At 46.6% G+C, this 120076-nt stretch overlaps 1 protein-coding gene across 1 annotated transcript; it reads left to right on the forward strand.

Moving 5' to 3' along the window:
• Positions 1 to 10361: 10361 nt before the first annotated feature.
• On the forward strand, positions 10362 to 90252 carry LANCL3 (LanC like family member 3). The gene is made up of 5 exons (XM_075334257.1): positions 10362 to 10970; positions 54387 to 54510; positions 56914 to 57111; positions 86863 to 87070; positions 87756 to 90252. The coding sequence occupies exons 1-5, from the start codon at positions 10440 to 10442 to the stop codon at positions 87913 to 87915; spliced, it is 1221 nt and encodes a 406-aa protein (XP_075190372.1). The 5' UTR covers positions 10362 to 10439; the 3' UTR covers positions 87916 to 90252.
• The last annotated feature ends 29824 nt before the right edge of the window (positions 90253 to 120076 follow it).

Consider the following 120076-nt stretch of genomic DNA (forward strand, 5'->3'; position numbering starts at 1 on the left):
TATCAGTTTCAGATGCGCACTGCGCATGCACAGTGCGCGTCTGAAGACGGCGCGTGGACGCCCGGAAATGAAGCCTGCCACAATGCACCCAGGATAGAATGAGCGACGGTGACGTTGCTCATGTGACTCTATGGTATCACGCCCACAGGGGCGTGGTACCACGGAAAGTATGCAGGGCAAGGCGCCACCCCTGTGACCATATTCCTTGCTATAAACATAGGAAATATGAAGGTAATAAAACGTTATTACTTTCATATTATACAATTTTATGACACAGGGATGGGTAGGGAGGTGTAATTAGGGCACACATGCGTCTGCTGATAGCTCAGAATGCATATTTTAGGTGACAGGTTCCCTTTAAAGAGTTCTCCAAGTTACAATTGGAGTTTGGGTTTTTGAATGGCGAATTCTATAAATACCTTCAATCAAGACATGCATACCGTGCTGAAGTCAGTATAGCCGGCCATGCGATCCAAAGCAATAGAATAATTCAGAGAATAGCTTTCTCAAGTGGTTCATCTGGTTTGATATCTGTATTGTATGGTGAAGTACTGGACAGGCTATTAATGCTTCATTCACCGAACTCTAAAGGGAGATGGGAACAAGAGTTGGGTCCTATTGAGGACAATCAGTGGGCGGAAATATTGGAAAGAATATTTAGAATTATTGATCTGTCTCTGGGGGAAGCCCACAGATTGTCTCAGCTGTATGTGATTCATCGAGTCTATCGTACCCCAAACTTTTTGTTTGACATAGGTGCCAGACCGGACTCCACTTGTCCGCGATGTGGGGCGGACTCAGCGTCCATGCTCCACATGTTCTGGTCTTGCCCTAGTTTGGAGGTGTTTTGGAGAGGCGTGACTTCAACCATTAATAGAGTGTATACCATAGATCTGAGCCTCACCCCCTTTGTATGTATTCTGGGTTATATCGAAGACCTGAAGATGGAGGAGGAGGGTAAAGTGGCGGTTGCCCGTATGTTATATATGGCAAGGAAATCAATAGCACAATATTGGATTTCAGATCAAGTTCCAACCACATCAGAGTTTGTTAACAAGATCAATTGGATGGTAAACTTGGAGAAGGGACTATATTTAAAACAGAATTGTATGGCCAAATTTGAAAAGATCTGGGCCCCGTGGATAGACGACTCCGGTCTGGCATCTAGGGATTTATTTAGGTTCCGATTGGGCTTGTTTTAAATAACTGAAATGTATAGATGCGGGAACTATAACTTCCTTCTATGGACTCATTGCTTGCTTTTATCCAATGCGGGCGTCACACGGTACGATCTATCGTGCGATCGCACGAGTGATCGTACCCGCCCCCGTCGTTTGTGCGTCACGGGCAAATCGCTGCCCGTGTCGCACAAAGTCATTAAACCGCCGTCACACGTACTTACCTGCTTAGCGACCTCGCTGTGGGCGGCGAACATCCTCTTCCTGAAGGGGGAGGGATGTTTGGCGTCACAGCGACATCACACAGCCGCCGGCCAATAGAAGCGGAGGGGCGGAGATGAGCGGGACGTAAACATCCCGACCACCTCCTTCCTTCCGCATAGCTGGCGAGTGCTGCGGGATGCAGGTAAGCTGTGTTCATCGTTCCCGGGGTGTCACACGGAGCGATGTGTGCTGCCCTGGGTACGATTAACAATCGGCGCCATGAAAAAAAAAACGATTTTTTAAAAATAAGCGACGTGTACACGACTCACGATTTGTGACCGATTCAGCGTCGCTTGGAGTTGTCACACGAAACAACGTCGCAAACGATGCCGGATGTGCGTCACGAAAACCGTGACCCCCGACGATGCATCGCACGATAGCTTGTCTCGTGTGACACCCGCATAACTTTTGGCATACATGATATTAACTGGGATGAGAATATTGATGATTCTGGTCCTCTCATATACCCTTGGACATTGTATTTTCTAAAGAGAACTACGACATCTATTCATCACATGTGGGAACAGTCAAATACGTGATTTTTTTTATTTTATTTCCACTTGGGGGGAGGGAGGGATGAGGACTTTGGGGTTATGTTGACCCTGATTTTGGCTGATTTATGTATTGTATGAAATCTTTAATAATAACATTTTGGTTTAAAAAAAAAGGTTACTTGAGGGTTCACCATATCTATAAGAAACTATTTTAGTTCAAGCAATCACTCAGTCATTAAATAAGTGCTGCCCCACCGAGTGGCTTGATCGACAATTGCTCTTTTCCCAGCACGTCTCTTCAAGATGGAATCAATTTTAGAGGTTCTGGCGGTGTGACGCCCTGGGCAAGCCAGGGGTCACAGGTCCTTACACCACCACACCCTACACCACAGTTAGGCACATCAAAGCTAACCAGAAATCCTTGTTGCCTTCCTCCAGGGGCTGATGTTCACACCAGGGGGTGGGCCAGGCGGTTGGCTCCGCCCACCGAGGAGGACACAGCTCTGGAGGCGGGAGAAACCAGGCAGATAGAGTTCGGAGGAGGAGGTGGAAGGAGAGAGAGTTGAGCCCAGGCAGGGCTTGTGTGAGGAGCCCAGCTAGGGACAGAGAGGAGTAAACAGCTAAGTGAAAGTGAAGTGGTAAAGAAGGAGTGAAGGAAGGTGAAAAGTGACAGAAAAGAAAGCCTGAAGTAGTCAAGCTGTGTGCAGGACAGGGTCAGCAAGGTCAGCAACGGCGGTGACTGTCTGGAGGGGGACCGTTTGGAAGTTCCTGGAAGGACCGCGGACGGGTAGTGGCCCGGCGGTCTGGAGCAGTGGACCAAAGGACAGTCAGCACCAGGGCAGGGGCCTCTCGGACCCCGGCAAGGCTAGGAGTCGCCATAATTTGCCAAATCTGTCAGTGAAGGGGACATAGATCCCCCAACAACCAAGTCCCGATAGAAGGCAACAGTCCAACCATTTTAGGAGAAGCACCGCCACCGCCAGGGCACCAGTTTCTCAGGGCCAGCGCCTGCGGGCAAAGAGTAGAGCTCCTCCGGTCCAGCTTGAAGCCGGGGAGCGGGTTACCGGTGGGGACCCATCGCGACCAACATAGAAACAAAGGTGCAAGGAAAAGGGACATCACCGTCACCGACTGGGAGAGCAAGTGCAGCCGTCCGTGGGAACCGTCTTTCCAGCCGTGTGGTTTACCGTAAAACTGTGTCAACGTCTCAGGCTGAGTGAGTACCACAGTGCCGCAAGGCACAGCGCTGCCCCCGCGTCCCTGCGCCCACCAGGCCCTGCATCTCCCATCTCATCACCGGGCCCCGGGATCACCAACCCCTACCCATGGAGGGGCAACACAACACCTGGCTGCTCCGCATCACCATCCCCGGGATCCCCATATTGAGCAGCGGTGGTGAAATCACCACAACCGTGGGTGGCGTCACGGACAATAAACTATCCCCACACCCAACAACCCCCTTTCACTCACGGGCGAGGAGTGCTGCTCGAGAAACCCCCGGGATCCGGCCCACAGCTCGAGCCACCACTGAGCAGCAACCGCCGGACCCGAGCAGAAGGGGTGAGCGTAGTGTGCTGACACCCTCCTCCCCGCCCGCGACAACTTGGCGTCACGAACAGGATCTTACCGCTCTGCCGTTTGGTAGAGGTGCGCCTTGTTACCGCCGTAGATATCCGGCAGGAAAATTTCAGAAGCCGCCATCTTTGGCGCGAAAAGTTCCCGCTCGAGCGTCTTCTCGAGTAGCAGAGGCGCGAAGGCCAAAACCCCGCCCCGAGAGAGGAGTGGCCGGAAAGAGCTAAGGGGGACGGAAGCAAGATGTCTGCGCCCGACGGAGCCGCTGGAGGAGCGGTGGTCGCAGCCGCAGTGGCACCCGCGGATGGGAATGGGCCTGCCCAGGCCCCGGCCGTACTGGCGGGAGGCGCCGCGGCCCCCGCGCTCGCTCAGGTCATGCCGTTCTCCCTGCCCTATGCGCCCGGAGCTGCCTGGCTACCGCAGTATGACGGGAAACCGGATGCCTTACAGGCCTTCCGGAAAAAGCTCAACCCGTTGCTAGAGCTGTACCCCCTGACTGATAAGCAACGTGCAGCGATAGTGCTAGGCCAGTTAACCAGTGCGGCTGAGCAGGAAGCGGAGACCTGGGCCGAGGGGGACCGGCTCTCTGTAGCCACCATCTTTGAGAAGCTACAGACTGCCTTTGAGACCCGGACTGAGGCTGAGTTGAGGATGCAGTTTTACCAGTGCCGGCAACGGGCTGGGGATAGCATTCGGGACTATGCTTTACGTCTGCAAACCGCCCTCCGCACGCTGAAGCTGGTGAATCCTATTAATGAGGCGGATAGCAACAAGATGTTAGTAGAGCAATTTGCGCAGGGAATGAGGTCCCCTAAGGATCGTAAACAACTCCGGCTGTGGGCCCTGGAACACCCTGATGTGGACTTTGCTGTGTTAAAGGAACGGGCCATTAAAGAACTACAGCCCCCAGCTGCAGAAGTTCTGGAACCCGCCCCGTGGCCCGTCGAGACGGCCCCCGTTGTGGCGACCTCTGCCATACCAACCTCTCCAACACCTACAGGTCCAAGCAGCACAGTGGAAGAACTGGCAGCCCAGGTCCATCGCATGGACGGAGACCTCGCCAAGATCCTTGCTGCCTTACAACCTCTGACCAGATCTCAGCCTCCAGCACAGATACAGCTTGCTGACAGCCCTGAGGATGTTCCTTGGATGCAGCGGAGAAGAATCTAAGTCGAAGTCGAGAACAGCAGGAGCAGCGATTCAACCAGAAAGCGTCTGCGAGTCCTTTCCAGCCAGGAGATGTGGTGTTAAAACGGAAGAGGAAGACCCACAAGCTGGATGATCAATGGGAACCGATCCCATACATCATACAACCCACAGGGTGGGAAGATGGGAAGGCCTACCAGATCAGTCGTGACCAAGGGGGCACTTTGGCCACCGTCTCCCGGGACCATCTGAAAAGGTGCCCACCAGCATTGAGGGCAACGGCGAACGTACCAGTTCCTCCACCAGCGGAGAAGGCAAAAGAGGTGATCCACACTGTGATGGGTGACTTCCCAGCAGACTGGCCTACACAGAACGGCGCGGTGATTCTTCCAGTGATACTGTTCCCATAACCCGTGGATGAAGAAGTGGTGGAAGAGGTCGACCGTGAGCCAGAACCATTGCCAGTGCCCAGGGATGAACCTGTACCCAGCTCCCCTATGCCTCCGCCTGCCCCACACGATAGAAGGGAGGAGGAACCGGTTGTTCCCTCTGCCCCACTGCCTAGCCCCACTGACACCGGGCCCCGAAGGTCCACCCGTCCCAACCTAGGTAGACCCCCACTTAGGTACAGGGAGACTGTCCTTTAAAGAGGGGGGGGGTCAGAAAGTTGTGTGAATTCTTGTTTAAAAGTTTCAAAAGTTGCAGAGAATGATGAAAAATGATGATACCGAGTACACTTTACCTGATTGTCTGTTTGATTTGCAACCGGCCGGAGCCGGCACCGTTGTCCCTGTGGGGACCGTTTAAAAAGTTTAGCATGGGAACTATCCATGGACAAGCCCGTGAACTTGCAGGGCACCCACAAACGTTAAGTGGCTTGTAAATATGTTGTTTGCCGTTACCGTTTCCGCAATGCCGCCTCCGGAGAGGCAGGTTGGAGGGAGGGCCCTCAGCGGAGCAGGCTGGGGCCCAGCCACCAAAGGAACCGGTGGCTACCCTCTGGAGGGGAAGGACAGATCCCGCTCGGGTACCGTGTGCTGGACTGTGGGTCAAGGGGTGCTGCCTGGGCTTTAGGGGCAGCATCAGGGCCAGGTTGCTTGGGTGGGAGAGAGCGGAAACCGTAACCGTAAACCGTTATGCAACGTTTAAGAAATGTGCCTCCCGTTGTGGGAAGAATTATTAAAAATGTATATATGTTACCGTTTACCATGTTATATTTTACAGAAAAATAAAACCGGTGTTGGACGGGCAGCCCGCGGACGGTCTGCATTTTGCTAAGGGGGAATCTGACGCCCTGGGCAAGCCAGGGGTCACAGGTCATTACACCACCACACCCTACACCCCAGTTAGGCACATCAAAGCTAACCAGAAATCCTTGTTGCCTTCCTCCAGGGGCTGATGTTCACACCAGGGGGTGGGCCAGGCGGTTGGCTCCACCCACCGAGGACACAGCTCTGGAGGCGGGAGAAACCAGGCAGATAGAGTTCGGAGGAGGAGGTGGAAGGAGAGAGAGTTGAGCCCAGGCAGGGCTTGTGTGAGGAGCCCAGCTAGGGACAGAGAGGAGTAAACAGCTAAGTGAAAGTGAAGTGGTAAAGGAGGAGTGAAGGAAGGTGAAAAGTGACAGAAAAGAAAGCCTGAAGTAGTCCAGCTGTGTGCAGGACAGGGTCAGCAAGGTCAGCAACGGCGGTGACTGTCTGGAGGGGGACCGTTTGGAAGTTCCTGGAAGGACCGCGGACGGGTAGTGGCCCGGCGGTCTGGAGCAGTGGACCAAAGGACAGTCAGCACCAGGGCAGGGGCCTCTCGGACCCCGGCAAGGCTAGGAGTCGCCATAATTTGCCAAATCCGTCAGTGAAGGGGACGTAGATCCCCCAACAACCAAGTCCCGATAGAAGGCAACAGTCCAACCATTTTAGGAGAAGCACCGCCACGGCACCAGTTTTTCAGGGCCAGTGCCTGCGGGCAAAGAGTAGAGCTCCTCCGGTCCAGCTTGAAGCCGGGGAGCGGGTTACCGGTGGGGACCCATTGCGACCAACATAGAAACAAAGGTGCAAGGAAAAGGGACATCACCGTCACCGACTGGGAGAGCAAGCGCAGCCGTCCGTGGGAACCGTCTTTCCAGCCGTGTGGTTTACCGTAAAACTGTGTCAACGTCTCAGGCTGAGTGAGTACCACAGTGCCGCAAGGCACAGCGCTGCCCCCGCGTCCCTGCGCCCACCAGGCCCTGCATCTCCCATCTCATCACCGGGCCCCGGGATCACCAACCCCTACCCACGGAGGGGCAACACAACACCTGGCTGCTCCGCATCACCATCCCCGGGATCCCCATATTGAGCAGCGGTGGTGAAATCACCACAACCGTGGGTGGCGTCACGGACAATAAACTATCCCCACACCCAACAACCCCCTTTCACTCACGGGCGAGGAGTACCGCTCGAGAAACCCCCGGGATCCGGCCCACAGCTCGAGCCACCACTGAGCAGCAACCGCCGGACCCGAGCAGAAGGGGTGAGCGTAGTGTGCTGACACCCTCCTCCCCGCCCGCGACAGCGGCAATAACCAACTTCTTCACTTTTCTAATCAGATTTCCAGCATGTCCGCCCAGTTTCACACATCCAGCTTTTCGCCAGTTTGGCGAATGAGGCGCATGCCAGTACAGTACGATACAGTACAGTGGCAGCGCCACAACTTCCGGGTCACATGCTCCGGTCACATGAAAGCATGTGACCTTCGTTTGTCGCGCTGCCACTGTACTGTATACACTGTACTGGAGTGCGCCCCATCCCCCAAACCGCCGAAAAGACGGATGTGTGAAACCAGGGTCCCTCTTGCAGACTATCTCTTCTTGCCAGCTGCAACGTGTGCACAACACAGCGCATGTGATGAATATGGAAGTGTTTTGAAGCAGCTTCAACAAGATCATCTAATCCTAAAGTATCATTTTGCTGTTCTTCTGTTGTAATATCTGTTAGTTCCTCAGTTACATGAGCAGCACTGTGGCTCCATCTCACACATACTAAATCCTAAATTTTCTTCTAGATGTTGTTCATTACTCTCATTCATCAGTTTAATTGTACCTTATGTTTGAAGCATTGTTCGTTACAATGGCAAGAATCTGTTCTTTTTTGCGTTCCTAACCTTGCAGAACGTTTTCCACTAAGGCCTGGAGAAACTGGCCGCTGTGATGAGCTTTACTATCTTTTACTGCCAGTGTCTTGCTAACAATTTCTTTCTTGTCACAAACATATCAAACATTGATGGCAAAATAATTCAGTGAAATGCAGTGACTCTGGCATCCAGCAAAGGCAATGGGTGAAAAGATAGGATATTCAGACTCATCGTTTTGTGAGGATCCTCACAAAGATGGAGCATGTAAGTTTGTGGTGTTTTTCTAATCTGCTTTTGCTATTGAAAGCATTATCTATGAGCTCAAAAACCTTTCAGGTGATGCGGTTTTTTAAAAAGCCGATCTGCTTGCAGCTGACAAACGTATCCTCAAAAAACGCAGCAAAAACGCTGTGTATGAATGTAGCCTTAGATCAGGAATAGAACAGCCATTTATAGGACATTTCATAACTTTCCCAAATTCCTATGAAACAATATTCAGCACATTCTGCATTGCACTACTGTCCCCAATTTATTATATATTTTAGGAGTCGGAGTCTGTGCATTTTATACCGACTCCACCAAAATGAGCTCAGACTCCACAGCCCGGGTACGTAGGACAGCATGAATGCCAAATACGGCCCTAATCACATGGACGTACTAACATGTTAATGGGGGCAACTGGCCGGGGAACTAACGCCCAGAGGACTAGTCCCCTCGCTCATTAGCACATGGTATAAGATCTTTAGAAATACTTTTTCTAAAGATCTCTATCTATGCTAGTGTATACAGGGACGGTTAGGCAGGGATTAGCAGTATACACACAGAACTGCTCGTGGTTCTGGGAGCATATTGGACCTGACAGGTTCCCTTTAAAGCTCAGACGCAGCAGTAGAATGATAGAGCAGTCCTCTTACATCACTGCTTTTACAGCATGCAGGATTTTGATACAGTTGAACGTGTAATAATGTGCCCACCCACCACCACTCACTGGTCCCATTGTGGCCGCTTGGTCTGCTAATGTGCCCCCTCCACCCACGGGCCCCATAGCGGCCGCTTGGTCTGCTAATGTGCCCCCTCCACTCACGGGCCCCATAGTGGCCGCTTGGTCTGCTAATGTGCCCCCTCCACTCACGGGCCCCATAGCGGCCGCTTGGTTTGCTAATGTGCCCCCTCCACTCACGGGCCCCATAGCGGCCGCTTGGTCTGCTAATGTGCCCCCTCCACTCACAGGTCCCATAGTGGCCACTTGGTCTGCTAATGTGCCCCCTCCACTCACGGGCCCCATAGCGGCCGCTTGGTCTGCTAATGTGCCCCCTCCACTCACGGGCCCCATAGTGGTCGCTTGGTCTGCTAATGTGCCCCCTCCACTCACGGGCCCCATAGCGGCCGTTTGGTCTGCTAATGTGCCCCCTCCACTCACAGGTCCCATAGCGGCCGCTTGGTCTGCTAATGTGCCCACTCCACTCACGGGCCTCATAGTGGCCGCTTGGTCTGCTAATGTGCCCCCTCCACTCACGGGCCCCATAGTGGCCGCTTGGTCTGCTAATGTGCCCCCTGCACTCACGGGCCCCATAGTGGCTGCTTGGTCTGCTAAGTGCCCCCCTCCACTCACGGGCCCCATAGCGGCCGCTTGGTCTGGTAATGTGCCCCCTCCACTCACGAGCCCCATAGCGGCCGCTTGGTCTGGTAATGTGCCCCCTCCACTCACGGGCCCCATAGCGGCCGCTTGGTCTGCTAATGTGCCCCCTCCACTCACGGGCCCCATAGAGGCCGCTTGGTCTGCTAAGTGCCCCCCTCCACTCACGGGCCCCATAGTGGCCGCTTGGTCTGCTAAGTGCCCCCTCCACTCACGGGCCCCATAGTGGCCGCTTGGTCTGCTAATGTGCCCCCTCCACTCACGGGCCCCATAGCGGCCGCTTGGTCTGCTAATGTGCCCCCTCCACTCACGGGCCCCATAGTGGCCGCTTGGTCTGCTAAGTGCCCCCCTCCACACACGGGCCCCATAGTGGCCGCTTGGTCTGCTAAGTGCCCCCTCCACTCACGGGCCCCATAGCGGCCGCTTGGTCTGCTAATGTGCCCCTCCACTCACGGGCCCCATAGTGGCCGCTTGGTCTGCTAAGTGCCCCCCTACACACACGGGCCCCATAGTGGCCGCTTGGTCTGCTAAGTGCCCCCCTCCACACACGGGCCCCATAGCGGCCGCTTGGTCTGCTAATGTGCCCCCTCCACTCACGGTCCCATAGCGGCCGCTTGGTCTGCTGACATTCGCAGGATGCCATTGCAAACAGAACAAAAAAAATGTCCTGTTTTATGGACTGTCCTGGAATTTCTGGTCGGTCGGCAACCCAGGTGATGGCTGTAGGAGCACTGCTGACATCAGAAGTTGTTTTCTGTTCCATAGCTGCTGCTGCTGCTGACGTCACATTCCTGCTTGGGAGGAAATCTCAGGGTGGGCATCTTCTTGCCTTGCTCAGAGACCCCCTGTACCTGTGCAGGTTCCCGTTACACGCCGGCTCCTATGTTGTGCTGTGAGGGTGATAGCTGGCTGTGCGCACGATCTCCCTCCGCCTCCTGTGTGATGAGCGCCGCCCAGCTCCAGCATGTACGGTGTCCTCATACACTGACAGCTCTGCCACCAGCCTGAGTGGGCACATCTGCCACCACGATACCCAGGAGCAGGATGGACAGCAAGCGCTGCTTCACTAATCGCTTCTCTGACTACAAGGGCAGCCTGGTGCCAGGGCAGAACAGTGAGCTGGGGGCAGCGCTCGTCCTCAGGACAGTGGAGCGCATCCTGGGGAAGCTGCCGGCACAAGGAGGACAGGAGGGCGGGCTGTACGGAGGGCTGGCCGGAGTGGCATACATGCTGTACCACGTCTCCCAGAGCCCACTGTTCAGTGACCACCGGGACAGCTACCTGCGCCGGGCGGGCTCCATCATCGAGGCTTGTGTGCTGCACTATGACCGGGAGCAGGACCGGGAGACCCGCGCGTCCTTCCTGCTGGGGGGCGCCGGGGTCTACGCTGTGGCCGCTATGATCTACAAGGCGCAGGGACGAGCGGACTTCACGCAGATGTTGGACAAGTTCCGGGCGCTGGGCGACATTTGTGTCCCGCTCGGCTTTCTGGAGTGCGGCTCGGACGAGCTGTTCGTGGGCAGGAGCGGGTACCTGTGCGCTGCCCTGGTGATGAGGCAGAAGCTGGGCATAGAGGTGAGAGGATGCTGCCAGCCTGTGGGTACCCCACTACTGCCCTGTATATGGTGCCAGAGGATGCTTCCAGCCTGTGGGTACCCCACTACTGCCCTGTATATGGTGCCAGAGGATGCTTCCAGCCTGTGGGTACCCCACTACTGCCCTGTATATAGTGCCAGAGGATGCTTCCAGCCTGTGGGTACCCCACTACTGCCCTGTATATAGTGCCAGAGGATGCTTCCAGCCTGTGGGTACCCCACTACTGCCCTGTATATAGTGCCAGAGGATGCTTCCAGCCTGTGGGTACCCCACTACTGCCCTGTATATAGTGCCAGAGGATGCTTCCAGCCTGTGGGTACCCCACTACTGCCCTGTATATAGTGCCAGAGGATGCTTCCAGCCTGTGGGTACCCCACTACTGCCCTGTATATAGTGCCATAGGATGCTGCCAGCCTGTGGGTACCCCACTACTGCCCTGTATATAGTGCCATAGGATGCTTCCAGCCTGTGGGTACCCCACTACTGCCCTGTATATAGTGCCAGAGGATGCTGCCAGCCTGTGGGTACCGCACTACTGCCCTGTATATAGTGCCAGAGGATGCTTCCAGCCTGTGGGTACGCCACTGCTGCCCTGTATATAGTGCCAGAGGATGCTGCCAGCCTGTGGGTACCGCACTACTGCCCTGTATATAGTGCCAGAGGATGCTTCCAGCCTGTGGGTACCCCACTACTGCCCTGTATATAGTGCCAGAGGATGCTCCCAGCCTATGGGTACCCCACTACTGCCCTGTATATAGTGCCAGAGGATGCTTCCAGCCTATGGGTACCCCACTACTGCCCTGTATATAGTGCCAGAGGATGCTGCCAGCCTGTGGGTACCGCACTACTGCCCTGTATATAGTGCCATAGGATGCTTCCAGCCTGTGGGTACGCCACTGCTGCCCTGTATATGGTGCTGGAGGATGCTCCCTGCCTGTAGGTACCCCACTACTGCCCTGTATATAGTGCCAGAGGATGCTTCCAGCCTGTGGATACCCCACTACTGCCCTGTATATAGTGCCAGAGGATGCTTCCAGCCTGTGGATACCCCACTACTGCCCTGTATATAGTGCCAGAGGATGCTCCCAGCCTGTGGGTACCCCACTACTGCCCTGTATATAGTGCCATAGGATGCTTCCAGCCTGTGGGTACCCCACTGCTGCCCTGTATATAGTGCCAGAGGATGCTGCCAGCCTGTGGGTACCGCACTACTGCCCTGTATATAGTGCCAGAGGATGCTTCCAGCCTGTGGATACCCCCACTACTGCCCTGTATATAGTGCCAGAGGATGCTCCCAGCCTGTGGGTACCCCACTACTGCCCTGTATATAGTGCCATAGGATGCTTCCAGCCTGTGGGTACGCCACTGCTGCCCTGTATATGGTGCTGGAGGATGCTCCCTGCCTGTGGGTACCGCACTACTGCCCTGTATATAGTGCCAGAGGATGCTGCCAGCCTGTGGGTACCCCACTACTGCCCTGTATATAGTGCCAGAGGATGCTTCCAGCCTGTGGGTACCCCACTACTGCCCTGTATATAGTGCCAGAGGATGCTTCCAGCCTGTGGGTACCCCACTACTGCCCTGTATATAGTGCCAGAGGATGCTTCCAGCCTGTGGGTACCCCACTACTGCCCTGTATATAGTGCCAGAGGATGCTTCCAGCCTGTGGGTACCCCACTACTGCCCTGTATATAGTGCCATAGGATGCTGCCAGCCTGTGGGTACCCCACTACTGCCCTGTATATAGTGCCATAGGATGCTTCCAGCCTGTGGGTACCCCACTACTGCCCTGTATATAGTGCCAGAGGATGCTTCCAGCCTGTGGGTACGCCACTGCTGCCCTGTATATAGTGCCAGAGGATGCTGCCAGCCTGTGGGTACCGCACTACTGCCCTGTATATAGTGCCAGAGGATGCTTCCAGCCTGTGGGTACCCCACTACTGCCCTGTATATAGTGCCAGAGGATGCTTCCAGCCTATGGGTACCCCACTACTGCCCTGTATATAGTGCCAGAGGATGCTGCCAGCCTGTGGGTACCGCACTACTGCCCTGTATATAGTGCCAGAGGATGCTTCCAGCCTGTGGATACCCCACTACTGCCCTGTATATAGTGCCAGAGGATGCTTTCAGCCTGTGGATACCACACTACTGCCCTGTATATAGTGCCATAGGATGCTTCCAGCCTGTGGGTACGCCACTGCTGCCCTGTATATGGTGCTGGAGGATGCTCCCTGCCTGTAGGTACCCCACTACTGCCCTGTATATAGTGCCAGAGGATGCTTCCAGCCTGTGGATACCCCACTACTGCCCTGTATATAGTGCCAGAGGATGCTTCCAGCCTGTGGATACCCCACTACTGCCCTGTATATAGTGCCAGAGGATGCTCCCAGCCTGTGGGTACCCCACTACTGCCCTGTATATAGTGCCATAGGATGCTTCCAGCCTGTGGGTACGCCACTGCTGCCCTGTATATAGTGCCAGAGGATGCTGCCAGCCTGTGGGTACCGCACTACTGCCCTGTATATAGTGCCAGAAGATGCTTCCAGCCTGTGGATACCCCCACTACTGCCCTGTATATAGTGCCAGAGGATGCTTCCAGCCTGTGGGTACCCCACTACTGCCCTGTATATAGTGCCATAGGATGCTCCCAGCCTGTGGGTACCCCACTACTGCCCTGTATATAGTGCCATAGGATGCTTCCAGCCCTTGGGTACGCCACTGCTGCCCTGTATATGGTGCTGGAGGATGCTCCCTGCCTGTAGGTACCCCACTACTGCCCTGTATATAGTGCCAGAGGATGCTTCCAGCCTGTGGATACCCCACTACTGCCCTGTATATAGTGCCAGAGGATGCTTCCAGCCTGTGGATACCCCACTACTGCCCTGTATATAGTGCCAGAGGATGCTCCCAGCCTGTGGGTACCCCAATACTGCCCTGTATATAGTGCCATAGGATGCTCCCAGCCTGTGGGTACCCCACTACTGCCCTGTATATAGTGCCAGAGGATGCTTCCAGCCTGTGGGTACGCCACTGCTGCCCTGTATATGGTGCTGGAGGATGCTCCCTGCCTGTAGGTACCCCACTACTGCCCTGTATATAGTGCCAGAGGATGCTTCCAGCCTGTGGATACCCCACTACTGCCCTGTATATAGTGCCAGAGGATGCTTCCAGCCTGTGGGTACCCCACTACTGCCCTGTATATAGTGCCATAGGATGCTCCCAGCCTGTGGGTACCCCACTACTGCCCTGTATATAGTGCCATAGGATGCTTCCAGCCCTTGGGTACGCCACTGCTGCCCTGTATATGGTGCTGGAGGATGCTCCCTGCCTGTAGGTACCCCACTACTGCCCTGTATATAGTGCCAGAGGATGCTTCCAGCCTGTGGATACCCCACTACTGCCCTGTATATAGTGCCAGAGGATGCTTCCAGCCTGTGGATACCCCACTACTGCCCTGTATATAGTGCCAGAGGATGCTCCCAGCCTGTGGGTACCCCACTACTGCCCTGTATATAGTGCCATAGGATGCTTCCAGCCTGTGGGTACGCCACTGCTGCCCTGTATATAGTGCCAGAGGATGCTGCCAGCCTGTGGGTACCGCACTACTGCCCTGTATATAGTGCCAGAAGATGCTTCCAGCCTGTGGATACCCCCACTACTGCCCTGTATATAGTGCCAGAGGATGCTTCCAGCCTGTGGGTACCCCACTACTGCCCTGTATATAGTGCCATAGGATGCTCCCAGCCTGTGGGTACCCCACTACTGCCCTGTATATAGTGCCATAGGATGCTTCCAGCCCTTGGGTACGCCACTGCTGCCCTGTATATGGTGCTGGAGGATGCTCCCTGCCTGTAGGTACCCCACTACTGCCCTGTATATAGTGCCAGAGGATGCTTCCAGCCTGTGGATACCCCACTACTGCCCTGTATATAGTGCCAGAGGATGCTTCCAGCCTGTGGATACCCCACTACTGCCCTGTATATAGTGCCAGAGGATGCTCCCAGCCTGTGGGTACCCCACTACTGCCCTGTATATAGTGCCATAGGATGCTCCCAGCCTGTGGGTACCCCACTACTGCCCTGTATATAGTGCCAGAGGATGCTTCCAGCCTGTGGGTACGCCACTGCTGCCCTGTATATGGTGCTGGAGGATGCTCCCTGCCTGTAGGTACCCCACTACTGCCCTGTATATAGTGCCAGAGGATGCTTCCAGCCTGTGGATACCCCACTACTGCCCTGTATATAGTGCCAGAGGATGCTTCCAGCCTGTGGATACCCCACTACTGCCCTGTATATAGTGCCAGAGGATGCTCCCAGCCTGTGGGTACCCCACTACTGCCCTCTATATAGTGCCATAGGATGCTTCCAGCCTGTGGGTACGCCACTGCTGCCCTGTATATAGTGCCAGAGGATGCTGCCAGCCTGTGGGTACCGCACTACTGCCCTGTATATAGTGCCAGAGGATGCTCCCAGCCTGTGGGTACCCCACTACTGCCCTGTATATAGTGCTGTAGGATGCTTCCAGCCTGTGGGTACGCCACTGCTGCCCTGTATATGGTGCTGGAGGATGCTCCCTGCCTGTAGGTACCCCACTACTGCCCTGTATATAGTGCCAGAGGATGCTTCCAGCCTGTGGATACCCCACTACTGCCCTGTATATAGTGCCAGAGGATGCTTCCAGCCTGTGGATACCCCACTACTGCCCTGTATATAGTGCCAGAGGATGCTCCCAGCCTGTGGGTACCCCACTACTGCCCTGTATATAGTGCCATAGGATGCTTCCAGCCTGTGGGTACGCCACTGCTGCCCTGTGTATAGTGCCAGAGGATGCTGCCAGCCTGTGGGTACCGCACTACTGCCCTGTATATAGTGCCAGAGGATGCTTCCAGCCTGTGGATACCCCACTACTGCCCTGTATATAGTGCCAGAGGATGCTCCCAGCCTGTGGGTACGCCACTGCTGCCCTGTATATAGTGCCAGAGGATGCTGCCAGCCTGTGGGTACCGCACTACTGCCCTGTATATAGTGCCAGAAGATGCTTCCAGCCTGTGGATACCCCCACTACTGCCCTGTATATAGTGCCAGAGGATGCTTCCAGCCTGTGGGTACCCCACTACTGCCCTGTATATAGTGCTAGAGGATTCTCCCAGCTTGTGGGTACCCCACTACTGCCCTGTATATTTTGCCAGAGGATGCTCCCAGCCTGTGGGTACCCCACTACTGCCCTGTATATAGTGCCAGAGGATGCTCCCAGCCTGTGGGTACCCCACTACTGCCCTGTATATAATGCCATAGGATGCTTCCAGCCTGTGGGTATCCCACTACTGCCCAGTATATGGTGCCAGAGGTTGCTCCCAGCCTGTGGGTACCCCACTACTGCCCTGTATATGGTGCTGGAGGATGCTTCCAGCCTGTGGGTACCCCACTGCTGCCCTGTATATAGTGCCAGAGGATGCTTCCAGCCTGTGGGTACCCCACTACTGCCCTGTATATGGTGCCAGAGGATGCTTCCAGCCTGTCGGTACCCCACTACTGCCCTGTATATGGTGCTGGAGGATGCTTCCAGCCTGTGGGTACCCCACTACTGCCCTGTATATAGTGCCAGAGGATGCTTCCAGCCTGTGGGTACCCCACTGCTGCCCTGTATATAGTGCCAGAGGATGCTTCCAGCCTGTGGGTACCCCACTACTGCCCTGTATATGGTGCTGGAGGATGCTTCCAGCCTGTGGGTACCCCACTACTGCCCTGTATATAGTGCCAGAGGATGCTTCCAGCCTGTGGGTACCCCACTGCTGCCCTGTATATAGGCCAGAGGATGCTTTCAGCCTGTGGGTACCCCACTACTGCCCTGTATATAGTGCCAGAGGATCCTTCCAGCCTGTGGGTACCCCACTACTGCCCTGTATATGGTGCCAGAGGATGCTTCCAGCCTGTGGGTACCCCACTACTGCCCTGTATATAGTGCCAGAGGATGCTGCCAGCCTGTGGGTACCCCACTACTGCTCTGTTATGGTGCCAGAAGATGCTCCCTGCCTGTGGGTACCCCACTGCTGCCCTGTATATAGGCCAGAGGATGCTTTCAGCCTGTGGGTACCCCACTACTGCCCTGTATATAGTGCCAGAGGATCCTTCCAGCCTGTGGGTACCCCACTACTGCCCTGTATATGGTGCCAGAGGATGCTTCCAGCCTGTGGGTACCCCACTACTGCCCTGTATATAGTGCCATAGGATGCTTCCAGCCTGTGGGTACCCCACTACTGCCCTGTATATAGTGCCAGAGGATGCTTCCAGTCTGTAGGTACCCCACTACTGCCCTGTATATGGTGCTGGAGGATGCTTCCAGCCTGTGGGTACCCCACTACTGCCCTGTATATAGTGCCAGAGGATGCTTCCAGCCTGTGGGTACCCCACTGCTGCCCTGTATATAGTGCCAGAGGATGCTTTCAGCCTGTGGGTACCCCACTACTGCCCTGTATATAGTGCCAGAGGATCCTTCCAGCCTGTGGGTACCCCACTACTGCCCTGTATATGGTACCAGAGGATGCTCCCAGCCTGTGGGTACCCCACTACTGCCCTGTATATAGTGCCATAGGATGCTTCCAGCCTGTGGGTACCCCACTACTGCCCTGTATATAGTGCCAGAGGATTCTCCCAGCTTGTGGGTACCCCACTACTGCCCTGTATATTTTGCCAGAGGATGCTCCCAGCCTGTGGGTACCCACTACTGCCCTGTATATAGTGCCAGAGGATGCTCCCAGCCTGTGGGTACCCCACTACTGCCCTGTATATAATGCCATAGGATGCTTCCAGCCTGTGGGTACCCCACTACTGCCCTGTATATAGTGCCATAGGATGCTTCTAGCCTGTGGGTATACCACTACTGCCCAGTATATGGTGCCAGAGGTTGCTCCCAGCCTGTGGGTACCCCACTACTGCCCTGTATATGGTGCCGGAGGATGATTCCAGCCTGTGGGTACCCCACTACTGCCCTGTATATAGTGCCATAGGATGCTTCCAGCCTGTGGGTATCCCACTGCTGCCCAGTATATGGTGCCAGAGGTTGCTCCCAGCCTGTGGGTACCCCACTACTGCCCTGTATATAGTGCCAGAGTAGACTCCCTGCCTGTGGGTACCCCACTACTGCCCTGTATATGGCGCCAGAGGTTGCTCCCAGCCTGTGGGTACCCCACTACTGCCCCGTATATAGTGCCAGAGAATGCTCCCAGCCTGTGGGTACCCCCTGCTGCCGCGTATATGGTGCCAGAAGATGTCTGTGAAGGTCAGACAATATGTCATTAGACAAGTAAAGATGGTCATGTCCTAGAGCCAGGCTGGTGTGCCCACAGAGGATGAATGCTTGAACGGCTGGTGATTGTCGGTGTGAGTGGTGCTGAAATGAATTATGCCACACCATTGATAGGTGCCATCTGAAGGCTCACCCATCCTACCTCTAATACACTGACCTTCCCAGAACCGTACCGCCTGGCGGAGCGTGCATGTTACAGTGGTAAGAGTGGCAGCTGCAGAACAAGGTATTGGATATGTTGCCGGGATTGTGAGGTTTCTCCTCTTACATTGATCAGCCAACTTTGTGGGTAGCCACGTTCAGGCAATAGCTCAACAGAGCTCCAGGGTTTCCCAGACACTATTTACAGGGTAGAGTGGGATATCCTGGAACACGGTGCACCCCTGTGAGGTGTATGGTGTGAGAAAAGCAGCCACAAACTCAGCATTGTGGTCCGATCTCAGATCGATTTATAAGGTCATCTGAATGCTCCCTTAGTGTTGGGAGTTTGGGGCGGCTTATGGACACTAAACACCATTATTTTTAACTTCATCAGATATCTGGAATTTCTAAAGTGGACAATAGTAAGGCTTAATGTCCAGTCACAATTGTGTAAGATTTTTGGAGCCTATCACTGTGTAAATATATTATATTTTATATTTTTCACTTTACATAGTATCATCCTCTTGTGCAGAGATCGTCATCACACACATCAGTCCGTCTTGTGTGGCGTATTACTGTGTTCATAACATTGCATTGTTGGAGGGGTTATCCCCCCCATAGGTCATCAACATAAAGGCCACATCTCACTAAAGGCCCAGTCACACTAAACAACTTACCAGCGATCACAACAACGATACAACCTGATAGGGATCACTGGTAAGTTGCTAGGCGGTCGCTGGTGAGATGTCACACTAAGCGACGCTCCAGCGATCCCACCAGCAACCTGACCTGGCAGGGATCGCTGGAGCGTCGCTACACGTGGAAGCATGCTGCGCTTGGTAACTAAGGTAAATATCGGGTAACCAACCCGATATTTACCTTCGTTACCAGCGCACACCGCTTAGCGCTGGCTCCCTGCACACCTAGCCACAGTACACATCGGGTTAATTACCCGATGTGTACTCTGCTACGTGTGCAGGCAGCAGGGAGCCGGCTTGTGCGGACGCTGGTAACCACGGTAAACATTGGGTAACCAAGAAGCCCTTCCCTTGGTTACCCGATATTTACCTTTGTTACCAGCGTCCGCCGCTCTCACACTGCCAGTGCCGGCTCCCTGTTCCCTGCACACATAGCCACAGTACACATCGGGTTAATTACTCCGGCTACATGTGCAGGGAGCAGGGAGCCGGCACTGACAGCTGAGAGCGGCGGACGCTGGTAACGAAGGTAAATATCGGGTAACCAAGGTAAGGGCTTCTTGGTTACCCGCTGTTTACCGTGTTTACCAGCGTCCGCAGAAGCCGGCTCCTGCTCACTGCACATTCAGTTGTTGCTCTGTCGCTGTCACACACAGCGATGTGTGCTTCACAGCGGGAGAGCAACAACTAAAAAATGGTCCAGGACATTCAGCAACAACCAGCGACCTCACAGCAGGGGCCAGGTTGTTGCTGGATGTCACACTAAGCAACATCGCTAGCAAGTTGTGCCTCAGCAGCGATGTTGCTTAGTGTGACGGTACCGTAAGCAACAACTGAATGTGCAGTGAGCAGGGAGCCGGCTTCTGCGGACGCTGGTAATAAAGGTAAATATCGGGTAACCAAGAAGCCCTTTCCTTGGTTACCCGATATTTAGCTTCGTCCGCTGCTCTCACGCTGTCAGTGCCGGCTCCTGCTCTCTGCACATGTAGCTGCAGTGCACATCGGGTAATTAACCCGATGTGTACTCTGGCTAGGAGTGCAGGGAGCCAGCGCTAAGCGGTGTGCGCTGGTAACCAAGGTAAATATCGGGTTGGTTAGCCGATATTTACCTTAGTTACCAAGCGCAGCATCGCTTCCACGCGCCGCTGGGGGCTGGTCACTGGTTGCTGTTGAGATCTGCCTGTGTGACAGCTCACCAGCAACCCGTGCAGCGACGCTCCAGCGATCCCTGCCAGGTCAGGTTGCTGGTGGGATCGCTGGAGCGTCGCTTAGTGTGACGGTACCTTAAGATTGGAGATCTGATACCTGGCTTTCTCAGTAGTGAAGAGCAAGCACTTCCATGCTCCGGTGCTCAGTATTCATAACAACTAGTGATGAGTGAGCACTGCCATGTTCGGGTGCTCAGTACTCGAAACGACTAGTGAAGAGTGAGCACTACCCTGCTCAGGTGCCCTGTACTCGTAATGAGCTGTTAAAGTGAATCTGTCAAGTGCAATATGCACCCAGAGCCATGAGCAGTTCTGGGTGCATATGCCGCCCCTGCAGCAGTCGAACTGCTTGGATCCGGGGTTGCTGTGGCTCGATGGTCTCCGGACCCGGGGGGCTTGCAGCCACTTCAAATGTAAGGGAATATTTACAGGGGATGAATGTTCATGACGCCACCTGCGGGTTGCGGTAAAGGGGAGTACCGCCGCTGCCGAAGGGAGTACTGGGGCAGATGGTGTGGGGCAGCCAGGTGTCAGTCCCTCCGCAAGTAGGGAAGGCTCCGGATAGTGGGGATTTGATGAACGGGTGGCTTGGCCTTGGGAAGCAGGGTGCAGGGGTCAGATTACTCACTGCAGTAGTCGTGGTTCAGGTGGAATAAGAAGACATTCACACAGATGGTAAACCAAAGTCTCTAGGCACCGCAGTCTCTACGGAGGGGAGCCCGTCCAGGTCTCGGTCCCACCATTGTCACTTGGTAAGTCCGAAGCCCTGTCTCCGTGCACAAATTGATTGACCATTGTGGCCCCTTGGTTTGAACCTTTCGGGGCCCCGCTACCCGTGTGTATGGCAGCTGTGCTCTTGGTGGCTGGCACTTGGAATTTTAATGGGTTGTGTATTTTGGAGAACCCTATCCCCCGCGTTATGCTGGTGCCTCCACCTTCTGAGCTCTTGGGGAAAGTTCATAAAGAGACTATCCTCTACAGGTTAATTACCAAGGCGCTTGAAGCTCTTCCCTGATCTAGGGTCCTGTACCCCGCCGTGCTCGGTACCGGTAAGGTGGCTGGGCTTTCTGGTGCCAACAGTCCTCCTAGACTGCGTCTGCTACACTCCTGTCCAGTGTTCCTGATACCGGTCCCCGACTCCTGTGGTCCCGGACCACCGTCTGCGACCCAACCTGTCGCCTCCCTGGGAGCTCCAACTCCCCTGCTCCTCACTCTCTGAGGGATACCACTCAACTCTCTCTCACTTTGAGACCTGACTCCAAAACTCACTTCCTCTCTCACACCAGTCTGCCTGACCCATAGGGGGGCGGCCATGCTCCAACTTGACCAACCCACTGGTGTGTCTGTCCAGCCCTGGTGTGAGGTGTGGTTGGGATTTGTAGTGCGGATGTCAGTGACACTGTTGATGGGAACCTGGAACCATGGGGGGTAGGCCCTGCACCCTGGGGTACAGGATGCAGTTCCCTGTAACACCCTGATGTAGTCAGGGGCACTGCATGCATATTGCTAATCCCTGCCTAACCGTCCCTGTGTATCTAGTAGCATAGATAAAGAGATTTTTAGAAAAAGTGTTTCTAAAGATCTTTTATTGTATGCTAATGAGCGAGGGCACTAGTCCCCTGGGCGTTAGTTCCCCTGGCTCAGTTAGCATGTTAGTATGCCCCTGTGGGGGTGCTAACATGCTAATGAATGTGCAGCGTCAGAGGATGATCTCACTTACCTCTCCGGCTGACATAGCCGCCTGACACTGGATTTCGGCTCAGTGCGCATGACCCCAGAGTTTCGGTCATGCGCACTATGAAGCCGGGTGTACGCATCCTGTCTTCAAACTGAAGCAGTGCGCATGACACAACCTCCAGGGTCATGCCCACTGAGCCGAATTCCAGTGTCGGACGCGATAGTGGCGGAGAGATGAGTGAGATCATCCTCTGACACTGCACAGTCATTAGCATGATAGCACACCCACAGGGGCGTACTAACATGCTAATTGAGCTGACTGGCAAGGGAACTAATGCCCTTTGGACTTGTCCCCTTGCTTATTAGCATACGGTAAAAGATCTTTAGAAATACCATACCTCCCAACATTTGAAGAAAGGAAAGAGGGACAAAGTTTGCGGCGCGCGCAGCGCACCGTGGCAATTTTTGACCACGCCCCTGGCCACACCCCTAGCCACACCCATTTGGCAGTAAGGGCATTCAGCAGATGCCCCGGACTGTTCATTCATAGTCATAGCAGCCAGAATTTCTTATATTTATACCGTATGTGTTATATTCACATCTGCCCCAAAAATGTATCAAATAAGGGGACAATGCATAAAAAATACCGCAGACACGCAATAATCAGAGAAGAATGTTATCACGCTCGTGGTGCGGACAGCGGCAGAAAAAACACAGCATTTATGCTACGTATGAACACGGCCTCAACAATACATTTTTATTACATTTTTTATGGGTTTTAATAAAGAAAAATAATAAATTGCGCCTTTTTTACGCCATTTACCGATCCCCATCAATAATCTGATCGCTGTGTTGTTCGGGTCGTTACGATTACAGGGACAATAAATATGTCCATGTTATTTGCTGATTTGTGATGTTTATTATTTTATTAAAAAAAGTAATACAATTACATTATTCTATTTTTTTTTATTATTTTTACTAATTTTATTACAAGAAAAGAAATCTTCACGCTTCACTAGTTCGAGTCCCGGCCGCCCTGATAATCCAGAGCCGATGAGAATTTAATTTAATTTATTCACTCCACTGGGGGGAGGAGCCGGGACATCAGCTGTGAGCCGCGGGAGTGCGGGACAAACCTGAAAAATCGGGGCAGTCCCGCAGAAACCAGGATGGTTGGGAGGTATGAAATACTTTTTGTAAAGATCTCTTTATCTATACTAGTGTATACAGGGACGGTTAGGTAGTGATTAGCAATATACACCCAGAACTGCTCGTGGTCCTGGGTGCATACTGCAGCTGACCGGTTCTCTTTAATACTTGGATGTGTGTGACTCGAGTACCGAGTATAATGGAAGTCACTGGGGAACTTGAGCATTTTTCTGGGAAATCTTATTCACCATTTCTTCTACCTACAAGTACATCATTAGTAATTCTTGCTGCAGTGAAATCTCCACTATGACATTTAGGCTTTCGGAGCGCAGCTATTTTTATGAACAGAGTATTTTTGTGGCGAGTGCATTAGAATTTCATTACCACTATCCACATTTGCGCTTCAGTTTTTGGACATGTGGTTACGTATATCTGTTGCAAATGAAATGACTACTTGCAGCAGAGAGCATGCTCTTCAGTCATAAAAACATGGGCTGTATAATACTATGAAGCCAGTGTCAGGGCAGATGAAAACGTTACACACATTAACTGCTTGCAGACCGCCTATAGACTATAAACGTCCAGGTGGTCCCGCTCCTACTCTGCAGTGGAGTTGTAAAACATCACCGCATAGAGCGAAGCTGCACACAATTATGTAGCTGCAGAAACGGTGATCCAGCCGGAGACCCCATAGAGAATGCACAGACGGACGGTTTGTTACCATCTGTGCTTTCTATATCCCTGTGTACACAGTAAAATAAAGCGCTGATGGCACTTTGTCCTCCTTACACAGCAGTCATGTGATCCATGAGTATAGAGAGGGAACAGGAACTGCTGGCTTCTAGGACACCCAGACAGCTTTACTATGCACTACGAAAAAGACTGATTACATTTCCTAACATTCTAATCTAAATAGGTGCATACTGAGCATGAAACATAGTTACAAAAAGAGACAGTTGCACTGTGTAGTGCTAAGATATGTGTAACAATGAATATAGGAACACAGACATGCAATACTGCTCAGAAAAACATATCAAAATTGAGATACTTAACACACAAAAATGGCCAGTTTTATGTGAGCCCAACAGCCAGTATGCACCTGTTCACATTAGAAATTTAGGAAGTGCTATCAGTCTTTATCTTAAAATACAGGGTAATGCCTTCTGATTGAGCACTCCTGCTCTTCAGCCTTAGGCAATTGTAATTCTTTATTTGCAGGTTCCTCTCTGCCCATAAATTGGAGTTGTTTTTTTTTAACCCAAAGAGAGGCATTAGCTTGATAAGGACCCAACAATAAGAGATCGCCTTGGTGTTGGCTGTTGGGCTCATATAAACCTGGACATTTTTGTGTGCTAAGTATCTCAATTTTTACATGTTTTCTATAGCATTATTGCATGTCTGTATTCACATAGTCATTGCTACACATATCCTAGCACTACAGAGTGCAACTGTCTCATTTTTGCAGCTTTGCTATGGACTCAGGAGGCTGAATTTCCCTTGTAACTGGGGCTAAAATACCACTCCAGGTTACAAGGGAAATAAGATGAAAATTAAAAGATTTAAATGCCTCCCATAGGTCTTTTATGACCTTATGGGTGGCACAATGAAATGCAATTAAAAAATAAAGAAATATATAAAGGTATTAAAAATGAAAACGAGACGATGACAGGGATATAAAAATGAAGGCCCATGTATCATGAAAAAGATGCAAAAACTACTTGAGAATCCGACCGAGAAAAAAAAATATGCAGTTCTTAAACTGCAAGTACGAAAAAACCCGAAAATGTTACTGGTCAGGAACATGGCCCATTGTTCAACTGGTAACAGTAGTACACATGAGAAAAAAAAATCACAAAAAAATAAAATATTGTAGTATTAGTTTAATAGGGAAATGTGCAATATGTTTAGTAGCAAAACCAGTAATCCCCCAACAGAAATCCTTGTAATCAGAGTTCATATGTAAATCAATAGCTTGTGATGTTTTCTAGACATTAGATTGCTATTTAATCCCAAAGATTGCTTGAGAGCACTTAGATAGTTTGGTATTACTTAAAAAGCTTTTAAGTAATTACCTTTGGCCATGATAACATAGGAAGATATTTCGAGGAGGAAAAGTATTTATATAATGGCTGACTTTATTCCTGTGTTATATCCACCCTCTTGCTCTTATTGCTTCTTCACGTAGATCCATACATTTTGGACTCTAGCCAGACAGCCACTATTCTTCCAATATAATATGTATAAATTATTTGATTAGTATGTGTCCTGCTCCCAATGCTTATGAAGACAAAGTACATATGGTTTTGGCTGTACCCCATTAATCTGAGTAGACCAGAATGGGGTAAGCTGAAGTACCAAGAACTGTGTACACCTCAAAGGGGGCACAGTTCTCACAATAGAGTTCCGCTCCTTCATTTTGCTGATCGGCAGAGATCTCAAAGGTTGGAGCTCCACGGAACAAACATTGATGACGTACCTTATTTAGGAGCCATTAAATGAGTTTGAAGAGATATACTCACCTGATATAGTATCTGTATATATCTATAATGGGTGAGCCGATTCTGGGACCCCTGTTTCCCCTTTCGAAAATGGCCACACAGCAGTGCTACCGGCCGCTAAAATGTGTAGGAAGAATATGGAAGGTGGCTCCATAGGGATGCTCTTGACGTGCATTTTAGGCCCATTTATTTGAGTGAATCTTTGCGATACTTCTCTGTTTCTCTTATAGCCAGGGCACTGATTAGTGTGGAAAACAGTGGCAGCGTGTCTTAGGATCGGCAGTATTCCCACACATAACCCCCGGGTAAACACACTAATCATAATGTGAAGGCATTTCCAAGAAGCATGCTACAAGTACCATGATGGGCATTCCCGTTCCACAATTATCCAAACATTTTCATTACAGAAAATTCTTGTCAAAGTATTTTAAGATGTTTTATATGTATATTCGTTTTTACATTTTCTTTTGAAATTAATATTTGCGGAACTTCCTAATGGATGCCAAGCTTTAAAAAAGCAATGGGAAAACATAAACCTTAAAGTGAATACCGCCGCCAGAAGAAATTACATGAGGTTTCATTGTTGTTGAAGATTTAGGCCAGGAAATGAATTCTAAATTATGTATAATCTTTCCATTTATATAATCATAGAAATGTCAATACTGTTACAATGATAAAGTAAGAGCATTTCTCCTCATGAACAGTTTTAGTTAAAGATACTTTTATAACAGTGAGATTTATTAAGAGGTAGAGATGGCGAAGAAAGGAGGGACACCTAGCCTGCAACATTGATGAGCCAGTCTGAGGAGGTAGACCTGTAGGGAGGGACACAGCCTGAATCAATGGTGAGATAGGTGTGTTATACATAGTAGCCAATCTGAGGAGGCAGACCTGCAGGGGAGGGACATAGCCACATTCTGACCCAATGATAAGAAAAGGATGTTATACACAGTAGCCAATCTGAGGAGGCAGACCTGTAGGGAGGGACATAGCCACAGCCTGAATCAATGATGAGATAGGGGTATTATACACAGTAGCCAATCTGAGGAGGCAGACCTATAGGGAGGGACATAGCCACAGCCTGAATCAATGATGAGATAGGGGTGTTATATACAGTAGCCAATCCGAGGAGGCAGACCTGCAGGCGAGGGACATAGCCACAGCCTGAATCAATGATGTGACAGCGGTGTTATACACAGTAGCCAATTCGAGGAGGCAGACCTAAAGTTGAGGGACATAACCACAGCCTGAATCAATGATGGGATAGGGGTGTTATACACAGTAGCCAATCCGAGGAGGCAGACCTGCAGGGGAGGGACATAGCCACATTCTGACCCAATGTAAGAAAAGGATGTTATACACAGTAGACAATCTGAGGAAGCAGGCCTGTAGGTGCTGGACGTAGCCACAGTCTGAACCAATGAAGAGACATGGGTGTTATACACAGCAGCCAATCTGCGGAGCTAGACCTGCAGGGGAAGGACAACCACAGCCTTAACCAATGATGAAACAGGGGTGTTATACACAGCAGATAATCTGGAGATACAGACCTGCAGGGTAAGGGATATAGTCGCAGCCTAAACCAATGTTTAGATAAAGGGCATTATCCAACTGAAAAAGAACCCTGGGAAATAACAATGCTATGAAGGGAGGATTTTTCCTGCAGGTTTGTTTAGGTAGCTCATACAGGAGATGTGCACTTTAAGGCCGCTTTACACGCTACAATATATCTTACGATGTGTCGGCGGGGTCACGTCGTAAGTGACGGACATCCGGCATCATAAGGTACATTGTAGCGTTAAAACGTTCATCGCACGCACGTCGTTCATTCCTCAAAAATGAACGACGGGTTGTTCATCGTACCCGGGGTAGCACACATTGCTGTGTGTGACACCCCAGGAATGATGAACAGATCTTACCTGCGTCCTGCGGCTCCCGGCCGGCTATGCGGAAGGAAGAAGGTGGGCGGGATGTTTACGTCCCGCTCATCTCCACCCCTCCGCTTGTATTGGCCGGCTGCCGCGTGACGTCGAAGTGACGCCGAACGTCCCTCCCACTCCAGGAAGTGGACGTTCGCCGCCCACATCGAAGTTGTATGGATGGGTAAGTACGTGTGACGGGGGTTAATCGTTTGTGCGGCACGTTCAACAAATTGAACGTGTCACACATACGATGGGGGCGGTTACGATCGCATACGATATCGTATGCGAAATAGTAACATGTAAAGCAGCCTTTAGAGTAGTGTATTGACCAATCAGTGGAGGTCTTAGGACCTGGAACCCCACCAATTTGCAGAACTTTACAGCTCCAATGTTATATACATTTTTTTTGGAAATAATAGGCACATTTTAGGCTTCCAGACATATTTTTGTATGACCTTGTTTATTTTCTTTTAACCCAAATTAACCAAGCAAGTCAATTTCCACCCTTTCTGTGGACATAGCCATATGAGGGCTTGTTTATTGTAGGACAAGTTGTACTTTTGAATTCCATCTTTAATTTTATCACGTGATGTACTTTTTTATTTATTTATAGCATTCATTTTACAATAATGAATTTGCTTGTGTCACCATTTTCCATGGACCGTAAGGCTATGTGCGCATGTTGAGTATTTGGTTGCAGAAATTGTTGCACCATTTCTACATTTACTGGCAGGAAAAACGCTGAGTTTTTGCCTTGAATTTTTGCACGTTTTCCATGCATTCTGGGGTGGAAAACCGCTGAAAGAATTGACATCCTTTAGATTTATTACTGCACCAAGGAGTCTGCAGGGGCAAAAAAAGCAACAAAACTTCAGGATTTTTATTAACTTTGCTGGCATATGGATTTGAATGCAGTATTTTCCCAACTGATGGTTTTATTGATATCACATTGGGGTAGATACAATGTTTTGATCACCTATTATTACTTTTTTCTGTGTATTCTTGCAGCAGCCAAAAAACCCGCAATTTTGTCGTTTTGATTTTTCTCTTTACATCAGTTTACAGATCGGTTTAATTTTTTTTCAATATTTTGATAGATAGGGCTTTTACACACTCAGCGATGCCAAATATGTGTATTAAATACAGTGCCTACAAGTAGTATTCAACCCCCTGCAGATTTAGCAGGTTTGATAAGATGTAAATAAGTTAGAGCCTGCAAACTTCAAACAAGAGCAGGATTTATTAACAGATGCATAAATCTTACAAACCAACAAGTTATGTTGCTCAGTTAAATTTTAATAAATTTTCAACATAAAAGTGTGGGTCAATTATTATTCAACCCCTAGGTTTAATATTTTGTGGAATAACCCTTGTTTGCAATTACAGCTAATAATCGTCTTTTATAAGACCTGATCAGGCCGGCACAGGTCTCTGGAGTTATCTTGGCCCACTTCTCCATGCAGATCTTCTCCAAGTTATCTAGGTTCTTTGGATGTCTCATGTGAACTTTAATCTTGAGCTCCTTCCACAAGTTTTCAATTGGGTTAAGGTCAAGAGACTGACTAGGCCACTGCAACACCTTGATTTTTTCCCTCTTGAACCAGGCCTTGGTTTTCTTGGCTGTGTGCTTTGTGTCGTTGTCTTGTTGGAAGATGAAATGACGACCCATCTTAAGATCCTTGATGGAAGAGCGGAGGTTCTTGGCCAAAATCTCCAGGTAGGCCGTGCTATCCATCTTCCCATGGATGCGGACCAGATGGCCAGGCCCCTTGGCTGAGAAACAGCACCAAAGCATGATGCTGCCACCACCATGCTTGACTGTAGGGATGGTATTCTTGGGGTCGTATGCAGTGCCATCCAGTCTCCAAACGTCACGTGTGTGGTTGGCACCAAAGATCTCGATCTTGGTCTCATCAGACCAGAGAACCTTGAACCAGTCTGTCTCAGAGTCCTCCAAGTGATCATGAGCAAACTGTAGACGAGCCTTGACATGACGCTTTGAAAGTAAAGGTACCTTACGGGCTCGTCTGGAACGGAGACCATTGCGGTGGAGTACGTTACTTATGGTATTGACTGAAACCAATGTCCCCACTGCCATGAGATCTTCCCGGAGCTCCTTCCTTGTTGTCCTTGGGTTAGCCTTGACTCTTCGGACAAGCCTGGCCTCGGCACGGGAGGAAACTTTCAAAGGCTGTCCAGGCCGTGGAAGGCTAACAGTAGTTCCATAAGCCTTTCACTTCCGGATGATGCTCCCAACAGTGGAGACAGGTAGGCCCAACTCCTTGGAAAGGGTTTTGTACCCCTTGCCAGCCTTGTGACCCTCCACGATCTTGTCTCTGATGGCCTTGGAATGCTCCTTTGTCTTTCCCATGTTGACCAAGTATGAGTGCTGTTGACAAGTTTGGGGAGGGTCTTAATTAGTCAGAAAAGGCTGGAAAAAGAGATAATTAATCCAAACATGTGAAGCTCATTGTTCTTTGTGCCTGAAATACTTCTTAATACTTTAGGGGAACCAAACAGAATTCTGGTGGTTTGAGGGGTTGAATAATAAATGACCCTCTGAATAAACTTTTCACAATTTAAAAAAAAAAAAAAAAAAAGAAATAACATTCTTTTTTGCTGCAGTGCATTTCACACTTCCAGGCTGATCTACAGTCCAAATGTCACAATGCCAAGTTAATTCCGAATGTGTAAACCGTTGAATACTACTTGTAGGCACTGTATGTGTATTTTAATTTTTTTTTTTTTTAAAATGGGAGTGATTTGAACTTTTATTTTTTTAAACATTTTTGTTACTTATCACCATATTTATTAGTCCCCTTAGGGCACTTGAACCGGTCATCATCTGTTTTACCTGCAGGTGTTAGAGGCAGATGATGGCTGATTATCACAGCCATCATCTACATTGTATGATGGTCCCCACAGTAGTCCCTACACTGTATTATAGCCTCCATACATTCCTACAAGTACTAACTATTAAAATAAAAATATATTCATATACTCACCTAACCCCGGATCCTGGTGAGTCCACTAGCAGAGAGCCACGGGGACGGACCAATGAGGCAATGTCAGCACGCAGGTGCACGCACAGGATGACTAAGCCCCAGCGAATTGCCACTCCGCCCTTATTTGTGTCACCCTGCCTTTCTGTTGGTTGCAGGCCTAATTCGTTCTGCAGCCTAAAAAATGGAGAGTGGTAGTGCATGGTGACCAAGTCTTCCAGCTCCAACGCAGAATCTAACTGTATTGATGCTGCGCGCACCGATACCGATAAGAGTGGCAGTCGCTTCTGATGAGCCCCTCTGATTGGGGTCCGGATCGACTGCCCCCTTTAGCTATGCTACTGTGGAGAATCATGTCGGCTTATTTTAACTATGCAATGAACGCCATAAAAACAAAACCCCAAAAACAATTCTAGAATTTTTTTTACACATTTTCCCGTACATTGTATCGTAAAATGAATGGTGTCATCCGAAACTGCTACTCAACTTACAATATACAAACCTTCTTATGGCTTATGTGGAGGTAAACATAAAAAAGTTATGGCTTTTGTAGAAGGGGAGGAAAAACAAAAATGGTGGAAGGAGTTAAAGGGGTTATCCCACGAGCTAAGTGCATTTTTAATATTTAATAATTTTCAATACATCTTGAAATAAAAATAAGTTTCACAATTAGATATCTAAAAAAAATCCTGTGCTGAGATAATCTTATAAATGTGCCCCTGCTATGTATTGTGTAATGGCCTTGCCTGTCCGTACAGGGACGTGGTCTGAATATACCTCAGTACCTGACTAGGGGAGGAAACAAAAGAGAGTATGCAGACAGAATCATTGGAGATTCGATCTCAGATGTTCCTTTCTGTGAGGTAAAACATTTCACTGCCTGTTTTATCACACGTGAACATTTTTCTCCCATGTCTCCAGTCAACAAAGCTTATCATAAATCAAGTCAATTACATATGAGCTCATAGGCAGCTACAGCTCCTACTGTAGCTCAGTGACTTGATTTATGATGTGCTCAGGGGACTGGAGACGCGGCTGAAATACTCGCACACGTAATAAAACAGGCAGAAAAATGCTTTACTTCACAGAAAGTAGTGACTGCTATGTCTTTTGTATAATAAGAACCAGGAGAAACGTCGATTAAAAACTGAGCTGCTGTAGACGAGTAGAAGATCCAAAATCTCTGTTTAGTAGATGAAGGAGCTTTATTTCAATGTGTTTCGAAGTGAAAGCCCACTTCTTCATCAGGAAATACACCGAAGTTGTGGAACTTATTTTTATTCCAAGATCTATTGATTAAAATATAGTTTGTTCATACTAAAACCTTTTATCAACAGTGACGTAACTTGAAGCTTGTGGGCCCCAATGCAAATTGTTCAATAGGACCCCAAACTATCCATGGAATAGGTGATAACGTATTGATCAGCAGAGGTATGACTGCTGTGACCTGCATAGATCAGCAGTGCACATGCCCAACTTCCGATCCATTCATTTCCCACGTGGCTGCTGGCAGCCCCAGCACTATAGCAAATGAATAGGGCAGCAGTCGAACATGCACAGTGCTGCTGTATTCTAACGGGGATAGAAGTGCTATGTTCTGCTGATAGGCGTGGGTCCCAGTGTTCAGCCCCCACTGATCAATAAGTTATTATCACCGATCCTGTGGATAGGTGATCACTTGCTTTCACTGGAGAACTTCTTTATTCTAACATTCGTTCAGTTGTAATTCATTTATGCTGTGATATAAATACAGTATGTTTGATGGGGGGCTTGGCCTGGCTATGGAGGAGTAGAGATGCACATCTACTAAGCTGCCAGCCCGGGCCGACAGAAACACAGATAATCAGAGCACCGCAGCACCCAGACCAACACCCATGGGCGCAAATAGAAAGAAGGGAGCACCTACCAGCATGGCAAGAGCAGCGGAGCCCCTATCACAGGACATCTCCCGCTTCATGTCAGGAGCGAGCACTGCAGATCAGCATGGATCCGGACCCGTGATGGCGACGCAGGCAGGCAGCGGGACAGAGGAAAAGCAACTGCCGACAGCTACACCCGGACCAGCAAGCGACAGCGGAGGAGCGGCGGAATTGGGAGGAGACGGACGGGCAGAAATCCGGGCACAGGCCTCACAGCACGGGCAGAGGTGGAGGGAGGATCCCCGATATGGAATGGTGAAACAGGCGGCGTTCAGGATTTGCCACAGCCAGGGTCTCCAGAGCAGGGGTCACAACATGAAGCCAACGTGGCACAAAGGGCTGGCAGACCTGGTCAGGAATCACAGGAATGGGGAGGCACAGAAAGGCAGGAACAGACGCCATCCCCCACTACAGACCAGATGAGAGACCCCCAGACCACCGGCGCAAAGTACATAGGGGCAACCCCAGCCTCAGAAGCTATACAAATATCCTGGAATCAGGGGAAGGGACCCCATGAACAGGGAGATGAAATCCATCATCACCAAATGGGCCCCCCCAGAGAGATGCTCACTCCCCACAGGGAATCCAAGACCAGATGATGCAGCTGGGGAACGAAGGTTCCAGGGCTGTGAGAATGGCAGCTCTGACAGATCTCCGGGAATTAAGTAATAGAATTAAAAATATGCCATCAAGGGAGGAAATGGAGCACTATGTTGCCCGATTAGAAAATGCATATAAAGCTGAACTGGTGGCCCTGAAAGATGATATACAGCATGTGAGGGAGAGAGTGACCACCGTGGAGGCAACTACAACATCTATGTCACAGAAACTGAACACCCACTCCTCTGACCTGTCAATCCATTCTTACCAACTGCATTACCTGGCGGATCAAATGGACGACGCAGAAAATAGAGGGCGGCAAAATAACATACGAATACGGGGCCTCCCAGAGTCTATTGAGCCGGGTGAGCTGGACAAAACAACACGTCATATACTTAACTCACTCCTGCAGGTCCCCCTGGATACCAACCTCGAGCTAGATAGAGTTCACAGGGCCTTAGGACCCAAATCAATGTACCCAGAGTACCCCAGAGATGTGATCTGTAGAGTTCATCTATACCAGCTAAAAGACGCCATCATGGCGCGGGCCCGTGTATCCGGAACCAACCGTCACCAAGATAAGCAACTTCAGATCCTCCCAGACCTCTCAATATGGACTTTGCAAAAAAGGAAGGCACTGAGACCCCTATTGGACACTCTCCGGCGACAAAATATGCCATACACATGGGGGTTCCCATTCCGTCTAAGGGTCCGCCATAAAGGGAGAGTTCACACCCTCAGCCACCCCAGAGGAATCTATATGGAGATAAGGTATGCACACCAGTGACTATGCAAGGGGAATACATGTAATAGCAGAAACTGCTGTGTGAATACTGACATGAAAAATCCAATAGCTATATGTAAGAATGAAATGTGAAAAATGGAACCTGCATTACTGCCATGAATATATGAATAAAGAGAAATTTAGCTACTGAATTGATCAATGCAATAGAGCCCCAACACTACGCCAAAGTATTTCTCTACGTTGGGGTCCCTAGCTTGTGTGTGTCCTCTCATGCAGTTAAAAAACTTACCGTGTATGGGAAGCTGAGACCCAGGCTATTTATGCGTATGATATGGATTGGCAATAGGTGTGGTTGGGGAGGGTTCACAAACGAAAAAATACTAACAAATAGGAATAATGTTTGGAACACCATTCTAAGTCCGAACTGGGTGCAAAAACCTAAAGAAACATCACTATGGGGAGATAAGGTATGCACACCAGTGACTATGTAAGGGGAATACATGAAATAGCAGAAACTGCTGTGTGAATACTGACTTGAAAAATCCAATAGCTATATGCAAGAGTGAAAATGTGAAAAATGGAATCTGCATTACTGCCATGAACATATGAATCAAGAGAAATTTAGCTACTGCAGAAGGAGCCGGCTTCTGCAGAGGCTGGTAACCACAGTAAACATCGGGTAACCAAGAAGCCCTGTCCTTGGTTACCCGATATTTACCTTTGTTACCAGCCTCCGCCGCTCTCACTGTCAGTGCCGACTCCTGCTCTGTGCACATGTAGCTGCAGGACACATCGGGTTAATTAACCCGATGTGTGCTGTAGCTAGGAGAGCAGGGAGCCAGCGCTAAGCATCGTGCGCTGCTCCCTGCTTTGTGCACATTTAGCTGCAGCACACATCGGGTAATTAACCCGATGTGTGATGTAACTAGGAGAGCAAGGAGCCAGCGCTCAGTGTGCGCTGCTCCCTGCTCTCTGCACGTGTAGCTGCGTGCGCTGGTAACCAAGGTAAATATCGGGTTGGTTACCCGATATTTACCTTAGTTACCAAGCGCAGCATCTTCCACGTGGCGCTGGGGGCTGGTCACTGGTTGCTGGTGAGCTCACCAGCAACTCATGTAGTGACGCTCCAGCGATCCCTGCCAGGTCAGGTTGCTGGTGGGATCGCTGGAGCGTCGCAGTGTGACATCTCACCAGCAACCTCCTAGCAACTTACCAGCGATCCCTATCTTTGTTGGGATCGCTGGTAAGTTGTTTAGTGTGACTGGACCTTTAGAGTTGGAGACTTAATGACACCTTGCTCCGGGACCCTATGTGCGTGCCGGATATTGGGGACTCAATTGACTCATTCCTCTCAGTACACACTTCGGACGCTACACCGTATCCCATTAAGTGGGAGGCCCTGAAGTGTATCCTGAGAGGTACTTTTATAAAACAGGGAGCACGCATCAAAAAGGCAAAATAGGCTAGGGTGACAGAACTCCTGGTCCAAATTCAAGTACTAGAAACTAAACACAAGAGCATACCATCCTCAGAAACATTGATAGAACTCACTAAATGTAGAAATGACCTGAAAGCCATCTTAAACTTAGGTTACCTTAGATTCAAAAATCAATTAAAAAAGACCCTATATAACTACTCGGACAAATGCAGCCGCCCGATGTCACGTCTCCTTCATCCCCGTACACAGACTCAATATATCCCCCGATTAAAGCACCCAAATGGGACAAAGGAACACAACCCGGTAGAAATCCTAGACATTATGAAAACATTTTACTCCAACTTATACAATATCAAAGGAAAATCCTCGGACATGGATCCCCAGGAATTTCAGAGGCGGGTAGACGAATACATGACAGACACAGCCCTCCCGGTAATAGGGGACGACGCGTCAGCTCAGCTTGAGGAACAATTCACGGAGGCGGAGGTAGAGGAAGCCATCAAAAATACTCCCAGTGGAAAGAGCCCTGGACCGGACGGGTTCTCCCCACTATTCTTTAAGACCTTCAGAGACAGGCTCACACCCTTCATGACAAAGGTGTTTAACTCAGTCACATATACCAATGGGTTCGCTCCTCAATCATTAGAGGCCCATGTAGTTGTAATACCCAAACCAGAGAAAGACCCCACAATGGTATCAAATTGTCGCCCAATCTCGTTGATTATTGTAGACATGAAAATCTTTGCAAAATTATTAGCCAATAGACTGACACCGTTACTCCCAGACATAATACACTCGGACCAGGTGGGATTCGTGCAGGGACTCGAGGCAAGGGGCAACGTATGCAAGACCATATCGCTAATTGCCAGGGCAGGGGTGTGGGCCTGTTGTCAATCGATGCCGAAAAGGCTTTTTACCGTATACACTGGGGTTTTATGGAGGCGGCCATTAAACAGATTGGACTGAGGGGAGGTTTTCTAGCTAAAATAATGGCCCTTTATACCGGCCCTACAGCACGGATTAAAGCAAACTGCTCCCTCTCAACCCCTTATCGGATCCACAATGGTACTAGACAGGGATGCCCGTTATCCCCATTAATCTATGCCATTGTTATGGAGCATCTGGCAGTTGCTATCAGGAAGAACCCCAGTGTGCGAGGTCTGAGCTTGGATGGGAGACAATAAAAAACGGCCCTCTATGCAGATGACTTATTGCTGTATATTTCAGAACCCCATATCTCCTTCCCCTCTCTCCTGAAGGAATTTGAACGTTATGGGAATCTTAGCAACTTCAAAGTCAACTACAAAAAAACGTAAGCCCTAAACATCTCATTGCCGGCATCAGAAGTCCAGAGATCCCAAAGCAATTTTCCATTCAGGTGGCAGACACTCAATAAAGTATCTGGGAATTCAGATACCTACCGATCTATATAAACTATACACATTAAACTATCAAACTCTACTAGATAAGACCATTAGGGACTTCAAAACATACAATAAAAAACCTCTAACTTGGTTCTGAAGGATTAACACCTTTAAAATGGACATTCTCCCAAGATTCTTATATGTATTCCAGGCTGTCCCCATAAACCCTCCAACAAGCTTCTTAAAGTCCATGAAAACCGCCCTTATAAAATTCATATGGAAACAAGCAAAACCCAGAATAAAGTTCTTAACCCTCACCAGACACAAGCAAGAGGGAGGGGCGGGATTACCAAATCTACAACTATATCACCAAGCATCGGTATTGGTCAGATTATTTGATTGGCACTTCCAAGCAAACGCAAAACAGTGGGTAGAGCTGGAGCAAGGTTGCACCCCGATACTTCTGAAGAATCTTCCATGGGTGGGACAGAGAGACAAGATATACATTGAACCGAGGGGGTATTGGTGAAGGCAACGCTGACGTTATGGGATAGGCTGAGAGAAAACAGCGGACTGACTAAGGCGGGCTTTGCACGTTGCGACATCACAAGCCGATGCTGCGATGTCGCACGCAATAGTCCCCGCCCCCATCGCAGGTACGATATCTTGTGATAGCTGGCTTGGCGAAAATTATCGCTACGCCAGCTTCACATGCACATACCTGCCCTGCGACCGTCGCTCTGGCCGGCGACTCGCCTCCTTCCTAAGGGGGAGGGTCGTGCGGTGTCATAGCGACGTCACACGGCAGGCGGCCAATAGCGGCGGAGGGGCGGAGATGAGCAGGATGTAATCATCCCGCCCACCTCTTTCCTTCCATATAGCCGCCGGCGGCAGGTAAGGAGATGTTCCTCGCTCCTGCGACTTCACACACAGCGATGTGTGCTGCCGCAGGAACGAGGAACAACATTGTACCTGTCGCGGCACCGGCATTATGGAAATGTCGGTGAATGCAACGATGATACGATAACGACGTTTTTGCGCTCGTTCATCGTATCATCTAGCATTTACACAGTACGATGTCGAAAGTGACGCCGGATGTGCGTCACTTTCGATTTGACCCCACCGACATCGCATGTGCGATGTCGCAACGTGCAAAGCCGCCCTAAGACTCCTAGCTCATTAACTCCCATATTCAACAACCCGGAGTTCCCTCCAGCGATGGGGGGGGGAGAGGTTTCTACGCTGGCATCACAATTCGGACCTTCGTGTGGTTCACTTATTACGGGACACACATATCCCCACACGGGAACAGTTGGAGGAAAAAGACCCTCCCATGAAACTCTCTTGGTTGCAGTATGGTCAGTTACGGTCCTTTTTGGGGAGATGGGGTGTGGAGGGACATTGCCCTCTCCCGGTGTCACCCACACCGTTTGAGGGCTTGTTCCTAGGGAATTCACCCCCCCCACTTGATCTCAGTGATATATAAACACCTTAACGGACGGCCTAATCACCCGGGCCCGGACTATGTCCGGGCATGGGAAAAGAAACTGGGTACCATGTTCTCGAAGGAGGATAAGCAAAAAGCTTTTCTCTTTACACAGAAAATGTCGGTGGCAGGGTTCACTGAGGAAAAGAATTACAAGATTCTGGCTCGGTGGTACCTATGCCCAACCAAAATTCATAAACCTTTGCCTTCGGCCCCAGATGGGTGCTGGCGCTATGGCACTGAAAAGGGGACAATGTCCCACATATGGTGGGAATGTGAATAAATCAAACCCTTCTGGGACGCGGTACTCGGGGCTTACACAAGGATCACAGGAATCAAGGTCAGTCCTACCCCTCAGGTGGCGATCCTCTCTATGTTGCCAGGCCCCATTGGGGCACAAAAAAAGAGATCTCCTCAGGTTTTGCCTGATTGCAGCTAGATCAGTAATCCCCAGATACTGGCGGAGGACGGAGATGCTACCTCTTGGGGAGTGGTTTAAGGAGTTCTCACACATAGCCCTGATGGAAGAATTATCTGCAATAGCAAATGACACTACTGATACCCACACCCGGACTTGGCAGCCCTGGATTATGTTTAGGGAAACTCAGGACTTCTCGAGGTTACTGGCTCAGTAAAAGGGTGGTCCAGGGGGCCGGTGTGTCATAACTACCCCTAACCCCATTACCTCCTCCCTCCACTCCCAATCCCTTCCCTCCCCTTAATCCTCCCCTCATCTTACAATCCCCCACCAAATTACACATCCCATCTCTCCCTCCCATTTTTTTTTCTCTTCTCTTTCTTCTCGTTCCCCAGTATATTCCTCTCCTCTCTCGCTCTTTCTCCTAAGCTTTCATCTCTGATATCTTTCTCCCCTACCTTTTCTCTTCTTGCGCTCTCTCCAAGTACACTAAAAAATCTTCCTTCTTCATTGCGAACTTGATACACTTCCTATGCAAAACATATCCATTTGGAACTTCAGTAAGCTGTACCGGGGGTGCAAAGCTTACTCCCAACTCAGACACATAACGCTGGTAGGGGCCCACCCTGGCCCAGGCCGGAAGTAAGACATTCTGTCACTTAGGGGGCTACGCTCAGGATCCCCCTCAGACCGAAAAATAGGAAAATAGCATAGTTATGGTTGTTTGTTAGACAGAAAATGGAGATAATTTGAAGCAAGACATAGTATTTGAAGTACATCCGAAAGTGAAAGGAAACGGGAACTGAAGCAGTGTGTAATTAGCTAAATAAGGAGAAATGTTAATATAGAGTAAATGTGAAGAGCATGTTTTACATCTTAATTATTATATGTATTGGAATATACAAGATTGTTGGACTTGAAGAGAGACCGCTCTCACGAATTCTCTATCTAATCTTGCTTTCTTTCTCTCTAATACATTGTTATTTACTGTGTGAAAAATCAATAAAAACAGATTAATCATAAATATGTTTGATGATTTGTATAATATGACAATAGTGCACAGCAATTTCTAGGGAGAAGAAAAGGAAAAAATATTATTCCTATGGTGCGTTGAAGATGAATGGGCCATCTGTATAATATACTGAAGTGCTGGGTCCTCCAGAAAATGAGATCAGCACAATTCAGGATTTATATGACTCAGCTTGGCTATCCTTTGATCCTGGTGGCCCCAGATGACTTCTTAGTAAGATGTGCTGTGTATGCTCAGATATTGATGCCCTATTGCAGATTTTGCTATGAACTCTGAGGACAGCAAGAGGTAGGGGTTAAAATTAGTGATGGTCGAACCCTGGCTGTAAAAGTCCAGATACCAAGTATCCGTGCACCGACCCCGGGCCCACAGTTCTCAGGGAACTCCAAGTAAAGCGGGCTTTACATGCAGCGACATCACTAGCGATGACGCTGGTGAAAGCACCCGCCCCCGTTGATTGTGTGTCATGGGCAAATCGCTGCCCGTGGCGCACAACATCGCTAACACCCGTCACACATTCTTACCTGCCTAGCGACGTCGCTGTGGCCGGCGTGTCGCCTCCTAAGGGGACGGTTTGTGCGGCGTCACAGCGGTGTCACTAAGCGGCCGACCAATAGAAGCGGAAGGGCGGAGATGAGTGGCCATAACATCCCGCCCACCTCCTTCCTTCCTCATTGCCGGCGGCCGCAGGTAAGGTGTTATTCTTCGTTCCTGCGGTGTCACACATAGCGATGTGTGCTGCCGCAGGAACGACGAACAGCCTGCGTCCTGCAACAGCAACGATATTTGCGATTAGAACGACGTGTCAATGATCAACGATTAGGTGAGTAATTTTCATCGTTAACGGTCGTTCGTGTGTTTCACATGCAACGACGTCGCTAACGAGGCCGGATGTGCGTCACGAATTCCTTGACCCCCAACGACATCTCATTAGCGATGTTGTTGCGTGTAAAGCCCCCTTAACTCTCTGGATCTGGCCATACAGATAATAAAAACAAATTAAGGAAAAATAAAGAAAATAGGAAGAAAGTAGGTGCATTAGACTTACCAATCTCCCGCGCAGCTATAACACTAGTTCCGGGACCACTCATTACCCTCATGCATATGCACTACTTTCCCCGCCCACCGGCAGTCCTTGCGTCTGTGATTTGTTGCAGTCAGCCCTCCATGTGCTTATCTTGGCTGTGTGGCAAAATAAAGGGGACTCCATGCGACTTCTTTAAATTAATTTAAATAAGTACCGTATTTTTCGCTTTATAAGACGCACTTTTGTTCCCCCAAATTTTGGGGGAAAGTAGGGGGTGCGTCTTATAATCCGAATATACGGGGGGGGTATATATATACAGAGTCCAGTGGAGGTGCGGGCAGCTCTGGAGCGGTGCTGGGGGCTGCTGGGGGCATGGAGAGCTGGGAGCGGCAGCGTTTGATCTCCTGCTCCCGCTCATATAATATGCACAGCCGCTGTCCATCAGAAGCGTGGTGCTGAAACTGCATCGCGCTGATGGGCTGGGGGAGCTGCACATATTATATCTGCCTGTGCTTACCTTTGATCGCACAGGATCCCCCCTCCCCCTGTGTTAGCTATAGCCTCCCGTGCTGCTGCCCATAGTAAAATAATAAACTCTTTACTCACCTCCTCCAGCGTCTGCCCGGTCTCCCTCCTGCTGCTGTGATTAGGCACGCAGAGATATCTCTCACTGCTGTCCCGATCACATGACTGGCACTAGAACCAGGAAGTAGGAAATGCAGGAGACAGGAGGAGCTCAACCTTGAGGAGGGAGACACAAGACAAGACAGTGCTGCAGAAGGTAAGGAAAGAGTTTATTTTACTAAAAGCAGCAACATGGGGGCGATATGTAACAGAGGGTGATGTCTGCCTGCCCCAGTGGGCCTGTCTGCCTGCCCCAGTGGGCCTGTCTGCCTGCCCCAGTGGGCCTGTCTGCCTGCCCCAGTGGGCCTGCCTGTCTGCCTGCCCCAGTGGGCCTGTCTGCCTGCCCCAGTGGGCCTGTCTGCCTGCCCCAGTGGGCCTGTCTGCCTGCCACAGTGGGCCTGTCTGCCTGCCACAGTGGGCCTGTCTGCCAGCCACAGTGGGCCTGTCTGCCAGCCACAGTGGCCCTGTCTGTCTGCCCCAGTGGGCCTGTCTGCCTGCCCCAGTGGGCCTGTGTGCCAGCCACAGTGGGCCTGTGTGCCAGCCATAGAGGATGTATGCCAGCCATAGGGGAAATGTGGCATCACTGGGGGCCGTGTTCAATATAAGGTGGCCATATCCAGATTAAGGGGGCTAATTTTAGGATGAGGGGGCTATGAGGGACATATACCCTATATTATTTGTTAGACGGACACTGGCATTATAAGACGGACCCCATTTATTAAAAAATTCTCTATTCCTTCACCAAATTTGGGGGTGCGTCTTATAATCAGGTGCGTCTTATAAAGCGAAAAATACGGTAATTTTAAAAAATCGCATGTGGAAACTCCACAATTTTGATACCCAGCCATGATAAAGCTGACAGCTGGGAGCTGGTATTCTCAGGCTGGAGAGGCCCATGGTTATTGGGCCACCCCAGCCTAAAAATAGCAGTCTGCAGCTGCCCAGAATTGTTGCATCCATTTCCTGTGGCAATACCAGAACTTTACCCTGTCCATCCCAATTGCCTGGGTGCGATGGGTTAATGAAAGGAGTTAATGAAAGCTCACAGCTGCCACTAAGCCCTAGATTAGTAATGTAGCATCCATGAGACCCCCCCCCCATTATTAATCTGTCAGTAAAAAGAAATGAACACAAACACTTAAAAAAATCTTTTGTTTGAAATAAAATTAAAATAAAACACCCTCTTTCATCCCTCTATTAACCCTAAACACCGAAGTCACAGTGCGCAGGCGCAGAACATGTTCACACACTGTGGGCTTCACCCAGAGATTGACATCACGACTCATTGCTGTGGCTCAGTCAATCAGTTTATCTGCGGTCATAGCTGCAATTTTCCACAGGACCCCACCTGTGACCGTAGGTAAACTGACCTCAGGTGACCTCATTAAACTCAGTGACCTCACCTCAGGTTAGGTAACTGCATTCACAGACCTGCATCTCCGTGCAGAAAACCGTTTTTTTTTTTTACAAAAGTTTAAGATTTGGTGCTGATATTAATACACCATATTCCTGCACCCAATCTGCACCTCCTGGCAAAAAAATCGCATCAAAACCGCATCATAACGCATGCAGTTTTGATGCGATTTTTTTGCCAAGAGATGCAGATTTGGTGCAGAAATTTGGCGTGTAAATTTCAGCAGACGAGCAGAGGTGAGTTCAATGAGGTTACCTGACGTCATTTTACATACAGTCACAGTTGGGGTATCGTGGGAACCTCCAGCTCTGACTGCAAGTAAACTGAGGGATGTCGCCACTTATCGCTACGGCTCAGTCAGTCTTTACCTGAAGCCACAGTGTGCGGACATGTTCTGTGCCCATGCATTGTGACTTCAGTATGTATGTAGCAAAGCCGGAATGGTAATAGGACCTCATGTAAATTACATCAGAACTGGGTGTTTGGGGTTAATAAAAGGGTGAAATAGGGTGTTTTTTGCATTTTATTTCAAATAAAGGATTTTTATCTGTGGTTGTGTTTATTTCTTTTCACTTATGGATTTGTAATGGGGGAATCTCAGAGACTCCTCCCATTGCAAATCTAGGGCTTAGTGGCAGTTACCGTATCAGGGCAATCTGGATGAGCTGGGTAAAGTAGCAGGATTCTTGCATCTAATGGATGCAACAATTCTGGATGATTACAGGCTGCTATTTCTAGGCTGGGGGGCAATAACCATGGGCCTTTCCTGCCTGAGAATACCACCCGCCAGCTGTTGGCTTTATCATGGCTAGGTATCAAAATTGGGGGTCCCTCTTATTTTGATACATAGCCAAGATAAGCACACAGCTGGGGGCTGCAGCCTGTAGATGTATGCTTTATCTGTGCTTGGTATCATTAAATGTGAGGACACTAGGCCAATTTTTTTATTTATTTATTTTTCATCACTATAGACACGCAGACAACGTCTCCGATTCGTCTGACTGCAATCAGTCACAGTTGGTGGGGGAAGCAGTACAGATGCATGAGGGATAATGAGGGATCCCGGTAGTAGTGTTATAGCTGCGAGAAGACTGGCAAGTATAACGCACTTGTGCTAATCCCCCTAGCCCTTTCTATCACCATTTTAAAGCACATAATTCTTGCCCTCATAGATGGGATATATGGGGATCGGTATCTGGGATCAATTCCAGGCCCAAATATTTTTTTTTTAAAATCTGGTTGGACCCGCTGATCCTGGATATCTGCGGGTTCACCCATTACTAGTTAAAACACTGAATTCAGGTATGTGTCATTTAGTACGCTGTGTTCTGTTCACTTTAAATTAAGGTTTTATCCCTAGCAGCTTATCACTGCATAGACTACAGTAGCAACAACAACTTGCAAACCTTGGTCTGACGTCGCCCTCTCCTATGATTAGCAGCTCACTGTCTATAGACAATGTATACAGAAAACTGTGGTGTGGGCGAGTTTAGCTTTCTGAGTTTTGCTGCATGCTTCATCTAAGGCCATGTGCGCACGTTGCGTTTTTTCATGCGTTTCCGGGGCGTTTTGAGCTGCAGTGTTTTAATGCAAAATTGCATGCGTTTTGATATCCAGGCAAAATCTATGGGAAATAGGGCTTTCTTGTGTGCATGATGCTGTTAAAAACGCTGCGTTTTAGTTGCTTAAAATTTGTCAAAAACTCTGCATTTGAAGAAGCAACATGTCAATTGTTTTTTCCATTTTGGCAGCGTTTTGCTAACATTGAAGTCAATGAGAATCATCAAAACGCATCCTTAAAGAAATTTGTAGCGTTTTACATAATTTTTGATGCTGAACGCATGCTTTTTGGTCAAAAACAAAGCATGCGTTTTTTACATTATAGTGATGTCAAAAGGTTTCCATTTGCCCTCACATCCATTCCGACATCAAAAAATTAGTAAAACAATACTTTTACTTAATTATGAACATAATTAATAAAATACATTAATTATTTGCGGTAAATTATCATTATAGTGTATGAAATAAAGTTAATTTTTTTTTTTACATTTTTTCATACTGTTTGAATGGTCAAACTTTATTTATTCTGCCAGAGGATGCGTTCATTTCTGCAAGTTACAGAATGCAACGTGCGCACATGGCCAAACAACACTGATTGTGTCACAACTACTGCACCCAGTAAACTAACATTGGAGTCAGGTTCTCTTTTCCTACATTATACTGCTCTCAGATGAGCAAAAACAGGAGATACAACGAGTATATATGCAAGAGAAATATTTTTATTGATATGAAAGAGACATACGCAACACAGCATAGAATATTAAAAACAACTACCAATAATTCAAGGGGGGCACAAGATATAGAGTGTGAAAAGTTGTCATGGGTTGTCAGTGTATAGGCCAATCTCAGGACAGATTAATATAATGATGTAATAGGACTTAGTCCATATGTGTCTGCCCCTAATAGTCGTGGAAAAGGTAAGGCCAAAAAATATGTATATAAACACAACACAGGACAGGAGGAAAAATTCAGAGATACTCAGTCCATACGTGTCTGTCTCTAATAGTCGTGAAAGAGGTAAGGCCAATATGTACGCATAATCCAGTGCAAAAAATTGTATAATGCACTGAGGCTCGGCCCATATAAGTCTGTCACTGGTAGCCGTGGCAAGAGTAAGGCCAATCAGTTAGTAATATAGAGACATAACACAAGACCAAGGATGTACATAGACTCAGTCAATGCATATAGCCGTGAAAACAGTAAGGCAGATCAAAGAAACCTATTTTATAGGCACTATACAGGACAGAAGGCAATACAAATGTAAGGGGTGGGCAGACCCCTTACAAGGAAGCACAGGTTTTCTCTGAAGTGGTTAATGCTGTCCCCATAGAAACTGTAGAGGAGGGAGGAGGAGCCGGCAGCTTAGGGGGGAAAGGAAGTGTGTGCTGAAGGCAGTTGTGTCCGGGACGGGAGAGAAGAAACAGCCAGGGGCAGAGTGTGGAGCTGAGTGGGCAGAAAGAAAGAAAGAAAGAAGGGAGCTGAAGTTCAGGGAAGCCGGAGAGAACAGGAGCGGGCGGAACCTCGTAGGGTGAAACAGTCTGGTGTGGGTCCGGGCTGTGGGTAGCCAGAAGTGGGAGCCGGGCGAAGAGGAGTAGTCAGGCAAGTCACCCACTTGAGGGGACGCTAGAGCAGGCTTCCCCTCAGCTAAAGGAAGCGCCACAGCACTGTATTTTGTTACTGCCAAGTGTGAAGAATTGCAAAGAATAAAACATGTTTGTTATTTGCATTGAACCATGCCTGAAGAGTAATTGTGCGCCGGACGACATCTGCACCACCACACTCTGCCCCACCAAGACATCTCCCGTCCCGATAGTGACGGCGGAGCCAGGGGTAAGCCTGACAGAAGGGGCCACGACTACAAGGCCGGAGGCACCCCTGGCACCCCGTTACATTTGGCATAGTCGGCAGGATCCGGATCGTATGCAAGGGGACCCGCTCCAAGAAGATGGAGACCAAGTGGTGCCCAGGGCCCCTGATCCGGACTCTCAGCGAAGATTTCCAGTCCCATGGTGGGAAGAAGAAACAGTGCCTGAGGCGGTGGACCGGGCACAAGATGGCGGCAAGGTGGCCGTCGTCTGTGAAGAAACAGAAAGCGCGCGAAGAATTGGCGCCAAAAGAAGAGCCTGGGGCTGGCCGGTGCCGAAAAAGAAGTTCGGAGTACTCCGCCCAAAGAGGGGAGGTGCCGGTCCCAGGGCACGAACACAGACATGTACAGTGGGCGGTGTTGTAAGAAGAAAGAAGTGCCGCCGCGGAGGGGTCGATCTGTGGTGTGAGACTAAGGGTGGAGTATACCCAAGAGCGGGAAAAGTAAGCCCGCCTCCACTTCCTCCAGCATCTCCACTGACCCCGACGCCATTACCAGAAACGCTGACTCCGAGCAAGATAGAGACTCCAGGAAAACAGCAAGCTGCGGTAGCCGCACTAGTAGCGACTAGCCTGGGCAGAGGACGCCCGAAGCAGACTGCGGCTGCGGAAGGACCCACCCTTAACCTACCGGCTGTGCCAGGAGGACCGGAGCGGCCCACTACACAAGAGGCCGCACAGTGGCAACAGGAAATCGAGTGGGAGGAATGCCAATTCGGGCGGCGGTCGCAGCAAAGACCGGTGCTAGCTGAACTCTCCCACCCGAGACGTTGGAGCAACCCGCCAACTACGAGCCCTTCCGGAGGCTGCGCCGGTTGCCCGGACAGTCCCTGTCGGAGTACGTGCAGGCCCAACGAGCCGAATGGCAACGTGCATATCATCCGGAGTGACTTTTCAAGACCGGAAGATGGCGGGCCTGTTTTTGTTCAACACCGGCGTTGTTTTGAGCCGGAAGAAGGTGTGTTGTTTGTAACCGTTCAAGTTGCTGAGCCCGGAAGAGAGCCTGATGCTGGACTGAGCCAGGGGCTCCCTCCGCGTCGTTAAGAAGATTTTTGCCGAGTTGTGTTCCTGCCAGCTAACGTCTAAGACCGGGAGTGCTGCAAAAGCCTCCGGGCAGAAACTCCACTAAGACCGGGAGTGCCTGCCGACGGCCTCCGGGCACGACTAAGACCGGGAGCTTCCAGGAGGAACTCCGGGCGCTGGACTGGTGTGCCCTTGCGGGTGCCCTCAGGTGAACATGTTCGCAGTTTCATTAAAATGACTTTGTTTAGTTTTAAAATGTGATTTTAGATTTGTGCCTTGCCGGGAGGCTTAGGCTTAAAGAGGGGAGGTATGTAAGGGGTGGGCAGACCCCTTACAAGGAAGCACAGGTTTTCTCTGAAGTGGTTAATGCTGTCCCCATAGAAACTGTAGAGGAGGGAGGAGGAGCCGGCAGCTTAGGGGGGAAAGGAAGTGTGTGCTGAAGGCAGTTGTGTCCGGGACGGGAGAGAAGAAACAGCCAGGGGCAGAGTGTGGAGCTGAGTGGGCAGAAAGAAAGAAAGAAAGAAGGGAACTGAAGTTCAGGGAAGCCGGAGAGAACAGGAGCGGGCGGAACCTCGTAGGGTGAAACAGTCTGGTGTGGGTCCGGGCTGTGGGTAGCCAGAAGTGGGAGCCGGTCGAAGAGGAGTAGTCAGGCAAGTCACCCACTTGAGGGGACGCTAGAGCAGGCTTCCCCTCAGCTAAAGGAAGCGCCACAGCACTGTATTTTGTTACTGCCAAGTGTGAAGAATTGCAAAGAATAAAACATGTTTGTTATTTGCATTGAACCATGCCTGAAGAGTAATTGTGCGCCGGACGACATCTGCACCACCACACTCTGCCCCACCAAGACATCTCCCGTCCCGATAGTGACGGCGGAGCCAGGGGTAAGCCTGACAGAAGGGGCCACGACTACAAGGCCGGAGGCACCCCTGGCACCCCGTTACACAAATATAACATGACTCAGTCTATATATATCTATCACTAGTAGCCGTGGGAGAGGTAAGGCCAATTACAAACTGTATTGAAAAGACCAACAATAAGAATAGTGCTGCAACAAGAGTAGCCCGGTCAGTATAAACAGTAAATAGATGTCAAAGCAATAAAGTGCAAGTGCATACAACTATGCCGGGGTCCAAGAGGACTCATGTGCAAAGAATTACGGTCATATAAAATACAGTGTAATAAATACAAGGACAACACCTAATACATGATCAAATACAAAGTGCACATACCCACAAGGAACAGGATCACCACCATCCTGTGGTGATCCTGTTCCTTGTGGGTATGTGCACTTTGTATTTGATCATGTATTAGGTGTTGTCCTTGTATTTATTACACTGTATTTTATATGACCGTAATTCTTTGCACATGAGTCCTCTTGGACCCCGGCATAGTTGTATGCACTTGCACTTTATTGCTTTGACATCTATTTACTGTTTATACTGACCGGGCTACTCTTGTTGCAGCACTATTCTTATTGTTGGTCTTTTCAATACAGTTTGTAATTGGCCTTACCTCTCCCACGGCTACTAGTGATAGATATATATAGACTGAGTCCTGTTATATTTGTATTGCCTTCTGTCATGTATAGTGCCTATAAAATAGGTTTCTTTGATCTGCCTTACTGTTTTCACGGCTCTCAGTGACTAACATGCATTGACTGAGTCTATGTACATCCTTGGTCTTGTGTTATGTCTCTATATTAATAACTGATTGGCCTTACTCTTGCCACGGCTACCAGTGACAGACTTATATGGGCCGAGTCTCAGTGCATTATACAATTTTTTGCACTGGATTATGCGTACATATTGGCCTTACCTCTTTCACGACTATTAGAGACGGACACGTATGGACTGAGTATCTCTGAATTTTTCCTCCTGTCCTGTGTTGTGTTTATATACATATTTTTTTGGCCTTGCCTTTTCCACGACTATTAGGGGCAGACACATCTGGACTAAGTCCTATTACATCATTATATTAATCTGTCCTGAGATTGGCCTATACACTGACAACCCATGACAACTTTTCACACTCTATATCTTGTGCCCCCCTTGAATTATTGGTAGTTGTTTTTAATATTCTATGCTGTGTTGCGTATGTCTCTTTCATATCAATAAAAATATTTCTCTTGCATATATACTCGTTGTATCTCCTGTTTTTGTATATTGTACGAGTAGTGCATGCACCCTGTCGGGGTACATACATACCGACAGCGTGCACACCATATGGCTCATTTATTGGGAAATGTTCTCATGCTCTCAGATGAGGTAGCAAAAACCTGGTGACAGATTCCCTTTAAAGTAACTTTTTCAGTTATTAGTGGTTAACATTATATAACCTAAACAGTTGAGGTAGCTGCATATTCAGTATTTGCATTAATGTATTGGAGGCTGGTATACTAGTACCATAATATTAATTCCCTGGTATTACTTCTAGCTATATGTTCTATTTGATAATGATATTCAGTTGTTTCCTTGACAAGTCACATCCAAGTGATTATGAATTTAGGTCAATTAAAAGGAAACCTCAAAGAACCAAATGTAACACATTCATTACGTTACTTGCATATTTTATCTTTTTTTTTTTTTACAATGTTTGTTTAGAGGGGGCCTCTGGGGTCTGGCAGGAAACGTCATGTCTGTTTCCCTAAGGTGTTCTTAATTTTAATTAAAACTTTTAAAATTATGTCAATTAAAGGAATTGTCTGGTTGTGAACCCATCCTTTCAAATAGCTGATTAGAGAATCCTGAGTTAAGGGCGCTTTACACGCAGTGACATCGCTAGTGATTTTGCTCGTGAAAGCACCCGCCCCCGTCATCTGTGCGTCACGGGCAATTTACTGCCCATGGCGCACAATATCGCTAGTACCCATCACACGTACTTACCTTCCTAGCGATGTCGCTGTGGCCGGCGAACAGCCTTTTTTCTAAGGGGTCGGTTCGTGCGGTGTCACAACGACGTCACACGGCAGGCGTCCAATAGAAGCGGAGGGGCGGAGAGCAGCCGCATGAAAGTCACGCCCACCTCGTTGCCAGAGGACGCAGGTACGGTGTTGTTCGTCGTTCCTGGGGTGTCACACGTAGCAATGTGTGCTGCCTCAGGAACGACGAACAACCTGCGTCCAAAAGCAGCAACGATATTTTGGAAATGGACAACGTGTCAACAATCAACGATTTTGTAAGTATTTTGCATCGTTAGCGGTCGCTCGTATGTGTCACATGCAACGACATCGCTAACGAGGCTGGATGTGCGTCACGAATTCCGTGACCCCCAACGACATCTCGTTAGCGATGTCATTGCGTGTAACGGGGCCTTTAGGGTCATTCAGACATCCGATATTCTGATATGAGTGCTATCCGTGGTTTTTACATAGAGGACTTGTACCTGTGATAGTCTATTTTTCTTGGATCGAATGGTACACGGGAAAATCTCAGAGACATGTCCGATTTTGATAAGAAGGTTGGCTCAACATTAGTAATGCAAGTTTAGGGATTTGTGAAAGAATTGGATTGCACTTGTATGACATCCAAATGCGGTCTGATTTGCATGGACTAACAAAAAGGAGAAAGGGTAGAAAAGTGTTTTTTTTTCCTTCATGTACGGGAAAAATGGAAAAATCTGGTGTCTGAATGAGCCTTTGAAAAAAGGCTGCGGGATCCAGCAAGTCCAAAAACTGCTTATGCAACCTATTAATTTCAATGAAAACTATGTAAGGGGTAAATTGTTGTTCTTTGCAGGGAGTTTGCACACTTCCTGCTGAGGTTCCACAGAATTTATTACTAATTTCTGGGAAACAGCAGGGCAACTCTCTGTTCCAAGGTGATTGACTGGGTATCCTTTATAGAAAATAAATTGTACAAAGCTGACAGCTCCATTAATATTAATGAAGGCAAAAAACATTTTTTTAAAGGCTCAAAATGGGCAAAAAAAACCCCTGAAAGAAACAATGCCTGTATTACTGTCCTTGCTCCCTCTCCCTGCTGCCCGATCCCCTCCAGTCTCTGCTTCCTGCTGTAGCAATGATAAACCGTTTATTGCCAAACTCACCATTGAGCATCCACCATATTGCTCCTAACAGGCTGTGATTAGGGATGAGCGAAAATCTGGCCTGACATTAAGAATCTCGGGCTTTATACCAGCTGGTATTAACCCCTTATTACCCAGCATGTCATCCGGCACCAGGGCCGCTGAAGAGTTGGATACAGCTCCAGAACATGGTGCTTCTATGAAAGCGCTATTTTCTGGGGCAGCTGTGGACTGCAATTTGCAGAGGGGGGCCCAGAAAGCTTGGGCTACCCTGTGCTGTGGATTCCAGACTCCGCAGGTATCCATCACAATCTGTCACAAGCTATAATGAACGTCTATGGTGCTGGATTCCGTCGTAATCCGTCACACGACGGAATCCAGTCCTGGATTCCATCATGCTCTACTGAGCATGCCCAGCATGTTTGGCACACCCAGTGGGCTGTCCCAAACACAAATGGATCCGGACGGATCCGTCAAAGAACGGATATACAACGGATGTAACGGACGCGGCAGATCAGTTTTTTCACAGGATTCCTGTGAATGGAATCCTGTGAAAAACACATCCGTTGCGTCAGTTGACATCTAAAAAACAACAGATCCGTCGCTGGCGGACCGGACGGATTTAAAACAACGGAAATGTGAACCTAGCCTTATATATAGTTTAGGGACCTACAAGCATGAGGTTCCCGTGACGAGGGTTGTAAGCTTACGTCTTATGGCCATAGCGCTAACAAAAAACCTCATATGTTTTTTTGTGCAGGATACAGCCAGGCCCCTTTTTGTTAGGCTTTGCTATCAGAGTTTCTGTCCCTATGTAGCTCGCAGTGGGGGTACGGCTTGGCAGCCCGCCTGATCTAATAGTATGGGCGTCACCTAATAGGCTGCGGGTTTGTGACTGTGTGCCTGCTAGTGTGAACAGTGCTCTATGCAAGCCACTAGTGTGCAGTTTTACTATCCAGCAATTGCCTCCTCCACATTTGGAAGTGAGTGTGATTTGCTCCTCCTGCACCTGTGATGCCTCCACTTAGTGGGAGTGTAGCTGTATCCTGCTGGAGTAGTAGTAGTCTTTTGGCCTGAGCATATACAGCTGTAGTTTATGTGCGCTGAGAATCAAAAATGCCGCTGAGCACTACGTCATATTTTTTAAATTATTTATTTATTTTTATACCATTATATATTGTGTAGATATATATAGTGGTATATATATATACAGCTCTGGCAAAAATTAAGAGACCTCTAAAATTTTCAGTTTTTCTGATTTTTCTCTTAATATTTTTGAGTGAAATGTAAATTGTTCTTTTATTCTATAAACTACTGACAACGTCTCCGAATTTTCAAGCAATAAATTTTGTATTTATTTTCTGAAAATACTAGTATATAGAATAAAAGAGCAATTTACATTTTACTCAAAAATATACCTATAAAGAGAAAAATCAGAAAAACTGACAATTTTGCAGTGGTCTCTTAATTTTGGCCAGAGCTGTATACACACACACACACACAATATATAGTTGTATAAAAATAAATAACTACCGTAATTTAAAAAAATGATGTAGTGCTCCGCGGTATTTTTGAATCTCAGCGCAGATAAAGCAGACGGCTACAGGCTGTCACCCCCACCCCCATCTGCCTTACTTTACCTTGGCTGGCAATCAAAATACAGGGAAGCCCATTAATTTTTTTATTATTTAAAAAAATAATAAAAAAAAATGCGTGGGCTCCCGCCGTAATTTGATCGCCAGTCAGGTAAAGCCAAGTAGGTGGGGGCTGGGATTCTGCACAGCCCGCAGCCGCCCCTGGAAATGGCACATTGTTTCTTAGCCCCATTTCTAGGTGCTTTACCCGGCTCATCCAGTGGCTCTGATGGCGGTGGCACACTGGGTAATAAAGGGGTTAATACCAGCTTTGTATTCTCAGATGGTACTAAGCCCGAAATTCATGGTGTCATGCCAAATTACACATGGCCACCATGAATTTCTAGTAAACAGTAAAAGAAAAACACAACACAGAAATTTTTTTTATTAGAAATAAAACAAAAAAAAATTTAGAGACTCCATCTTTATTATAAAAAATCCATAGTCCACAGGTACAGCAATGTCACCTCTGCTTCATCACTCTGTACAGACAGTCTATACAGTGTGAGAAGCAGGGAAACCACTGAACATTGTCAACTCTGCTACATCACTCTGTACAGACAGTCTATACAGTGTGAGAAGCAGAGAGAGCCATGAGCAATGTCAACTCTGCTACATCACTCTGTGCAGCAGCGGCTATACAGAGTGAGATACAGGCTGACACTGAGGCTGGAGTTCCACTTTTGTGTGACTCGTGCAGTCTCGCATGGACATCTCCCTGAAAGGACTGACACTCCCCGGACACGACCGTTCCTATCAGGAGAGTGTGCCACCATACCAGGTGATGCAGATGTGACACTAGCACAGTAACTGTCAAAGTTCAGTTACCAGGACCTTTGAGACGTCATAGTCATGTGACTAGTTTGAAGCGAATGAAGTAATACAGCATTCACACGTGACTGGTTCACATGACTATGACGTCATTGAAGGTCCTTTTGTAGTCAGTGCTGGTTACTGAGCGGCACAGGAATGATCGGACGGATGCGGAAGGAGAAGTGGCGGGAGGCAGAGTCTGCAGGACGCGTCGCGGGACCTGTAAGTATGATCATAATGTTTTTTAATAATGTGATTTATCTATCTTTATAGTTCCGGATCACCCATCCCTACTCGCTACTCCTCACGAGTAATCACAAGGATACTCGTGGAGTAACGAGTAGCCCGAATACCGTACTACTCGGCGAGTACCGAGTAGTAACGAGTATACTCGCTCATCCCTAGCTGTGATCAAGGTCCAGGAGGACATCTTGTAAAGTGTGGTACCTCTGAACTTGACATGCTGACAGATCGGTAACTGATATAGGAGTGCCATGGTCTTTCATATATTACTGTCGGGATATCTATCAAACCACTGAGCACCACAATCCACCCAGCGGGCTAGCCTTTCTTTGGAGTCAGGGACAGTCATTGGATTTAGTATGTCGCCTCTAGTGATTGCCTGTGGTGGTCATCACTGGAGCAATAAAATGAGACTGGTAGATGACTGGGCAGCATCAGGGGATCAGTAAGGTGAGTTTTAGTGCTTATATTTTTTAGCCCATTCTGAGTCTCTTGTAAAGATATATCTAATATATGCAAGACTCTTGTTTTAAAGTGAAATTCCATACTACAATGTTTCCTCCATTAACAGGTGTTAACATCAGCACAGATCAAGTCAGTCTGTGTCACCATCCTCGAGTCTGGGAAACAGTATTCAAAGAAGAAGAGGAAACCTTTTCCACTTATGTATTCGTACTATGGAACAGAATACCTAGGTAAATTCTATACTTTTTATAGATGGCTTAATTAGATAAAATAGTGCCTAGAGTAAAGGGTGCTTTACACGCTGCGACATCGCTAGCGATATTGCGCGCGATAGCACCCGCCCCCGTCGTGTGTGCGATATTGTGTGATCGCTGCCGTAGCGAACATTAGCACTACGGCAGCGTCACACGCACATACCTGCATAGTGACGTCGCTCTGGCTGGCGATCCGCCTCCTTTCTAAGGGGGCGGTTCGTGCGTCGTCACAGCGACGTCACACGGCAGCCGTCCAATAGAGGCGGAGGGGCAGAGCTGAGCGGGACGTAACATCCCACCCACCTCCTTCCTTCCTCATTGCCGGTGGACGCAGGTAAAGAGATGTTCGTCGCTCCTGCGGTGTCACACATAGCGATGTGTGGTACCGCAGGAGCGACGAACAACATCGTATCAGTGGCAGCAGCGATATTAAGGAAATGAGCGACGTGTCAACGATCCTCGTTTTTGAACGATTTTGCAATCGTTGATCGTCGCTCATTGGTGTTACATGCTGCGATGTCCCTACCGACGCCGGATGTGCGTCACTAACGACGTGACCCCGACGATCTATCGGTAGCGATGTCGCAGCGTGTAAAGTACCCTTAAATGTCTTGCAGAGTATGTTTGCTTTAACGCACCTCTTTAGCGTTTTTTCTTCTTTCACCACTGGAATGGCGCTTTAAATCTCAGTTCCCTGTCTTATACTTACCCTCTGGTGTGTCCTCTCATAGTGTTTCAGCTTCCACCTCACAGACAGCCAGCATGTGACCCGTCTGGGATTCGGATGTGGTTTTACAATGGAAACATATAGGTGAAGTCTCCTTCTCACATCAGTAGTTTTTCTTGTAGGCAAAAAACAGTCCATGTTTTTGATCAGCATGCCATCAGCGTCTGGTCAGTTGTTATATTTTACCATCAGAGTTTGGTCAGTTGCATCAGTTTTTCTCAGATGAAAAAAATTGATGGAACTTTCATGAGCCTCTCATATTACTCTACATGTGAAAAAATGCTGTTTGATTTTTTTCACTTACCCATAGACTTGCATTGGTGAGTTTAAAAAAAATTGGACGTCTCCGTGCTTTTGTGGTGGCCACTTGGTCGACATAAGAAACCAGACATCTGAGCTACCGTATCTTTATCTTAGACTATGAAAAACATAGCTAGCACTTGTGCGAGGAAAACTGGTGTGTGAAGGGGCTCTAACAGAGACCTCTATATGGCATCAGAGGCTTACAATAAAAAAATATATGGTATGATGATGGAAGCTTTCTGTATGCATGAATTGATCAAGCAGTGTAAAGGCCACTTTACACTCTGCGATATCGTGACCGATATCGCTAGCGTGCGTTCCTACCCCCATCGGTTGTGCGACACGGGCAAATTGCTGCCGTGGCGCACAACATCGCCCGAACCCGTCACACCACTTACCTGCCCTGCGACGTCGCTGTGACCGGCGAACTGCCTCTTTTCTAAGGGGGCTGTTCGTTTAGCGTCACAGCGACGTCACAGTAGCGTCACTGAACCGCCGCCCAATAGAAGCGGAGGGGCGGAGATGAGCGGGACGAACATCCCGCCCACCTCCTTCCTTCCTCATTGCGGGCGGCGGCAGGTAAGGTGAGGTTCCTCATTCCTGCGGCATCACACGGAGCGATGTGTGCTGCCGCAGGAACGACGAACTACATCGTACCTGCAGCTCCAACGATATTCGAGAATGCACCCCCATGTCACCGATGAGCGATTTTGCACGTTTTTGCGACAATGCAAAATCGCTCATAGGTATCACACGCTGCGATACCGTTAATGCCGCCGGATGTGCGTCACTAACGTCGTGACCCCCAACGATAAAACATTAACGATATCGCAGCATGTAAAGCCCGCTTAAAAGACATATACTTTTATACACAATGGAAAATGTGTACATTGTTGCAATATGATAGATCTGTGCATTATAAGGCTATGTGCGCACTTGTTTTTTTCACGCTGCGTTTTTTGTGTGTTTTTACCGCATTTTTGGCTGCGTTTTTGTGAACTGCATTCAATGAGTGAAAAACGCTGTGAAAAACACAGAAATAATTGACATGTTGCGTTTTTGTGGTCACCACAAAAACGCAGCTACAAAAAAATGCTGTGTGCGGACAGCACTTGTGAAAACCCATAGACATTGCTGGGGAAGCAATGTCACAGCGTTGTCTGCACAAAAACGCGGTAAAAAATGCCGTAGAAAACGCAGCAAAAACGTCTAGTGCGCACAGGGCCTAATACTTTTGGTGAAGTACAGTCCATACACTAGACTCACAAGAACTCACTACAAATGAAGATATCTAAGATATTTAAGGCATTCTTACACAGTCCTGATCATGTAGTTTCTTCTTGTTACAGGGGCAGCACATGGACTTTCTTCCATACTGCAAATGCTCCTGTCTTGCCAGGATTACCTACAACCAGCTGACCGGGACCTCGTTTGGCAAAGTGTAGACTTTCTCGTAAACCAGGAACAAAATTGTAATTGGCCACCAGAGCTTGGAGAGGTGATAGAACGTGAGAATGAACTTGTCCACTGGTGTCACGGTGCTCCAGGTTGGTCAATGTTTTCTAGTAGTGTCTTATCATAATCTGTTTCACTGATGCAGATGGAGTGTAAAAGAGGTCCTCCACCAATGGGAAACAATTGTATGATATAAAAGCGCATAGAGCTCAGTACATACACTAGGGAACAGGTATAGTGAATATGGCCATTTTTATTCTCTTGCAACATACAAAAAATGATTGATCGGGACAGTGGTAATCCACAATTTAAGAATGTGACAATAACAAATAAAACCCTTAATATTCTATCAAAATGAAATCAAAATGATTCAACCCACTTTGCAGATTAGGTTTATTAGCAAGATTTATAAACTTTCTTCTGTTTGCAATAAACTAATGAAATAAGAGCAATTTAAATAGCTCAACACATTTAGCATAACAATAAGTATAATGAAATTCAACACAAATTGCCACTTTTAATGACTTCAGCAGTCTCAGATTTATTCAACCCTTCATGACAAGCATCTTTGGTACTAAATAGAGCACCCCAGAAACCAGATTCTAGGAGCGTTGTTAAGGAATCTTAGTTTATTCCCTCTGGGTAATGGCCTTCAGTTCCTTATTATTCTTGGGTGGTCAAGAGAGTGGTCAAAAAGTTAAGAGATAATTTTTTTGCGAAAAAAGGACAAATATACAAAAAGGTATCCAAGGCATTTAACATTGAATGTTCCCAGAGATTCAGTTAGAAACTTACCGTAGTTTACAAGTCCAAACTTAAATGTATACTGGCTACACTACCTGAATGTGGCAGAAACAAGAAGCTATTACTCACTGCCATCAGATTCCTGAGAAGGTAAGTAGTCAAAATTTGCAAAAGACCTGTTGCAAGATTTGGTGGTATAAGCAATGAGGTTTCATAGCAAGGTGTTTACTAAACTATGAAGGTCTCCATGTCATAATACCAAGACATACACATCTACTGTCCAAAATGCACAAGGAAAGTTGACTCCAATATGTTCTAAACCATATAAATAAGCCATAGACGCATGGGATACTGTTCTATGGAGCAGTGAAACAAAATTAGAATCTTTCAGTCCTATAGAGCAGCAATATGTCTGAAGGAAGAAGAATGGAGAACACACTTAAGAAAAACATTTTAGTTACCGTGAAGCATGCTGGTGGCTCATTGAGGGCTACAGTGAAGGATGATGGTGACTCAGTGAAGCTTTGGGGCTGCTTTGCATTGTTGAAAGATGTTGTGTTTCTGTCTCTGGCACTAGATAACTTGTCTTTGTGCAAGACATCATAAAATCTGAAGATTACCAAGGAATTTTGGTTTGCTAAGTAGTGCCCTGTGTCAGGAAACTGGGTTTGGGTCCTAGGTCATGGGTTTTCCAACAAGTCAATGACTCCAAACATACTTTAAGAAATACCCAAAAATTGATAGAAATAAAGAGCTGGAGAGTTCTGAAGTGGCAGCAATGAGTCCGGAACTAAATCTTAAACACCTCTGGAAAGATATTAAAATTGCTAATGGTAGAAGACAAAAAGACCAAAAAGAAAAACTCCTAAAATAATTTTATTAAATATTCAATATTAAAAATAGTAGTTATAAAAAGCTATATAGCTTCTCAAATGTCCACTCGGTACAGACCTGTCAAGTGGGGTGAGTGCAATATAGGGTAGAGACGATTAGTGAGATGAGTGATGGTATCTTACTTAGAGTTGATACCATATAGATCAACTATAGTAGTTGGTGTTAAGGGTAGTAGCGCTAATTGTTATAGGGGGTACTATCCTTCCCTATCACTTACCTACCAGCGGAGGTGCACCATAAAGTTTTGGGTACCCCCCGCTCCTCGACGTCTCACCCTGTTCTATCCCTACAACCCGCCAGTTGCCAGGAAAACACCCGCCACCAAGATAAGATAGCGTCTTGCTAAATTCTCCTAAAAAGGGGCTGAAAGCCCGTACTTACGAAGCGCTCACTGATATCCTAATCAGGCACGAATACTAAGATTCTTTATAGCAAGATACTATTTATTTTAATAGCACATGAATAATCAATGGTACATAGGCATTAGAACTATAGTCATAGAATCTTATACAATAACAGAAATATGCATCAACATTACCGTTATGTTGTAGCAATCCTTTCTCATCAGAGGGACTCGATTAGTGTGAGAAGGAACAACCTGGCCTTTTACATCACAGGAGCGGTACGTACACTTCAGCTTCCTGGAAGGGTTCCCTAATCTCATTAATAGAGTCTGGTCCTTTTATAAGAAACTTTGTAGGTTGTGTTTTCTGAGTGGTTAATTGGTGACCAGCATGTGACAGCTGAGTCATGTTCATGTAACTTGACCACAAGCTGCTGTGGGCACCAGCAGCTTCCTGCACATTTCCTGTACATTCTGCCAGTTGACCACTGGCCGACCACAGTTTTCCTGTAGATATTGCAATGAGCCGTAAATTTTACATGCTAGCTTCCTTACACTTGTTATCCACTAACCACAAGTTTCCTGACTGTGGAACTGTAAACGTTAGTTCCTGAAAATTTTGGTTTTGCTCAAGATCTGTTTGACACGTACGCTTGGTCATAGTGCAATAGGGTCAGCCAGAGGACTTCTCTCTCTGATACTGAATTATTGATGGGTCAAATAATATCTGGGATCACTATCTTTTGATTATGATTCCTATCTAAATCACACTCATTCTATCAGTCATATCACATTGGTATCACAGATAGATAGTGCCAAACGCCTCAAGTCAATATGATCAATTCACTATGGTTACCATAAATATAGCTACCATAACCCAGCTGAACAGACCTTTTAATGCACAGTCGTGAAAGAAAGCAAGGTTAATATACTGTATGTAATCAATAACCAAGCTAGGCCTAGAAAATGATAACAGCAAATCCCAGCAAGGATGACTTATCTGCCGAGACCATCCAGCGAAGTATCCTGACGTGTTTCCCCCCTATACATTTAATTAGGGGTTCATCCGGGGAAGTTCAATGGTTTCAGGTCCACAAAAGGCCATCTCAAAAGTTATGGTGCACTTGCAACTATGGGGCGACATCAATGGCCTACAGTAAAAAGGCAGATCGTCATCCATACAGTGACTGGTTGCACTAGCAATGTATAAAACCCACTGTGCTGGCTACCTGCAGAATAAGCGCATCTGCCCGTTGTGACCGCCGTCTTTTAAATGTATGACCCATACATTTGTCATGTCCGAACCTCGCTCTCTATTATTTTGCCTCGCAGCTACGCTGTATAGCTTCATGGACAACTCTGCCAGCTTACAACAAATGGACGGAGATCGAGAAGCTTTGTCTGGCTCCCTTTCATTCGAGCTCTTTAATATGGGGTCACCCATATGACATACCCTCTAAAGATCTTCTGGGATCCATGGCACTCACAAGGGATATTTGGCGGCAGTGTAGATTGAAGTTTCAGTTGGCGACTCATGCCTCTCTTTTGACCCCTTTCCTGTTTACCCTACACATCACTGAGGGTATGAGCCCAGATGTGTCGGCCCAATGGACAAAAGCCAGTCTTTTTTGCTTTCGGGACGTAGTGAATCCAGTCATGCTAAAACTGAAATCATTCACAGACCTACGCTCTCAACATAGGTTGCCCTTCCACTTATATTTCTCGTATCATCAAATAGCCCACTATTTCTCGGACACTATGAGAGGGGAGGTGACGACTCGCCCCTCAGGGTTTGAGACTCTCTGCTCTAGATAACTAGGGGCTTGATCTCTGCGATTTACACCATATTGAATAGTGGAAACTTGCCGGGATAATTTCCACACTCTTACATGAAGAGATGGGAAGGTTGGATAGGCCGTTCTTTACCAGATTCAATCTGGTCCGTGGTGTGGTCTAGAGCTTTTCGGTCTTCTGTGAGCACTCTCTATAATGAGAATCAAATTAAAGTTCTTATGACATGGTATCATACCCCGGACCTTCTACATAGATTTAATCATGCCTTCTCAGATAGATGTTGGAGGTGTGGGGGAGTAGGGGCATCTCTATATCACATTTTTTGGATGTGTCCGGGGATTACGGATTTCTGGATTGAGGTGGAGTCCCTAATACGAGAGGTAATGGATAGAGAGATTCGCAGGGACCCGGTGGCATATCTATAAATGTTTTACCATCATCACTGAGCAGGTGGGAATTAAAACTTGTCCTACATATCCTTACAGCTGCTAAAAGCTTAATAGCTTTATTTTGGAAGAGGGTGGCTGCCCCCATCAGTCTCAGATTTATATGCCAGGGTTAAGGACGTTAGAGTTATGGAGCGATTGACAGCATAGCTACATGACACAGTGGATAAGTTTAATCTGACGTGGAGTGCCGAGACTGCACTGTTATGATGTATGGTTCTGTATATCTGTGAAATTTCAAAAATAAAAAGTTGAAAAAAAAAAAAAATGCTCACTTCCCCTCTACATAAATTCGTTGAGGTGTATTTTCCAACATGGGGTCACTTTTGGGAGTTTGTACTGTTTTGACATGTCAGAGGCTCTTCAAATCTAACATGGCACCTGCAAATAGTGCTCTTTCCTTTCTGAACCCTATTGTGCCACCAAAAAGCAGTTTTCCACATATGGGATATCATTGTACATAGGAGAAATTGCAACACATTGCATGGTCAATTTTCTCCTGTTTCCCATATGTTTGTGAGAAAACTTTATTTTTTCATTTTCACTGCACCACATTAAAAAATTCTGTGAAGTACCTTCTGGGTTCAAGGTGCTCACCACACCGCTAAATAAATTAATCCAAACAATAGCTTTGCACCACATATGGCGTATCAGCGTACTCAGTAGAAATTGCACAACACGTTGTATGGTCCATTTTCTCCTGTTAACCCTTGTGAAAAATTTAAATTTGAGGCAAAAGCAACATGTTTGTGGGAAAAATTTCTTTTTTCATTTTCACGGCTCCACGTTATAAAATTCTGGAAAGTACCTGTGGGTGTTCAAGGTGCTCACCACAACTTGAAATATATTCCTTGAAGGGTGTAAGTTCCAAAATGTGGTTTCTTTTTGGGGGATTCCACTGTTTAGGAACATCAGGTACTAGGCAAACACGACATTGTGTCCACTATCTCTTTCAGCCAACTTTGCGCTCCAAAAGTTAATTGGCATTCCATTCCTTCCGAGCCCTGCCAAAACAACCAAACAGTAGTTTTCCACCACATATGGGATATCTGTATACTCAGGAGAAATTGCTCAACAGGTTTTACAGTCCATTTTTTCTTGTTATGCTTGTGTAAATTCAAAATTTGGGGCAAAATCAACATGTTTATGTAAAAAAATATTTTTTTCATTTTCATGGCTCAATGTTATAAAATTTTGTGAAGGACCTGGGGGTTCAAGGTGCTCACCACACCTCTAAATAAATACCTTCAGGGTTGTATTTTCCAAAATGGGATCACTTCTATTATTTAGGCACATCAGGGGCTCTCCAAATGTGACATGGCGTCCGTGATCTATTTCAGCCAATTTTGCTTTCCAAAAGTCAAATGGTGCTCCTTCCCTTAGTAGACCAGCTGTGCGCCCAAAGATTAGTTTTCCACCACATAAAGGATATCAGCGTACTGAGGAGAAATTGCACAACAAATGTACAGTCTATGTTATCCTGTTACCTGTTACGAGGGGGACCCGGGGAAGCGTGCCAAGATGGGAAATGGACAGCTTCCGCCGGTCAAGGTCCACTGTGCGGTGTAAGGGACCGCTGCTATGGTCAGGAAAGAGTGAGCGGGTTGCTACTAGTGATCGTCTGGAATGTCACAGACGATCTATGTACACCGGTCCGCCCTAACCCGTGAGGGTTGTATAGCTCGGGGCTTCTCGATCGGTGTACCTGTTGCACGGGGACGCACAGAGGTGCCTACGCACGTGTGCCAGCGGGAGTCACAGGATATGGCACGAGGGTAGCACAGAGGTGCCCACGCACGTGTGCTTTCCATAACCAGGTGAGTCCGGTGGAGACTCGAGGAGCTCACCTGGGACAGGAACACGGCCTGTTGAAGGAGATACTGCCGGAGCAGCAAGGCAGGAACACGGCCTGCAAACCAGGTTCTGCCTAAGCAGCAAGGGCAAAGCCCACGAAAGACAATGACGTCTGTACAGTGGCGTGGCAGCACGCTGCCAGACATCCAAACATAGAAGGACGGTCGCACGCCGCCATGATGGCAGGGGGAGCTTTTAAGGAGGTGTAGCTCCACCCAAGGGCGGGCGCGAGATGGACGTGACCCAATCAGGATTCGTGACGTCTTGGTCCGGCCAGTCAGGATTCAGCACAACAACAGCCTCGTTATCGGGCCGTGTGCTATCAGTGAGCGAATCAGAAGACGTCACGTGGGGCACATACTCATCTTCCTGCCTCTGGGTCATAAAGGCGGGATCCTCGGTTTCACAATGTGGGAAGTCTTGCTGCTTCCCTGAGCATCCATCCTTTGCACACTGTGCAACCTCCCAGACCCTCTGTGATGCTGAGCAGGAGGGCTTGTGGCAGACAAGGGATGGGAGACCACTCCATTCTTTGCAAGGGGAGAACCACTAGGTGTCTCCGAGGAGGCAACTCCTGCAGACTGCGCAGTCTCCCAGACCTTTGGTGCTGCTGAGCAGGAGGGCTCGCAGCAGACAAGGAATGGGGGACCACCTCATTCCTTGCAACAGGAGAGCCACAAGGTGTAACAGTTATCCTTACGAAAATGCAAAATTTGGGGCTAAAGCAATTATTTTGTGGGAAGAAGTAAATTTGTCCTTTTTTCCTACCACATTGCTTTAATTCTTGTGAAGCACCTAAATGGGTTAATAAACTTCTTGAATGTGGTTTTGAGCAGTTTGAGAGGTACAATTTTGATTGGTGTCACTTTTGGGTATTTTCTGTCATATAGACCCCATAAAGTCACTTCAAATATGATGTGGTCCCTAAAAAAAAAAATAGTTTTGTAAGTTTTGTTGGAAAAGTAACTTGTAACTCCCTAACTAAAAAAAATTACGTTTCAAAAAATGGTGCTGATGTAAAGTAGACATATGGGAAATGTTATTTTGTAACTATTTTATGTGACACAACACTCTGGGTTAAGGACGTAAAAATTAAAAGTTTAAAAATTACAAAATTTTTGCCAAAAATTCCGATATTTCCACAAATAAATGTAATAAAATGTCAACCTAAATTTACCAATATCATAAAGTAAATTGTGTCACAACAAAAATAGTTCCTGAATTATTGGGATCTATTGAAGCATTTTAGAATTAATACCACATAAAATGACACTGGTCAGAATTGTAAAATCTGTCCTTCTCAGTAAGATGAAAACTGGCTCTGGCAGTAAGGGGTTAATGTTTCATGGGTAGAAGAAGCTTCAAAAGTTTAATTTTTTTGTTTGCCATTAAGAAAAAAACAGATTCCACACTGATGGTGAAATGGACTCACAGACCAAAAACAGATGAAAGTGAATTAAAAAAACAGTTCAGATTCAATCCATTTTTGTTGTGTACAAAGAACATACAGAGACATCTAAATGAAGGGTTAAGGCCGCTTTACACGCTGCGATCTTGCTAGCGAGATCGCTAGTGTGCGTATCCGCCCCCATCGTTTTTGCGTCACGCAAATCGCTGCCCGTGGCGCACAAAATCGCGCGGACCCGTCACACAACTTACCTGCTTAGCGACGTCGCTGTGACCAGCGAACCGCCTCCTTTCTAAGGGGGCGTTTTTTTCGGCGTCACAGCGACGTCACTAAGCGACCGCCCAATAGAAGCGGAGGGGCGGAGATGAGCAGGATGTAACATACCGCCCACCTCCTTCCTTCCTCATTGCCGGCGGCTGCAGGTAAGGTGAGGTTCCTCGTTCCTGCGGTGTCACACATAGCGATGTGTGCTGCTTCAGGAACGACGAACAACATCGTACCTGCAGCAGCAACGATAATTGGGAATAGGGGGGCATGTCACCGATTAGCAATTTTGAACGTTATTGCGACGATTCAAAATCGCTCATAGGTGTCACATGCAACGACATCGCTAACGCGGCAGGATGTGCGTCACAAATTCCATGACCCCAACGGCATCGCTTTAGCGCTGTCGCTGCGTGTAAAGCGGCCTTTACTCTAGGTCTAGACGGTGAACTAGTACAATGCGACAAGCACAAATAATCTATTATTTATAAATTTTTGGACATACAGTAAGAGTCAAAAGTTTGGACACCCCTGTTCCTGCAATATTTTCCTTGTTTTTATTTGAATGCACACATTGTTGATTAGAGGGATTCTGCCAGCACTAAATGACTATTCGAAGCAAGTACAGGCGTTCATGCATCATGGTGGGGCTAATCAGTTAAATACACGTTCCAACCTGTTTGTTTTTCCTCAATCTTCACACTAACCTCTTGTTTGATTGATAGCTCGGGCTTCATAAAGTCAAAGAAGGGAGGAGATAGATGGAAAACAAGCAGGTGGGAAGGTGCACTTAAATGTGTGGCCCCGCCATGGTGCATGAGTGCCTGCACTTGGTTTGAGCAGTCATTCGGCGCTGGCAGAGTCCCTTTAAAACTAAAGGTAGAAAAGACCACATAAGGAGCTCATATGGAAACAAGTAAAGAAACTCGTATGAAACAAACCAGAATATGTGTTAATCCTTAGATTCCTCAAGGTAAACCCCCTTCCTGCTGGTTTAATAACCGTTTTACAGCACCTTGGTATTCTCTCAAGCAGCTTCATTAGGGTGTCACCTGTAATGGCTTAAAGTGAACAGTTATGCCTTGTCAAGCATTAATTTGTGCTAGGCTTCAGTTCCACCTGCGCATAGCTTCCGATGCAAGTATCAGCCAATGGTCATGCGATGGTGATTCGATCTTGCGAACAGATCACAGCTGCGGAGAAGAGGGGGGGAGCACTTTCTCCCTCTCATCCACTGCTTGTCTCTGCATACATTGGATGACATGCGAGTTCAGTGTGATGTTTCACACACACCCATAGACTTGTGTGGGTGTGTGTGAGCCGAGACTCGCTGCCAAATGCAGCATGCTGCGATTCATTTCTCATGCTGACATGGCATGAGAAAGCAATCGCAGATGGACACTGCTCCATAGTTTTGCACTAGTGTGAGTGTAAGGCAATGTTTTATCGGATTGCACTCGTCTGTGCAAAATGCAAGTAGAAACGAGCCCTTATCATCAGCCTTCAGAAAATGTTTGCAATCATTAGGTGTGTTTTGCAGTGGCAGTATTTGTACACAATTCCATACACTGCTATGTCTCATTCCACAAGTGTTCTAAGCCAGAATATAGCAATAACCACTTAACATAATAAGCCCGTTATTATTTTACTCCATCATTAATGAAGGTCAGTCATATTGGAAAATTGATACAACCCTGCAGGCATTCTCAAGTGCAGTCATAAAAACTATCCAGCATTATTATGAAACTGTCTCTCGTGAGGACCCCAGGACTGGAAGACTCAGATAAGTTCATCAGAGTTATTAGCCTCAGATACTGGTAATTGACAGCACCTCAGATAAGAGCCCTCATGATGCACATACATATATTAAGGTCAATTGTCCAGAAGAGACTGGAAGAAGTAGGCCTTTATGGTCGAATCCCTACTGAAAACAGTAAAGAAGAAAAAGAAACTTGTTTGGGCCAAGCAACAAAAGGACTAGACATTACTGTGGTATTCAAAAGCTTTGGTACCCCTGGTCAAAACCATTGTTATTGTGAACAGATAAGCAAGTTGAATATGAAATGATCTCTACCTAAAGGGCATATAGTTAAAGATGACACTTTTTTTGTATTTTAGGCCCCCAAAAAATATATCCATATTTAACATTATAAAAATTACAAAAAGGAAAATGGGCCAATGCAAAAGTTTGGACACCCTTGGAGATTTCTCAGATAACTTTGATCAAGGTTTCTGATGTTAATTAGATTGTTAGAGTTACAGCTTGTTCACTCTGATCGTTAGGAAAGGCCAGGTGATGCAATTTTCACAGCCTTATAAAAACCCAGTCTCCTCTAACTCCTCTAACCTTGTGTCAAAAAATAACAGCCATGGATTCTTCTAAGCAGACGCCTAGCACTCTGAAAATGGCGGAGGCCCACAAAGCAGGCGAAGGCTATAAGAAGATAGCAAAGTGTTTTCAAGTTGACCTTTCCTCAGTTCAAAATGTAATTAAGAAATTGCAGTTAACAGGAACAGTAGAGGTCAAGATAAGGTCTGGAAGACCAATGAAAATTTCTGTGAGAGCTACTCGTAGGATTGCTAGAGAGGCAAATCGGCAACCCTGCTTGACTTCCTTCAGGAAGATTTAGCAGACTCAGGAGTTGTGGTACAGGTACATTGCTCTCCTGTTCAGAGACACTTGCACAAATATGGCCTTCATGGAAGAGTCATCATAAGAAAACCTCTCCTGCATCCTTACCCTAAAATTCAGTGTCAGAAGTTTACAAAAGAACATTTAAACAAGCATGATGCATTTTGAAAACAAGTCCTGTTAACCAATAAGGTTAAAAAAGAACTGTGTGGTCACAATGATCAAAGGTATGTGTGGACAAAATATGGCACCGAGTTTCAGGAAAATAATATCTCGCCAACCATTAAGCATGGGATGGATCAATTATGCTTTGGGGTTGCGTTGCAGCTAATAGCACCGGGAACATTTCACAGGTAGAGGAAAGAATAGATTAATTGAGATTTCCTGAAATTCTTGATGCAAACATAACATTATCTGTTAAAAAAAAAAGCTGAAGTTGACAAGAGAATGGCTTCCCCAAATGGATAATGACCCTAAACACAAGTCAAAATCCACCATAGATCATCTCAAAAGGTTCACTCTGAAGGTTTTACAATGGCTCTCACAGTCCCCTAATCTGAACATCATTGAAAATCTGTGTCTAGACCTCAAAAGAGCAGTACATGGAAGACTACTAGTGTTGAGCGAGTAGTTAACTATTCGTACTCGCTATGCTGTTAGCGAGTACTGTCCGCTACTCGCATATTCGTTACGAGTAGCGGGCGCAATGTAAGTCAATGGGAAATATTCACAAAGTAGCAAGTATCTCACAAAATTGGAAGACTTTTCCAAGGAAGAATGGATGAAAATCCCTCATACAAAAATTGAAATACTTGGCAGGCTACAAAAAGGGTTTACAAGCTTTGATACTTGCTTAAAGAGGTGCTACTAGGTAGTAACCATGCAGGGTGCCCACACATTTTCCTTTTTTGGTAATTTAAAAATTTTAAAGATTAATTTTTTGTTGTTGTTGCCTAAAATAGTAAGGAAATGTGTCATCTTTAACTTTATGGCTTTTAGAGATCATTTCATCTTCTACTTGTATAATTGTTCACAGTAACCATAATTATCACAAGTGCCCAAACTGTTGCATGTCACTGTGTATCAGGGGAAATCTGTACTGTGCTCTGATGAGCATATTTGAGATTTACTAACCGTCATGTATTTTCAAAATGCAGAAATAGTGAATGGACTGTTTCTGTATGTGTGGTGCCCACCATGAAGCTCGGAGGAAGAGGTGTGATAGTATCGGGGTGCTTTGTTGATGCCAGTGATTTATTACAAATTCAAGGCACATTTATCCAGCAGGGCTACCACAGCATTCTGCAATGACTTGCCATTCCATCTGGTTTGCACTTAGTGGCATTATTTGTGTTATTTGTGTTATAACATGAGAATGATCCAAACCGCACCCCACAGCCATATAAGGGCTATATGACCAAGAAAGAGTTGGAAAAAGAGCTGTGTCAGATCACTCAACTTCAACACAATTGAGATGGTTTGCGATAAGTGGGACTGCAGAATCAAGGCAAAGCAACCAGCAAGTGCTCAGCCTCTGGGAACTCCTTCAAAACTGTTGGAAAGCTATTTCATGTGATAACCTGATGAAGATGCTTGAGAGAATGGCAAGGATATGTAAGGCTGAGTTCACATGTCCAGTAATCATCCGTTAGAACGGATCCTGCAAAGATTCATTGGGAAAAAAGTTGCACAAACACAACTTTTTTTGTTTTATTGTTAATTAACTAGTGTCTGTTGGATCCGTTTTTTAACCCTAGAACGCGCAAGCAATTCAATCTACCATAGAAAACAAATGACCTAGCAGGCCTGTGAGGCCCCAGGTATGCATTCTAGGGTTAATGTACCACTGCCACTCCGGGGAGCTTGTCCGGGAATCCATCCCTGCTGTTATTGTCTGATGAAATGGGACCTGCTTCCATGCACTTGTAGATAGATGTTTCTGAGTGACCCCTAGGCCTGAAGCTGTCTGGGTCCCGCTCCCTATAATTAAATAGCTGCTAGAGATGAGGAAACAAAAGGCGCAAATAGGGTCTTACCCGGCAAAAACCGTTTAGAAAGTGAAGATGAAACACTCACCTGATGAAGTTGTGCCAGTCACAACTCCTTGTAAAGCATGTGAGTGTCAGCGTGGTTCCAAGCAGCGGCCCCGTAATGATCGTGGTGAAGGGATTATTTATATATGTATATACATATATGAGAAACGGGTTTAAGCCGCGCTAAGGAAACAATATTTCCAGGTTTTAAATTTTAGATCTCTTTTTTATTACAGTTCCAACGCGTTTCAGAGACATAAACCGTCTCCTTCTTCAGGGAAAAGAGAAAATGTACACACAGTATGCAGACCAGTTGGTTATATAGGAGTCCATTAAAAGCCACGTTGATCACAGTGACGTCAATGCTCTCATGGTAACAGAATGACTCATGAGCACGTGAAGACTACAATGAAATCATGTTAGCTTTTTAAAAAAAATTATATATATATACATGTATACAAGCATCTGACTTTTTCACACTATAAAAATGACTGAAAAATAAAATAAAAGATAATGATGAATAAAAGTGATAAAATAAAATTATTGAAACTGTTTGGTTTTTTTCTAAGCGCGTAAATGTGATGATAGACATAAAAGACAACTGTTAAATGTGGTACTAGAACCCCAAAGGCGGAGTATTTCCCTGAGTTCTAACTCCAAATGGCTTGTAACCATCCATTACTCTATGGCTGACTGCTTGTTAAAGGGGAAAAAAACAAGCAAACAACTATTGAATGACCCCGCAGTAAGGGGTTAAAAGTGTAACAACTTGACGTGCAAATGTGCTGTGTATATGGGTGTCAAAAACACCAAAAAGCTGCAGGTATTTAATGTGTAGTATAAATGTGTCGGTTTAATATAGAAATATGCTTTTTAAATTTATGCAAAACTGACTCATATGTCAGTTTAATAAAAAGAATGTGCATTTGAATATCATAAAACTAATGATTTAGGAAGAACGTGTGTATATAGATACTGGTAAAGCAGAAACAAAGACTTCCGAGGGATTCCTAGAAAGCAAAGGCTATGAACTTATAGTGAAAGAAGGGCGCCTGCGCCGAGATACTAAGCTAGTTCTCAATGAGAACCAGGGTGAAATGAGTTCAACCCGTGGGAAAAGAAGGAAAGCGCATGCGTGAAAAACACAGTGAAGGTGACTCGGGTTCAAATGCCGCACCAACATCTTGAATGCAGGAAGCAGACATACAGAACATATGAAAAAGTGAATATGTAGATAGAATGATAATGTTAAGATTATCAAACAAAAATATAAGTAAAAAAACAACTTGTATAATTGTAAATGACTTAGGTGAAAAATGTACATACATATGTACATCATAATAAATGTACATATTTATATATATATAAAAACACATAAAAATAAAAAATAAAAAATATATGAACGGACATATATATCCCTATAAAAATTCATGTATAAAAAATATGATATAAAAATATATATATATTTTTAGATTAAATCATTTATAATTAATAATTAATGAGGACTAACGTTTAAGGAGACTAAGTCCACATAACATAGAAACGCGCTGGGATAAAAACCTCAATTAAAATCCAACATTCATTAAAATTCTAGTAGTTATACTAGAAATGCATAAATAATAATAATGATATTTAATATTCATATGACATCATGTGTATAAAAAATATATATATAAATGTAAAAAATTCATGTGAGAAGGAGAAATTGATGCCGATCTCCTTAAGCATCATATGAAATTCATCAATGCACATATGAAAATATATTTGCCCATTACTGAAAAGAGCAGTAAAAAGATATATAAAAAACTAAAATTTATGAATTTAAAATATAAAAATTTGGTGTCAATTAAAGAGGATAAATCATGGTATTGTTGCCCATTAAAAACTAATAGCTAGCAGTTAATAAAACAGATCTACAACTTCATTCAATCCAAAGGGGGTTAGAGTATTTAGTTTGTGGATCCAAAAAGTCTCCTTGCGACTAAGCATCTCTGATCTATTGTGGATCAGAGGACTGATCTGCTCAATTGGGGTGATCGTGAAATCCAGACTTCTGTTGTGCTGGACTGTGCAGTGTCTGGACAAACTATGTAGGAGAAAACCAGATCTTACATTGTGGCGATGTGAATTGAGCCTGTTGTGAAGGGCTTGACTTGTTCTGCCCACATATAACTTGCCGCAGGAACATTCTATAAGATATATGACGAAATTTGATAGGCAAGACATACGGTCTTTTATTTTGAAACATTCATCTCCATTTGAGGAGCAGAAAGAGGTCCTATTGTGACGGATGCTTTTGCAACAAAGACATTTCCTGGATCCACATCTATATGAACCAGCCACAATACAAGATTTGGGTTGTGCTCTTATAGATCTTAATCTGCTGGGTGCCAGGATGTTTTTGATCGTGGGGGCCCGCCTAAAAGTAATCCCTGGGGTGGGGGGTAAAATTGATTTAAGAAAAGGATCATTTTGCAAGATCCCCCAATGTTTGGAAAGAACATTTTTATCCTGGGGAAATGGTGTAGTCCGTTGAATTTGCAGACCCCTTGGGCAAAGTTTTTCCTCCATATAAATTGTTAAAAATCTGGCGTCCAGACTGTAATGCATCTCCTCTTTAAGGATATCCTCCATGGTGTAAAATAACTTCCTCATCTGGGAAGTATCCTCTTCAGAAAAGGGAATTTCAGAATCCGTGCAGGTGTCCACATCAAAAGAATCCTGAGTACCGACAGTTTGCAGGATTAGCCTCTCTCTAGAAGATAGTCGGTTGTTGTAATACTCCATCATAAGCGACCCTCTGCTGCCAAGTTCCCAGGAGGATGAGGTCCAAAGGCCAGATCCTGACACCCAATGGGCTTAAAAGGCTGCTAGAGATGAGGAAACAAAAGGCGCAAATAGGGTCTTACCCGGCAAAAACCGTTTAGAAAGTGAAGATGAAACACTCACCTGATGAAGTTGTGCCAGTCACAACTCCTTGTAAAGCATGTGAGTGTCAGCGTGGTTCCAAGCAGCGGCCCCGTAATGATCGTGGTGAAGGGATTATTTATATATGTATATACATATATGAGAAACGGGTTTAAGCCGCGCTAAGGAAACAATATTTCCAGGTTTTAAATTTTAGATCTCTTTTTTATTACAGTTCCAACGCGTTTCAGAGACATAAACCGTCTCCTTCTTCAGGGAAAAGAGAAAATGTACACACAGTATGCAGACCAGTTGGTTATATAGGAGTCCATTAAGAGAAGCTTTTAGGATTCTATCAGATACAAAATATTATAAAAAAGCGAAAGAAATATGCTATAAACAAGCCGTGACTAATTATAGGGCTCTAATTCAGGAGGCAATCGATGGGAGTATTTTAAACACAGCAGAGCAAAAATTCCTGCAAATACAAAATCCGGCTCAAGCCTTTTTTTACCATCTACCCAAGATCCACAAAGATTTATCTAATCCACCGGGTAGACCAATAATTTCAGGTATTGACTCTCTTACCTCCAACTTGGCCAAATATGTCGATTTAATTCTGCAACCGTATGTATTGGGTCTAGACAGCCATTTGAGAGACTCGGCTCATCTCATAGAGAAAATCAGTGACATTACTTGGAAGGATTCCTACATATTTGTCACCATAGATGTAGCTTCCCTGTACTCTAATATTCAACATCATTTAGGTCTGTTCAGCATTGGTTTATTTTTGGAAAGCGATAAAAAGATACCACAGTCTCAAAAAAACTTCATACTAAAAAGTATGAATTTTATACTTCAAAATAATTATTTCTATTTCTCTGACATATTGTATCACCAATGCCTTGGGACAGCGATGGGGTCTAAGGCTGCATGCTCTTACGCTAACTTGTTCATGGGGGTGTTTGAACTGTTGCACGTAGTGAATGGTCCTCATGAGAGAGGGATCATAATTTATAAAAGATTTATCGATGATCTATTTATCATATGGGATAGGGATTTTTTTGATGTGGATTTTTTATTAGACCATTTGAATACCAATGAGTGGGGCCTTAAGTTCACTTCCACAGTCCATCCTGATGAAATAAATTTTTTGGATCTAACGATCTATCATAAAAATAATAAATTATACACTAAAAATTTCTTCAAAAAGGTGGACACAAATGGGTATGTCCATTATGATAGCGAACATTACAAAAAATGGTTAAATAATATTCCACTTAACCAATATAAAAGAATTAGAAGGAATTGCACGCAAGATGCTGATTTTAAAAACCAAGTGGAAGTTTTAAAAGACCGTTTCTTAGAGAAAAATTACCCAAAATCACTGGTGAAGAAAGCTTATAAAGCATCTTCAGGTCTCAAACAGTCAGATCTGGTGAAACGAAAAATAGATATCCCCACCCTGCCTGGAGACTGTGGGGCTCCTAGGGAAATAATCCCAATGAACAGACAAGATCGAGGGTTTAATCTAATCACCACGTATAGTAGTGAAAATAGAGCAATTAAAAATGTTCTTTCCAAACATTGGGGGATCTTGCAAAATGATCCTTTTCTTAAATCAATTTTACCCCCCACCCCAGGGATTACTTTTAGGCGGGCCCCCACGATCAAAAACATCCTGGCACCCAGCAGATTAAGATCTATAAGAGCACAACCCAAATCTTGTATTGTGGCTGGTTCATATAGATGTGGATCCAGGAAATGTCTTTGTTGCAAAAGCATCCGTCACAATAGGACCTCTTTCTGCTCCTCAAATGGAGATGAATGTTTCAAAATAAAAGACCGTATGTCTTGCCTATCAAACTTCGTCATATATCTTATAGAATGTTCCTGCGGCAAGTTATATGTGGGCAGAACAAGTCAAGCCCTTCACAACAGGCTCAATTCACATCGCCACAATGTAAGATCTGGTTTTCTCCTACATAGTTTGTCCAGACACTGCACAGTCCAGCACAACAGAAGTCTGGATTTCACGATCACCCCAATTGAGCAGATCAGTCCTCTGATCCACAATAGATCAGAGATGCTTAGTCGCAAGGAGACTTTTTGGATCCACAAACTAAATACTCTAACCCCCTTTGGATTGAATGAAGTTGTAGATCTGTTTTATTAACTGCTAGCTATTAGTTTTTAATGGGCAACAATACCATGATTTATCCTCTTTAATTGACACCAAATTTTTATATTTTAAATTCATAAATTTTAGTTTTTTATATATCTTTTTACTGCTCTTTTCAGTAATGGGCAAATATATTTTCATATGTGCATTGATGAATTTCATATGATGCTTAAGGAGATCGGCATCAATTTCTCCTTCTCACATGAATTTTTTACATTTATATATATATTTTTTATACACATGATGTCATATGAATATTAAATATCATTATTATTATTTATGCATTTCTAGTATAACTACTAGAATTTTAATGAATGTTGGATTTTAATTGAGGTTTTTATCCCAGCGCGTTTCTATGTTATGTGGACTTAGTCTCCTTAAACGTTAGTCCTCATTAATTATTAATTATAAATGATTTAATCTAAAAATATATATATTTTTATATCATATTTTTTATACATGAATTTTTATAGGGATATATATGTCCGTTCATATATTTTTTATTTTTTATTTTTATGTGTTTATATATATATATAAATATGTACATTTATTATGATGTACATATGTATGTACATTTTTCACCTAAGTCATTTACAATTATACAAGTTGTTTTTTTACTTATATTTTTGTTTGATAATCTTAACATTATCATTCTATCTACATATTCACTTTTTCATATGTTCTGTATGTCTGCTTCCTGCATTCAAGATGTTGGTGCGGCATTTGAACCCGAGTCACCTTCACTGTGTTTTTCACGCATGCGCTTTCCTTCTTTTCCCACGGGTTGAACTCATTTCACCCTGGTTCTCATTGAGAACTAGCTTAGTATCTCGGCGCAGGCGCCCTTCTTTCACTATAAGTTCATAGCCTTTGCTTTCTAGGAATCCCTCGGAAGTCTTTGTTTCTGCTTTACCAGTATCTATATACACACGTTCTTCCTAAATCATTAGTTTTATGATATTCAAATGCACATTCTTTTTATTAAACTGACATATGAGTCAGTTTTGCATAAATTTAAAAAGCATATTTCTATATTAAACCGACACATTTATACTACACATTAAATACCTGCAGCTTTTTGGTGTTTTTGACACCCATATACACAGCACATTTGCACGTCAAGTTGTTACACTTTTAACCCCTTACTGCGGGGTCATTCAATAGTTGTTTGCTTGTTTTTTTCCCCTTTAACAAGCAGTCAGCCATAGAGTAATGGATGGTTACAAGCCATTTGGAGTTAGAACTCAGGGAAATACTCCGCCTTTGGGGTTCTAGTACCACATTTAACAGTTGTCTTTTATGTCTATCATCACATTTACGCGCTTAGAAAAAAACCAAACAGTTTCAATAATTTTATTTTATCACTTTTATTCATCATTATCTTTTATTTTATTTTTCAGTCATTTTTATAGTGTGAAAAAGTCAGATGCTTGTATACATGTATATATATATAATTTTTTTTAAAAAGCTAACATGATTTCATTGTAGTCTTCACGTGCTCATGAGTCATTCTGTTACCATGAGAGCATTGACGTCACTGTGATCAACGTGGCTTTTAATGGACTCCTATATAACCAACTGGTCTGCATACTGTGTGTACATTTTCTCTTTTCCCTGAAGAAGGAGACGGTTTATGTCTCTGAAACGCGTTGGAACTGCTATAATTAAATAGGGGAGCTGTGCTCTCGATGGCTGACACTTGGGATTTCTGTAGGCCGCATAAGCTGGAAAGCCCTATCCCCCTCTTTGTGTTGGTGCCTTCGATCTCTGAGCTCTTGGGGAAAGTTCATAAAGAGACTATCCCCCACAGGTGAATTACCATGTTGCGTGAAGCTACTCCCTGATCTAGCGTCCAAGACCCTGATGGACTTTTTAATGGAGCATGGATAAAAGGTTCAACAAGGATGACACAGTCTATACTGGAGAATTAGCTCTCCTGTTACCTTCCACCAAGGACCCGCAACCGGTCCCCGACGGCCTTCTCCACTCAAAATTAACACTGGAGAATGTTCAACAAAGGTGACAGGTCCAAACAGTCATTTTTCAAACTCTTAACAAACTTGTGGGTAGCTATCCAGGTTCAGCTACCACTGCTGCTCCTGAGAAGCGGTTCTGTAGTGTCAGGCATTCCCCGGGTACACTCTAGCAAAGTGCCCTGGCAGGCCGCAGCGGCAACATATGGTCATCACAACATCAATAGTATCAGCCGTGGTCTTGTCATCTGAGGTGGATTCCTCTTTTACCTCCATTACCATTATTTATGGCACCGACCGTGATGACAGGGAGACTTGGTAGCCATTTCCCCCAAAGCGCGGAACATAGGTGGCTTCCGGTGTACTGGAGCCCGGATCCGCCTCTTCCACCATCTCCTCCGGGTCTGATGCTATAGGAACCGGAACAACTTGATCGGCGTCCGCGGCCCGGTCGTCCTCCACGGGAGTCTAGGGGTCCACTGCCATTGTTGCGGGCAGCATCTCGGTGGCAGCTGCAGTCGAGGATAGAGGAGGTGGCATGATGGTGGCGGTGGCCGAGGGCAGACTGGGTTCCACGGCCGGGTAGGCCGGGTCACCCGGAACTGGGCTTCTGCTTACCCGCCCCACACGCAGGACTTCCCTCTCGCAGGCCCACGCCGCTGCGGCCACGCTCCTCATCTCAATCCAGGCAGCCGTCCCGGGAGCAGCACCTTCTGTCGACCAGTCGCGTTGCTCCGATATCTTGTCTCTCCGGGTTCCAGGAACTTTATGGGCAGAATCCAGGCGTCCCTGCACCACTTCCGCTGTTACATCCCGTTACGCCCCCTTGGTTTTCGGCAGCCAGCGCTCCAGATTCCGGCTGCGCTCTCTTGACGAGGGGCAGAGCTTCAGTTTCGCGCTCTTTTGGTGAGGAAGATGGCGTTTAGGCGCCAAAAATGGCGGAAAATGGCGGGAACAGACTTTCAGCACCGCAGTTCGGATTTTTCAAGGCATACGTCACCCTGGTTAGTGGGTCCAGTCCGATCCTGTTCGTGACTCCAAAGTTTTCGAGGTGTACTGCCCCTGCAGCAGTCGAACTGCTCGGATCCGGGGTTGCTGTAGCTCGAAGGTCTCCGGACCCAGGGACTTGTGGCCACTTCGAAATGTAAAAGGGGGGTATTTACAAGCGAGAGTTTGTGATGCCACCTGTGGTTCGCGGGACCGCCGCTGCCGATGGGAGTACCCGGGGGAGATGGAACGGGGCAGCCAAATGGTGTTCCCTCCACGGGTAGGGAAGACCCCGGGACTCTTGAGAATGGTTGAAGGGATGGCGTGGTGCGGGCCGTGGGGCAGGCAGGATGCAGGAAGAGCAGTGTACTCACTCCGACTGTGTGGATATTGGTGCAACCATGAAGCAGACTCTGACACAGAAATAAACCAAGTCTCTGGGTGCCGCTGACACTCTGGGGAGCTCTTCCAGGAATCCATCCCTGCTGGTACTGTCTGATGAAATGGGACCTGCCTCCATGCACTTGTAGATAGATGTTTCTGAATGACCCCTCGGCCTGAAGCTGTCGGGGTCCCGCTCCCTATAATTAAATAGGGAAGCTGTGCTCTCGATGGCTGACATTTGGGATTTCTGTAGGCTCCATAAGCTGGAAAGCCCCCTCGTTGTGTTGGTGCCTTCGATCACTGAGCTCTTGGGGAAAGTTCATAAAGAGACTATCCCCCACAGGTGAATTACCAGGTTGTGTGACGCTACTCCCTGATCTAGGGTCCTGTAGCCTGCCGTGTTCGGTACCGGTCCAGTTAATGGACTTTCTGGTGCCAACCGTTCTCCAAAACTAAGCCTTGGCACCCTTCTCCAATACCCTGTGACTGGGTCTCCGACTCCTCCGGTCCCAGACCACCTAACCAACGTCTCCCAGGGAGCTACAACTCCCTCAGCTCCTCACTCTCTGAGGGCTACTCTAAGACTGACTATGTCCCTCCCACCAGTCTGCCTGAGCCCTAGGCAGGTCGCTCTTTTCCAGCTAGATCACCCACTGGTGTGCCTGACAGGGTGTGGTGTGAGGTGTGGCTAGAATTTGAGTGCTGATGGGAACAATACCAGAGTTAGGATCCCAGACTCATGGAGGATGAGTTCTGTACCATAAGAGAAAGGAGTGCAGTTCCCTGTGACACCCAGATGAGGTCAGGGGCGTCACATTAACACAGCAGTCTATAGAGAATGGATCGATTAACAGATTGCAATTTAGTCATCCATTATTCTTGCATTTGTAGCAGATCTATTTTTTTTCTTACAGGATCCATTTCAAATGGAAGATATCTAGCATTCCATTAACGGATTCATTCTCCATAGACTCCAATTTTAACAAAATAGATACGGCAGACATAATTTTGCCAACAGATCTCTGCAGGGTCCATTCTAACAGATGATTACAAGACATGGGAACTTAGCCTAAAGGTGTCATTGGAGTAAAAGAGGGTACTTTAAAAACTCTACACATATTCTAGCGTTTTTCCTAAGTGTTTCTTCATGGTTTTAAGAATGTGTTTGAGGTCGTGAAACAGCTGTTAGCTGCCCATTTGTCTATAGTATAGCCTGTATGCACCTTATGTACATAAACAGAAATCTTGGAAGAAGATTCATGTGATGAGTGCTGTAAATACTTCTCTTTATGAAGCATTTTGTTGTATCTCTCAGATATACACAGAGCATCACCTATTTTTAATGCGGAGACCTATGGATTTTGCCTTTTATATCTGAAATAGTAGTCTTATTTTCTTCCTTCATGGTTTTGAAACTTTCATTCTGATCCTAGAATGTATACATTCCAACAAGAACAAGGAAACCCATGGCATAAACAGGTAAACAGGGGTGTCCAAACATTTATGTAGTACTATACGTTCCATGCAACATTGCCCCAAAAGGTTCAGTGTAAGGTGTCACTCAGACGTTAGTTTTTCACGTACAAGTTCTAGCTGTGTTTTTCACGAACAGGATTAGTACCTATTATAGTTTATGGAGCTATTTACATGTCCGTGTACATTTATGGACTGAATATTAAGCACCAAAACATGAAAATGTCCTATTTTGATCCAAGTTGTGGTCAAACTTGCCAATGCATGTCTACATGTCTAAATGAGTCCGTTTTTTGTGTGCAAGAAAAAACCTGACGTCTGACAGAGCCCTAAGTTGCGTGCATCTAACATGAGACACATCACTTGTTTGGATGTTTTTTTACAGCCAGATCATAGTTGTCACAATCAGTATGGAGTATAGTATACAATGGCGAATGTAGGGCAGAACTGAACCCTCCTCCTAGGGGCTTCAGGAATGGTTGTTATCAACACTGAAGATTAAAGCATGTAGATTAGTAACATTGTAATTATCGTCAGCTATGGAAGTACAATAACCACTATCTCACTGGTTTAGATGACATAAAATAATCTGTTTTGTCTTAATAGCCTCTGCATTAAACTAAATGATATTACAGATATGATTACTAGCAAAGAATGAGTTAATCTCATTAAATTTCCAACCCGCATATTGTGCCAATTAAACCCTATTAAGGCTTGAGAGTAAAACAATTAGATCTGTCGCTGTGCTCTGTTTCCCAATTAATCTCTTTTTTGCCAGTAAGACAAGATAATATTCTGTAAATGAGCGTAATTGTAAAGCCTGGTACACATAGCAGGGAGGAATCGCTGGGCTTCACATCAAGCACAAGTACTGTCCTGTATGCACCTTATTGTATATTACATGCTGAATATATACTGTACTGTTAGAAATACGCTTCCTGCGGTATCGGGGTCATTCTTTCCATGATAGATGCCCCTCTTGATTACTACTGCAAGGAGTATCTAAATGCATTATTATTATTATTATTATTATTATTATTATTTATAGCTCCATTTATTCCATGGCACTTTACAAGTGAAAAGGGGTACACATAATAAAGACAAGTACAATAATCATGAGCAACACAAGGCACATACTGGTACAGGAGGAGAGAGGACCCTGCCCGCGAGGGCTCACAGTCTGCAGGGAAATTAATGGACATATTATATGTGTACTTACAATATCTTCAATACTTGAATCTGAACCTTCATATATAAAATCATGAGATTAATACATAAATTAATGATGACAAAATTATATATGTAACTTAAACAGTTAATCACACAAATTATATGAGAGATTTAAAAAATAATTTATGTATGGTTAAGATTAATGAGGAGAAAACACTGCGCAAATAGGGTTTTGGCTGTGGTGTGACCTGGGTGAGAAACAATGGAATTGATCACCTGGACTGGTTGTGTGAGACACAACTACTGATGTGCGTGAATGGCTGCTGCATGCAATGGAGATGCAGATAGCTGACAATGGATATCTAGTCCTAAAAGGTAATTTTGTCGCGGGCGGAGGAGGGGACGCTGCGCTCTCCCACTGCTCGGGTCCGGCCGCTGCTGCTGCGGCTGCTGCTCGGTGGTGGCTTGAGCGGTGGGCCGGATCCCGGGGACTCGAGCGGCGTTCCTCGCCCGTGAGTGAAAAGGGTGGGGATTGATTGTGGGGATTTGATATTGTCCAGGACGCCAACCACGGTTGTGGTGAGATTGGTGACACCACCGCTGCTCTGGACGGGGATCCCGGGAGCGATGACAGGGAGCAGCCTGGATGTTAGTTCTCCCCTCCGTGGGTAGGGGGGTTGGTTGTCCCAGGGCCCGGTGATGGGGTGGGGATGGATTGCAGGCGGGTTACGGGGCCTGGCGAGGTGCAGGGTCGCGGGGGCAGTGCTGTGCCGCACAGCACGGTGGTACTCACTCAGCCAATGATGTACACAGAGTCTCCGGTAAAACAAACGGCTGGATGGACGGGTCCCACAGACGGCTGCAGTGTTTCTCCTCCCGGCAGGTTGATGGTGACTGCCTTTCCCTGCACCTGTGTAGTGTGTACGGTTCCAATGGGTTCCCACCGGTAACCCGCTCCCCAGCTTGAAGGTTGCTGAAGGAGCCCTTTTTGCCCGCAGGCTCTGGCCCTGGGAACTTTAGCCTTGGCGGTGACTGTGTTTCCCTCTCTCGGTTGGACTGTTTCCTTCTGTCGGGACTTGGCTGCTGGGAAACCCAGGAGGTTCCCTTCGCTAACGGATTTGACAAATTCACGGTGACTCCTAGCCTTGCCGGGGTCCTTCTCTTTGCGTACCGGTCCGGTACCGCCGGGCCACCGCCCGTCCACGGTGCTTACGGCTAGCTCCAATAGACCTTTCCTGCAGACGGTCACCACCGTCTGCCAACCTTGCTGATCCGTCCGGGCCACACACCCGGACCAACTTCTGTCTGCTCGTTTACCACTTTCCTTCCTCTCACTTTCACTTCCCAACTAAACTCACTCTTTTCCCGCCTCCAGGACTGTGAACTCCTCGGTGGGCGGGACCAACCGCCTGGCCCATCCCCTGGTGTGAACATCAGCCCCTGGAGGGAGGCAACAAGGGTTTTTGTCTGACTTCGGTGTGCCTGACCGGGAGTGTGGGGTGTGTTGGTATAGTGCTTGTGACGTCCTGGCTTGTCCAGGGCGCCACAATTTTATTCAACGCGTTTTGGAGAGAAACTCTATCAGGACACAATCACCATTCTGATGAATGAATTTCACTCCTAACGTGTTCAATAAAATCATCTTTTAGGACTTGCTTCACTCCTCACTCAACGGCAGCATGGTTTTTAATCCCATTATCCAATGTCAGCTAAATGGTTAAGAATAGAAAGCTGGGGAGTTAGATTATTATTATTATTATTATTATTAATAATAATAATAATAATAATTATTATTATTATTATAGAGCCATTTATTCCATGGCGCTTTATATGTGAAAGGGGTATACAAAATAGGGACAGGTACAATAATCATAAACAAAACAAGGCACAGACAGGTACAGGAGGACAGAGGTCCCTGCCCGGGAGGTGTCACAGTCTATGAGGGATGGGTGAGGATATAGTAGGTGAGGGTAGAGCTGGTCGTGCGGTGCTGTATCAGACAGAGTTACGGCAGGTTGTAGGCTTGTCGGAAGAGGTTGGTTCCTTTTGAAACTTGTCAAGGTAGGCGAGAGTCTGATGTGTTGTGGCAGAGTATTCCAGAGTATGGGGGAGGCACGCAAGAAATCTTGGATGCGATGGTGGGAAGAGGAGATGAGAGGGGAGTAGAGAAGGAGATCTTGCGAGGATCGAAGGTTACGTAAGTCCCAGGAGACTAGATCCATGGAATTATTAAGCTGTTATGCAAATCTGTATATACAGTTAGGTCCAGAAATATTTGGACAGTGACAAAAGTTTTGTTATTTTAGCTGTTTACAAAAACATGTTCAGAAATACAATTATATATATATAATATGGGCTGAAAGTGCACACTCCCAGCTGCAATATGAGAGTTTTCACATCCAAATCGGAGAAAGGGTTTAGGAATCATAGCTCTGTAATGCATAGCCTCCTCTTTTTCAAGGGACCAAAAGTAATTGGACAAGGGACTCTAAGGGCTGCAATTAACTCTGAAGGCGTCTCCCTCGTTAACCTGTAATCAATGAAGTAGTTAAAAGGTCTGGGGTTGATTACAGGTGTGTGGTTTTGCATTTGGAAGCTGTTGCTGTGACCAGACAACATGCGGTCTAAGGAACTCTCAATTGAGGTGAAGCAGAACATCCTGAGGCTGAAAAAAAAGAAAAAATCCATCAGAGAGATAGCAGACATGCTTGGAGTAGCAAAATCAACAGTCGGGTACATTCTGAGAAAAAAGGAATTGACTGGTGAGCTTGGGAACTCAAAAAGGCCTAGGCGTCCACGGATGACAACAGTGGTGGATGATCGCCGCATACTTTCTTTGGTGAAGAAGAACCCGTTCCCAACATCAACTGAAGTCCAGAACACTCTCAGTGAAGTAGGTGTATCTGTCTCTAAGTCAACAGTAAAGAAAAGACTCCATGAAAGTAAATACAAAGGGTTCACATCTAGATGCAAACCATTCATCAATTCCAAAAATAGACAGGCCAGAGTTAAATTTGCTGAAAAACACCTCATGAAGCCAGCTCAGTTCTGGAAAAATATTCTATGGACAGATGAGACCAAGATCAACCTGTACCAGAATGATGGGAAGAAAAAAGTTTGGAGAAGAAAGGGAACGGCACATGATCCAAGGCACACCACATCCTCTGTAAAACATGGTGGAGGCAACGTGATGGCATGGGCATGCATGGCTTTGAATGGCACTGGATCACTTGTGTTTATTGATGACATAACAGCAGACAAGAGTAGCCGGATGAATTCTGAAGTGTACCGGATATACTTTCAGCCCAGATTCAGCCAAATGCCGCAAAGTTGATCGGACGGCGCTTTATAGTACAGATAGACAATGACCCCAAGCATACAGCCAAAGCTACCCAGGAGTTCATGAGTGCAAAAACGTGGAACATTCTGCAATGGCCAAGTCAATCACCAGATCTTAACCCAATTGAGCATGCATTTCACTTGCTCAAATCCAGACTTAAGACGGAAAGACCCACAAACAAGCAAGACCTGAAGGCTGCGGCTGTAAAGGCCTGGCAAAGCATTAAGAAGGAGGAAACTCAGTGTTTGGTGATGTCCATGGGTTCCAGACTTAAGGCAGTGATTGCCTCCAAAGGATTCGCAACAAAATATTGAAAATAAAAATATTTTTTTTGGGTTTGATTTATTTGTCCAATTACTTTTGACCTCCTAAAATGTGGAGTGTTTGTAAAGAAATGTGTACAATTCCTACAATTTCTATCAGATATTTTTGTTCAAACCTTCAAATTAAACGTTACAATCTGCACTTGAATTCTGTTGTAGAGGTTTCATTTCAAATCCAATGTGGTGGCATGCAGAGCCCAACTCGCGAAAATTGTGTCACTGTCCAAATATTTCTGGACCTAACTGTAGATAATGTCTAATGAGTCGCCAACAAAAATCTGTCACTTAGACATCATTCAGATGTTTTTTTTTGGAAAGAACATGTACACAATATAGTCTGTAGGCATGAGAAACACGTTCGATTTTTGATCCAAGTATCGGATTAATCTCTCATGTGTAAAACAATGGGAGCATAAAAAAAATTGGCTGATATACAGCTGCTATCCGTGTCATTCGAGTGCTAAACATGTCTTACTGTTTAATGGATAGTAAAAACTGGGAATTATATTTGCATACAAGAAAAATGGATGCCATACGGATGGTTAAAACTTGCACCATCCATTTTATCATATGATGTAATGATAAGCAGGAAAAAAAATCCAAGTGTGGTAAAATAGCAAAAACAATAAATGAATTCTGCAAATTTATTTTTGGTTTATATTTTATGTACAGTGTTCATTTTACTATAAAACTGACCTGCAATATGATTCTCTAGGTCAGTACTATTACGTATAGTTTGTGTTTTATTTAAATGGTGTAAGTGTATTCCAAAATTTTTAAGAAAAAAAAAATCTAAAAATCTTACTGGTGTCACAACTTTCTGAGAGCTGTAATATTTTCAATTTTTGGGCTATGGCGTTGAGTGGGTTTTTTGTTTTGTGCCCAGAGCTGATGTTTTTATTGATATTATTTTGGGGTTAATAGTATTTGTTGTTTTGATCGTTTGTTATTACATTTTTTTTTTCATTGTGGCAGCAGTCAAATTGCATTTCTGGTGTTTTGATTTTTTTTTTTTCTCGTTATACTTTTAACCAATCAGATTAATTTATTTTATATTTTGATAGATCAGACATTTATGAACAGAACACAGCGATACGAAATATGTGTATTAGGGGGATTTTGTTTTTATTTTTTAATGTGGTAAAAGGGGGGTGATTTAAATTTGTATCTTTTTTCATAACATTTTATTTCTATTTTGTACTATAGGTAATAGCCCCCTTAGTGGACTTGAACCTACAATAGTCTGATTGCTTGTTCTATATTGTTGTGGCTATGCTATACACTGTATATTGAAGAAATCACAGTCTCCTATGAACGCCGGCCACAGGTTGGTTTTCACAGGAGTACTGTGATGACAGGCACTGTGATGATCAGTGATGATCAGTACTGTGATGATCAGCTGACCTCTAGCTGTCATGACAACACATGGGCGTCCCGCAATCATGTCATGGGAGCGCTGATGAGTGCTCAGAACAGCGTGCCTCCCCTGCCAGTGAGCATTAAATGCCGCTGTCAGAGACTGACAGCAGCATTTAATAGGTTAACAGCTGCAGATGGAGCACCACTCCACCCACAGTTGTTAGGCCTGTTTCACATGTCAGTGAAAAATACACACGTTTTTCAGTGACGCGTAAAAAACGCATATGTCCCTCCGTGTGCTGTGATTCATGGTACACTTGGGTTGTCCATGTGCAATCCGTGATACGTGATCTGTACTCCGTGATTGCACATGGAGATAAACTCACCTGTCTCCTCTCCTGCTGTCCGTCGTGCTGACTCTCCGGCTCCACAGCATCTAGCCGTCACTGTCTCTCACATCTGCAGCTTCTTCCGGGTTGGCTCTGGCTGCATACATGAATATGCATGCCATAATGAGCCAGCCAGGAAGAAGAAGAGAGCAGCTGCTGAACGCAGCGTCGCTGGAGACGAGTGAGTTGAAAATGCTTTTTTTTTTCAATGTACGTGTTTTTATGGTACGTGTTTCACTGATCACACCATAGTGTGGTACGTGGGACATCAGTGATGCCAGAAAAAAACGAACATGTCTCCGTTCGGCAATCACGGACACACGTGTACGCCGAGACACGGTCAGTGAAAAATCACTGATGTGTGCGCAGACCCATTGATTATAATGGGTCTGCGTATGTTTGTGATTCTGGTACGTATAAAAACTAGCACATATGTACCAGAATCACTGACGTCTGAAACAGGCCTTAGAGGCAGATGAAGGCCTCTTATAACCCTTGTAACTTCCTAACAAAAAAAAAATTGTTTAAAATATGATGCTGATGTAAGTAGACATGTGGGAAATATTATTTATTGACTATTTTGTGTGACATAACTCTCGTGTTTAAGGGCATACAAGTTGAATGTTTAAAAATTGTGACATTTTCAAAATTTTAGCCAAAATTTGAATATTTTCACAAATAAACATAAAAAATGTCAACCTAAATTCAAAGGTAACACAATGTCCAATATGTCATAAAAAAACAATCTCCGAATCACTGGGTTCGATTGAAACGCTATTACATCATAGTTATTATAGTTATTAATCATATTACATCAGTTATTACATCATAAAATGACACTGGTCAGAATTGTAAAATTTGGTCAAGAAGGTGAAAACCAGGCCAGGAGAGAAGGGATTAAAAGTTCCTTTTAGTTCTACAATGTTATGTCCTTACATTTGCAGGTATTGCCTATCTTTTTGCAAAAGCATATTTACTGTCAAAGAAGCCATGCTACCTGGATACTTGTATCCGCTGTGGAGACTTGACCTGGCAGAAAGGCCTGCTGAAGAAAGGACCTGGCATATGTCATGGAGTTGCTGGCAGTGCCTATGTGTTTCTATTACTGTACAGGCTCACAGGGAACTCCAAGTACATCTACAGAGCCCAGAGGTTAGTGGTATGGCTATTCATGTTTGTGATTTACTTGACTTTGTTGATGAATTTATCCTTTTGGAAATTTGACTAATTTGTATTGGGAGCAGATAGCATCTTGAAGAATAAACCATAAAATATATACACCTCTCGATCTTTTGTTCTGTAATAAGGTATATAAAAAGGCCTTGTCTTAAGCCAACAAATAATTTGCCTTTTTTATTTTCACCCTGCAGTCTACATGCTATTTTAAGGACCTTATCATATTACGCTAAAAAAATTGACCTTCAGATTAATCAGTCTCCCAACACTCCCCCACAAAATGATGTCAGGGGACATAAGCGTTGTACACTTTGAATTTTAATGTCCGACCCTTTTGTTAGACAGGAAATAAGCTGCTGCCGGAGTGGCTTGGCCGAGGTGTTCTTCGCTCTACCCTTTGAAAACACCTGAACGTTTGGCCAAACTGAAGATTCTTATATAAGGGGAAGTTGAGAGAGAAAGCTTCGGCTGAATAACTGTTTGGCTGGGAGCTATCTAATGTATATGGGGCCTTTATTCTCTAGTTATTCTTGTATTACATGTTCAGGATTACAGTACATGCTACACTAATGTTCTCAGCTGAAATACTAAACTATATGCCAGTATTAGAAATTTTTCTTATTTTTGTTTAATAGTCCTGTACATCTATTTTTCTCTCCAGATTTGCAGAATTTCTATCTTCAGAGGAATTCAAAATGGGATCATGCACTATTGAAAGCCTTTACAGTCTCTATGAAGGTTTGTCAGGGACAGTCTGCTTTCTGGTTGATTTACTGCAGCCAAACCAGGCTGAGTTTCCATTGTTCAGTGTCTTTGTGTAAGTCCTTGTAGAGCATTTATATTTCCAAATGTGTCTATGTGCTGAAAATCAAAGGAAGGTCATCCATTTTTGTAAATATATTGTATAAATGCTACTGCACTAACATAAAACATGATGGCACTTTTTCTTTCTAGAAAATAATGAACCAGTATGGCTAAATAAAAAAAAAAAAAAAGACTATCTCAGTCATCAATATTTAAAAACTGTAATTACATTTTATTAACTTTCGTAACGGCAGTCTAGGGTTTAAAACAAACACAAAGCTTAAGAAAGCAATAAGTACTCAAATACGGTAATACTAGGCATACATGTGCATAAATTAGAATATCATCAAAAACAGTTAATGAATTTCAGTTAGAATTCTTTAGAAATTATTTTTCTATAGATCTTTTTATCTCTACTAGTGTATACAGGGAAGGTTAGGCAGGGATTAGCAATGTGCACCCAGAACTGCTCGTGGTTCTGGGTGCATATTACACCTGACAGATTCCCTTTAATAACCACAGTATCACTGTGCTTGATTGGCCAGCAAACTCGCCTGACCTAAACCCCATTGAGAATCTATGGGGTATTGTCAAGAGGAAGATGAGAGACACCAGAACATACAATGCAGATGAGCTGAAGGCTGCTATCAAAACAACCTGGGCTTCCATAACACCTCAGCAGTGCCACAGGCTGATCGCCTCCATGCCACACCACATTGATGCAGTAATTCATACAAAAGGAGCCCCGAAAAAGTATTGAGTGCATTTACTGTGCATACTTTTCAGTAGGCGCCAACATTTCTGAGATTAAAATCATTTTTTCAGTTGGTCTTATACAATATTATAATTTTCTGAGATAATGACTTTTGGGTTTTCATTGGCTGTAAGCCATAATCATCAACATTAACAGAAATAAACACTTGTAATAGATCACTCTCTTTGCAATGACTCTATATAATATATGTGATTCCCTTTCTGTATTGAATTTCTGAAATAAATTAACTTTTTGATGATATTCTAATTTATTGAGATGCACTTGTATGTGGGGATAAATGGCACATACACAAACCAAAAACCAGTAGTAAACTAAAGTCACTTGGAACAAATGTGCTAAGTCTTCAGTGTGACAACATCAAAAAACGCATCAAACAAGGCCTATATTATATTAGCATTTTTCCTTTCAGTAGAAACATTTTTGATGCACAAATGTTTGCAACAAATACTTTACATATGTGTATACCCAACATCTTTCCAATCGCTGGGGATCAGATAGGAGATAACTTTTAAACTTGGGAACATCCCTTTAAATGGCTGGTGTGGCGAGTAGTGATGAGCCAGCACTACCATGCTTGGGTGCTCCGTACTCGTAATGAGCAGTTGGAGGCTCAGCTAGGCGCAAATGTGGTACCTCAGTATAATTGAAGTCAATGTTGAACTGAAACATTTTTCCAGAAGATTTCTCAGAAAAATGCTTGAGTTCCCCATTGACTTCTATTATACTTTGTACACGAGTTGAGCCCGTTCGAGCATCCTGTTTGTTACAACTGTTTGTTACGAGTACCGAGCATCCAAGGATGGAGCCCACGACATTTTTTAAAAATTATTTCTTTAAATGATTTGAAAAAATGACAATCGTTTTACAGCACAGAAGGTCAGGTCTTCATTGACTTATATGAGGTCCAAGGTCAAGTCCTGGTTCCGAACTGAACTTCTGACTAAAGTCCAGCCATACCCGGCTAACTCAAACTTCCACGGGTCCGCTTATCCCTACCCATGACATTCCTTGTCACACAGACCTCTTCTCATATTCTCTATCACACACAAACTGCTAATGACCGATATGCTGATGAAATGCCTCCCCGACCACTCAAACGACTTCTTATGCCCCTTATCTTCCACCTTCCGTAGTGGAAATCGGAACAGTGATTGTTCAGGCTTTCTTTCTTCCCCTCTGCATTGATGATAGAGATGAGTGAAGGGAGCTGAAAGAAAGGGACTGTGCAGCTATATCTGTGCATTCATAACTGCACAGTTCTTTCTCTTTCTCTTATCAAACGGTGTATTTCATCAGTTCTTTCCATTGTTATAATAAGGCAGTGTATGTCAGTGATTTAGCCCCCATGGTTAGGCAGATATCTCACGGAGTCTGGACTGTTCCTGTAAAATCCTGAGACATTATGATGTCATCCAACTGTACAGATGATGGATAGCAGGCTGTTGCGAGAACATGATTTGTGTCCTTCCAATATTACTTGCTAAGAGTGCTTTCATGGAAATCATACTAATACAGTTAGGTCCAGAAATATTTGGACAGTGACACAATTTTCGCGAGTTGGGCTCTGCATGCCACCACATTGGATTTGAAATGAAACCTCTACAACAGAATTCAAGTGCAGATTGTAACGTTTAATTTGAAGGTTTGAACAAAAATATCTGATAGAAATTGTAGGAATTGTACACATTTCTTTACAAACACTCCACATTTTAGGAGGTCAAAAGTAATTGGACAAATAAACCAAATCCAAACAAAATATTTTTATTTTCAATATTTTGTTGCGAATCCTTTGGAGGCAATCACTGCCTTAAGTCTGGAACCCATGGACATCACCAAACGCTGGGTTTCCTCCTTCTTAATGCTTTGCCAGGCCTTTACAGCCGCAGCCTTCAGGTCTTGCTTGTATGTGGGTCTTTCCGTCTTAAGTCTGGATTTGAGCAAGTGAAATGCATGCTCAATTGGGTTAAGATCTGGTGATTGACTTGGCCATTGCAGAATGTTCCACTTTTTTGCACTCATGAACTCCTGGGTAGCTTTGGCTGTATGCTTGGGGTCATTGTCCATCTGTACTATGAAGCGCCGTCCGATCAACCTTGCGGCATTTGGCTGAATCTGGGCTGAAAGTATATCCCTGTACACTTCAGAATTCATCCGGCTACTCTTGTCTGCTGTTATGTCATCAATAAACACAAGTGACCCAGTGCCATTGAAAGCCATGCATGCCCATGCCATCACGTTGCCTCCACCATGTTTTACAAAGGATGTGGTGTGCCTTGGATCATGTGCCGTTCCCTTTCTTCTCCAAACTTTTTTCTTCCCATCATTCTGGTACAGGTTGATCTTTGTCTCATCTGTCCATAGAATACTTTTCCAGAACTGAGCTGGCTTCATGAGGTGTTTTTCAGCAAATTTAACTCTGGCCTGTCTATTTTTGGAATTGATGAATGGTTTGCATCTAGATGTGAACCCTTTGTATTTACTTTCATGGAGTCTTCTCTTTACTGTTGACTTAGAGACAGATACACCTACTTCACTGAGAGTGTTCTGGACTTCAGTTGATGTTGTGAACGGGTTCTTCTTCACCAAAGAAAGTATGCGGCGATCATCCACCACTGTTGTCATCCGTGGACGCCCAGGCCTTTTTGAGTTCCCAAGATCACCAGTCAATTCCTTTTTTCTCAGAATGTACCCGACTGTTGATTTTGCTACTGCAAGCATGTCTGCTATCTCTCTGATGGATTTTTTCTTTTTTTTTTCAGCCTCAGGATGCTCTGCTTCACCTCAATTGAGAGTTCCTTAGACCGCATGTTGTCTGGTCACAGCAACAGCTTCCAAATGCAAAACCACACACCTGTAATCAACCCCAGACCTTTTAACGACTTCATTGATTACAGGTTAACGAGGGAGACACCTTCAGAGTTAATTGCAGCCCTTAGAGTCCCTTGTCCAATTACTTTTGGTCCCTTGAAAAAGAGGAGGCTATGCATTACAGATCTATGATTCCTAAACCCTTTCTCCGATTTGGATGTGAAAACTCTCATATTGCAGCTGGGAGTGTGGACTTTCAGCCCATATTATATATATAATTGTATTTCTGAACATGTTTTTGTAAACAGCTAAAATAACAAAACTTGTGTCACTGTCTAAATATTTCTGGCCCTGACTGTAGATCATTATTATATGTGATCACCATCCAGAGGAATTTTGGAATAACAGAGGTCATGTTATCCCAGTTCTCTCTAGCCCTAGAAGAATAAAGTAAAAACAAAAAAAATGTAAAATAAAAAAATTATAATAAAACTCAATATAATAAATTAAAATAAATGGTAAAATAACAAACCTGTATAATAATACAAAGTGTAATGCTTCTGCAACACACTTGTACCACCAAAGACCATGCATATAATCTAATTTCTGCATATTAAATCTGCTCAATTGGTCACTGTTTTATCTCGATGTCTCAGTCCGGTTTTTTTTGCCTAGAATTATAAAAATTCTGTATGCTTGTAGTCTAATGAGCCCAATTGCCTAATATGTTAAATTACTAAGGGAAGCAAAAGGAAAGTGTACATTTTTCCTTATAGAAAAAAAATACATGTTCTGTTTTTGAGACTACATAAAAGTTCCATTTGTGCTGCAAATATAGAAAAAAATATTAACATGAAGTAAAAATACCCAAATGTACCATTCCTAAGGGTGAAATTCTGCTGTGGATATGAAGGCCTAGGTCTTGAAAGGATTTAAAAGATATTGCTCACACTTACTACCTCCTGTGCCCTGTCATTTACACCCTTTAGGCAGAGGAAGATTAGTGATGAGCGAGCACTACCATGTTCAGGTGCTTGGCACTCGTAACGAGTAGTTATACGCTCTGATGGACTCGACTTGTGTACCGAGTATAATGCAAGTCAACGGGGAACTCACGTGTTTTTCCCAAAGATATTCGGGAACAATGCTTGACTTCCCCCTTTGACTTGCATGGGGTACACGACTCAAGCCCATCAGAGCATCTAACTGTTTGTTACGAGTACCAAGCACCTGAGCATAGTAGTGCTCGCTCATCACTACTTATCATCTATTCACAATGTCATATGTGTATGAGTGCATTCATCCTGCTGCTCCATTCATTGTCTATGGGACTGACAGATGTAACCAAATACATCGCTCTCAAATGGCGATTAGACACTGTATAGATGATTAGTTGTAATTTTGGGAAAACCCATTAAAATAATATATTTTTTTTACATAAAAAATGCATTTTTATTGCCACTTTAATGCCATTAAGGATCTTTAAAGAGATTAAATTATTATTATGGGGATTATATAATCTACTTAAAATGGATAAACTGACAAACAATCTAATGTATAAAGCTGAATGTGTGTGTGTATGTGTCTGTATGTGTGTGTGTGTGTGTGTGTGTGTGTGTGTATGTGTGTGTGTATGTCCGGGATTGGCATCCGCACCGTCGCAGCTACAGCCACAACATTTTGCACACTCACACTTCTGGACCCCGAGAGCGTCATAGGCTATGTTTTGAGGGGAAATTTTAACACCGCTCTTTACAGTTATTCGCCAAAAAACCTGCCTCCATTAAAGCGAATGGAGCTCAGAACTACAGTGCAGCCAGAACTTCAGAAGAATGCGCAGCCACGCCCTTATATGGAATGTTGGCATGTCACAATGCAGCCAGGGAAAGAGACAGACAGGGAAAGAGGCAGACACAGGCAGGGTAAGAAACAGACATAGACATGGTAAGAGACAGACACAAATAGATAGACACAGACAAAGATACAGACTGACAGGGAAAGAGACTGACAGGGAAAGACAGGGAAAGTGACAGACAGGGAAAGTGACAGACAGGGAAAGTGACAGAGATAGATAGACAGGGAAAGAGATAGATAGACAGACTGGGAAAGAGATTGAGACAGATGGAGAAAGAGACAGACAGGGAAAGAGACAGACAGACAAAGAGATAGAGAGAGATACAGAGAGATATATACAGAGTGGGAGACAGACAGAGCATGGGAGAGAAACAGAGAGACAGTTACTGTCCTGGGCAGCGCCGGGTGCTATGTTGTGAGGTGAAATTTTAACCCCGTGCGTTCCAATTTGCCAATCAATTTTGCCCCTATCTACATAATGGGGAAAAAGTGAAACGAAAAGTGTTGGGGGCAAATTGACAGCTGCCATATGTGTACAAGGGGGACTTAAAGAATGAGAGCGATGGTGCCAAAGAGTATATACCGTACAGTTGCTAAGGTGGGGCCCCGACATGGGATACTCACCACACTCTGGCATATGAACACACACACAAAATGCGCCACACACTATCACGTGCTTGAACACATATACCACCCTCAGCACATATTTCACCACACATACACCAACCTCGCCACATAATCGCCCTAAAACACACACAAGTCTGGTATTATCCTTCAAAAATAAAAATCTGATTAATAAGCAGCCAAATTACAAGAACAACAAATGTACCACATAGGAAATACGGCAGCTGTCAGTCACATGACCTATCTATATTGTTTATGTGTGAGCTAATATATACTGTCAGGGGGAGGGCTTTCTGTTGCCTGGAGATTTATCAGGCTGCCAATAGCAACCAATCACAGCTTAGCTTCTATTTTGCTACAGTTAATTAATCTGAGCTCTGATTGGTTAATATAGGCAACAAAGGACATTCTCAGTATGTGTGAGGTCATAGGATGTTAAATCTGTGTGGAATATCTGTGGTGTTGAAATATATGTTGTGAAATCCTTCTATTAGCTTAGTTTTTGCCTTTTAATAATCACATTTCTATCTATTTGTTTTGTGGTTTTTGTGTGCAGAATAAATTTTTGTTAATACATTCTATTTTGTTAACAGCAGTTATTAACCCGGGCGAAGCCGGGTAGTACAGCTAGTCTAATATATAAAGCTGAATGTGTGTGTGTATGTGTATGTCCGGGATTGGCATCCGCACCGTCGCAGCTACAGCCACAAAATTTTGCACACTCACACTTCTTGACCCCGAGAGCGTCATAGGCTATTTTTCGAGGGGAAATTTTAACCCCGCTCTTTACAATTATTCACCAAAAAACCTGCCTCCATTAAAGCGAATGGAGCTGGGAGCCACAGTGCAGCCAGAACTTCAGAAGAATGCGCAGCCACGCCCTTATATGGAATGTTGGCGTGTCATAATGCAGCCAGTGAAAGGCAGACACAGACAGGGAAAGAGACAGACACAGACAGGGTAAGAAACAGACATAGACAGGGTAAGAGACAGACACAAAGAGACAGACAAAGAGACAGACTGACAGGGAAAGAGACAGACCGGGAAAGAGAGGGAAAGAGAGAGACAGGTTAAGAGACAGACACAGACAGGTAAAGAGACAGACACAGGGAAACAGACAGACAGGGAAAGAGAGGGAAAGAGACAGAGATAGATAGACAGACAAGGAAAGAGATAGATAGACAGACAAAGATAGAGAGAGAGACAGAGAGATATATACAGAGGGGGAGACAGACAGAGAATTGGAGAGAAACAGAGAGACAGTTACTATACCAGGCGTTAATATATTCTATTTATACATTCTATTCCGGGAATGTTAATACATTCTATTTTGTTAACAGCAGTTATTAACCCGGGAGAAGCCGGGTAGTACAGCTAGTACATAATATAAATCCAGCTTTGTTTCACACTGTGTGCAAAAGTAACACATGAAGGCTTATTATGCTATTTTTATAGTGATTTGTTAGTATTGGCATAGCATGGTAGAGAATCATCACTAACATACTGTAAAGACTCATGGATACTCCAATTTGTATATAGCTATAATGTGGCATCTATAAGAGTCCTACAATACCTTTGTATGACTAATATCATCCACAGGTATAAGGCCTCATTCACACATCCGTGTTTAAACACTTACGTGAAAAAATTGTGCCAGTGTCATCACTGCTTTGCATCAGTGTATGGCATATGTGACCATTTTTACCATGCCCCTGACCACAGCCTAAGGGTAAGAGCACTTGTCATCTTACAGACACCGGGGTACCCGCTGAGTTTTTAAAACAGAACAAGCTGGTGGGGATTTTCCTGAATCGTCCTTTTTTGGCATCTTTTGACATTTTCGCAGGGCTTTTCTTAAACATATTTACATATTTATATAGAAAATATATATATATATATATATATATATATATATATATAGATAGATAGATATATGGTATATGTTTATAATATACAGTATATATATATATATAGCTGACTGTGTATGTGTGTGTGTATGTGTGTGTATGTGTGTGTGTGTGTGTGTGTGTGTGTGTGTGTGTGTGTGTATGTCCAGGATTGGCATCCACACCGTTGCAGCTACAGCTACAAAATTTTGCACACTCACACTTCTGTACCCCGAGAGCGTCATAGGCTATGGTTCGAGAGGAAATTTTAACCCCGCTCTTTACAGTTATTCACCAAAAAACCTGCCTCCATTAAAGCGAATGGAGCTGGGAGCCACAGTGCAGCCAGAACTTCAGAAGAATGCGCAGCCAGGCCCTTATATGGAATGTTGGCGTGTCACAATGCAGCCAGGGAAAGAGACAGACACAGACAGGGAAAGAGGCAGACACAGACAGGGTAAGAAACAGACACAAAGAGACAGACACAGACAAAGAGACAGACTGACAGGGAAAGAGACAGACAGGTAAAGAGAGGGAAAGAGAGAGACAGGTTAAGAGACAGACACAGACATGTAAAGAGACAGACACAGACAAAGAGACAGACAGACACAGGGAAACAGACAGACAGGGAAAGAGATGGAGAAAGAGACAGAGACAGTCAGAGACAGACAGGGAAAGAGACAGACAGACAAAGAGATAGAGAGAGAGACAGAGAGATATATACAGAGGGGGAGACAGACAGAGAATGGGAGAGCAACAGAGAGACAGTTACTATCCTGGGCGTTAATACATTCTATTTATACATTCTATCCCAGGAATGTTAATACATTCTATTTTGTTAACAGCAGTTATTAACCCGGGTGAAGCCGGGTAGTACAGCTAGTAATATATAAAGCTGAGTGTATATGTGTGTGTATGTGTATGTCCGCTAAAGGAATCCGAACCGTCGCATTTACAATCAGGAAATTTTGCACAGACGCCTCATGTGACCCAGGGAGCGTCGTAGACTATGTTTTAACAGAGAAATTTAACCCCTGGCTTTACAGTTAGTCTCTAAAATCCTGCCGCCATTAAACTGAATGGAGGAGGGAGCTATAGGTTATTAATAGCAACTGTCAGTGGTTGCTATAGGAACAAAATAAACTTAGTTGAAGCTTATGCGTGAGGTTATATGATGTCGGTGGAGAGATAGAGAGACAGAAAGAGACAGACGGACAGAGACACAGACAGAGACAGATGAGGAAAGAGACAGACAGACAGATGAGGAAAGAGACAGCCCTGGAAAGAGACAGCCCTAGAAAGAGACAGCCGGGCAAAGAGACAGCCGGGGAAAGACAGCCAGGGAAAGAGACAGCCCTGAAAAGACACAGTCCTGGAAAGAGACAGACGGAGAAAGAGACAGCCCTGGAAAGAGACAGCCCTGGAAAGAGACAGCCCTGGAAAGAGACAGCCGGGGAAACAGACAGACGGGGAAAGAGACAGCCCTGGAAAGAGGCAGACTGGAATAGAGACAGACGGGGAAAGAGACAGACGGGGAAAAAGACAGACGGGGAAAGAGACAGATGGGGAAAGAGACAGGCGGGGAAAGAGACAGGTGGGGAAAAAGACAGACAGGGAAAGAGACAGGCGGGGGAAGAGACAGCCCTGAAAAGAGACAGTCCTGGAAAGAGTCAGCCGGGCAAAGAGACAGCCCTGGAAAGAGAGAGCCCTGGGAAGAAACAGATGGGGAAAGAGACAGACGGAGAAAGAGACAGACGGAGAAAGAGACAGATGGAGAAAGAGACAGACCTGGAAAGAGAGAGCCGGACAAAGAGACAGCCGGGCAAAGAGACAGATGGGCAAAGAGACAGCCCTGAAAAGAGACAGTCGTGGAAAGAGTCAGCCGGTCAAAGAGACAGACCGGGAAAGAGACAGACCGGGCAAAGAGATAGACCTGGAAAGAGACAGACGGGGAAAGAGATAGACAGACACACAGATAGAGAGACAGACAGACACAGAGATGGAGACCGATAGACTGATACAAATACAGACAGAGATAGAAATAGTCAGACAGAGACATAGAGACAGACAGGGAAAGAGACAGACAGAGAGACAGACAGACAGCGACACACAGACAGAGACTGGGAGAGAGACAGAGAGACAGTTACTATCCCGGGCATACTACAGCTAGTATATATATATACAGTATATACAGTATGTGTGTAAAGTAGTGGTGGCTAGTATTAGTGGATATTTAGCCGCCTGCAGAATGGTCAGGTCATTTCTTCTAGAAAAGAGGAAGCATATGCATAGCAAGTGTTTTTGACATTGCTGTGCTTATGTTCATTATTTTCAATGTTTTTCAGGTGGGTTCCAGAAGGAAGCCAGCTGAAAAGACACTGTGTGCTCATACGTGTGTTCATACCCTAAGGCTATGTGCCCACAGGATGTTATCCTATGGGACATGGGGAGTGCTGTGTCCATGCTGCGGATACGTGCGTGTTACACGTCGTGGCTCTCTTGTTGCAAGGAATGAGGTGGTCCCCCATTCCTTGTCTGCCACGAGCCCTCCTGCTCAGCAGCGCCAAAGGTCTGGGAGACTGCGCAGTCTGCAGGAGTTGCCTCCTCAGAGACACAGCAGAAGGGTGACACCTAGTGGTTCTCCCCTTGCAAGGAATGGAGCTGTCTCCCATCCCTTGCCTGCCACGAGCTCTCCTGCTCAGCATCACAGAGGCTCTGGGAGGTTGCGTAGTGTGCAAAGAATAGATGCTCAGGGGAGCAGCAAGACTTCCCATGTCTCTGCACATTGTGAAACCGAGGATCCCACCTTTATGACCCAGAGGCAGGAGGATGAGCATGTGCTCCACGTGACGTCTTCTGATTCGCTCACTGATATCACACGGCCCCATGACGAGGCTGGTGATGTGCTGAATCCTGACTGGCTGGGCCAGGACGTCACGAACCCTGATTGGGTTACGCCCGTCTCGCGCCCGCCCTTGGGTGGAGCTACACCTCCTTAAAAGCTCCCCCTGCCATCATGGCGGTGCGCGACCGTCCTTCTATGTTTGGATGTCTGGCAGCGTGCTGCCACGCCACTGCTCAGGCACTATTGTCTTTTGTGGGCTTTGCCCTTGCTGCTCAGGCAGCACCTAGTTTGCAGGTCTTGCCCCTGCCTTGCTGCTCCGGCAGTATCCCGTTTAGCAGGCTGTGTTCCTGTCCCAGGTGAGCTCCTCGAGTCTCTGTCGGACTCACTTGGTTTCTGAAGCACACGTGCGTGGGCACCTCTGTGCTACCCCCGTGCCATATTCCTGTGACTCCCGCTGGCACACGTGTGTAGGCACCTCTGTGCGTCCCCGTGCAACAGGTACACCGTACGAGAAGCCCCGAGCCATACAACCCTCACGGGTTAGGGCGGACCGGTGTACATAGATCATCTGTGACGTTCCAGACGATCACTAGCAGCAACCCGCTCACTCTTTCCTGACCATAGCAGCGGTCCCTTACACCGCACAGTGGACCTTGACCGGCGGAAGCTGTCCATTTCCCATCTTGGCACGCTTCCCCGGGTCCCCCTCGTAACACGTGCGGCTGCGGAACATGCTGCAGATGTTCCGCAGCCGCACGTAATTGCATGTCAATTATTTCTGTGGAATTACCTGCGGAAATCCCGGCCCTCCACTATGGAGATAGAGGCCGGGACGTCCACAGGTAAGCCGCATGAATGTTCGCAGGTTTACCGTAGCTATTTCGCTGTACTATCGCAGCTAAAAATAGCTGCGTATTCCGGCGAGCAGCTGCGGGAAACCTGTGGCCGTACCTGCGGATATATCCACGTACAAACTCCCGTGAGCACATAGCCTAAGAATGCAAAAGCCACTATTGTGCTATTCTGCACAATAAATCAATGAAAACAATGTATCATATAAAAAGCATATACGGTATCTTTATTCATCTAATGGTAAAATGACAAGGTACACTAAACAGTAATAGATATGTATGCTATGCTGCATTCGTGTATACTATATACAGGGCCGTATTTACCATTAGGCACCCGTGGTCCGGTGCCTAGGGCGGCAGATTGTGAGGGGCGGCACCTTCTGGCAGCAAAAAAAAAAAAAAAAAATTTTTTTTTTTTTTTTTTTTTTTACATTTTTTTTTTTTGTGGCCGCCGAGCACAGGGAGCTGATTGACCCCGGAACTGCCGGCGCCTGCACTTCCGGGGTCACAGGCGCGCGCCAATCAGCTCCTTCCTCTGTGCTGCGTCCACTGCTGTGTGGACGTCACATGCAGAGCTCACAGCAGGACGCCGCGGAGGACGCCGTGATGGAATCCGGTGTCAGAAGAGGATACTCACGTGAGCCAGGAAGATGGCGGCGGGCACTGGAGCAGGTAAGTGGATTCATAAGGAGCGTGGGAGTGTCTCTAATGCAGACCGGAGATCTGCGCATGCGGGGGGGGAGGCGGCAAAGGCAGATACTGGAGGGAGGCAGAGGCTGAGACTGGGGGGAGGCTGGAGGGAGGCAGAGGCTGAGACTGGGGGGAGGCTGGAGGGAGGCAGAGGCTGAGACTGGAGGGAGGCAGAGGCTGAGACTGGAGGGAGGCTGGAGGGAGGCAGAGGCTGAGACTGGAGAGAGGCAGAGGCTGAGACTGGGGGGAGGCTGGAGGGAGGCAGAGGCTGAGACTGGAGGGAGGCAGAGGAAGAGACTGGGGGAGGCTGGAGGGAGGCAGAGGCTGAGACTGGGGGGAGGCTGGAGGGAGGCAGAGGCTGAGACTGGGGGGAGGCTGGAGGGAGGCAGAGGCAGAGACTGGGGGGAGGCTGGAGGGAGGCAGAGGCAGAGACTGGGGGGAGGCTGGAGGGAGGCAGAGGCAGAGACTGGGGGGAGGCTGGAGGGAGGCAGAGGCAGAGACTGGAGGGAGGCTGGAGGGAGGCAGAGGCAGAGACTGGAGGGAGGCTGGAGGGAGGCAGAGGCAGAGACTGGGGGGAGGCTGGAGGGAGGCAGAGGCTGAGACTGGGGGGAGGCTTGAGGGAGGCAGAGGCTGAGACTGGGGGGAGGCTGGAGGGAGACAGAGGCAGAGACTGGGGGAGGCTGGAGGGTGGCAGAGGCAGAGACTGGGGAGAGGCTGGAGGGAGGCAGAGGCAGAGACTGGGGGGAGGCTGGAGGGAGGCAGAGGCAGAGACTGGGGGGAGGCTGGAGAAAGGCAGAGGCTGAGACTGGGGGGAGGCTGGAGGGAGGCAGAGGCAGAGACTGGGGGGTGGCTGGAGGGAGGCAGAGGCAGAGACTGTGGGGAGGCTGGAGGGAGGCAGAGGCAGAGACTGGGGGGAGGCTGGAGGGAGGCAGAGGCAGAGACTGGGGGGAGGCTGGAGGGAGGCAGAGGCAGAGACTGGGGGGAGGCTGGAGGGAGGCAGAGGCAGAGACTGGGGGGAGGCTGGAGTGAGGCAGAGACTGGGGGGAGGCTGGAGGGAGGCAGAGGCAGAGACTGGGGGGAGGCTGGAGGGAGGCAGAGGCAGAGACTGGGGGGAGGCTGGAGGGAGGCAGAGGCAGAGACTGGGGGGAGGCTGGAGGGAGGCAGAGGCAGAGACTGGGGGGAGGCTGGAGGGAGGCAGAGGCAGAGACTGGGGGGAGTCTGGAGGGAGGCAGAGGCTGAGACTTGGGGGAGGCTGGAGGGAGGCAGAGGCTGGGACTGGGGGGAGGCTGGAAGGAGGCTGAGACTGGGGTGAGGCTGGAGGGAGGCTGAGACTGGGGTGAGGCTGGAGGGAGGCTGAGACTGGGGTGAGGCTGGAGGGAGGCTGAGACTGGAGGGAGGCTGGAGGGAGGCTGAGACTGGGGGGAGGCTGGAGGGAGGCTGAGACTGGGGGGAGGCTGGAGGGAGGCTGAGACTGGGGGGAGGCTGGAGGGAGGCAGAAGCTGAGACTGGAGGGAGGCTGAGACTGGGGGGAGGCTGGAGGGAGACTGAGGCTGAGACTGGGGGGAGGCTGGAGGGAGGCTGAGGCTGAGACTGGAGGGAGGCTGAGGCTGAGACTGGGGGGAGGCTGGAGGGAGGCTGAGGCTGAGACTGGAGGGAGGCTGAGACTTGAGGGAGGCTGAGGCTGAGACTGGAGGGAGGTTGGAGGGAGGCTGAGGCGGAGACTGGGGCAGGCTGAGGCTGGAGGGAGGCAAAGGCTGAGACTGGGGGAGAGAGGCTGATGCTGAGGGAAGATAGAGGCTGATGCTGGGGGAGAGAGGCTGATGCTGGGGGAGTGGGAGAGAGGGGCTAATGCTAGAGACAGAGGACAAGGGATGAGGGATAGGGCAATGACAAAATCGATTGGGTGGGGGGAGTGTAAGGACTCAGAATAAGAGGGGGCAGCATTGGGAGCTCATTGTGAAGAAGGGGCAGCATGTGTGGGATCAGTATGGAGTGGAGCAATGTAGGGGAGTCAATATCAAGAGTGGGGTAGTGTGTGTGTGTGTGGGGGTCTCAGCATAAGCGTTAGTGTGGTGGTCTTAGCATGAGTGGGGCAACATGAAGGTCTCATTATGGAAAAGAGGAAGGCAGCATTAGGAGCTCATGGAGAGGGACAGCATGCATGGGACATTGTGAGAAGGGGGCAGCATGCATGGGACACTGAGGAGGGGGCAGCATGCATGAGACATTGTGAGGAGGGGGCAGCATGCATGGGACATTGTGAGAAGGGGGCAGCATGCATGGGACACTGAGGAGGGGGCAGCATGCATGAGACATTGTGAGGAGGGAGCAGCATGCATGGGACACTGTGAGGAGGGAGCATCAAGCATGAGACATTGTGCTGAGGGAGCAGCATGCATGGGACATTGTGAGGCGGGAGCAGCATACATGAGACATTGTGAGGAGGGAGCAGCATGCATGAGACATTGTGAGGAGGGAGCAGCATTCATGGGATATTGTGAGGAGGGAGCAGCATGCATGGGACATTGTGAGGAGGGGCAGCATGCATGGGACATTGTGAGGAGGGGCAGCATGCATGGGACATTGTGAGGAGGGAGCAGCATGCATGGGACATTGTGAAGAGGGGGCAGCATGCATGGGACATTGTGAGAAGAGAGCAGCATGCATGGGACATTGTGAGGAGGGGGCAGCATGCATGGGACATTGTGAGGAGGGGGCAGCATGCATGGGACATTGTGAGGAGGGAGCAGCATGCATGGGACATTGTGAAGAGGGCGCAGCATGCATGGGACATTGTGAGAAGGGAGCAGCATGCATGGGACATTGTGAGAAGAGAGCAGCATGCATGGGACACTGAGGAGGGAGCATCAAGCATGAGACATTGTGCTGAGGGAGCAGCATGCATGGGACATTGTGAGGCGGGAGCAGCATACATGAGACATTGTGAGGAGGGAGCAGCATGCATGAGACATTGTGAGAAGGGAGCAGCATTCATGGGATATTGTGAGGAGGGAGCAGCATGCATGGGACATTGTGAGGAGGGGCAGCATGCATGGGACATTGTGAGGAGGGAGCAGCATGCATGGGACATTGTGAAGAGGGGGCAGCATGCATGGGACATTGTGAGGAGGGGGCAGCATGCATGGGACATTGTGAGGAGGGGGCAGCATGCATGGGACATTGTGAGGAGGGAGCAGCATGCATGGGACATTGTGAGGAGGGGGCAGCATGCATGGGACATTGTGAAGAGGGCGCAGCATGCATGGGACATTGTGAAGAGAGAGCAGCATGCATGGGACATTGTGAGGAGGGGGCAGCATGCAAGGGACATTGTGAGGAGGGAGCAGCATGCATGGGACATTGTGAAGAGGGGGCAGCATGCATGGGACATTGTGAGGAGGGAGCAGCATGCATGGGACATTGTGAGGAGGGGGCAGCATGCATGGGACATTGTGAGGAGGGGGCAGCATGCATGGGACATTGTCCTCACATCATGCTGCTCCCTCCTCACAGTGTACAGATCATATTTCATAATCGAGGAAGGTGTGGTGCATATACAGTAGTTTATAAGGGAGGGCAGTGTGGTGTTTTAGTTTATTAGGGGCAGTGTCACAGTCACAGTATATAAGTGGGGACGGTGTGGTGGGAATATTTTATACTCATGCTATGTTTTGATGTGCCTGTGGTGATCCCCATTGGGGGGGGGTTCGTTTCTCATTGATACTTTTTAAAGTGTGCTACAGAGTAGATCTGCCTTAAACAGATGTCGTGTGCGAAAACTCAGTTTTACGTTGTCACTAAGGGGCGCGACCACTTAAAGTGCCTAGGGCAGCATGAAGGCAAAATACAGCCCTGACTATATATATATATTGATTCAAATGAATAATTCATGTAAAAAATATCTGTAGTTACTGAGTATAGTAAATATTACTAATGAATAGTACTTATCAAGGATAGCTGTAGTTTCTAAGCATAGTAAATCTTTCAAATGATAATATACAGCTGTGCAACGTGATATAAAGTCTATGACAAAAAAAACTGCAGAAACATACTCAGCAATAGTGTGTCCTTCCACCCTAATGCGTGTCTTACAATTCTTCCACAGGAGGGGTAAATACATACTGTAAGTATTGCCCATGGCTTAGTTATAGTATATCACAAAAATCAATACACCCTTCACACTTTTGTAAATATTTTTTTTATATTTTTTGATCAGACAACACTGAAGATATGACACTTTGATACAATATGAAGTAGTCAGTGTACAGCTTGTATGACCGTGTAAATTTTGTGTATCCTTTACATAACTGAACACACCTCCATTAATGTAAAAACTGATGTCAGCAAAGTGAGTACACCTCTACGTGAAAATGGCTAAACTTTGCCCAAATTGTCAATATTGTGTGTGGCTACTGTTATTTTCTAGCATTGCCTTAACGCTCTTAGACATGGAGTTCACTTGCGCTTCACAGGAGTCACTGGAATCCTCTTCCATCCTCCAGGACATCACAGAGCTGGTGGATGTTGGAGACCTTGGCAATCTTCGTATAGCCTAGGCCATCTTTATGTAGAGCAACAATTCATTTTTTCAGATCCTCGAGGAATTCTTTGCCATGAGATGCCATGTTGAACTTCCAGTGACCAGTATGAGAGGGTGTATGAGCAATAACACCACATTTAACACATCTGCTCACAGCTGAGACCTTGTAACACTAATGAGTCACATGACACTGGGGAGGGGAAATGGCTAATTGGGCCCAATTTGGCTATTTTCAGTTAGGGGTGTACTCACTTTTGTTGCCTGAGGTTTTGACATTAATGACTGTGTGTTGAGATATTTAGAAGACACACCAAATTTACACACTTATACAAGCTGTACACTGACTACATTGTATCACAGTGCCATATCTTCAGTCTTGTCCCATAAAAAATATAATAAAATATTTCCAAAAATTTGAGGGGTGTATTTTCTTTTGTGATATACTGTACATAGTGAAAGACCTAAATATTCTGCCATTATACCAGGTCAATTTATACTTCACTTATTACACAACTACTACGCTATATACCTAGTTGTAATAATGGCTTCCACTATTTTTTAAAACCTGAGCCCATAATTTTTGAAAATGTGAATTACAATTTGGCATTTTATAATATGGGCAGATTTATCATGCGTGGAATTAGTAGTGCCTTTCACATAGTATCATGCAGTATATTGGTAACATCGGTTTACAATTTACTAGGTGGCGACATGTTACTGTCAAGCTTATTTTTGCGTTAGAATTAGGTTTCCCCAAATTTCACTTACAGGTTTCTGTGTTTAAAGAACTACTGTGAATTTATATATTAGCTCCAAATATAAGTGTTCTTCTGTGGTATTAATTCATTGTAATAAGTAACCCACATTCCTCTCCTTACATCTTACCATTTGTAGGATTCAGGTTTTCGTTGTACAATCATTTGAATACAAATTCTGTAACGTTACAAATGTGATGTTAATTTGTTTCTACCTTTGATTTTGAAATATGTGAAGGTATCTTAGGAATTGTAGTGCGTGTTATTGTAGTGTATCCTTACACTCATGTCATGTTATTACAATGTATATGTGTTTACTAATATTGTTTAATTCTATCTGAAGTAATCAATTGCTAATAAGAGTTTTGTACATTAATTTCCTATGCATCATTTTATTTTTGTATATTGATGAATTTTGGTCCTTTTAGCAGATTTTCTATGGCTTATTTGTGTAACACCTCATTTGTTCAAGTTTGTGGATAATACAATGAGACACTCTATGAAAAAGTTTTCATTTATACAAATAAATATTGTTACATTGAAAAAAAAAGTAATTGATTTGTGTTTGGAGTAATTTATCCATTTGTTTCTTACCATGTGAACTGAATATTACTTTAGGATAACAGATTTTAAGGGCCTTCAAAGGATTGTCTTAGCACTTCTCTCAAACATTAAAGGGGTTATCCGGCTTATTTTGAGTTTTTTTCATTATTACCCTATTGGGCTACATTGGGGCAGGTAAGTAGATAGTGACCACTTACCTGCCCTGCTGTCAGCCCCTCTCCCCCGGCTCAGAGTGGTCATGTGACCGCTCCTGCCGCGATTTTGCTGCTTCCGGTCATTTCATGTCAACATGGGCAGGGCCATGTTGACATGCAAATCTGGAAACAGTATGTCGCCTTCCTGCTGGGCTGTACAGTGCGAGGAGTCACCGCCCCCTTCCCTGCACCCTCCCACACATTCCCCCGCACCCCGTACTCTGCCCACAACCTCCCCCTGCACTTCTGTGGGACCTGGGGGCGGGGCCTGGTGGTGGCTGCCGTGGTGTCAGCGCCAGCACCGGGCCCCTGCTCGGGATCACACATTGAAATTTACCGGCATCGCAGATCACAGATGCCGGTATATTTGAAAGTGCTGATGAGAAGCAGCGCAGACCGGCTGTCTGTGCTCTCTTCAGCACAGCGGTGACGTCACTACTGTGCTGATATGGCCAGAGCACAGACAGCGCGTGAACATGCAGGAGCGGCGGGGACCGAAGACGGGTGAGTATGTACTCCCTATGGGGGGGTCGGTGCACAGCCCGATGTGTGTGTGTGTGTGTGTGTGTATATGCGGTGCACAGCCCGATGTGTGTGTGTATGCGGTGCACAGCCCGATGTGTGTGTATGCTGTGAACAGCCCGATGTGTGTGTGTGTGTGTGTGTATGCGGTGAACAGCCCGATATGTGTGTGTGTATGCGGTGAACAGCCCGATGTGTGTGTGTGTGTGTGTGTATGCGGTGAACAGCCTGATGTGTGTGTGTGTGTATGTGGTGCACAGCCTGATGTGTGTGTATGCGGTGCAGAGCCCGATGTGGGGCTGTTATTTGCAATGCTGTAGTGATGAGAGGTCAGTGCTGGGGCAGAATATACTGACAGGGAATGTGTCTGCAGGGGGCGGGCAGAGGGCAGGGCTGGACACTGGGGTGGGGCTGGACAGTGAGGGCTGGCAGGGGGCGAGGCTGGACACTGAGGCCGGGTGGTGCCAGCTGTGACTGGGAGGTTCAGCACAGGAAGTTGTCAGTTTGCTTGTGCTGAATGTAAACAAGGAGCTGCAGAGAATAAAGGGATAATTCAAGAGGAACAAAAGTTAGAAAACAAAAAATAACAATGTAGGGGTGTTTTATATGACAATACAGCACAGATTAGCTTAAACTCAAACATTTTTGTTATGTCGGACAACCCCTTTAAGCAATTAAGTACCGTAATGGAGAGACCACTAATTTTAATCTTCATAGATTCCATAATAACAGTGTCTGTACCGTAGGACTGGCGCATGGCAAATGTGGTGCAAATATTCTTAAAGGTGACAAAATCTGAGCCTGGTAATTATAGGCCGGTAACCTCTACTGTGGGAAAAAACACTTGAGGGTTTCTTAAGAGATGCTATCCTGGAGTATGTCAAGAAACATAACCTCATGACCCAGTATCATCATGGGTTTCTGAGAATTCGGTCCTGTCAAGACTAATCTGATCAGCTTCTTTGAGGAGGTATGTTCCAGACTGGACCAGGGAAATGCAGTGGATGTGTCTATATGGATTTTTCAAAAGCGTTTAATACAGTGCCACACAAAAGGTTGGCACATAAAATTAAAATAATGGAAATAGGGGAAAATATGTGTAACTTAGTTAAGAACTGGCTCAGTAATAGGACTGGGTCACAGCTAACAGTAGTGTTCCACAGTAGTAAGTAGGGCCCTCTTCTTTTTAACATGTTTATTAATGACCTTGTAGGGAGCAAGGATAAATTAATATTACAGAAGGATTTATGTAAGTTGGAGGCTTGGGCTGAGAAGTGACAATTGAAGGTTAATTTGGATAGTAAGGTCATGCACTTGGGCAGTGGAAATAAAATGTATAACTATGTACTTAATTGTAAAAAAACTGGTTGAAGCTGTCACTGAAAATGTCTTGGGTGTATGGGTGGATGGCAAACTCAACTTTACTGACTAGTTACGGGCAACTGCTTCCAAGGCAAATAAAATAATGGGATGCATAAGAGAGGCATAGATGCTCATGAAAAGAACACAGATTTGTTTCTATAGAAGTCACTAGTGCATCCACACTTATACACTGGAAACCAAAATTATACACAGTGTTCTAAGAAGGATATAGCTCAACTAGAGCGGATGCAGAAAGGAACCAAGGTTATTAAAGGAATGAGTCAACTGCAATACCAAGACAGGTTAATAAACTTGGGGGCGATCTTATTACAATGTACAAATATATGAGGGGACAGTACAGAGACCTTTCTAATGACTTTCTATACCTAGGCCTGCAATGGGGACATCTCTATGCCTAGAGGAAGGAAGGTTCTTTACTGTAAGAACAGTGAGAATATGGAACTTTCTGCCACATGATGTTGTAATGGTTGATTCACTAAAATTCAAGACAGGCCAGAATACTTTTCTTGAAAAATATAATAACACCGGTTATGTGCACTAGATTCCCTGAATGGGCATTGGTCCAGGGAACTAATCTGATTGCTGTATGTGGAGTCCCCTATTATGGGGCTTACTGTCTGCCCCATGGGGTTTTTGCCTTCCTCTGAATCAGCATGTTAGACAACAGGTTCAACTCTATGGACTTCAACTTTACAGGGAACCTGTCAGGTCACCAGTGCAGTTCTGGGTGCATATCTATATTCCCTGCTTAATAGTCCCAACATACAGAAGCACACATAAACAGATCTTTAGAAAAAAGTATTTCTAAAGATCGTTTATGATATGCTAATTAGGACAGTGATTAGTCGTAGGGGTGTTAAGGCCACTTCACACATAACGAGATCGTAAACGAGATCGTTACTACGTCACAGTTTCTGTGACGCAAGAACGACTTCAATTGCGATCTCGTCACGTTTGACACGTACCAACGATTCACCCCCTGCTGCGAAATCGCTGATCGATGCCGAACAGCTTGGGCCATTTCTGGCTCGTTGGAGTCCTGCTGGGCTGCATGAATCTGTATGTTTGACACCCTATTAACGATTTCGTTGACGACCTAGATGAGATGCACGAAGGCGTGTTGTTGCGTCCCCGTTTCCGCGCCCCTCTCTGCACCGATTGGTTAGCTCCAGGTGCAGGTGCGGCTTCGATCCGAAAAACACACCAACAAAGCGACCGGGTACAATGGACGAAGGAATCAGGGTGGAGACGCAGGTTCTATCTCAAAGCAAAGCGCAAAAGAAGTGACAAAGGGTGACGCGATCCAAAATTTAACCGCTAGATACGCCCCCAATCAGAACGCAGTATTGGCCGCCAATGAAAGCGGAGGGGGGGTATGGAAAAGGCGACGCAAATGCACGCCTACGTGACTCACTGCATTTTACTACGCCCCTAATGGGATTAGAATCGTTAACATAGTTGCTGTGTGACAGGGTCCCAGCGATTTGAAAGATCGTTATACGGGACGCATGCTCGTTCATAAACTCGTTATGTGTGACACCCAACATGCGATTTCAACAACGACTCATAAACGATCCAGAAAGTGTGACGTAGTAGCGATCTCGTTCACGATCTCGTTATGTGTGACTGGACCTTTAGTTCCCTGGCTAGTTGGCCCACTTAGCTTGTTATCACGCCCCTTTGGGCATGATAACATGCTTACAACAGCCAGCATTTTGGCAGCGTGAGACAAAGTGAGGGAAACTGCTATTGATTCTGGGTGCCATGGGGACCTGACAGGTTTCTTTTAACTATGAAACTATGAAATAGCTTTTGCATGGAGAAGAAATGGCTAGGTGCAGAAGTAACTGCAGGAAGAAAAATGGCTGCCATTCTCATAATTGGCCATCTATGTAATATACGGACTGCTCCAGTGTACCGGAGATCCAATTGGATCTATGGATAGTGTTTTTATGAGACATACCTTTTAAAATTGCCTTTGATTCCACTAAAGGCACAGTCAAATACAGTTGAAACCAAAAGTTTACATAAATACACAGCTGCAGGTTTTTCTCACTATCTGACATGAAGCCAAAATAAATCTTTCCCGTTTTAAGTCAATTAGGAACCAAAATTATTTATATTTGCCAAATGCCAGAATAATGAGAGAGAGAATGTTTTATGGCATTTTTATTACTTTCTGGAAAGTCAAAAGTTTACATACATTTCATTAATATTTGGTATCATTCATTGCCCTTACACTGTATGACTTGGGTCAAACATTTTGGATATTCTTCCACAAGCTTCTCACAATAGTTGGTAGGAATTTGGGCCCATTTCTCCTGACAGAACTGGTGTAACTGAACCATGTTTGTAGGTCGCCTTGCTTGTATCTGCATTTTCAGCTTTCGGCGATGTGTGCATGCTGCATCTTTGTGGTGATCACAAACATGCACGTTTTTGGCCCCAAAAAAAAGCACACGCGGCAAAAACGTATGCTTTTTGCCATGTTTTACCACGATTTTGCCCAATGCATTTTTTAAGTGAAATCTATTGAAAGAAAGAATACATAGGTAAGGATGTGTTACGTCCGGGTGGTGGAAACTCTGGACCGTACACCGGTTTCCCTTGAGGAGGCAGCCAGGCCGGTCACCCCGCCAGAGGGTCTGGATGCACGGCAGCCGAAGCACTGTTGGTAGTCAGACAGTCCGTAGGAGAGCTGGAAAGGTGGATGTCGTGGAACAAACAGAGTTCTGGACGGTAGTCCGGGTGACGAGGCTCAGGGTCCGAGGCCGGGTAGTAGGGTCAGGCGCGATCCGGAACCTGCTGAGCGATGGGACGGGTCACCAAACGGAGCCAGGGACTGGAGACTGGCGGAGCTGCAGAGGTGGTGGAACATCCGCCGAAGTCACCGTCAGGGTACTGTAGTGGACGTGGTTCGGAGCGGCTGGCGTGGCAGAACAGGCTCTACGAGACAGGACAGGGTTAAGACAGAGCAAGCAATACGGGGACCTGAACTCCTAGTCTATCAAACACGTAGAACAGGCCCCGCCCACCAGGAAGGTGAATCTTAATATACCCTGTACCTGTCTATGCAATTTCCTGTTTCTAGGTGCTGGCCCTTTAAGAAAGGGTCAATGACCGCGCGCGCACCCTAAAGCGCATGCGCGAGGCCCGAGTACCAGAAGCCAGTCCAGGGAGCGGTGCAGAGGAAGCAGGGGTGCCCGGCTGGGTGTCCCACGTCGCAGAGGAGCGCCGGGAGCGGGGAGCTGGACGCATGGAGGCCGCAGCCGGGGAAGAGGAGGCCGGGACCGGAGTGGTGAGCAGGGGACGCCGCCGGGGAGCGGGCCACGGGGACCGGAGAGCGAGGCCAGGGGACCGGGAAGCATGACAGTACCCCCTCCCCCACGCCCCCTCCCCGCAACCGGGACAGGAAGGCACGAATCAGAGGAGTGCCAACATTCTCCCGGGGCTCCCAGGACCTATCCTTGGGACCATAACCCGCCCAGTCTACCAGGAAGTATTGCCGACCTCGCACGGTCTTCATGGCCACGATATCCCTTACCGCATAGATGTCATCGTCAGCAATAGGAGGAGGAGCAGTACCGGCATCAGCGGAGAAGGGACCAAGGACAACAGGCTTGAGCAAGGAGACATGAAAGGAGTTGGGTATCCGCATCGTGGCCGGGAGCTGCAGCTTGTAGGAGACTGCATTGATCTTGCTGATGACTTTAAACGGCCCGATGTAGCGAGGACCCAACTTGTACGAGGGTAACTTCAATCGGACATATCTGGATGCAAGCCAGACCAGATCACCTGGAGAGAAACACGGGGGATCCAGGCGCCTCTTGTCCGCATGTCTCTTCATCCGCAAAGAAGCACGTTCTAGGGAAGACTTGACAAAGTTCCATATAGCTGAGAAGTCCCGAACCAGAGCATCTGCTGCGGGGACATCGGAAGCCGAGGATACTGGCAACGGGACAGAAGGCTGCAGCCCGTAAACGACCTGAAAGGGAGAGCTGGAGGTGGACTCACTGATGTGCTGGTTATGGGAGAATTCAGCCCAAGGTAAATGCGTGGACCAATCGTCATGATGGATGTTGACGTAGTGGCGCAGGAAGGAGATCAGGATCTGATTGACCCGTTCCACTTGGCCATTCGACTGAGGATGGTAGGCTGAAGAAAAGTCCAAGGACACTCCCAGATGTTTGCAGAGAGCCCTCCAGAAGCGCGAGGTAAACTGAGTTCCTCTGTTGGACACAATGTGTGCGGGGAAGCCATGCAATCGGAATATGTGCTGTATGAAGGAGTCAGCTAGCTCCTGGGCAGATGGCAGCCCTGCCATGGGAACGAAGTGAGCCATCTTTGAGAAGCGATCCACCACAACCCATATGACCGTATGTCCGGAGGATAAGGGTAAGTCCGTAATGAAGTCCATTGCGATATGTTGCCACGGAACGGAAGGAATGGGCAAAGGCAGAAGACGTCCATATGGTAGGTGCTTGGGTGTCTTGTTCCGGGCACAGGATGGACAGGCTGAGACGAAGGTTGCGACGTCTTTACGAAGGGACGGCCACCAGTAGTGACGGACAATCGTACTCCAAGTCTTCTTCTGACCAGCATGGCCGGCGATCTTCGAGGCATGGCCCCAGTGCAGGACTCTCTGTCTGTAAGTATCTGAGACATAGGTTTTCCCAGGGGGTATCTGAGTTAGAGCGACAGGATTCACCGGAATGACTTTACTGGGGTTGATGATGGGCTGGAACGTCTCCTCCTCCAACTCCACGGGCACGAAGGACCTGGACAAAGCGTCTGCCCGCACGTTCTTATCCACAGGCCGAAAATGGAGTTGGAAATCAAATCGAGCAAAAAACAAGGACCAGCGGGCTTGTCGTGGGTTCAGTCTTTGGGCAGACCGCAGGTACTCCAGATTCTTGTGGTCCGTGTATATGATCACAGGGTATACTGCTCCCTCCAAGAGGTAGCGCCATTCCTCCAAGGCCAGTTTCACGGCCAGTAGCTCCTGATCCCCGATGGTGTAGTTGCGTTCGGGTGCCGAGAAGCTCTTGGAGAAGAATCCACAAGTGACCATCTTTCCGGAGGGGGAGTTCTGCATCAACACTGCCCCGGCTCCTGAGGAGGAGGCATCCACCTCTAAGGTGAACTGTCGGTTCAATTCAGGGCGATGGAGAACCGGGGAAGAAGCAAACGCCTGTTTCAAGGAACAGAACGCGGCATCGGCCGCCGGGGGCCAGTCCTTAGGATTAGCTCCTTTCTTAGTCAAGGCAGAGAGAGGCGCAGTCAAGGCAGAGAAATGCGGGATGAATTGATGATAATAGTTTACAAAGCCGAGAAAGCGTTGGATAGCCTTCAGTCCGGAAGGAGGAGGCCAGTTGATGATGGCAGACACTTTCTCTGGGTCCATCTGCAGGCCAGTGTCCGAGATTACATAACCCAGGAAGGGAAGAGACGACTTTTCAAAGATGCATTTCTCGTACTTGGCGTACAGACGGTTCTCTCTAAGCCTCTGGAGAACTAGCTGCACGTTCTCTCTGTGGGTCTGTAGATCCGGAGAGAAGACCAGGATGTCATCCAGATATACTACGACACAGACATAGAGGAGATCTCTGAACACGTCGTTCACCAATTCTTGGAAGACTGCCGGAGCATTACACAGACCAAAGGGCATGACACAATACTCGTAGTGCCCATCCCGAGTGTTGAATGCGGTTTTCCATTCGTCTCCAGAGCGAATGCGAACCAGGTTATAGGCCCCACGGAGGTCCAACTTGGTGAATACACGGGCTCCTCGGAGCCGATCGAATAGTTCGGGGATAAGCGGCAGAGGGTATTTGTTTTTTACGGTGATCTGGTTTAATCCCCGGTAGTCAATGCAAGGGCGCAGATCACCTTCCTTCTTCTTGACGAAGAAAAAACCTGCTCCGGCAGGGGACGAGGACCTCCGAATGAACCCCTTAGCCAGGCTCTCGGTGATATAGGCAGACATAGCTCGTGTTTCAGCAGGGGAAAAGGGGTATATCCTTCCTCTAGGAGGCGTAGTTCCTGGCAGTAAATCGATGGCACAGTCGTAGGGACGATGAGGCGGTAGTACCTCTGACTCCTTTTTATCAAAAACGTCCGAGAAGGACCAGTAGGCAGAAGGCAGTCCTGGTAGAGACTCTGGAACCGGAGGGCGTCGGACGGGCTGGATGGATTTCAGACATCTCTCGTGACACGAGGAGCCCCATCGGGTGATTTCACCTGTACTCCAGCTGACCGACGGTTCGTGTGTCCGTAACCATGGGAGTCCCAGCAGGATCTGATGAGACATGCGCGGGAGGACGTAGAAGGTGATCTTCTCGGTGTGCAGAGCACCGATCCATACTTCCACAGGCTTGGTGATCAGTGAGACGGTGTCAGAGAGGGGTCTCCCATCTACAGAGGCGATCACCAGCGGTTTCTCTAGTGGGAGGACAGGCACCTGGTACTTATCCACCGTGGCCTGCTGGATGAAGTTGCCTGCTGCTCCGGAATCGAGATACGCCTCTGCCGTGAACCGGTTCTCTTCTGTAGTGACTTGAATAGTCCAGGTAACGGAGTCTGAGAGAGTCCCAGCACCTAGGGTGGCCTCTCCTACCAAGCCTAGGCTTTGGAGTTTCCCGGCTTCTCGGGACAAGAGCGTAGCAGGTGTGTGCCATCACCGCAGTAGAAGCAGAGACCCTTTGCTAGTCGTTCTGCTCGGCGTTGCTCCGACTGCCTCAGGCGGTCAATCTGCATGGGCTCGTAGGTAGATGTGCCAGGTGACGCCAACTGGGGAGCGATGGACTTCCGGGGTGGAGAGGAGTGCCTTATCGGACGCCTCTCGCGGGACACCTCTTTGGATCGTTCCTGAAAGCGAAGATCCACTCGAGTCGCTAGAGCAATCAGGGCATCCAGGGTGGAAGGCACGTCACGACCAGCCAGCTCATCTTTAATACGACCCGAGAGTCCTTCCCAGAAGGCGGCGGTTAGGGCCTCATTGTTCCACCCGAGTTCCGAGGCCAAGGTGCGAAAACGAATAGCATATTGGCCCACCGTCAGAGTCCCCTGACGTAGCCGGAGGAGGGATGAGGCAGACGCGGAGGCGCGTCCGGGCTCGTCAAAGGTGCTACGAAATGCCTGCAGGAACTCCTGGATGTTGGTGGTTACCGGATCCTCCTTCTCCCACAAGGGGTTCATCCAGGCCAGTGCCTCTCCCTCTAGATGGGACATCATGAACGCGACCTTGGCTTGGTCAGAGGCAAAAAGGTGCGGCAGCAGCTTGAAATGGAGGGAGCATTGATTTATGAATCCCCTGCAGGTCTTGGGATCTTCGGCGTACCGGGGTGGTGAGGCCAAACGAAGCTTGGAAGCATCCGAGGAGGCTGCCACGGGAGCTGCGGCCGTGGATTGTGCAATGGAAACCTGAGATGCCAAGGACGTGGCCGTTGCTTGCAGCGTGTTCAGGCGGGTATCCACAGAAGACATGAAAGACAGCATGCGGGTCTGGGTCTCGCGCTGTCGTATGAGTTCCTGCTGCAGGGCCGCTAGTGCTTCGGCGGGATCCATGGCCTGTTCTAGCTGTTACGTCCGGGTGGTGGAAACTCTGGACCGTACACCGGTTTCCCTTGAAGAGGCAGCCAGGCCGGTCACCCCGCCAGAGGCTCTGGATGCACGGCAGCCGAAGCACTGTTGGTAGTCAGACAGTCCGTAGGAGAGCTGGAAAGGTGGATGTCGTGGAACAAACAGAGTTCTGGACGGTAGTCCGGGTGACGAGGCTCAGGGTCCGAGGCCGGGTAGTAGGGTCAGGCGCGATCCGGAACCTGCTGAGCGATGGGACGGGTCACCAAACGGAGCCAGGGACTGGAGACTGGCGGAGCTGCAGAGGTGGTGGAACATCCGCCGAAGTCACCGTCAGGGTACTGTAGTGGACGTGGTTCGGAGCGGCTGGCGTGGCAGAACAGGCTCTACGAGACAGGACAGGGTTAAGACAGAGCAAGTAATACGGGGACCTGAACTCCTAGTCTATCAAACACGTAGAACAGGCCCCGCCCACCAGGAAGGTGAATCTTAATATACCCTGTACCTGTCTATGCAATTTCCTGTTTCTAGGTGCTGGCCCTTTAAGAAAGGGTCAATGACCGCGCGCGCACCCTAAAGCGCATGCGCGAGGCCCGAGTACCAGAAGCCAGTCCAGGGAGCGGTGCAGAGGAAGCAGGGGTGCCCGGCTGGGTGTCCCACGTCGCAGAGGAGCGCCGGGAGCGGGGAGCTGGACGCATGGAGGCCGCAGCCGGGGAAGAGGAGGCCGGGACCGGAGTGGTGAGCAGGGAACGCCGCCGGGGAGCGGGGAGCGGGCCACGGGGACCGGAGAGCGGGGCCAGGGGACCGGGAAGCGTGACAGGATGGTTGACCTCGGGGAGATCAACATCCAACACCGTGGAGACACCATCACGTTTTTCTCAACACAGTGACACTAAAATAAGGCCCCCTGGGAAAGGATAGATAGAAAGAATAAATAGAAAGAAAGAACATATCAAATAGATAATAATAAAGATCATATAGCAGATAACAGAATAGATAGAAAGAAATAACAGAATAGCTCGATCAATATAGTGATAGCTAACTTGGCCAGCTGTTTTTTAAATTATTTTTTGGTAAAAAAATGATGTGGGGTCCCCCCCATTTTTCATATCCAGCACAGGGACAGCAGCAGATGCAGGCTGCAACCCTCAGCTGCCTGCTGTACCTTGGCTGATTATGAAAAATAGAGGGGATCCCATGCTTTTATTAAAATTATTTATTTTAAATAATGACGTGTGGTCCCCCCCATTTTTCTAAAACCAGCCAAGGTACAGCAGATAACTAGGGGCTGATATTATTAAAGTGAGAAGGGCCATGGTTATTTGTTCCTTTCCAGCCTAACAATAGCAGCCGCCCCAGAATTGGCGCATCCATTAGATGCGCCAATTCTGGGGTTGGACACAGCTCTTCTCATTGCTCTGGTGTGGTGGAAATCGGAATAATAAGTAGTTAATGGCAGCCCATAGCTGCCACTAAGTCCTAGATTAGTGATGGTAGACGTCTATGAGGCCTCCATCACTAATCTGTAAGTGAAAGTAAATAAACACAAACACAAAAAAAATCCTTTATTTGAAATAAAAGACAAAAAAGCCATCCTCTTTTAAAACTGTATTATCCCCAAACACCCCTGCAGGTCCAACGTAATCCACACAAGGTCCCACGGCGATTTAGCTCTGCTACATCTAAGTCACAGCGAACGGCCATAGAACATGTCTGCCCAATGTGAGCACCATGCAGCGACTGAAGTGAGCCGCGTGATCAGCGTTGACATCACTCAGCTTAGCTGTGGCCACAGCTGGAGTCCTCCACCTGAGCCGCGCGATCAGAGTGACATCACTCAGGTGACTTGCAGTCACAGGTGGAGGACTCCAGCTGTGGCCGCGGCTAACCTGAGTGACGTCACTGCTTATCACATGGCTTACTTCAGTTAACATGACTGCCTGCTGTGAGCTCCATGCAGTGACTGAAGTGAGTTGCGCGATCAGCGGTGACGTCACTCAGGTGACTTTCTGTAACAGGTGGAGGACTCCAGCTGTGGCCGTGGCTAATCTGATTGATGTCAACACTGATCGTGCGGCTCACTTCAGTTGCTCACAGCAAACAGTCATGTTCTATGGCGCTCACTGTGAGTTGCTGATGTAGCAGTGGTGGAAGCATCGTGAGACAATGTATGGATTACATATGGATTACATCGGACATGCAGGGATGTTTTGGGGGTGACTAAAGGGTTGAAAGAGAGTGCATTTTTGTCTTTTAATTCAAATAAAGGATTTTTTCGGTGTTTGTGTTTATTTACTTTCACTTACAGATTAGTGATGGTGGTGTCTCATAGTTTCCTGCAAGTACTAATCCAAGACTTAGAGGCTGCTGTGGACTGCTATTAACTCCTTATTACCCCGATTGCCATCGCACCAGGGCAATCGGGAAGAGCTGTGTAAAGTGACGGGACTGTCGCATCTAATAGATGCGGCAATTCTGGGGGCTGCAGGCTGATATTTTTAGGCTGAAGGGCGCCCAATAAATTGGTATCCCCAGCCTGAGAATACCAGTGACCAGATGTTGCGCTTTATCTGTGCTGGTATCATAATATGGGGGGATCCTACGCCAATAAAATGTATTTATTTATTTTACTGTACGATATAGACCCGCCCACCAGCATCTGTAATTGAAAGCCTCAGACACGCTGTCACTCAACATGGGGGTTCGTCTGACTGCAATCAATCACAGACACCAGTGGGCGGGGAAAGCAGTGAATATGTATGAGCTTAATGAGCCGCCCAAGAAGAAGAATGAGAGGTCGCAGGAGCAGTGTGACAGCCACCCCGGTGAATCAGTACGTATGAAACACTTGCTCCTACCATTTTGCACCAGATTCTAGCCAGGTAACTTGGATTAATCCCCGTCAACCCTAAATCAGCAGAGGATTAATCTGCCAATCATCAAACGCAGGGACAAAACGCAAAAATAATTGACATGCTGCATCTTTGTGGTCACCACAAAGATGTAGCTATAAAGAACTGCAATGTGCACACAGCAAAAATTAAATATCATAGACTTTGCTGGGGAAGGAAATGCATGTAGTTTTAGTACCAAAACTGCATCCAAAAATGCGGCAAAAAGTAGCAAAAAAAATGCAGTGTAAGCACAAGGCCTTACCCATAAATTTTCAATAGGATTGAGATCAGGTCTTTGTTATGGAGACTCCAAAACATTGACTTTGTCATTCTTAAGCCAGTTTGTAACCAGTTTGGCAGTATGCTTTGGGTCATTGTCCATTGGGAAAACCCATTTCTGCCCAAGCTGTAAATTCCTGGCTGATATCCTGAGATGATGCTTCAATATTGCCACATAATCTTCTTTCCTCATGATGCCATCTATTTTGTGAAGTGTACCAGTCCATCCTGCAGCCACACAACTCCGCAAACATGATGCTGAGAGACCTTGTGTTTCACATTTGGGATGGTGTTCTTTGGCTTCAAAGCTTCTCCCTTTTTCCTCCAAACTTAACAATGGTCATTATGGCCAAACAGTTCAATTTTAGTTTTGTCAGACCACAGCACGTCTCCAAAAATTAAGGTCTGTGTTCCAGTGTGCATTTACAAACATTAATCTGGCATTTTTATGTTTCTTTTGGAGTAATGGCTTCTTCTTGGTAAGTGGCCTCTCAGCCTATGTTGATACAGTACTTGTTTCACTGTGGATAAAGACACAGTCTTACCAGCTTCTGCCAGCATCCATCTTTTTCCTGAGTGGTATAATAGCTGGATATTCACATCTTGTTTGTACTTGCATATAATTGTTTGTACAGATGAACGAGGCACCTTCAGGTATTTGGAAATTGCACCCAAGGATGAACCAGACTTGCGCAAGTCCACAATTCTCTTCCTGAGATCTTGGCTAATTTCTTTTTACTTTCCTATGAACCTACACAAAGAAGCAGTGTGTTTCACATGTGTATTAAAATACATCCACAGGTAATAATAATAATAATAATAATCTTTATTTCTATAGCGCCAACATATTCCGTAGCGCTTTACAATTCAGGAGGATCATATACAAACAAGTAACAGTTATAGAAATACAATATTTAGAGGGGAAAAAAAAATACAACCCTGCTCGTGAGAGCTTACAATCTACAATGAGATGGGGGGAGAGGCAAGGTTCAAGTGCTATATCTCTAACTCAGATGTTACCAATAAACCTATCAGAAGCTTCCAAACACATGACATCAACATATGGGCTGCCAATATTGTTTAAAGGCATAGTACTCTTCGTGTATGTAACCTTTTGACTTTGCAGAAAGTAATAA

This window comes from Anomaloglossus baeobatrachus, chromosome 2 (genome assembly GCF_048569485.1).
Source record: "Anomaloglossus baeobatrachus isolate aAnoBae1 chromosome 2, aAnoBae1.hap1, whole genome shotgun sequence".
Taxonomy (NCBI): domain Eukaryota; kingdom Metazoa; phylum Chordata; class Amphibia; order Anura; family Aromobatidae; genus Anomaloglossus; species Anomaloglossus baeobatrachus.

Coding starts and splice junctions, on each gene's coding strand:
- LANCL3 (XM_075334257.1), top strand. CDS start 10,440: ATGGACAGCAAGCGCTGCTTCACTAATCGCTTCTCTGACTACAAGGGC. Junction 10,971..54,386: donor GGCAGAAGCTGGGCATAGAG/GTGAGAGGATGC, acceptor CTCCATTAACAG/GTGTTAACATCAGCACAGAT. Junction 54,511..56,913: donor CTATGGAACAGAATACCTAG/GTAAATTCTATA, acceptor TTCTTGTTACAG/GGGCAGCACATGGACTTTCT.